At 41.1% G+C, this 141,040-nt stretch overlaps 11 protein-coding genes across 25 annotated transcripts in view; 3 read left to right on the plus strand and 8 right to left on the minus strand.

Annotated features, from left to right (window-relative positions):
- Positions 1-13,383: 13,383 nt before the first annotated feature.
- On the minus strand, positions 13,384-17,279 carry atp6v1d (ATPase H+ transporting V1 subunit D). The gene is made up of 9 exons (XM_027015644.3): positions 17,050-17,279; positions 15,785-15,902; positions 15,273-15,352; positions 15,127-15,194; positions 14,847-14,891; positions 14,549-14,652; positions 14,251-14,317; positions 14,098-14,176; positions 13,384-13,948 (listed from the first exon to the last, which is right to left on the minus strand). Exons 1-9 carry the CDS (start codon positions 17,088-17,090, stop codon positions 13,804-13,806), a joined length of 747 nt encoding a protein of 248 aa, XP_026871445.1. The 5' UTR covers positions 17,091-17,279; the 3' UTR covers positions 13,384-13,803.
- A 1,043-nt stretch (positions 17,280-18,322) lies between these two features.
- Positions 18,323-22,571, plus strand: eif2s1b (eukaryotic translation initiation factor 2, subunit 1 alpha b). Its single transcript, XM_027015324.3, has 8 exons — positions 18,323-18,477; positions 18,987-19,229; positions 19,320-19,399; positions 19,496-19,647; positions 20,489-20,595; positions 20,991-21,088; positions 21,263-21,406; positions 21,920-22,571. The coding sequence occupies exons 2-8, from the start codon at positions 18,989-18,991 to the stop codon at positions 22,043-22,045; spliced, it is 948 nt and encodes a 315-aa protein (XP_026871125.1). The 5' UTR covers positions 18,323-18,477; positions 18,987-18,988; the 3' UTR covers positions 22,046-22,571.
- A 68-nt stretch (positions 22,572-22,639) lies between these two features.
- On the minus strand, positions 22,640-40,029 carry rbm25b (RNA binding motif protein 25b). Of its 2 annotated transcripts, none has more exons than XM_081717750.1 (18): positions 39,891-40,029; positions 36,088-36,211; positions 34,827-34,876; positions 34,371-34,541; positions 33,568-33,625; positions 33,299-33,459; positions 32,900-33,085; positions 32,556-32,639; positions 29,429-29,697; positions 28,869-28,995; positions 28,019-28,108; positions 27,753-27,826; positions 26,898-27,048; positions 25,064-25,493; positions 24,206-24,507; positions 23,676-23,774; positions 23,428-23,475; positions 22,640-23,334 (listed from the first exon to the last, which is right to left on the minus strand). In XM_081717750.1, the coding sequence occupies exons 1-18, from the start codon at positions 39,891-39,893 to the stop codon at positions 23,242-23,244; spliced, it is 2,520 nt and encodes an 839-aa protein (XP_081573876.1). In that variant the 5' UTR covers positions 39,894-40,029; the 3' UTR covers positions 22,640-23,241. The 2 variants fall into 2 exon arrangements, with proteins under 2 accessions (XP_081573876.1, XP_026871120.2); XM_027015319.3 differs by lacking the exon at positions 39,891-40,029 and adding an exon at positions 37,070-37,183.
- hsp90ab1 (heat shock protein 90, alpha (cytosolic), class B member 1) lies at positions 38,601-44,234 on the plus strand. 2 transcript variants are annotated; one of them, XM_027015337.3, is made up of 12 exons: positions 38,601-38,758; positions 39,915-40,058; positions 40,167-40,373; positions 40,477-40,636; positions 40,719-40,852; positions 41,032-41,349; positions 41,503-41,668; positions 41,847-42,037; positions 42,203-42,350; positions 42,479-42,747; positions 43,166-43,499; positions 43,752-44,234. In XM_027015337.3, exons 2-12 carry the CDS (start codon positions 39,915-39,917, stop codon positions 43,862-43,864), a joined length of 2,184 nt encoding a protein of 727 aa, XP_026871138.1. In that variant the 5' UTR covers positions 38,601-38,758; the 3' UTR covers positions 43,865-44,234. The 2 variants fall into 2 exon arrangements, with proteins under 2 accessions (XP_026871138.1, XP_026871146.1); XM_027015345.3 differs by lacking the exon at positions 43,752-44,234 and adding an exon at positions 42,844-42,872 and having other exon boundaries at positions 43,166-43,337.
- A 7,604-nt stretch (positions 44,235-51,838) lies between these two features.
- slc35b2 (solute carrier family 35 member B2) lies at positions 51,839-60,243 on the minus strand. Of its 5 annotated transcripts, none has more exons than XM_027015686.3 (5): positions 59,820-60,243; positions 57,472-57,704; positions 57,075-57,235; positions 56,435-56,719; positions 51,839-55,177 (listed from the first exon to the last, which is right to left on the minus strand). In XM_027015686.3, exons 1-5 carry the CDS (start codon positions 59,834-59,836, stop codon positions 54,521-54,523), a joined length of 1,353 nt encoding a protein of 450 aa, XP_026871487.3. In that variant the 5' UTR covers positions 59,837-60,243; the 3' UTR covers positions 51,839-54,520. The 5 variants fall into 5 exon arrangements, with proteins under 5 accessions (XP_026871487.3, XP_026871496.3, XP_026871504.3 ...); XM_027015695.3 differs by having other exon boundaries at positions 57,472-57,662; positions 59,820-60,242; XM_027015703.3 differs by having other exon boundaries at positions 57,472-57,591; positions 59,820-60,241.
- A 2,180-nt stretch (positions 60,244-62,423) lies between these two features.
- nfkbie (nuclear factor of kappa light polypeptide gene enhancer in B-cells inhibitor, epsilon) lies at positions 62,424-70,819 on the minus strand. 3 transcript variants are annotated; one of them, XM_081718290.1, is made up of 7 exons: positions 70,119-70,819; positions 67,762-67,881; positions 67,477-67,579; positions 65,667-65,877; positions 65,115-65,203; positions 64,569-64,817; positions 62,424-63,475 (listed from the first exon to the last, which is right to left on the minus strand). In XM_081718290.1, the coding sequence occupies exons 1-7, from the start codon at positions 70,454-70,456 to the stop codon at positions 63,410-63,412; spliced, it is 1,176 nt and encodes a 391-aa protein (XP_081574416.1). In that variant the 5' UTR covers positions 70,457-70,819; the 3' UTR covers positions 62,424-63,409. The 3 variants fall into 3 exon arrangements, with proteins under 3 accessions (XP_081574416.1, XP_026872048.1, XP_081574417.1); XM_027016247.3 differs by lacking the exon at positions 67,762-67,881 and having other exon boundaries at positions 70,119-70,818; XM_081718291.1 differs by lacking the exon at positions 70,119-70,819 and having other exon boundaries at positions 67,762-70,112.
- A 725-nt stretch (positions 70,820-71,544) lies between these two features.
- On the plus strand, positions 71,545-78,379 carry tmem151ba (transmembrane protein 151Ba). Its single transcript, XM_027015870.3, has 2 exons — positions 71,545-72,298; positions 76,926-78,379. Exons 1-2 carry the CDS (start codon positions 72,215-72,217, stop codon positions 78,369-78,371), a joined length of 1,530 nt encoding a protein of 509 aa, XP_026871671.2. The 5' UTR covers positions 71,545-72,214; the 3' UTR covers positions 78,372-78,379.
- Positions 78,380-80,094: 1,715 nt separating this feature from the next.
- On the minus strand, positions 80,095-89,683 carry drc5 (dynein regulatory complex subunit 5). Of its 2 annotated transcripts, none has more exons than XM_081718276.1 (5): positions 86,911-89,683; positions 86,165-86,733; positions 85,137-85,586; positions 83,832-84,018; positions 80,095-80,225 (listed from the first exon to the last, which is right to left on the minus strand). In XM_081718276.1, the coding sequence occupies exons 1-4, from the start codon at positions 87,098-87,100 to the stop codon at positions 83,845-83,847; spliced, it is 1,383 nt and encodes a 460-aa protein (XP_081574402.1). In that variant the 5' UTR covers positions 87,101-89,683; the 3' UTR covers positions 80,095-80,225; positions 83,832-83,844. The 2 variants fall into 2 exon arrangements, with proteins under 2 accessions (XP_081574402.1, XP_035380455.1); XM_035524562.2 differs by lacking the exon at positions 80,095-80,225 and having other exon boundaries at positions 81,365-84,018; positions 86,911-87,145; positions 87,522-89,683.
- Positions 89,684-89,839: 156 nt separating this feature from the next.
- On the minus strand, positions 89,840-95,560 carry rnf8 (ring finger protein 8, E3 ubiquitin protein ligase). Of its 2 annotated transcripts, none has more exons than XM_027015847.3 (8): positions 95,110-95,560; positions 94,487-94,633; positions 93,449-94,135; positions 92,226-92,288; positions 92,039-92,128; positions 91,560-91,667; positions 90,487-90,691; positions 89,840-90,115 (listed from the first exon to the last, which is right to left on the minus strand). In XM_027015847.3, the coding sequence occupies exons 3-8, from the start codon at positions 94,130-94,132 to the stop codon at positions 90,051-90,053; spliced, it is 1,215 nt and encodes a 404-aa protein (XP_026871648.2). In that variant the 5' UTR covers positions 94,133-94,135; positions 94,487-94,633; positions 95,110-95,560; the 3' UTR covers positions 89,840-90,050. The 2 variants fall into 2 exon arrangements, with proteins under 2 accessions (XP_026871648.2, XP_026871639.2); XM_027015838.3 differs by having other exon boundaries at positions 94,505-94,633; positions 95,110-95,559.
- Positions 95,561-100,122: 4,562 nt separating this feature from the next.
- Positions 100,123-106,237, minus strand: tagapb (T cell activation RhoGTPase activating protein b). Of its 2 annotated transcripts, none has more exons than XM_027015049.3 (10): positions 106,090-106,237; positions 105,311-105,395; positions 105,101-105,154; positions 104,837-104,906; positions 104,400-104,551; positions 103,615-103,776; positions 103,415-103,524; positions 102,681-102,864; positions 101,976-102,084; positions 100,123-101,544 (listed from the first exon to the last, which is right to left on the minus strand). In XM_027015049.3, exons 2-10 carry the CDS (start codon positions 105,335-105,337, stop codon positions 100,442-100,444), a joined length of 1,971 nt encoding a protein of 656 aa, XP_026870850.3. In that variant the 5' UTR covers positions 105,338-105,395; positions 106,090-106,237; the 3' UTR covers positions 100,123-100,441. The 2 variants fall into 2 exon arrangements, with proteins under 2 accessions (XP_026870850.3, XP_026870840.3); XM_027015039.3 differs by having other exon boundaries at positions 104,400-104,554.
- Positions 106,238-116,892: 10,655 nt separating this feature from the next.
- Positions 116,893-141,040, minus strand: part of ppp2r5a (protein phosphatase 2, regulatory subunit B', alpha isoform) — a 35,825-nt gene continuing 11,677 nt past the window's right edge. Inside the window, exons 2-13 of one of the 4 annotated variants that reach the window (XM_027015557.3) lie at positions 135,913-136,109; positions 128,621-128,722; positions 128,182-128,274; positions 126,551-126,681; positions 125,125-125,184; positions 123,948-124,056; positions 122,427-122,480; positions 122,070-122,120; positions 121,235-121,354; positions 120,635-120,762; positions 120,444-120,545; positions 116,893-119,954 (exon numbers count right to left, since the gene is read on the minus strand). In XM_027015557.3, coding sequence (XP_026871358.3) covers positions 119,738-119,954; positions 120,444-120,545; positions 120,635-120,762; positions 121,235-121,354; positions 122,070-122,120; positions 122,427-122,480; positions 123,948-124,056; positions 125,125-125,184; positions 126,551-126,681; positions 128,182-128,274; positions 128,621-128,722; positions 135,913-136,109 — 1,364 coding nt within the window. In that variant the 3' untranslated portion in view covers positions 116,893-119,737. The remainder of the gene's footprint in view (positions 119,955-120,443; positions 120,546-120,634; positions 120,763-121,234; positions 121,355-122,069; positions 122,121-122,426; positions 122,481-123,947; positions 124,057-125,124; positions 125,185-126,550; positions 126,682-128,181; positions 128,275-128,620; positions 128,723-135,912; positions 136,110-141,040) is intronic. The other 3 variants (XM_081718273.1, XM_081718272.1, XM_081718274.1) reach the window with 3 other exon arrangements.

Below are 141,040 nucleotides of genomic sequence, written 5' to 3' on the forward strand. Positions count from 1 at the left end.
ATCTCACCAGTAAGAGCTCTTTGGACTCCCAATCACTTATACTGTATGTTATCTTTCCAATATTACCAATATTATGACCTACGATTGTTGTTTTCTATATAACGTAAATATGTTTTTGAGTTGATGATATTTCACATAGAGTTTATTCCTATGGACGTCTGCAGTAACTCTCGGGTTTACTTGATATCATTTATATTACAGTTAACACAAATATCAGTTAAAGAATGGTTGCACTATGCAATATTTGGATCTAAAGATTGATAAGAAGTTGCAATTTAAGATAGTGAGTTACAAGGCCTAACATTTATGTTTAATACATAAAATTAATAATATTTTTTTTCTTGAATGCAAGATTGCTCCCATCCTTCAATTAAAAGGGACCTATTATATCCATAATACCTATTATACCATCCTGGACTGGCTGCTCATGTCCATAATCCTCCATGCACAATCACTGCTTGTCTCCAAAGAAATGAAGGAATGGCGTAGCAAAAATCACCTCACATTGCTGCAGTTTAAATGTACCGATATTTGTTTCAGAAGTGGAAGAATCTTGACATTTTTCCCCAAAAGGCAAGAAGCTTTGAATAGCTTAGTATATCACATAGTGAGCTTTAGGCCTACTGATAATTTCCTCGGAACTGCTTCTGAAGCCAGTCTTGCACAGATAAGAACGATAAAAAGATCATTCCTGTTATCTATTTTCCCCACAGAAGCTTCCAGATGATTTGCGATAAACTAACATAACTACTTTTACATGCTCACAAATTGTTTGATATTTGATCTGTTCAGACAGGATCAGTTTTATATGGGGAGGCGGAGTAATGCAATTATTATCCTGAATCATTTCAGTCCTGTCCGAAACTACAGAACTAAATCTTTACAGACCACTGGCTCCACTGGCAACAGTAAAGATGTCATTTTTTGTCATTTTCCTGCTATTAAATGATCAGGAGAAATAACCCCAGGTTATTTGAATCCCAGGAGAAATAACCCCAGGTTATTTTAATCCCAGGCAAACTGCCATGTCAGTAAATCTTATCCTATGGAAAATGAGTTTGTGGAAGGAACACTCAAGGAAACATTTGTTTGAGTTATTTACTGTAGTGTTAGTGATGAAGGGTCAGGAAATGCAATTTCTTCAAATTAGGTCAAAATTTTCATAGTCAAATTTATTTATATAGCACTTATAACAACTCCCATTGTCACCATGCAGCAAATGATAAGATTTTATTTTATAAGCAGAACAAGAACAGAAAAGGGACAGGAAACTAACTGTGGAAAATTAGTGGAGCATCACAAAAACCAAACACAGCATGAAGTCCATGACATACTACTAACACATTAGTTAAACTAAACATACAATTCAACTATTAAACAACATTGAATATGTTTTTAAACTAAATAAGGCTGCGGAGAGGCGCTCCCATCCTAGGCGTCTTGGCCATGCATCTCTCCGCGTTCCCATTGGCTCTCCCATCATGGACGGCTCCAGTTCCACGGGGTGCCCGCTCTTCAGGAGTGGGCACTTCCCGTCCTATTGGAGGAGTACCTGTGTTGCAGAGGTGCCTCCTGCAAGGTATCCTGTTTTCAGGGCCTGTATGGAGCTAGATGACCCCTATGGACCACAACAGTCCAACTCCCATACCAGAGCCACCATATCATGTAGGCGCTTGATACAGGGGCCATCCCATGATGACTAGAGCGCAGAGCAGCATCCCTGGTGACTGTCTGCATGCTTCACGAGGCCATCAACCGGTGTGAAGTGGCACTCCTGCAGTGTCCTGATCCACCTTGCTCCCTGAACCTCTCTGAACTGCACAAGCCAGGTCAGCAGTGCGTGATCAGTACGCCGTACAGGTAAGGGCAGAAATGGCCGAGTCCCACCACAACCTCCAATGGTTCCCTCCTCATCGTGCCGTAGTTGCCTTCTGGATTGGTCAAGCGACAGCTGTAGCATGCAACGGCTCTCTTAGTCCCGTGCTGTATCTGTGAAAGGATGGCATGAGTGCCATTATCACTGGTGCCTGCATCTGCCGTGAACGCGCCGCCTGCCCTGGGAAATGCCAGAATTGGTGCCTCAGATGTAACCCCCTTCTCTGTGTGTCCGTGTAGCAGTGCAGCGACACCAGGCAACCCGCACGCGAAACACCAGCAGTACGAAGCAAAATCCATGAAGCTCTCCAAATCTCTGACGTTCTGTGGGATTGCCCACCACTATACCATGTCCCCCTTTCCTGGGTCAGTCTCCAGTCCGGTTCTGCTCACAGCGTGACCCAGGAAGCTCATAATGACTCAGAAATTCCCACAGCTGCTGTTTCTGCTTCTCCATTTAGCCAAACCCACTCCTCTGCCAGAGTTCACACTCCTCTCCAGTGTCATGCAAACCTTTTTACTTGCTCCTCCTGCCCTCTGTACTTTCCACTTTCTTGGTCACTGAGGATTGTGCTGCCCGTGTGCTCTGCCCATGGCCTGCAGGGATCCGCCAACATCTTCAGCACTGGCAGCTTTACCCATGGAAAGCCGTGGTGCCCCGGGCCCAACAGTGCCCCCGACCCCCGGGGATCCACCCACCAGCTCTGATGCTGCTTGTTTGGCTCCTCCGGAGCCCGCAGTTTCTCCCATGGAAAATGAACCCATGGGATGCGTTTCTCTACCTCTGCTCCTCCACTCGCTCCTCCAACGTGGACAGTTTTCCTTCTTGCCTGTTTAAGGCTCTGGAGGATCTCTTTATTTATGGAGGTTAACCATGGCCCTGGCCACCACAAGGAAATCCAAACTGTCTAATCCAGTCTTGTATAGGCATGAGCCAGAATCTGTGCAGTCAGCTCAGACCCGCCACTCCAACTATGACCAGGGGCTGTGTCCTCCCTCTCAAGCCTATTCAGCTGTCGGTGACAGACCTGAGTTGGACGATCATCGCTTCCCAGCCGTCCAGGGTGCCATCCGTCGTGTGAAAGAGCATGCTGTGGCAGTGGTTGTAGCAGTTGTACCAACAAGCCAGTGTCAATCAGGGCAGTGAGCTGTTTTCTGCCTATGCTGCACTCAATCCAGACTCCACGTCAGCCGCTGATCTTCCTAGTTATAGTATCAATGGGTTGTTCTCTCTGGCTCTGGCTCATGACACTGTCTGTGCCCTCTGTGACTACACTGCCAGCACTCAAATTGCTCCACTGCCACTCACTTGAGGGTTGCAAGGCATATCACAAGGCACATTGCCACCTCATGGAGCCCTTCCACCACATAACACCATGTTGTCTTTCTCAGCCTTGGTAGCAGACACTTGGAGACTGGCTGGTGCAGAGAGCTGTATGTGCCACCTCAGCTCCTCTGGCAGCAGCACGTTCAGGAAGTGTTCCAGTGCCAGATCTTCTCATGCAGCCTGGGTAAGCTGGGTAAGCCTGCCAAATCATGGTCAGCTCCTCCACTCTCCCTTTAGTGTCTGCCTCTGGGAACAGTTGGCAGACTGACAACACCATCCACGCCTCTAGGACGCATCACTAGAGGTCATCACTAGGTCATGGAGCTGCTCTGGCAGCAGATCCATGAGCGATCCTCAGCCCGCCTCCTTCGGTGTCTCTCCCAGCCAGCCATCTTGCATGGCTGGAACCATCTGGGCGGAGGCAGGCGTAAGGCTCGGTAGCCCCTTCATCCAAGCTGTGCCTTCCTCACCTTCTGCCTTCAAGTTCATTGATGTGCAGCACCATTTCTTCCATTATGACGGATCTATCCCACTTCTGACATCGACGTAGTATCAGCGGTGAATCGTCATTTCTTCAAAGGAAACTATTCTTTTATTTAATAAGCTTAACAGGAAAGAGATTGACTAACTCGTGGAGAATAGCTAAAAAGCAAACACAGCACGAAGTTGGTGACACTACTAACACACTAGTTAAACTAAAAAGTTGAAGTAACATGAAGCGCGTGGATAGGGTGTGATGGCAGGTATTAGCCTTATTGGGTGTGGTATCTCTTTAAGAGATGCATGTGGAATTGTCATTGTTCTGCTGGACATGAGCCAGGCAGGATATATGGTCTTGCAATGGTTATGGAAGTGAGCCATCCTCATCAAATAAAAGGTAGATATTTATGCATCTCAAAGGACACTCTGTTTTATATGGTAATAAACATCAGTAATGGTATAGTTCCCTCTTTGTGAACATAAATTAGTGCCATAAATCAAGATGGAAAATCTAGCCATGTAGTTCATAGGTGGGTAATTTTCCATGTGATTAACCATGAGTTTGGTGGCTGCAGAGTGTGGTGTCTGCTCACACAGCAACTTGAGAAGTTATTGCTGTTGGTGTTAACGTGAGGAGAGGTGAGTTCCTAAACATCCAGAGCTCTGTATTTCATAAAGGATTACACAGGTGATGCCTTATCAATATTTTGTTTTTCTCACTCCACTAGTTTGGCACCACCCTCTGTTGTACTGTGTCAAAGGCTTACAGACATTTCATAGCATGCTTCCTATGGCCCACAGCGAGTGTTTTCTGTCAGTAGCATCATTTTAGACACTGACTTGTACATAGTGTTTTCATTCTGTAGTACTATTTTGGACACTGATGTGAGAGAGATTTCTGTCAGTTTGTGTTTTGGACACTGATGTTAGAGAGTTTTCTGTCAGTGTTTCTGTTTTGGACACTGTTTTGCAGGGAGGTAAAGAACAGAGAATATGATTTGTAAATTAGCCTGGTGTTCCTGCATGGTACGAAAAAACTCATACACAACAACCCCCTTCAGATACTTTACTCTTATTACATGAGATAACATTTTTTAACTTAAATCATTTGTAATGTCACATTTTTATCCTTTAAGTATCAAACCAGTTTTTTGTATACAGTAAGATCATAATGTAATGATCCAATAAAGAAAACATTACCAGTGCCATTGTCAATTTACTTACATTTCTTCTACCCCTGCCACTGGCGTCCATCTTACTGCGAAGGTATTCACGTGGCATTTGTTTATGAATTATTGTTTCAGTTTTATTGTTTCTTTTCTTGCTAGTGCACTTTTATGTTCAGTTTCATTTTCATTCGTTACATTAAACACTTCGGTTGGAGACTTGCATTTGCTTCTTACTTTTTTTCCTATGGCTTATACACCCATAACAATACTTTTAATGCCTTTTTATACAGATATAAATAAATGAGAAGCTGAAATGCCAAAGAGAGGTTGAAGGCCTTATTTCATAATTAAGCCATACATGAAAGATCCACAAAAGAACATCGCAGGTCTACACGTGTCCTCTTGTAAGGAAAAGCTTGTTTTTACTCTTGGTCACATTGATTTAATATCTACCTGGCAATGTTGCACCCGCAATAGAAATCCCAAAAAAGTGAACAGATTTCCTCCTGCAAGAGAAAACTTGGTGGTTCCTCAAAACCATCTGGCAACATGGCACCCTGAACAATACTGCACACAGGAAATCAAACAAGAAGCTGAAATGACAGTTTTCCTCTCCGCTGCTGTTAAAGTGGATGATTTTACTACGTGGATCTGTTGTTGCTTAAAGCACATATTCCTGCTTGCATTGCAGATTTTAGTGCTACAACGAGAAACACTTTATGACAATAACAGCGCCCCTTTTAAACAACATTATGCGTACATTTACAGTACTCTATGTCAGCAACCTCTCATACGAAAACTATTACCACAAAGTGTGAGACAGTCCTGGGATATCCATTGCAGCCATTCCTGGCTGGGCTTTAAAATGTTTTCCTTGAAGCAAATCCATACGTGTTGTATCCTTAATGTGCCACTGCCTGTCCACTATGGGTAGAGGAAACTTTCTGCAACAGGTGGCTGTCTTCTTGTATGTTAATGGAAAAGCAGTGTAATAACACAATGTAATAACAATGTGTTAAGGACATTTAGGGTTCAACTCACAACAGGGGGCTTTGGAAACACATTTGTTTAATGCATGAACAGCTCATAGTCAGTACATCTTTGTCTATAGAATCACTGTTAGGGAGCATGAAACCCTACAGAACCCTACATGATCAATAAGTAATTTTCCATTAGGGAAAGGGGTTCTGTATTTGTCACAAACATCATGTCACCCATGCAAATGTTTGTTATATATGAGGGAAACACCAGTATATGACAGAGGTGAGCTATCCACTGGGGAGAACTTCTGCAGAAAAAAACAACAAAAAAAACCTTACATTCTCATTTATAAGGCAAACTGCTTTGGGAGTTATTTTATAATTAAATTTGACAAGGGGAACCCATCTCCTTTGGATCTTCCTAGAGAACACCTGGATGACTCCAATTGACAAGGTTATGCAACCCTGGGGTACTTCTGAGTAACAAATTATCAAAGTATCCTCATATTGCTAACTTGTCTCAGTGTTACAGGTTCCTACTCTACAAGATCAGGACGATCCAGCCATTTCCTTTTACAGAAGCCACCCGGGGGGACGTCTTGAGATTGAGCTGCTGCAACTTGCTCCTATCGGGCCTTTCTCTCTGTGGCATCAGTCCCCCTGCAACTCATCCATAATGCAGCTGCTTGGCTCAACCTCCCAGAGCATTCTTCTCCCTGTTGCGTTCCCTCCACTGGTACCTTGTAGTGGAGGTACCTAAAGATCTAAAATCACTAACACTTGCCTACAAAGCCATAAGGGGACCAGGTCCCACGTACCTAAAAGCACGAATCAAGCCCCAGTCAGCACCACTCTGCCTTCAAGCCACTTTTACTGCTCAGTGTGAACCCTCATCCCTCGAGACACCAAGACGACCTACATTAAGACTCTCCTCTGTCCTGGCACCCAGGTCGTGGAAAGAGCATCCATACAGCTGAGTCCCCAGATGTCTTCAAACAAAGAACGAAGACTCACCTCCTCACTGAGCCACTAAGCACTTAAATATGCACTTTAAAAAATACTGTCTTCTTTTCCACTCTAGCCAGGGCTTTATGCTGATAGTGTTCTTAACACTGACCTATCTATTGTACACATGAGGATTTGTAGTTGATAGAGCCTACAAAGCAGTTCTGTAAGTCACTCTGGACAAGGGCTGTAAGTGTAAACATGAATGTAAATTAGATGATATACAACTGAGTGCATATCATAGCATAGCATTGGAAACTAGTGACATGTTTACAAACGACACTACCCAGAGGTGTATATATAGTGTAAAGAGTAGAGATTTAAGCATAGAAACTGTATTTTAGCTTTGTCTGGAGGAATGCTTTACCATTAGGCTACAGTTAGTATGAAACGAACCAAGAAACTTTTCCTGTGACCACAACAAGGTTTTCTAGCCTGCTTAGCAGGATATTGGGATCTATTGTGTCAAATGCTGCACTCAGATCAGGACCAGCAAAGATAAATAACCTCGATCAGAGGAGAATAAAAGATCATCCGTTATCTTCACTAAAGCTGTCTCTGTGATACGGCCTAAATCCCAACAAACATTTTTCATGTATGTGATTCTTATGTGGCCGAAAGCTTAGCTTTCTTCACAATCTTAGATCAAAACGGAAGATTTAAAATAGGCCTAGAATTTGACAGCTCTTAGAGGTTGGAATTCTGTTTCTTGATAAGAGTCTTAATGACTGATGCCTTAAGAGTGTTTGGAGACTAGAGAAGAGTGACAGACAATTCAGGTGGATCTGGGACTGGTGTTTCTCCTGCTGTAGGAGCAAGACGTCCAGCAGGCCTTCAGGACCGTGGTAGTGGGCCTTAGACCTGTTAGACCCCATCCACACCCTGCGCCTTTGCTACCAGGTACACATGCCCTCCATTTATTAGCATCTTTCAATAGTATTGGAAATTCATCAGAGTTGAGTCAGGGGACTGTAGTGATGTTTATATGTGCTGTTGAAGTATCTCAGGTCAGTAGTCTAGCATCAGGATGCCAGTCTAACTTCAACCGGTCTACGTACACGTTTAAGTTAAGAGAGCAGAGCACAATGGAGGGAGAAGTTTGGAACGAGCCAATGAGGTCTTAGAGGCCTCAACCCAGGGAATGTTTTCACCTTTGACCTTGGTGTGTTCTGCCACAGACACATTGCGCCATGAATGAGGAATTCAGAAATAGGCATAAGCATAAAACTTAATCATAAACATGTTGTCACAAAGCAAGCATCATAGATAGATCAAAGCAAGCATCATAGATAGATCAAAGCAAACATCATAGATAGATAGATCAGTTGTAATTGTAAGCTGTAGGTGGCTTTGGATAAAAACATCAGCTAATTGCTTTAAATGTAAATGTAATTTTACAGATTCAAATCATTTTGCTATAAATACAGATTGACAACGAACACTAAAATTAGGGTTCCACCAAAACTGTGAAAACTCATTGACTGGGTTATCCACACCTAAGTGGACAGTTGAGGAAATAATCATTTGGAAGCTACTAGTTTTCATCCTTTGATGCAAATACCACTTGGATCAACCTGTGCAGCAGAGTTAAGCCACGCCCATGTTTCCCAACATGGAGAAGTGGACTGTAACTCATGAACAGAAGTGATGTCAGGTTTGTGGCCCTCTGTGTTAGTAAGAGACACAGTGTGTGGAAAAAGTAAAGACCTCGGAGAACTGCATTGTGCCTCGCTGGCATCACAATTTGCCTGTGCTTTGATTTGCACGAATGCCTGGGCAGCTCAGTTGTTTCCAAAGCGCCTGCACTGAATCAGCGCTCTTAACTTGGGCCATGTGGCAGCCGAAGAAGCCTCTGAGATGTGCAGGTGCAACCCCAAACTTATGCTGAGAGCTTGTAGAAATGTGACACTGAGAAATCGTGAAAAGTTTCAGAGGTCTTGAAGTGATTATGAACAAAGTCCATCCAAGTGCTCTTCTTTTATTAATTGTATACACCCTAATTAAAGAATTAACAGTCAAAGAGTGTTTAAAACAATCTGTCATACAGCAACTCTGTTGGCTCCTAAGCTGCAGTTGTTCTCACCAGCAGAGTACCGCTCAGTCTGTTTCATTTAAGGATGGATCGCTCAATTCTAACTTTTCAAAGCTCTGTCAAGCTTCCAAAGCAGACATTTCGAGACGCTGCTCTGAAGCGTGGTTCCAAATGCCCGTGTCACGTGACCATGCTTGAGTGATACACCATGGAGCATTTCACCCCTGTTTCGACAGGTGGTATACCTGCCGCTCCTACGATTGACTGGCACCGTCTGGAACAAACCTGATCACGCATCCGACTAAACTGCAGTAGACAGTTTCAGACAGTTTGTGGGAACTTTGTGACAGCTGTGTCAGTGAATCCAATACAACTGCTGATGCCGTCGTGGAGGTCAAAAAATATCTGACTGATGCTTTTGTTCCTAGGACACATGATCCTCTGGTTTACTTGCAAAAGCAATGTGCTGCATACCAGCACCTTTATGCAATGTAAAAAATATCTATATACACCAGCAACAAGTGTTCCATGAGAGCAATCTTTTTCAAAGCTGGGGAGGTCATTTTGTGTTGTTTTTATAAAGATCTGTGAGGCTATTTCAGTTGCTTGGTATTTCAGTTTCATGTGGAAGACATGAATATAATCTGTTAATAATATTTTGACAAAAGGCTGCTATGTTTATTAGGATAAATAACCACGTGTGTTGTGGGTTTGAATCTACTTTGTAGACTATGAAGTTTAGACCGCTTTAATGTGCTTTCTTTGTGGAGCATGTTTAATCTATGGTGGAATGAAGTTTGAGTGAATGTAAATGAAAATCTATAAAGGAAAATTACAGAACAATGTCTCACATTTATTATATGTCAAAATATTTTTTTCAAAAATATTTGTCCTTGTTACAAATATTGTTATTTGTCATGGAGTTGAGTCAGCTTCTTTTTTGCTACAAATTACTTCCTCAAATTCGTTCAGATGGAACACTTGTTGCTGGTGTATATAGATATTTTTTACATTGCATAAAGGTGCTGGTATGCAGCACATTGCTTTTGCCAGTAAACCAGAGGATCATGTGTCCTAGGAACAAAAGCATCAGTCAGATATTTTTTGACCTCCACGACAGCATCAGCAGTTGTATGGGATTCACTGACACAGCTGTCACAAAGTTCCCACAAACTGTCTGAAACTGTCTACTGCAGTTTAGACAGATGCGTGATCAGGTTTTTTCCAGACGGTGCCAATCAGCCGTAGAAGCGGCAGGTATACCACCTGTCGAAACAGGGGTGAAACATGCAATGGTGCATCACTTAGCCATGGTCACGTGACACGGGCATTTGGAACTACGCTTCAGAGCAGCGTCTCGAAATGTCTGCTCTTCGGACACGGCATGAAAACATCACTGTCCAGCGTCCCATCCCTAGATGCCAGGCTGTTCCTATGGAACCAAGATGAGTATCCACACATTAGTCTTCTTCAATGCCTCTCGCATACTGGGGGGTGGTGGACTAAAACAGCCCTGTTCATGTGTCAGATCCCACTGGCCTCATAACACATTGCCCCAAAGCCTCTTATACTGTTCAAGAGTCCATGCTCTAGCTGTGGGAAAATCTTTATGTAAAAGGAGCATGAGCAGTAAAATATTGAGTTCTGTTTTGTTTATTCTTCATCTGTTACCTGCTCCACTCAGGCACCTCTGTACCTCCCTTAAGCCATGCAGTAGTTTTCTAGTTAGGAGGTTTCTTGGAATATTTTCTGAAATTAACTGGCTCTTCTCTTTTACTAGGAAATGTGAAGTACCAGGATAACAAGCCAAAGATATAAGAGCAAAAGCTCAAATTCTCAGTGTTTGTTTGCACACTTGGAACATGTTCAGATGTCTAGGAGTCAGTCAAACAGCAGTGTCAATACACAGCAAACAGTTTGACCTTTTGAAGAAGAGAGAGAGAAGGAGAGAAAGGGGGGGTGAGAAATAACAGAGGGGGTGACAGAGGTCCTAGGAGCCTGGCTAAACGTGTCCGCGAGCGCTGATCTCTTTTCAGAGCAATGTGCTGAAACATTGCAGAAATATTTCGAATCTCTATTGTTCGAAACTCTATTGTTTAATAGAGTTGCCTTCTTTAGGAATTTTGTATTAAAAATTGATAAATATTCAGTTTAAAATGTTTGCTGTTATAACAGATATTTAAAGAAGAAATGTTAAATTTTGCATCATGCTGTTAAAATATTTGATGCTATATGATTCTAAAACAGTATAAAGTATGTCCTGATAAATTAATGTCTGACTTATAGAGATTGATGCAAAGCTTGGAGGTTGACTTTTTATCTTAGAAGGATAAAATCAGACTAAAAAGTGCCCGAATCTCCCATGCTGTGTTGACCACGCAAGCTCTGGCTGGGGTCTGAGCACCACCGCTGCTTCTCGTCCAGTGGATCTCTCTCCACAGCACAGAGCTGCAATTCCTCCTGCCCATGTGGTATAAGACCATGAAGGTGTGTCTAAAAACATCTGGACAAAGCCTTGAGTCATTGCCGTGTAGATGTGTGCCTAAACACACTCGGAACCAAAGTGTGTGTTCGTGAGTGTTCTCACAGACAGCAAACAGGACTTTAACGATGTTCATAGTTTGCTTGAGACCTCATAAGAAATGATGCATATGTAAATTTTAATTTAAATATTTTCTTTCTCTCTCGCATCTTAATGTAGGTCATTATATTTTCAGTTTATATTATTCAAAACCACTTTCTCATTGAGTTGCTTCTTATAAGGAGATGAGAAGATATTAATCTCTATATGACACTGTGTCTCATTATGTTTTTCTTGTTTCTTCAGTCACTGCATGACCTTTGGTGTCTAATTACGTGAACTTCACTGACGCGCTTCCACAGGAGCATCAGCACACCCTGCTGGCAAAAGACGGCAAACACGCCAGGGTACTGCCTGTTTGAATTGAATAAGTCTCAAACACCCTGTTTTGGGGACACTTTTGAGAAATTACTAACATTTAGACATTTGGGCCCACATTCCTCTTGTAAACTGAAAGTGCAGCTCAGTAGATTAGAAGATATAACATTTACTGTCTGAATAAATGTGCAGACTGGCATTTTTGTCTGCAGTCAAATTAGAAATAAAACCACTACTGACATTAACTGTATTTTATTACATGCACTCCTCTATACCTTTCCCATAGTGGTGTGTGTTGGTACTAGCAGGCTAGTGGTGCATACCTCTCAAGTCTCCCACCCAACCAATCCAATCTCACGCATCACAAAAAGCGCTAACCAATAGTTGTTGTTTAATGCTTTGACTGTACTTTCATTGTTGCTGTGGCAATAACAAATAAAAGATGAAATCTAAATGTCTGAGCCCTCCTGCCATGTTACTTAGACAGGCCACTGAGATGTGCCAAAGGTTACTTTAGCACTGCCATGCCAACATTTTAAGGGTGACCACCCTTAAACCCTTTAAAACACAAAAATAACCTCTTTATAATATATATATATATATATATATATATATATATATATATATATATATATATATATATATATATATATATATATAATTTATTTATTTTTCAATGTATTTAATATTTCAATTTCTTACACGGAAAATAATTTGGGGACATTCAGACAAACTCATGAAGCCTTTACGCTTTGCCCTGCACATTATTTAGCAAAAACAGATTTAACTAACCCATGCCAAAATATCTTTAATTTTCGTTTACATTTTAAATGAGTTCACAGCTCTTGCAGTAAGAGCTGACTGACTTAACCCTCATAATTGGAAGGGGGCGCCTATTTCATGCCATGAATAAACTGTGAACTGTATATCTAACTGAATAATGATGGGGAGGAAATGATCATCTACACTCTTTATTGAAATGAACTCCACACACAAGAATACTTACAGAATACAATACACGTTTGAGAAGAGAGGGGTTTATCGGAATCACTATATGACCATTGGTGTGTTGATATAAAGGTGGTGCTGTCATAAGCACCATCACACATATGAAGCAAGTATAGTTTTATTAGACATTTTTTGGGAACACGTGAGAAAAACTGGTCCTAGCATTCGGAATATGTAAACAAGTTTGCAGAATAACAACAGCATTTCAGAATAATTGCCTTTGACTACTCAACACAATATTTTCAGTCTAAATCATTCACATATACCGAACAAGATGTGGCAGTATACTTAGAAAAATATCACTACCATTGGTAACGTTAACACATACATACTTTATATATATATATATATATATATATATATATATATATATATATATATATATATATATACACTTTATATATACATATACATACTTTATATATATATATATATATATATATATATATATATATATATATATATATATAATATAAATATATAAAGTATGTATATATTTATGTATGTGTATTTATATATGTATATATATATAAATACATACATAAATATATATATATATATATATAAATACATATATACACACGCATATATATATATATATCTAATATACACGCACGCACACACACATACACTTTATATATATATATATATATATATATATATATTATATACTTTATATATACATACACACACACACACACACACACACATATATATATAGAGAGAGAGAGAGAGAAATAAAAGTTGGTTACTGCTACCAATGGAAACTACGTATTTTATACACTATTTATCTATTTTTTACAGTATTATTTTATTTATTTTTATTTTACACTAGTGTGACGTGCTTTTATATTAACATGAAAAGTCTTCTCTCCCAAGCAAAACAAAATAAGCACCAACATGTACACAAAACAATGATTTTTTTTCCCCCCCTTTCACAAAATATGGTGAACATGGTCTCAGAGGCATGAATAAATAGGGTGTGGAAACCGCCCAGGACGAGCCCCTGGACCAGGTAGCAGGCATCCTCATTCAAACAGCAGGTCTTCATCGGCCTCCTCGGTGAGCATGTTGGCCGGCTCAGCCATGGGGCCCAGCTGAGCCAGGCGCTGGGCAATTTCCTTCTCTGTCCGCTCCCGAAGCTGTTTCTTCTTCTCCTGTATCTTCTTCAGCCTGGTGAGAGTCAAGCACAGGCAGACGTTTAAAAGGCCAAGAAATCTCCTACAAAAATAACCGTTCCACTATAACTGATGGGAAAGGAGCAGAGTGAGAGGTTTTTAAGAAAGAACGTTCAAACAGATTTCTGTTGTGCCCGAGCTCACCTGTAGAACTCCTCTCGCTCTCTCTCATCCAGCTCCGTGATGATGTAAGTGAGCGTGCGCTCGATCCTTGGGATGATCACTGTGGGAAAGTGGGAGGGGTCAACAGCAGCGCCTTTAGAACCAGCAGGCCGTGTAATCCTGAGCCCTACTCACCATGCTCGATGGCATTCACACGCCGGTTGGTGATCTTGATGGCCTCATCCAGGGTGACGAAGGACGTCTGGAAGTAAAATAATGCAAAACGTTGTCAGTGTGAAGGTTTTACCTAGTAAGGATTTAGAAAACAGTGCAACAAAAAAGGAACAATTAGTACTATTTACTAATGTACAAAATCTACATAGTATTTAGCCACACTTGGAGACTAGCTACTCATTGGTGCACCTGCTGCAGACCAAAGTAAAGATTAAGATTTCTGGCCTTATTTTCTCAGGTCCATATGAGTGCCCTCTACCTGAAGGGAAGCTAATTCTACAAGTAGTTCCACAGCTTTGGCATAGTTCCTCTTCAGCCTGGACAGCTGTTCCCCACCCCTGGCTAGACCAGTCAGTTCATAACCTAGAGATAAGCAACAAAAAATATTCAGAAATACGGTTGTTCATTCGTGCTTGTATTTCTCCCTGTCATTCTTCAGACGCTACTCTAAGCTTTAAAGCTTAATTAAATTACCTGTCACTGAGTTAACGATATTTGTAGACCTGGTTCTACTCAAAAGTAAGGTGAAGAAATAAGTTTTGCTAAGTCAAACTTACTGTCCCCTCCTTCCTGGTAGTGCTCAAACACAGGCAGTGTCACACCTGAGGCCAGAGGAAGCACAGGGCCAGTTAGTGAGGCATGAGGCAAGAGCCCTCATGTCACTTCCACTTAAAAATAAAAAAGTAAACTACACTTTTTAAAAACTGGAGAGAAAAAAATGAAATAAATAAGAAATTAAGTTTACAGAGGGTAAATGGCCAAGTGGACATGTTGTTTATAATGAAAAAAACTAAGAGAAATTGCCCTGGGACGAGTGAAAGGATGATTCAGCCAAACCTGCTACGTTGTCCTTCTTTGCCCTGACCTTGACCTGGGCTTTGTTCACGTTTTGGATAACGGTGGCACTGAGGAAAGAACACGCGTTCAGCAGATGTCATCAGGCACACAGCACTGGGACGGACGCTAGCTCAAGCAGCTCCTACCTAAAGTCACCTGCAGCGAATTTGGCTTCAGCTAAAGAAAAGGCTGCTTCCCTCATCACTTCTCCCATCAGTGTCTTGGTCTGGGGAACGGCGCAAAAGAAGCTGTTAAAATGCTCGATAAATGTTTATTATTGATTTATAGAATCACTTAATGAATAAAAACACTGTGCAGTATAACTCGTAAGGCATCTAACACACTAGTTAATACACACCTATTAAAGATAAGGTGAATCAATATTATTATTGTTATATTGTCAATATTATGATACAAAATTGTGCCTAAGAACAAGGACTGGACAAACAGCAACACAAAGCGATCAGAGAAACTTCCATTCTTAATGGTGTCATATTACACAATTCTGAACACTTTGTAGCAGGAAATCTGTCCACTATTCAAGTGGGCAATGTCATTTTACAAGGCTGCATAGATGTACATCAGTTGTAGATGCTAATATAATAGTTTTCAAAGAAATGACTTTACTAGGTGAAATGTGAAATGGTCTTTGTCCTACCTCAATGATTTTTCTAAGAATCTGCCGGAAGCGCATGGAAAGGGCATCAGCTTTTTTCTTCAGCAGATTACGGCCAGTCTGAGCACCTTTCAACCGAGCCTTCATAATGGTCTGAGCCCTGAAACCATCACCAAGACCAACACAGAGAAGCAGTAAGAAACCAGACATGACACCTTGCATGTCCTTTCACTAACTGTTCTAATTTATTTAACACTCATACAAAAATGGCAACTTGTAGCTCTGACTTGATGGCTTAGTAATTTTTTTGCCTAGAATACAGGACAGGATGTGACACACCCTCAACAAACATATATTCATCTCTATTACAGAGTAGTTACATGTTTAAAATTCTGTCTACACCTATCTACTCATTAGAATATTTGTCTTGTTTGCACTCTAAACTGATTTAATGGAACGTGATTATGGCTAAGTCAGTGAACTCAAAAGCACTGACAAAAAAGAATCCCCATTGTGAGACTTAACCCGCATCAGACGTCTAAGCTCTTTTAATAAGCAAATTAAATGTTTCCAGACAGTTTTGTGAAGGCTATTACAAACGCTATTTAAAAAAAAAAAACGTCCCAAAAAGGTCTTTCGATCTCCGTTTACTGGTTTCAATTACTCCCAGCAAACATAGCAGGAAACTAACATCACATGATACTGAATAAGAACACTTCTGTATTTTGTTTTTTTTTATTTCCTAGCGGAATAACATAGCTAACGCTAACTACATTAGTAGTCTACTATATACAAATTGTTGATGTAATTGAGCAGCTAGTCTCTGTTTTACTGCGTTTGTTGATTGTGACGCTGTTAACGAAAAACCTATAGCTTACTATACCCGACCAACATTCCTGAATAATACTTCTCACGATGACTGAAATGCACAAACCTCGGGTTAATTGTTATAGTAAAACCTATATATTCGAAAGGACAATCCGGGTCCAATCAAAAATAAAAATCTAGGTACAGGTAAGGTTACATCTGTTTTCCACCTCTATGAGTCGTCTTAGCCAGTAAGCACTCGGCTCATTCAACGTACTGTCTGTTAGGTTACCTGAAAATGATTTAGCTATCTTAGCCAACTAGTTAGCTACCGTTTGCAATGACAACAGTGGTTATAGTTAGTAATCTGGTGTACATTTAACCTTTCAGACTTATATGTCTTTTTTGTACCATTTTTAAAATAGAATAGCTTGTAAGATATGTGCTGGCTGTGTTCGCTTGCTAACGCATTAGCTAGCTAGCTAGCGTTAGCTACTTACATTCTCGAAGGGAAAATGTCGATCCGGTCTTTGCTTGACATCCTGTCTTTTTAAGGAACAAGAAAACACTACTGTCTGAAAATAGTTTTATAGCTGCGTTTGTACGTTGAAACCGACGGGTTTCTTTTTTCTTTTTTCTTTTTTTTTCCCGAATGCCGTTTAGTTGAGAAATCCTGATGTCAGTTTTACTGTTGCCCTGACCCTCATAGTCAAAAGCACAGCACAGAACACAACCAGCTGACAACTTGTCATGTGATTTGACCACAATTAAAACAAAAGTCCCGATTTAGGATTTCGCCATGTTTCAGACATTAACGGTTGAGAAAAATGACACAGTGAAGGAAAATATAGGTATTTAGCAACTAGGAGCTCTTATAGATCTTACACTAAGTAAGGAGACAAAAATAAACATTTCTGTTATTTTGGGCCTATAGCCTGTATTCAAACTAGTGTTACTGGGAAATACAATATTGCACTGGTACCCTCAAAGTCAGGACACATACCTTTAAGAAAATAGCTTAAAAAATAAATAAATAAATAAAAATACATACATATACATATATATACATATACATATACACACACACACACACACACACACACACACATATATATATATATATATGTGTGTGTGTGTGTGTGTGTGTGTGTGTGTATGTATATGTGTATATATATGTATGTATGTATGTCTTTGGTCAACTATAAGCAAAACCTAAAATAGTCAGTGAGTTGTGTAATTCAAACAAGTGTGGTTTTGAGGTTTGTGCTAGCACTTAATGAATACCTTCATAAGCAGGACACATAAACCCTTAAAAATGGCAATGCACTAGTTTGAATTTAGATTTGAGATTTTTATTTATGCAATTCCTTCTCACTGTCTGTGGATTGATAAGTTTTTGGTCAATGTATGAATTTAACCAATTTTCTATATCTTTCTAAATATTTTTTGTTTCTTTTATTTTGATATATTTCATTTTAAGTTAAAATTGAAAACATAGTTAAAAGAATATTGAGTCTGGATTTTTATTTTGACAGAATTTAATTAACTTCTGTGGTCAAGTGATGCTATAAACACAATGGTCTCACGAGCAACAGCAAAATGTGACAGTTGCGTATGGCTCGTTACTACTATAAAACAGAATTTGTAATTTTATGGATCATCCGCTGGCTCATTAATAAGCGTTAAACAGTGCTCGTTATATTGCGCCAACATGTATAACATCTCAACCACACTAGCGCTGAACAACACTTTTATTTTGCATTTGTTCAGTTTTGGAGACGTATTAAAGTACTTATCGTTGCTATTTTCCCGCTTTTTATGCTAACTGGCTCAATGGCTAAGTTATGATTACAGAGTCTTAAGAGATACTACGATCTCCAAAGTTCTTTTTACATTTAAATTAATTTGTCAGTAACATCGGGATTTAGGTAACTTTTATACACGTGTCTTTATAGAATGCTCAGTCTAAAGACAGCAGTTAAACCCACACTAGCCAACGTTAGGACGCGAACGCTATCTCGTCCCGGTGCAGTTTACATGTTTGCCGCATGTAGCTAGGTTAGGTTAGCTAGTGAGTTCTCGTTATTTCATTTAAGTAGCTAGCTAGCAACCGTTTGTCATCCACTTCTGTTAGCCAACCTCTTAAATACAGAAATTTAAGGTGAAAGTGCGTAACATGAGCGTCTGTTGTGTCAGAAGGTGGGGTTGGCGGTCAGCTGGCAGGTAGTTTATCGCACGAGTAGCCCGTTGGGTGGGTAGTTAAACAGCGAGCCGTCTGTAATCTAAGTTAAAGCTGCTTGATTGAGAGGGTCAGACTAATGCCCTCGTAGTGGACACAGTAACAGAAACCTGCCTTCTGTAACTAAGTTAGCGTACAGTCGTCAATGACGGTCAGTTGCTGATAGACTTGGAAGCTAAATTCTTTGTCTCGTTTAAGGGATGCCGGGGCTGAGTTGTAGATTCTACCACCACCGGTTCCCGGAGGTGGAGGATGTCGTGATGGTGAACGTGCGCTCCATCGCTGAGATGGGCGCATATGTCAGCTTGCTGGAGTACAACAACATCGAGGGCATGATTCTTCTCAGTGAGCTGTCTCGTCGTCGTATTCGCTCCATCAACAAACTCATTCGCATTGGCCGCAACGAATGCGTCGTGGTCATCCGAGTCGACAAAGAGAAAGGTGAGCTCGTCTCTGCTATTTAAACTGAGCTAGGTTTCGGCTCAGGAGCTTTCGACGTTCTGATTTGAACGAATCCGTCCCTGACTGCAGGATATATTGACTTGTCGAAGAGAAGAGTATCTCCAGAGGAGGCGATCAAGTGCGAGGATAAGTTTACCAAGTCTAAGACCGTAAGTGACTGCCGGTGAGCAATCCCCGTCTTAGTTTACTGCAGCGCTGCCTTTTTTTCCCCCGGGCGCCGGTCTGAAGAGTGTGATGCGTGTTAGGTCTACAGTATCCTGAGACATGTGGCCGAGGTGCTGGAGTATACTAAGGACGAGCAGCTGGAGAGCCTGTACCAGCGCACCGCCTGGGTGTTCGACGAGAAATACAAGCGGCCCGGCTACGGCGCCTACGATGTCTTTAAGCAGGCTGTGTCGTGAGTAGCTCACTGTCCTCCACTCAACTGCAGACCTAAAGCCACACAAGAGGAGTGTGGGGATGTGTGATGGGAACCCAACGTCAAGCCCCACAAGTCCCCTTCCATGAGCCGTTCAGCCATCTGTGTTTTATGGCTTTTGATGTCTGAAACTGTCTACAATTAATGGGATGTTTTATAGGGTGCTTGGACAAACTATTATAGGCAACTTTGTATTTTGTTGAAAATATTGGACTGTCTGCCACTCAGGAGAACAAAAAAGGAAATCTCATGGTGTTAGTTACAATGCAATGAAATCAAGATTTATTGATTTGAGTTATTGAGTTGTATACACAACTGCTCATGTAAATTTTTAGAGCAATTTCTTTAAAACCTTCAAAGTGATTACAAATTCAGACTTCTGGGATTATGTGTGGCTACACCACCAATTTCTGGAATCTAAGGAAGAATCTAAGACACACCCACTAGAGTCTGTTGCAGCCAGATAGTCATAGGTCATCATCATGCTATTTTATTTTAAGTCTCATATTGCAGCAGCAGATATGAAACTTAAAATAAAATAGCATGATGATGATATTCATTATTTTATATATATATTACATTTATAATACGTTTATAATTTATTTACCAACAAGTTCCTTACAATATGCATATGCATGTTTACCATCTGTTGGTTAACCTATTTTCCAAGTGTTATATCTGACACTGAGAGGTTCTGGGGCATCAGTAGACCTAAATTATTAGTTCCTGTTTTGGGCTCTGAGATTTAAAAATAAATTAAAATGTTTAAAAATAATTTAAATTTTAAAGGCACTCATGCTTTTATTTTGTCCTCTGTCAGCGATCCCTCAATTCTGGATGGGTTGGACCTGAGTGCAGATGAGAGGAGTGTGCTCATTGACAACATCAACAGGAGGCTTACGCCACAGGCTGTCAAAATAAGAGCGGGTATGAGCCACTACGCAACTTTTTTACTGCATCCTCAGTAAACCCAAACACATAAGTGGATAACAGTTGTTTCTGCTTTCTGTTCATGTTAAGAAATAATCTTAGAAATCAGATATATTTGTTATAATATATAAATATATTAAATATATAGATATATTTATGTCTTCACCCACTCTGTTCAGTGTCCTTGTGACTTCAAAATCGAAGATTATTCAAGATTGTAAATGTCACTGAATGATGAAAGCCTAAATAGTTCCTAAATAATGAGTTGTATGAATGGGATTGCTGTGTGGTATTAGTGATCCTTCATGGGTGAATGTGCCATATTGTTTTGGACTATGGAAATTTAAACTGTATTAGCATTTAAACTCATTCCTAGTATCTGCTCCCAACAGACATTGAAGTGGCGTGTTATGGATATGAGGGCATTGATGCTGTCAAAGATTCCCTGAGGGCAGGACTGAACTGCTCCACAGAGTCTATGCCAATCAAGGTAAACAGTGCAGGTACCTAAATCCTGTGGTCCAGGGAACAAGATGAGGAAGCATTAACTAAAGAAGTGAAAGTAAAGATGTCAATCCTGTGTCATCCTTATTAAGGCACTAGGTTAGGTGCCATATTTTAAAAGCATGTTTTAATATAAAGTGGTTTGTGTGTTTTGGGTCAGATAAACCTAATCGCTCCTCCCCGATATGTGATGACCACAACCACTCTGGACCGTACTGAGGGTCTGTCCATGCTCAACCAGGCCATGGCTATCATCAAGGAGAAGATTGAGGAGAAGCGAGGCGTCTTCAACATCCAGATGGAGGTCAGCCTCAGTTTAACTTGCACTGACCCACATATTCATTTTATGGGCTCTGATGAGGATTTTATGTTTAGAATTAGGTGTAGATTAGTCCTGACATCCTTATTTTCATTTTCCTGTTTGGTTCTATCTGCTTTTATATTATCAGTAATTATTTCCCCATATGCAGTTACATCAAAAGTGTAAAGAACATATGTAACATATGAATGTTCATTGGTGGTGTGCATATTTACTTATGCTTAGTAAATTTAATGTAATGCAAAAAAAAAATGCATATATGTATCCAGCATCTGCTGTCTGTCAACTGTAGACATCAGAGGATTTACAACCAAATGAAAACCAACTAAGATATTGTATTTATCTGTGTACAATGTCTATGAACATTGCAGTTTTTATCTGGAAATACCAGCTAACGCTGTGCAGTTTAACCTTAATTGCTGTATTATTTTAGGTTGTGTGCTTGTGTCTGTCCCATTGTTTATGGAGAGAGGTGCATGTGACTGTTTCCCCTTTTAGCCCAAAGTGGTGACTGACACAGATGAGACAGAGCTCCAGAGACAGCTGGAGAGGCTGGAGAGAGAGAACGCAGAAGTAGATGGAGATGACGATGCCGATGAGATGGAGGCCAAGGCTGAAGACTAGAGCCCGCAGTGCGGAGGGACAAATGAAGGGGAATGAGAGAAACACAGCATGGATAAACCCTGTATCTTCACACGCAGTGGCCAGACCCTCGTGGAGGGGATACAGACATGAACTGGTTTTGTATCCAACCCAAAAGTGGTATCCATAAAAGAAAACCTAGAAATTAAAACTTATAGGCAAACTGGTGAAATATGGCATTTTGAGTTTGGTGAGAAACCTATGCACAAAGTTCTAACTAGCCTGAAATTTGCTGAGATACTTTTAAGGGAAAAGGTTACGCAGCCTGAGACAGCAGCTCTCAGGTCCTCTAGCCCTTGAGGACTTTGAGCAGGAGGGGTGAGCTGATGAAGATCAGCTTTGAGTGAGGAGAAAACCCAGGCTGCAGTGCATGGGTTCTCCTGGTGTTAGGAGAGTTAAGTGCATAAGGGAAAGTAGTTATTTTGCCACAATCAAACTGGTGGGCTGACGTATAGTATTCTCTTAAGCTTCTATGACTACACAATAAATAACTTTCCCCTTCTAAGAACCCATACCTGCAAATTAATTTTATTAAAAAAAGATCACCTTTATTGAAAACACATATCGACCAATAAGTACAAAAACAGAGACCACTGTTTTAATGTTTGCACAAATCAAGATCAGTTTCACCAGACTTCCAGAACATTGTTGGGTTCAATTCATTCAACATACTGTTGTAGTGGAAAGATGCCACCATGAGACATTTGGGGATAAACTCTTTGGTGCAACTCAACTTGGATACCAAAACAAAATTAAAATCAAATTGAAACCCAGACTTGATTGGCAAATATTACAGTGTGAGTCTACAATAATATGGTATTGATCGAGACATCAGATCTACTCTAAGCAGGTATGATGAGGCTACACTGAAGAAGGTCCACTTAGCAGATGAGCCCTGAGGAATATCGCTCACCAACTTCTTCAGTGGTGAAAGAGTAGCTAGACTTTAGATCCAGTGCTCACTAACTTAATACAGTCACTGCAGTCACAGGATGATGGAGAGAAAACAAAAACAAACAAAAAAAATTTAACATGGAATTGCTGAAAAGATCAACTTTCTGGGTCAAAGGTTTTGTAAATGTCGAGTTTCCCCCCAAGTCGTGCATGTGTTTTTCTCTTCAGGAAGGGAACTGATAAAACAGGAAGTCAGGACCAGATTTGATCCTCCGAGTGCTCGTTCACTTGCCGAGTCCGATCTTCTTGGCCTCAGTTTCATAAATCAATAACCTCCACATCTTCACAATGAAGACTTCTGCTTCTTCATCTAACACCTGGGGAGGGGAAGAAAGCCAAACAAACACGCATTTTTAATTTATTGGCGGATTTACAAAGCTTAACAAGTCATACATACAGTTCAGCCTTACCATAGCAACATCATCCAAGATGCCTTGTGGTGTACTGTGAGCCATTACCTGTTAAACATGAAAAATACATGAACATCCCTATCAAAATAAACTAGACAGAGCCCTAATTCTTATAGGTCCAGATTTACAGGGTAAATACAATAAGTTTATTAACCGTAACATCCTATGCTGTAAATTTTAATATGTACTCTAAAGGGTGCATTAATAGCAGACCCAGTAAAATTCCACTGAAAGGCACAGATCTTTACCTTCGAGCAAACAAAGTCAACTAGCGTGGCCTCCTCCTCACCGATGTACTCCACAATCTTCTTATTGATCCATGGGCGAATGCGTTTCTCCATAAGAGTCTAAATGGCAGGGATGGCGGGATGTGAGAGGACCAAATTAGACAACATGAAGTGAAAATCGTACATTATGCTTCCCTAATGTAGTATACGAGTAAAACAGGATATTCTGGTGGGTGGTGAGACAACAGTTTATCCAGCAGAATCTGACTAGATCGTGAAAACATTGCATTAATGGTTAATACTACTTGTCCCACCTGCTTTCTGGTGTAGCCAGAGCCAGAATCATAAATGTTGATGGAAGTCTACCAAAATTCAAGGATTTTTGTCTACTAAAATGTTCCTGTCCAAAATGAGCAGGAACATGAAGTAAGGTTTTAACAAAAAGTAGCATGACCATCTTATTACGTCTGTAGGAATCCCGTTGGTCTGTTACAAAGACCCAAATCCCCTCCCAGAAACTCATGCGACCCAAACCCGACGCACGTGCTTACCGTGTCGACGACAGACCAGTCCAGCGGGTAGTTGAAGAGCTCAGGTTTGGCGGTGGGAATCTTCTCAATCAGGCTCTTGATGTGTTTGCGTTTCTCCTCTGTGTTGGCCCCTTTGCCCCCAGCTGCGCCGACGCCATCCCCTACCCCGCTGCTCTTGTCTTCGTCCTCGTAGTCCAAGGGCACCAGCTTTCTCTTGCGGGGCACCTCGTCTACCTCGTCGTCGTCGAAGCGGTTGAAGACGCTCTCTACGGCCAGTTTCTTGCGCTTGCCCACGTTTGGCTGCCCAGGGCTGCCTGTGGCACCTTAGCAAGTACAAAACATACGGTTGTGGAATCTTAATGACTGCGCAAAACGACTGCCAATGCGGCAGATCCCCGTGAAGCCGGAGCCTGGTGGGGGAGCCGGAGAGGGAGTGTAAGCCCTTGCACGCCTAATCGCGATCAGGCAGAAGGGTGCTTTAAAATCAGGTCTCTGAATCTGTATCAAGATAAATGCGCTGAAACTGATTACTGCACAACTCCATGATTTTTGATGGGCTCCAACAATGTCCTTAAAAGGAAGTCCCACATGGGTCCCCGAACACACACTGTTCACTGCGGAAAATAATTTGTCGATCGTTGTATATACAACTTATATATTTTGTATATACAAATATTGTATATACAAATTATATTATTTCTGCACTGTGTAAACACCCACATTCAACACACTTCCAGACCAGCAAGTGTCAAGACATTAAAATTACTTGTTATAATTATTCTGTTCTTGCTTGAGATAAAATAACTAAAAATTAAAAAGCACGACTGCTGACATTTGAAAAACATATATGAACTCTTTTGTGCTCTGGTGTCAGCTCACCTAGTTTGAGGCTGAGGCCAATCTTGGGTCTGTGCTCCTCCTGGGGCTGTGTCTCTGCAGGCGAGTTCTCGTGCGGGATGATGATGCCACAGGGCGACTCCTCCCGCGGCGTGTTGGGAGTGGCGTTGCCGCTGGTTGACGACACCGACGGGGCTGCCATGATGGGCCTCATGGTGGGTTTGAGGCAGGGCTTCAAGTCCTCCTCGTCCTCCACCTCCTCGCCATCCTCCACGTCCTCGTCTGACTGGGACGGGGCCCGGGTGTCCTGTACTGGCCGGCGGCGCTCGCGTTCCCTGCCACGCTCGCGCTCGCGTTCGCGCTCACGCTCGCGCTCACGCTCCTCCCGCGAGGGCTTGCGCTCCCTCTCCCGCTCCCCGCCAGGCTCCGGTTTCACGGGGGGCTGCCGCAAGCGCTCCGCCTCCTCCTCCATCTGGAAGGGAAGGCCAACAGAAAGAGAGAGCTTAGCACCACCACCGACCATCTATGAGTGGAAAGCATGATCACACTGATCCCCACTGTGACATTAAGAAACCTCCAGCTAGATCTAAAACTGCCACATTGTTCAGGTTTGCACATGAGAGCAGAGTGGAGTCTGTCTGGAAGCAGCAGCAGTGCAGAGAGTGGAGGTGAAGCTGGGGCTCTGCCTTATGCCAGCAGATTTGTAAATATTCTGATGGGCTGCTAACACTTAAACAGTTTAACGTTTCCACTGAATAGGACATGGCTTTGCTTCAGAATGGACAAACTGTCCATCAAAATACCACCACCATCTCTCTCACTCACACACACACACACACACACACACACACACACACACACACACACACACACACACACACGATCAAGTGGCCAAATTATGGAGAAGCTGTCAAGTAATTAAGCATCAAGGTTCAAGTAGCTTGGGCAAAAGCACTCATGAATTTATGATGCTAGACAGTCAGTTACAGGTCACCTCAACTTAATATTTACCATAACTTCAATATTGAATGACACAAAATGAATTTAAAAGGTAACAAAATAGACTGGGGATAATACAACAACAACAACTGAGGAAGAATAATATACAGGGAACTTAATTGAGAGGCAAAGTGTTGGAAAAATTGAACAGACACACAAACTGGTGGTTTGGATTATGCTCCATTCACTTACATGGACGTGGAGGCAATTAAAAATAACAATGCAGCTAGAGTAGAGGGCATGAGACCTTTTCTGATTCAATTTTTAATCAATGTCCTGCTGACCTCTCATTTAGACACATCAGTGCAATTCATCCCACACTATAGCAGGACAAAATAAAAGTCCAGTCTTCCATTTTTAATACCCAGTTGATGTCACTAAAGCTATGTTCAAATTATGAATGACAGATCTCACAGATTTGTGCACACAAAAATATGAACTGGTCATATTATACTGTAGCCACTTTGATGTGCATTTCACGTGTGTTGGGAAAGCAGAATATCGTACATCCGGCCATGGACTAAGGACACCGTGGTTTCAGCGTAGACATCACCCACCCACCCACCCACTGTGTAGCCAAGTGATCTGATTAGGGTTTTACCATTACAGTCTGCTGAGAGCTCCTTGAGCCATATTCTTAAAACAAACAGACTATTCAGTTAACACAAAGTCTTTGCTCATTGCTTTTAAAGCTAGTGAGACAAGAAAAATAAATATCACCTTTAAAAAAAAAAACCAAAAAAAAAAACACTGCAGTTAATGCTAAACAGAGAAAACTACAAAGTCTATAAAGAAAACATTTAAGAATAGCCAACATAGCAGGAGAGCAGAAAGGCTGATTTCACTGGAAGGGTACAAGGCAGAGGGGACTGTGTACCCTGCGTAGCTCAGCGTCCGGATCGGGATGGCCCTCAGCCAGGAGACGCTGCCGGATCTCCTCCAGCTCCTCCTTCTCTCGCTTCCTGTCTCTCTCGTCCAGCTCCATCTCCTTCTCTCTGTCTCGCAGACGCTTCTGCAGTGCGCTGCCCCTATTGGCCACAGAGAGCAACAGCACACCGCTTAATACATGCAATAGCAAAGACATTTTAGCTGTCTGCTATTGTATTCCACATTTGTTTGTTAATATACATAACTCAGTTTTTGGGGTTTTCTTTGTGTGGTTTTTATAGAGCAGTTACCTTAGTTTGACATGAGCCACTTCTCATTTCAGCTTTTCCACCAAGTGGGCTTGTATGAATTTGTTTGATAATCAGGATATAATTAACGATAATGAGATCAAGCCTGTTTCTGTCTCTACACCAGTCCTGTTGTTCAGGATTCAGAAGTAACTGAATTAACAGGCCCGTATGACCAGATATACTGACATACATACAAGCAAAACCATGACTCATGCCTACATGCCTGCTTAGCATAAAGTGGGCCAGGCATCCTACTGTGGGATTCTGTTAAAGAGTAGAAACTCTTTAGTGTCCTTTAATACAAGTTTGTTTCCTTTTTCAAGATGAATGACTCAACAGATACTATAAAGCTATAAAATCACATTTACTGACTACACCATGAGCAAATGTGTTTAGGCAATTACAATCTCTCAATCTTAAAGAAATTTAAAAGATTAATTGGTTTATGATAGTGTTTGCATGAACATACCATTAGCAGGGTATGTATCCACAAACATATCACTTTTCACTTAGCACACATCATTCATCAAACAATATTTGCGTCTAGAGCTTACTTGTAATATTTAGGGTCATCTCGGTCATCATCATAGTCCTCCAGGAACTCTTTTAATCGTTTGCCTTCTTTAGCCTGATTGAGAGTGTGTGTCAGAGAAGAGGAATTACTTCAAACAAAAAGATAACATTCCCTGCCAGCTTGACCATATTTCCACCTCATCAGGGAGGGGGGAGATCCTGTGCTTTGTCCTTGCTAGTAAGAAAAATGAACAAATGCGCAACACATCACAAAAAAACTGTAAGCAGCATCTGGTGTGACCCTCACCGTCTCTCTCCGTCGCTCCTCCTCTCTCTCCGCCTCCTTAGCGTAGTCTCTCGCCTTCTTCCTCTCCCTCAGCTCCCAGTTCTTCAGCCGCTGCACAGCACAGAAAACGGCAGGAGTTAAACACTAAGAATCCGTCGTCCCATAAGAAGGGCCAGTGCACGGTGATGCTTGTAATGCTCCACGCCAAATTACACCAGTTCCTCAAGAATTCTTCCGAGTTTATTCGTTGAGAAGTTACCGTTTATTTAGGCTCTACGGATGAAAACCATTGTAAACTGAACTACCGAATTCTTCATACTGCCAGTGGTAGGAACCAGTGGTCCAAAGAGCTTATATTCCGTAAAGCCTACCTCATGGAAAGCTTTTACACAAAATTATTATAAATACATCATCTGACACCCTATGGGTTGTTTTTCAGTTTACAGGTTTTGGTATACAACTTATTGCATTGTTTTGTATAGACTAGCACATTAAGAGCATGGTAATGGTAAAATACACTAGCAAATAAATAATAAAAAGCAATAATAAGAAAATTGAGAGATTGTGTGTTACCACTATTTTAGCATTATACATTTGGCCATATATAAACTCAAGACAAGCTTAGGTGGTAGCTTGGATAACCAAGAAAATGGCCATCTTTTTGCCATAGGCATTCTGACATCTCCTTTCCATCACCAGCAATGTAAAGTAATCAGAGACTTCACCAGTAAATTTATCTTCACCAGTCTGCCTGGCAGTTTAGTTCTTAACAAATTAATTATCCTGAAATGTTTGACAGGCTTTGAGCTTCCCCTGTGAGTGGCTCGGAGCCGTGATAAATCCTGCCACAGCGCAAGCCAGCTCCAAGTACCTCCTGATAGGCTGCTTCCTTTTCTCTGAGCTTCCTCTCCAGCTTACGCCGCTCGTAGGCTTCCTCCTCATCTTCCTCACGGTCCCGCTTCTTTTCCTTGTCTCGGTCTCGATCGCGGCTTTGTTCTCTAGAAGGTTATGGCAACTGATTAAACACCGTTCGGGAAAGAAGGATTTCCAGCCCTGATGCTCAATCCTGAAGCCTTGAAAGTTAACATTTGGCTAAAATTTAGTGCCAGTATAATAATGATAATTAGATTGCACATGGGCCATCATTTGCACAGAATATCTCCTACAACCCGTTAAACTTGAAGCAACTCACAGATACGCTGTCAGTCTTTTATCGCTGCGGTTTATAGCGGTTTCAGTATACAACGCATTGCATTGTTTTGTATAAACTAGCACATTCAGAGCATGGTAATGGTAAAATACAATAGTAAATAAATAATAAAAAGCAATAATTGAAAAAGAAATGCATGAAAAAAAACAGATTTTTTTTTTTTAATGTCATGGCAGACATGAAAACATCAGGTCTCCAGTTCTGGGCTCACTAGCACTCACCTGGACCTGCTGCGGTCTTCGCTGTGGTCTCTGCTCCTGTCCCACTCACGCTCCCTCTCGCGCTCCTTGGTGCGCTCCCGCTCCCTCTCACGCTCCCGCTCCCTCTCGCGCTCCCTCTCGCGCTCCCGCTCCCTCTCACGCTCGCGGTCCTTCTCCCGCTCGCGCTCCCTCCTCTCACGCTCCCGCTCGCGCTCCTTGTCCCGCTCGCGCCGCTCGCGCTCCAGCTCCTGTCGCTCCTTCTCCCTCTTGCCCTTCTCCTCCTCCAGCTTCTGCAGGGAGGCACAGAGGCAGGGCCTGAGCAGACGCGCCCCGGCGCACCGCACAGCAGCACGGCTGAACCCTGAACTGCACTGAGGAGGTGCTAGACAGCTCTGTCCTCTAGGGCTATGCTAATCAATGCTGCCAGCAAGAAATGAATATGCATGTATGTATATATTTATTTTATACAGAGTTCAGAGGATCCCCCACCCTTAAGCAACTTAAATATCAAGAGCAAGAGGAAAGCAACTGCTCTAAAGTGTTGAAGTCTTTCATGGTTTGCCACAACAGAATAACAATGGGTTTCCAGAGTTGGATTTTCTCTGGGTTTTTAACACCGAATACACTTATTATTTCTGCAGGTCCTCCACACTTTCAACTCAATGTCTAAAAGAAGAACCTGGAAATCACCCTTTTCTCCCCCCAGACCTACTTCCCACATTTCAAATGACAAGGGACATAGTCAGGTAAGGAAAGACGCTGTAAATCTTTTCCACCTCATAACATCAGCATCAGAAAGGCTTCAATCCTTGTGAAACTAGTTGTTTTTGAACTTACAGGTGTTGAGCTATGGATTCAGAGCTTCGCTGCCCCTACAAGCCTTTATGTTAGGCCTGGGAGGAAGAGCAGGTCAAAGGATTTGCAGGAGACATTCATTCAGAAATTTCCGTTTCGTTACATGACGTCATTACAACAAGTTCCAAACACTTTGTGCAAACGTGGTTGACAGGTGCATTGCATAATGATACGAAGTCTGTCGAACTCTGCTTTCACGTTTGGATAAAAGGGCAACAAATGAATTTGTAGAGGCTGGCTTACCCTGCTGCTGCCTTCCCAGGTCCTCCCAGGGGGGGTGACTCAGAGTATGAAAAGACCTTAACCAGCATGACACCCACGGTTTTTAGAATGTGTCCTTGTTTTTTTTTTAAAAAAGAACCATCTAATTGAAGATGCCTCCTACTACTTATCACCTATCTACTAATCGCAAACAAGAGGAGGAAGTTAATACATTACCCAATGGCCAATGTATTAACATTTAATGGCACAAAGCAATTGGAGTGAATACCGTTTTTTATTTTGATTAAAACCCAAGCCGAATCCAGAAACAGTGGGTGGGATGCATAGAAGAGCAAGAGAGGCTACGTATGGTAGGGAGAGGGGGAGCGAGAGAGAGAGTATATATGTATGAAGGCTAGATGTCAAAGAAAAATTGGTGTCTCAGGAGCAGGCCAAATCAGAAAACAAACTGGAAGCTTAAGCCTATAAATGTTTAACCACAGTTCAGCATGTCTCGCATCCTGGGAGAAGTCCTCAAGAAACTAAACAGCTAAGCCACTTGTAACACCATTATTTTCTATGTCTAGAACGTCCTGTGTTTGCAAATATAATCTATACAGACAAAAGACATTCAACCACACACACACACAAAAAAAAACAAAAAACCCTATACTATGTGCATACAGACAAAATAAAACAATGAAATCACTCTTCAAAAATCGCTAATTGAGAAATGATTTAATTGATCAGGAACGTGTAACTGGACAGCACTAACTTCGAGATTCGGCCATAATGTTTGGCATTGCATATAGTGCAATTATATGCTGCATTGGGCCAATGGTCTTGAACACAAAACAGGTGTAATAAGAACAAAAGTCCTACAAATAACCTAAAGAGAAAGAAGAGAGCGGGTGAAAAAAGTTAAGGAAACAAAGTTAAAGAAGAAAAAGTTAAGGTGCGCATAAGCAAGCGGTAACGATGGAGTGCTGACAGGTACACAAACACAGAAGGCTAGCTCATACCTGCCAAGTCTTCAGAGCATCCGCGTGCTGTGGAAGGGCGCCCCCTACTGTCATACTGGCCTCATGGCCAACTCACTGCAGTGGTTATTCAGTCAGCAGTAATCATTTATATCATGAACTACATCTTTAAGGGGGGACCCACGCAGGTTCACTGACCACTTGGGGACTTGGGTAACACAATGTAATGTAGTCTGTAGGACTTTGTACAGTGGATATGTAGAGGGGAAGAAGCCTTTGATTATCTGTTCAGATCTATAAACTGAATTTATGGAGAAAGCATGTAAAAAAATTTGAAATGTAAACTTGATATAAATGAAAAAAAATACAATATTAAAATTTGCCATTGAATGTCCCCAAAGAAATGACGCAGTTGCCCCTGTGCAAGTCCTCCAGAAGGGGGCGCCCAGTATATGTAGAAAAGAATGGAAAGCTCATACTTACATCCTATCCTTGCAACTTTTTCCAAAGCTGTGAGATTCATCTTGCTTTAGTCACCATATGATCTCTATCATAATGGTGGGGTTTAATGAACAGATTAGCTTAGAGGGAAGTGTACATTACGTGCATGCATTTTATGTGTGACTGAAGTCTGACCAGCTCCTACACTTCAGGCCATTAAAATGGCATCCCTGTCCATCCCTCTGGGCATTTATGTGAGGGGACTAATCCATGACAGACAAGGGGCTGTCTCTAGGGCCGAGATTAGGCCTAGTCTCAGACTAAAACACGATCTCGATAAATAAATCTTAAAATGAAAGGGTTTTAGAGCCTGACTAGGTTTAATCTGAGTCATTGAGACAGAGCTGAGTGACAAACTTCTGCTGTGCGAAGAGCCCAGTCATGAGGCTGTCACTCTAAATGCAAACATCTGTGGTCTGCTCAGTAAAGCCAATCCAATCTAAGAGTTTCAACGAGCTCAGTAATTTAATCTAGTCTCGTTCTGTTGGCCGCTCTATTCCAATTGCACTCCAACAGCCTAAACTATGCAAGTGTTTTGTTTGTTTGTTTGTCGTTTTTGTTTGTTTGTTTGCACTACCTGGGACATGAGAGATTTTCACAGAATGTGTTACCTTGTGGGTGTCGCGGAATTTGTTGATCTCCCTGGAGATCAAATCTCTTTTGTCCTCTTCCATTTCTATGGCGTTAATGTCCTCCTAGGTACACAGATAGATGTGAAGAAATAGATCTGGTAAAGCACAACAGTTCAACATCAAAACACACCCAATAGCAAAACACAGTGAACACTTCAGGCTGACATTGTCAGACACCGCAAATCCCAGGATATTTTCATCCCAGGAACAGCTGCAGTTACTGCAGGACAATTCCAGGACAGGCTCCTTACTGCAGGTTCCTTCCAGGACAATTCCACCATGCTCTCCAGGCACGGGTACCAAAGCGCTCATGCTCTACGTACCTCTTCTTTTTTCTCCTTCTTCTTCTTGCGGCGGTTCGACTCGTCGTCCTGAGAGGGGGCGTTGAGCTCGTTAGAATACTCGCGGATCAGGCCATCGATTGCACCCTTCACTATCTGGTCCCGTTTTTGGGTTTCTTCATCCAAGACCTCCTCCTCATCCTCACCCCCCTCCTCGGCCTTATCGTTCTACCACAGAGAAAGAAGTGTTAATGAAATGCATCCATCACAGATCCTGGAGCCATTGAATCAGAGTGGATGAAACAGCAACGCGAGCATATTTTAGGCCTTACAAAACTACGTGGGGGGGGGGGAATTAAAAAATAAATAAAAAAAAAAAAAAAAAAAAAAAAGTGCGGGAACAAATGGTGCAGGCCATGACCAGCAGGGTGGTGCCCTCACCCCGTTGGAGCTCCTTTTCTTGGCTTTCCACTCATCCAGCTGGGCTTTGGTCTTGGCGTCCACCTTCACCAGCAGCTTCTTCTCGCCGACCTGGAGCTCGTGCAGCAGCCGCAAGGCCCGCAGGGTCGACTCGGGCTCCTTGTACTCGCAGAACCCAAATGCTGTCACGCAACACATGACCAAAAAAAAAAAAAAACCTCACATGAGCGGTAGGGTAATACATACATTTTGTGCACTGAACTGTTCGATCTTTTGGGGACCTTTTTTACCTTGTAGTTTTCCTGATGCCCCCTGAACTCGTTTCCAGCTTAAGACCAAGCCGCATTTCTGAGAGGGCGAGAAAGAGAAAAAACAAACACACACTAAATAAGGTTTGATACATGACAATTAACAGCAAAAACATAAGATTTACCTGCCCAGCATGGTGATTGCTTCATGCAGTGGTGCTGCACAAAATCAAAATTCAATAATTCAACTGGCAAAAGCAGCTCTCATTATCTCACTGGACTAAATTGCCTCTATGTAACTAATAAGCATGAAAAGGCTCTTATTTTGGTATGTTAGAAGCACACAAGTTTCTACAATCATACTTCCATGTTCACTCAAGAGCATCTAAGAGCCAAAGTAAAAGATGTCTGATGCTTAACAGTCATCCTAAACTCTGAGCACATTATTTTGTAAGCGCAATAGTGCATTTTCTTTAATAAAGCAAGACGGCTTCAATTTTTGTAAACATTCCACCACTAAAGAGATGCACTGATGGTCCATAGAATGCTTAAACTTATTTACACCATCTGCTCAGTGACTGCATTTATGATGCACTTATAGTAATACATACATTTAGGCAGTCTTTGGAAAATCTGCCCACTTACAAGACTAAGAGTTTTCCAAGTGAATGCTTTCACCTTCCTTGTTTGCTTGTTCAATCACTGAACTGTTGCGACATCAAATCCAAAGGCAAACCTGAGACAAACCTTTAAGTTCCAACATAAAGAACCTAGGCAAAACCTACCTCATCTGTCATGTCTAAACCAAGCTTAGGCGTAACAACCACCATTACCAGTCTACTTACCGACAGCAGCTGCCTGATGAGCATGTCCGAGGCCTTCTCCGAAATGTTCCCTACAAACACTGTCGTGGTGGGCCCGCTGCTCTCATCACTCTCCTTGGCATGAGCAGCCGGAGCCTCCTTCCTTGGGGCAGCTACCTTGCTGACCACTGGCACTGACGTGGGCACGAGCACCTGGCCAATCGATCAAGAATTGAGAGTCATCAAGGGTCTGAATGACGTGGCGATGTCCACTTGGAAAAACACTAGTATTAACTTTCTACATTACTAGCAATACATCAGACGGTGAGTGTGCCTAGTGTACAGACAGCAGTGCACATTAATTCCTCAGGACACATGCATAATAGTGTCAAGTTTAATCAGTGGACAAAGTATTAAGGGCAGCATTAAGAACGTGTTGTTCTAATAAGAAATATTCAAGAAATAAAGAAAATGAACGTATTTTTTTGTTCCATTTACCGTGGGGGTTGGGGTCATGATACCCATGTGAACTGGGATCATTGGCGCTCCTGTGGTGAAAAATGAATGACATCAATACATTTCCTTTAAATAGCTCATTCAGAATTATGATATGATCCAACTTGCCACTGAACAATAAACTGCCAACTTCTTTATTAAACTACAACTCTATTACATCTACAAATATCACATCACAAATGTGATATATCAAATCAGCTGAACATTAATACCCAGGAAGGCGGTAATTTGGCAATAAACGTCTTGGTCTAAATCCTGTTGAAAACAGTAGTCTTTATATCATTGCTACGTCTACTTGAAATAAATGTCATCCTAACCCATGATGGTTTTCCCCCCCGTAAACAAAAGCTACAGCAGCTGCTAACATCTTTGGTGCTCATCACTGAACATGTGTAACATCTTTAACATTGTTAGTTTGTTAAAAATCAATACAGCAATGATTGCCTATGAGATTCAGTAACATGCCAAAAAAAAAGAAAAAAGAAAAAAGTATGCTAACCCTACATGATGCTCTGAGCCTAGAACATGTTTTTGTGACATCTAAATGTCACTATTGCCATGTATTAGACTGGTTGTCATGTGATCTCTAAGCAGTAAACTAATTACAATGCATCTTACTCAGAAGTGTCATAACACAACATTCCATTCTCATTCAACACACAGTGGCTTCCTAATAGGTTCTGTACCAAATAAAGTCTTCTGCCATTTAAAGTCTTTAACAGTGTGGAGTATCTCGCCTGTCTGGCCAGTCTCCTAGAGCCTCATAACCCATCCCAACCACTTTCTCATCCAAAGCAACCTTACTTGTATAGCTCCTCAACTCTGGAACAGTATTCCAGAAAACATTAATGGAATGCAGGTTTTATATATGTTTTTAATGCAGTTTTAAGAAAACACTTATTTGGGCTGGCTCACACTTGATTTATTGTGCCCTTTGTTTTATACTTTACAATGATTATTTTCTTAATTTTGTAATTGCCTTTTTAAAATATCTTGATTTGTTTTACACAATGTGCTTTAAGATTCAAAACAAAAAAAAAAGCCCTACAAAAACAGATTTATTAGTAGTGGTGGGGTAACATTAGGTAACCTGTTAAATACATTTTTCAGCTTCAAGCTGTAACTGGACTTTCATTCCAGTTTCACAGTCCCAGTACCAAAAGTAAAACTCTCTCTCCAGTTACCAGTTCAATACAATAACGTTTCTCAGATTTAGGCTGGAGCTCTGTACATCTTAATTTACCTGGTGGCATTGAAGGAGGAAATCCAGCGAACTGTGGTGGTGGGATGCCTGGCGGCATCGCAGGGATGCCTATTTGTGGCCGGTTGAGATGCGGAGGAAAGGACATCTTGGGTAGAACACCCACCTAAATCAGGAGGGAAGATGATAAATGTTAAAAAAAATTAAATAGCATGAGCTGATAATACTGTTTAGCAATCAATAACTGACCTCCTCTTCCTATCGCATTCGGCTTTATATTTTTCAACGTTTGTGATACAAAGGATGACCGTGTATAAAATAATTTCTATACCTTTATAGTCTACGAGATAAAGATAACCGTGCTAACCAGAAACCGAGCCTGCGATAATGTTAGCCCATTTGTATACTGCGGAAGAAGGCTTAATGTCACAAAACAGTTGATGGCCAACTAATCTAATTAAACAACGTAGAAACACAGTTCTCTGCTAGCCAGCTACACGGTTCGCACGCTAAATGTCAGCTCGTACAATAACGATAATGTGATGGCTAGTTAGCCAACCTAACTAGCTAGATAAATAGGTAGCTAGCTAAAATAACTGGCTTAGCCAGGATTGCTTTCTACTCAACAGGCAGATGCTGTTGCTCTCATTCTAAAGAGAGATTTTAATTTATCAATCAATTTGTTTTCCCGGTGAAAATCATGTACCTACTGCCCATGTACCTACTACGTCCACTGTACATTCGTTTAAGTAGATGTCTGAACATGTAGCTAGCATGCTTTTCATTTTAAGCCAGAAATCTGCATCGGTGTTGCTAGCGAGCAAGAAATGTGCAGCACTCGTTAGCTTTGTTAGCCAGCAAGGCAGCTAGCGAGCTAGCCACGGCGCCGACACGAAAATGGAAGTACATTAGCCAACTATCTCACTGCCATCGACGACTTGTTTTTTTTTAGTACAGTTAAGTACGCTAAGGACTAAAATTGTACTCTTAAAACTGAATATTTCCATTGTTTTCTTGTACTTACCCAAATCGATTACAATTCACCTTTTTCTCGCGGAAAGTTAGCTTAACCGGATCTAATGCAGTCAAATCACCGATCAACCTAACGGTGAGATTTCCGGTAAAACTGCATTGTGGGAATAAGCTGGGCAATTTAAAAGACCTAACTGACGGTATGAAATCGCATAAAGAGAAATTATCCAAAGACTTTTTTTAAAGCAATCGTTTCTCATTTAGCCAGCTACAATTAACGGAATGCTATTGGGATATACGAACTCGCTGAATTTAGACATGTGTTTTTGTTACAGGCTACGGTGTGTGTCAATTGAATCGCGTGCAATGTATCAAATATTGATTTTCAAGCAATGTCTAGCATATGCGCTTAAACGTTTGTCTTTTAGCAGTGTATAGTTACAGACAGTGGTCCATCTATTGACATGCACATACCTAATCTCATTCAGAACTGGGCAGGTAGGTAGTGTTGCTGTGTATTTTTTACACAATGGTACTGTGGTCAGAAATTTGCCATTAATGAAAGGCTAGAGGCTGGTTAACGAAAACTGCATTGCAACATATCGGATAGACTACCCGTATAGGTTACCTACAAGATCATTGCAATGAAATGGTTGGTGCGAGCTTCTTAGCAGTTTTCTCACTGAACTCACACTCACTGAACACTACACAAAAAAATCAAATATAGTTAATATGAGAAAAGTCTGTAAAATGATGTACGAAGCTTTTCTTTTTTTACGCCAACAATTATTCAATTACACTTACATCACCTGAAACGTATACTGACTACACACAAAAAGTCATGAAACAACGTTCATATTGCGTCTCTGTCTGTCTTTGAAACACTGTTTGCTGCAGTCTGGTTATCTAGAAATTTCAGTACTTATAATCTAAATTTCTAGGTACTATTTTCTATATTAAAATCCCTTAAACCCGTAATTTGCACATTAGTTGAACACGGCATGCGTTTGACAGGCACATGACGTCATGTTTAGGCGGTTTTTTCATGGAAAGTGCTAGAAAGAGACCAAGCACACCCACCTCAAATAAATGATATCCTTCCGACATAAAAAATAAGTACTGCAGATGTTTTCTTTTGTGTAATTACGAAAATACTGTGTGCTATTCTATAGTAATTAGTACATTACATAAAACAATAATGAAGCTAATAAAACAAAAAACGTAAATAATAAGCTTTTATTCAGTTTTAATTCAATAACCTTTGGTAGAATTGATGAACGCTTCTTCTCAGCAACATCTGAGTGTAAGTTCACCAATCGCTATTGTTAATTAAACATTACAATAGTGTAATTTACTGGAATAAACATGGAATTAATTACAATGTTTTTTATTTAGAAAATAGAGCATTTCTATTGCTTTGTGCTAAAATATGTCAAGTGTTTACTATACGCAATGTACTCATTCAAATCTTATTTGTTATTTTGAGAACAGGGATAGGAAATTGGTATACTGTCAGATATATCTATGATATATCTATCTATGTACGCACAAGTAGGCCTACGTTCGAACAGCCGACTCAGCCCGCGGAATGATACGCCGCATAATCACTCGGTTTGGGTTGCTATATAACTAGATATTGACAAAACGATTCGTCCCTCTTGTACTTCCCAGCATCGGCGCGGCAAGGAGATAGAAGTGTGGGTTGCATTTTATTCAAGACAAGTCAACGAAACCAATCAAGGTGTTTTTAACAATATATTTTTTAAGTGTTTGACATTATTGTTCTCGTGTAATTTAAAAAGGGCTGCTTACATTTTGTCGCTATAGCTAGCTAATTTTAGATATTTGTATTGGTCAGTTCTATAGTTGATATTAAAGCTAATGTTCTCCTAACCGGTGGTAAACATATGCTAACTAGCGTTAGTCATCTTAACCAACTAGCTAGCTTTTAGCAATATCTCGCACATTCTCGGTTTGCGCTTCGAGTGTGGCCTTTTCTCGATCATTGTTAAAGCTATGTTGGCTAACTAATGTTGCTAAGTTTAACACGAGTGGCTAGGGCTAATGCTAGCTAGCTAAAGGACGTGTTCTGGCTAACGTTTGGTCCTCGGTTGGTGGCTACGGTCTGTAATATGTATTTTTTCATTCATATATCGATCGAAGAATCGTCCTAGCTAGTTGAATGCCTAACGTGAGTTAGCAATCCTAGCTACATAGTCGTTCGTGCCGACCAGATGGCTCGCTCGCTAGCCAGCCAGTGAAATTGACAAACGTTCATGTTGCTGGCAAATCAACATGAAAGTACAAATTGTCGTTAATTTTGCGGCTAGCTAGTTATCCAGCTGGAAGGCACGGGGTATCTAGCTAGTTATTACTTCCGTCTTTAATGATTTTGCGATGGCTGTCGGGTCCAACGATGGTCACTGGTTTTGATGGTGGTTTATAAATCAGCTTTTGCTATTTTAATACGTAGTAATATTATTCAGTTTTATAGAACTGACCGATAATGATAATTAAAATTGCTCGTAGGTAGATGGCGAATGTCACTTATGCCTTGCTCTCTCGCTAGTCAGCCATGACCCCTTCTTGAAACACGTGCCGCGTCCATTGTGCAGTTAGTAATTTAGCTATCTTGGCTAGCTGCGCCAGGTCGTACAGGTTAAACTGGCTACAACGTGGAAGGGTATGTTCAAGAGCTGCTGTACTTTTGGTTATGCCAGTTTTAATTTTTGACTCTTCAGATTAATTTTCCTTCGATCGACGGAAATTCTGGTGATTAAATCAGAGTAGTGCGCCCGTTTGAGGCACATTTCTGCTAGTAGAGCGAACCTAATTGAAACCAAAACTGGGACAGTTTATAAGGTGATCCTTACCATGCGCTCCCACCCACCTCACAGATGCCTGAAGAAATGCGACAGGAGGAGGAAGCTGAGACCTTTGCCTTCCAGGCAGAGATCGCTCAGCTGATGTCCCTCATCATTAACACATTTTACTCCAACAAGGAGATCTTCCTCAGGGAACTTATTTCCAACGCCTCTGATGTAAGTGTAATTTTCAGAGTTGCAGCAAGGGGGAGTTGATGTCGTTTTACAAATCAGGACCATGGATTATAAGGAAGTGCTTACACTATCTCCTTTCCAACCCTGTAGGCGCTTGATAAAATCAGATATGAAAGTCTGACTGATCCATCAAAGTTGGACAGTGGGAAGGACCTCAAAATAGACATCATCCCAAACAAGCATGAGCGCACCCTGACTCTTGTTGACACTGGAATTGGCATGACCAAGGCTGACCTCATCAATAACCTCGGTACCATTGCAAAGTCAGGGACCAAGGCCTTCATGGAGGCTCTTCAGGTAAATGCCTATGGAAGAAAATAAACAAACAGTCTTTGCTCTTTACAGATCAAATGTTAAGAATCTTTTTTTTTTTCCCTCTTCTTTTAACCTCCCCCACCAGGCTGGTGCAGATATCTCCATGATTGGACAGTTTGGCGTGGGCTTCTATTCTGCTTACTTGGTGGCTGAGAAGGTGGTGGTCATCACCAAGCACAATGATGACGAGCAGTATGCTTGGGAATCCTCTGCTGGCGGTTCCTTCACAGTCAAGGTTGACCATGGTACGTTAGGCTCATGGAATTATGGAGGGCAAAAGTGCCTCTACAGCAGCAAGACACTGAACGGTAACGCTTTTGTTTGTAGGTGAACCTATTGGCCGTGGGACTAAGGTGGTCCTCTACCTGAAGGAGGACCAGACTGAATACATTGAGGAGAAGCGGGTGAAGGAGGTGGTGAAGAAGCACTCTCAGTTCATTGGGTATCCCATCACCCTCTTTGTAAGTGAAATGCTTGGCATTCATAGCTGGTCTATACACAAACACTAAACATTCAAATGATGCAAAGTTGACCTGTTTGGGGTATTTGTTTCTGCAAATGTACTCAAGCATGTATGGTTGTGTAAGTTTGTTTGTTTTAAAGGTGCATTCCTTGATTGGTTAAAATGCTTGTGGTTTAGGTGGAGAAGGAACGTGACAAGGAGATCAGTGATGATGAGGCAGAGGATGAAAAGGCAGAAAAGGAGGAGAAAGAAGAAGAGGAGGAGGAGGGAGAGGACAAGCCAAAGATCGAGGATGTGGGCTCGGATGATGATGAGGATTCCAAGGATAAGGATAAGAAGAAAAAGAAGAAAATCAAGGAGAAGTACATTGACCAGGAAGAACTGAACAAGACCAAGCCTATCTGGACCAGAAACCCTGATGACATCACCAATGAAGAGTATGGAGAGTTCTACAAAAGCCTGACCAATGACTGGGAGGACCACCTTGCCATTAAGGTATTGGACATTAAAGTTTGGAGAGAAGTAACATGCTGTGTACTTGACTAGTCAACTCGTGAGTGTTATAAATGTCCAGGCTTTCCTGTGAAGGGTAGTTTGACTACTGAGATTTTTTGCAGTGTGTTAATGCCTGTGATGTGCCCTCCCCAGCACTTCTCTGTGGAAGGGCAGCTGGAGTTTCGTGCCCTCCTCTTCATCCCCCGTCGTGCACCCTTTGACCTGTTTGAGAACAAGAAAAAGAAGAATAACATCAAGCTGTATGTGAGGAGGGTCTTCATCATGGACAGTTGCGAGGAGCTTATCCCAGAGTACTTGAGTAAGAAGCTTTGCCAAGTCTTTATGACCTAAGGGTTGGGGTGGAGATTAAATAATGGAGCTGCAACTCCATTATTTAATCCATTATTTAACTCCAAAGTCTGGTTTAGCATGCCTTCTGTGCAGTGCTGTTGCAAGCTTGATTTCTGAAACTTATTGATTTGAAACCAACTCTTTAGACTTTATCCGTGGTGTGGTGGACTCTGAGGACCTCCCACTGAACATCTCCAGAGAGATGCTTCAGCAGAGCAAGATACTGAAGGTGATCCGCAAGAACATTGTCAAGAAGTGTCTTGAGCTGTTCTCTGAACTGGCTGAGGACAAGGACAACTACAAAAAGTTTTATGAAGCTTTCTCCAAGAACATCAAGGTAAGCATGGGCCTGTCTGAAAAGCAGTGTACCTGAATTTTTTTACATGTTTTTAAAATAATCATTTAGTGGAAACATTCCATTAGGATTTGTACCTTTTCATAGCAGTGTATTACATTAACCCACTTCGTCAGGTAAAAGGGATAACTTGTGTTGGTGTTGTAGCTCGGCATCCACGAGGACTCCCAGAACCGCAAGAAGCTGTCTGAGCTGCTTCGCTATCACAGTTCACAGTCTGGAGATGAGATGACCTCCCTCTCTGAATATCTCAGCCGCATGAAGGAGAACCAGAAGTCCATCTACTACATTACTGGTAAGAGTCAATCATCCCCAGTTCCCTTCCTGCTTTAAAACTGCTTTCAGGGGTTGGTGGAAATTGTGAATAAGCTACCCAGGGCCCAAACGGGATGCAGAACATGCCTATGAACTGTCCTCCACCAGGTGAGAGCAAGGACCAAGTGGCCAACTCTGCTTTCGTGGAACGTGTGCGCAAGCGTGGCTTTGAGGTGCTGTACATGGTAGAGCCCATTGATGAGTACTGCGTCCAGCAGCTGAAGGAGTTTGATGGCAAGACCCTCGTCTCCGTCACCAAGGAGGGGCTTGAGCTTCCTGAGGATGAAGAGGAGAAGAAGAAGATGGAGGAGGACAAGTCCAAGTTTGAGAATCTCTGCAAACTCATGAAGGAGATTCTGGATAAGAAAGTGGAAAAGGTAAATGAACATCTGCGGTAGAATGGTTGAATGCTTTAAAATGTCTAGGATTAGGACATGACCCTTTTCTCTGCTACACATTTTTACCAAAAACAGGTATTCTAATTATTTCTCAAGTTATTTTGGTGAGTAAGTAATGTAGTGAATCTTGGTGTGCTTTACTCAAAAGCAGTGGAGGGGAGGGGGGGTTTGATGGACTGGCTTGTGTGGGTTAATGCAAGATGCTTGGCTTGTGTGAGTGATTTATCGGATTTGGTTTTTTTTTTTGGGTGGAGTACCAGTGTAAGTAGGTGGTCCCCCTAACGGCTTTGCTTGATCTAACTGCTCAACAGTACTGTCATTAATCAGTCTAACATTCTGTCTATAGTATGCAGTTGTTGTACTTTATTGTAACTCCTTCCTCTCTCTGTTGCTGCAGGTTACAGTATCCAACCGATTGGTCTCCTCGCCTTGCTGCATCGTCACCAGCACATACGGCTGGACGGCCAACATGGAGCGCATCATGAAGGCCCAGGCGCTGAGGGACAACTCCACCATGGGCTACATGATGGCCAAAAAACACCTGGAGATCAACCCTGACCACCCCATCATGGAGACCCTGAGGCAGAAGGCTGAGGCAGATAAGAACGACAAGGCTGTGAAGGACCTGGTCATCCTTCTCTTTGAGACTGCCCTGCTCTCTTCTGGCTTCTCCCTTGATGACCCACAGACCCACTCCAACCGCATCTATAGGATGATCAAATTGGGACTGGGTAAGCGATTGGTTTGCAGCTTGCAGGTCATCCTAAACACCAAAGAACTGAAGCTTTTCCGGCTCTTTAATCATTGGTGCTGCCACCATGTGTGATGGGTGAAAACAGCTGTACCAGCAATGTGTTCCCCACTCAGACATGGATATGAAAAGTATCTTGCCAGAAAACCAAGTACATAACAGAATTGCTTGGCTAGCTTTTTCCCCCACCCTGCCTGGTTTGACTGACCAGTCTTTCCTTTCTCTCCTACAGGTATTGATGATGATGACCTGCCTGCAGAGGAGCCCAGCTCCACCCCTGCTCCAGAGGAGATTCCCCCACTGGAGGGCGAGGACGATGCCTCTCGTATGGAGGAGGTGGACTAAGTCACCTGTTTCCTTTTAGTCTTGCTGTCCTTCCTTTCAATGGCTTACCTCTGCCCTGCCCACAGAAGGGTAACCTTTCTCCCACCCTTTCTTTTTGTTGTACAAGATTGTTTGTCTGTACAACTGTGATTTAAATACCCAGTTGCACTGAGCTTTCTGAAGTGTGGGACATAAAATGGGAAAGGGGGAGGGGGGTTGTTGGAACATTCCATTTGGTTTGGAGGGGGTTCATCTCAGCTGCCCCTGTAAGCTCATGTACATGCACACTATTGAGGGGTGGACTACAAAGTTCTTTTGCCCAAGTCCAGTTTTGTGTGTTTGTGTCTTGTTTTTTTTCATAAATAATAAAAAATTAATTCAGTGTCTTGAATATTTGACTTATTTACTGGGAGTGGATGGCTTCTGAAATAAAACTAGTGATGCAAGGAACACTCTTGCCTGGGGCAAGCTGTTCCTGTGTTGGGGTTACACAATCACTTCAGTCGCCCTGCAGATGTTGCCAGTGTGCTGTCCAATCGGCTAAAACGTTCACGGAATAACTCACTTAACAGTGAAGTTGGATAACTAAGCAAGTTTTATACGGGGGGATTTGAATGTAGTATTAAAGAGAACTCGCTGTTGAAGGTTGTGATTAAATTGGAGTTCCTTCATGTGTGTTTAAATGTGTGCTGAAGGAAACTCCCCATTTTGAAAAGTAGGAGGTATTGTTTGTATTTTGTGGAAATCCGACTTCGAAGCTAAGAATCTAATATATTTGTCTAGTTTAAAAGCTAAAAATTACACCGCATCAATATTGTATGATCTTGTTTTTGATATTGGCTACTTTAGTATAGTATAAAAGGTTTTCGGTGACAGGAACATAACACATTCACTCGTATGTAGTCCCAGTGCGGTATAAACGGCTATAGGTAGGCATCGCTTGTAGGTAGGCCTGTTTGGTGCTACCTTGAAGAAACCATTTCTGCTTCTCAATTCTCCGTCTGAAAGAACGGATTATTATAAGAAAATAAAGCATGGATAATATAACCAGAAAGGTCTTTATTTCTATAGCGCATTATCTAAGCTCAAGTTGTGTTCTAGTTTGGAAACTATTAGAAAAGAAAAGGCTTGGCAATTCGGTTTCTTTAACGTGAGTACAATGCTACTCCGCAATCTATTAACAACGCCGGTTTTCACAATAGTAGCTGGCTAGAGAAAACATGCTTTCTGATCCTACAGAGATGTGAGATATTTACGGCACTGCCAATGAGCTGAAGCAGTTGTGTTAAAGGAAAAAGACCAGGAATCCAGCCCAGATCTGGAGAATTCAATTTGTATGCTCTCTGATCAAACTCATCGACTTTTCAATTTGGCAGGTAACACTGACAAGGGAAACAACAGTAATGATTAAAATAATTTCTTGATAAATCCACCAGGTGGTACTGCTCACTCTCTGATAGTCTTGTAGCCGGGAGGGAAAACGTGTTCGTCGTATATAAACAATATCTTATTCAATTTTGTTTCTATGAATAGCACTGATTTTATATATTTGGCAGTATATTTTGTCACTTGAAGTCCCTTCAGAAAAAAGTCTTAAATCACAGGAAAAAAAACTCCCAAGGAACGAAATTAATGATACAACAATATTTAATTGTAATTTTCGATCATGTATTTACATTGCATTGTTTGTAGATGTTGCTTTCTTAATGTAATGCTAGTTTTGGATTTAGCAAACAAAACTGCATGCAGCTCCAAACTGCAAAAATTCTTTCAGAATCTGTAGCCACAAGTAGTGGTGATGAATAATAAGACTACTTTTTCCATTTACTGAAATTTAAGTAGTTATACTTTCTTTTCTTTTCTTTTTTTGCTTTGTGGGATTCAAATTGTACATCAGCATTTAAAGTACACGTACTGATATTTAATGTATACTAAAAGTGTATATTGTACATATTTCTGTTGGGAGGGAAAAAAGAAGGCCCAGCATATGCTATAAGCAGAGATAAAGAGACTAATCACTGTGCTTGCTGACAGCTTTTTCTTCATCCTTTTTGGATGACCTCATTTTGCATTCAAAAATCTTGTATCATGGTGTTTAGGTTTCTTCTAAGTCACATGTTTGAGAGAAAAAAGGCACCAATGAGTGGGAGGAGGGGGAGACCTCTACTGAACACTCATTTCAGCAGGTGCAGGAGGGAATGTTTTCCCTTCTTAAGAACACTGAACGTTGCCCTTCAACGTTTTGCTTAAGAGTGCGCAACTCCACCACTCAAATGAAAGGCAGCTAAACCAACAGCTCCCTCCTGTAATCCCATGTTTGCGGTTAGCACTCTGACAGGTTGGTCGGATGCAAAACACCCAACCTGCGCTGCGGTGACTGAAACACAGCTACCGCCACCGACTGGTTGGTCTGGTACTGTTCACTTTTTTTGTTGTTGTTGTTAAAGGTTTGACAACCATGGCAGCGAAAGATTTAAAGAGTCTGCTGAAACAAAGAAAACCACACTTTACAATACATATTTAAAAAATGTGCGCATACTAAAGCCCACCTTAACTTTCGATATCTTACATCCTGTGGAAACTTGGGTCTTTTGTTCAAAAGAAGGTCTGTGATCTACAACTTCTAGATCTACAATCTTCTAAATCTACACCTACACAGATAACAGTTACAACAAGGTAAGAAGTGGAGGCAGAACATGGTGGCTCTCTGTCTGGGAATCCCTTTTCTTCCACGAAACAGAGAAACTGTGGCCAGCTGTGCTCTCAGAGGACATGTAATGATTTGTACCTATTCATACCAAAACAGCACAAAATATGGTTGCTTGTTAGAAACACTGAGTCATCAAAATTTGGTATGAATAATTGAAGGTTTGGGCATTTGATTTGTGCCAGCTGAAACCTTATTGTGTGAAACCTTCTCATCCGAATTCACCTTTTTTTTTTCTTTTTTTTTTAAATGCTGCCAGTATCAAGTAGACTTGAGTTAAAACAAAACACTAAATGGTCATTGGAAGTATTCAGAAAGATGAATCAACATAAAATTACCACCTTTGGTTGCTGAATATGGTTAATGTTTCTTGTAAAGATTCGAGGTGTCCTAGTGTCTCCTCCCACTGTACATTCCCCCTAATCAAGGTTTCCTGATGGTCCCTTACTTCGTATCTTGCTAATTTCCTCCTGCCCACCATATAGCTCATGTGTGTTACGCCTACTACTTTTGCTGAATTAACCTTATTTGAGTGGGTGCCCTTTGCAGCTGGTGGGCGAGGTGATTCCACTTAACATAAAGGCTGACATGTCCAGGAAAACACTAAGCAGATTAAATGATTCATTTTGTTCATTTATTCCTGTATGTTAGGCCTGATATTTTCAACAGATACTTCACAGAACATATTCTTCCTTTGTGGTTGAGCTCTTCATTAACACGTTGTAGCTCATGTCACACTGTGTTAGTTTACACTGTATTTGTGTGAAAACCTTACAGCTCGTGTGAATAAGAATACAGTATCACCCATAATTATTTCATATCGTTATCAGTGCTAACTACAGCAAATATTGGTAATATGTGATAAATCACTTTACCACATGATTGGTTCAACCTTATCATTTGTTCTAGTTTTAAATTCACTGCTCTGTTCAATCACTCTAAAGCTTCTCCTTGATTAGAACATGTTGGTGTTGATGTGAGGGTGAGAAAAACAGATTCAAGAAACATAACATAGTTGATAATTGCCTTATCAATATAGGCCCATCACATCAGGGTGTTGGGTCTGTTTTCTTTTTGAGAGAACTCTGTTACTTTTAATGGCACTAATTCAACAGCGTTAGTTGTATGCATGGGTGTAGCCCAAAGTTCACTTCTTGGCCCTTTATTATACATGATCAATAGTAATAACAAATGTTCCAAATTCTATTCATATGCTGTCATTTATTGCTTTATCCACCCTAATAGTTAAACTTACATCAGGATTATGCTGAATGCAGGAAAAAAAATCCATTATAGGCATTTGCTATATATGAATTTGTTATCTCAGTGTTTGAAGATGTTGGCTGTTGTTTATGTTGCATTTGTGAATTGTTGTAATATATTCACTTAGTACTCTACTCATATATCAGGGATATCATATGGATATCATATCCCTTTGGAAACAAATACTGTTTATAAGTCTATTCTGTTTATAAGTCTATTCTTGGCACATGTAATAGTGATAGGTATAGTTATCGTTCTTGTGATATTGATCTTTTGTCTATTCTCTGTTTCTTCTACATTAATTTATTCTTAATGTGAATATCCCAGTTGATCTTATGCTACAGTTACTAGCTATACTATGTTCTTCCAGCAGGGATTGAAAACATCCCCCCACACTTATAGGGTCCCTGGAGAAGTACCCCAGAGAATTTTGGTACAGACAGAGGGTTTAGCCCTATAAATTGATTCATAGGTACTTATCTTTGGTAAGTACTTATCTTCCTCCTTTAAGTATGCTGAAGCAGTATATCATATATTCATAGGCTTTGCTAAATAAATAAATAAATAAATAAATAGTATGTTCAAATGCTTTGTAGATGAAAATGTACCTGCTGGGCTCAGAGGGGACATATGTACACACAAGTTTTCACACCAGTTTGCTATACCTAAATTTAAGTTAATAAATCACAGTAAAAACGTATATATTAAAAAAACAGCCACACTGGTGATGATTGCTTCTGAGACTGTATGACTGATTTCTATAATTTTGCACCAAAATACATGTTGCACAGGCTATGGTTACATTAGCTGCCAGGCATTTGTAAATAAAATTAACGTTACCTCTGCTGGCTCATTTGCATTACTGAAAAGAATCGAACACTTTGGGTTATCTGGCAAAACACGAGTGGGCTCAAGTAGGCGGAGGTGTTCAGAAAACAACAGTGCTCCACAAAAGGCATCGGCATTCTGCAAAAATTGTCTACAGTATTTTTATTTCTGTAACATAGTCGTGGAAACCACAACGAGGTTGGAGGTGAGATTTCACAGATTACCACTTTGACTCGATGAAACGGGTGCTGCCAAGGCCGCATTATGAATCACACAATCCTCATTTTCCATGAAAAACAAGCAGTCACATTTATGGTAATTCAAGGACTGAACACAAAAAAACAAGTGTATCACTTAAATCGCTAATTGACAGATTACAGTAGTTATTTTGGACAGATAAAGGTCCATGACCAAAAAAAAAAAAAAAAATAGAGAATTTATTTGAGAACTTCCCATCTTCTCAGCCTATGCGGGTGCAGGCCGTCAAGGTTCAAGGTGACTTTGATCAAAAAACAAAGGTACTGCTCAGATGTTTTAGATTAGACTGTAAAAGTGGGACACTTTTTTGGTAGATGCACAAGGGCACACTTTGTCGTCAGTCCCCTAAATGTAAATGTATTTGGGGTTTTTCAGTGAATTTAAAAACTTTTTTTGGAGAGTTTTTCCTGTAATTGTCATTCTTTTATTCATATACCTAGTATCTACTGAAGGTGTGAATCATAAATGAAACAGATTATAGTTAATGTCTGCTAGCTCTTTTGCTTTTCTTGCACAGATAATGAAGGACCTCTATATGAAACATTCAGTTTCAGGACTACACAGTAGTCTTCATCAGCTGTGCCATTTGTGAAGCAAATATATTTATGAATGAATTAATTTGTTTGTTTGTGTAAGTCCACATCATGCTGGCAAAACATCTTAAGACCTCTGATGGTGTCTTGTGGTATCTAGCACCAAGACATTTAAGTCCTGTAAACTGTGAGGTGGGGCTGCCATGGACAGGGGGGGGGGGGGGGGGGGTGTTCCAGAACATCCCTTAGATGTTCGATCCTCAGATGTATTAACAGATTGAGATCTTGGGAGTTTTGGCCAACACTTTTCTTGTATTTGTCTTGTTTTTCAAACCATTTTTGCAGTGTGGCAGTGTGCATTATCCTTCTGAAAAAAGCCTCTGCCATTAGGGAATACTTTTGGGGTGTGTGTGTGAGAGAGTGTTATATGCTAAAGTGACATCCATATGAATGCCAGGACCCAAGGTTTCCTAGCACCAATATTGCCCAAAGCATTACACATTCCATCAGCTTGCCTTCGCCCCTTAGGGTTTTTTCAACATCTGTAACATTTGTGCCTGAAATCTCTACAAATCCAGCGTTTCCAGAAAAAAAAAAAAAAAAAGTGTGTACATCGAATATAGTAAAAGTAAATTCCTCTAATCTGCGGTATGTATAATGTAAGTCACAGCTCTTGGTGCCAAGCATGCAGTTAGCTTTTATTAGCTCTTCTCAGATCTCTTACCAACAAACTATTCTTAATTATTGATTTCATTGCAAGGCAGAGACTTAATTTTATGCTTGTAAGAACTCTTGCTAAACTAATGCAGCAGTGCAGCTGTGTCAGTCAAATCAACTCCAACAAGCTTCAATCTCATAAATGCCCCATGAGGCAATAGGAAAGGTGGTAGAACAGCTACTCTATTTGGAGATTCATTTTAACGTAAGCAAGGAATTTAGCTCCTTTGAACATCTCTGTGCAACTCTGAGAGGGGCACTGCAAATTTGATTAGGAACAATCTACAGTCTTCCTGTGCACCATGTCTTTTAAATTTCTGATTTTAGGCATTTTGGTTTTAATCATTTTGTCATTACTGATTATTTGAGTATACTGTAAAGATTGACAATACCCAGGGCAATAATGCCAAGGAACTATGCTCCACTGAATTCTTTTGATCTCTATTGACCCATTTCAAATCTACCTTTTATTAGAAACATCATTAAAATGGTATTCAAACAACTAATTTTTCCTTTATCTTTGAACAACATGCACATGCCCATTAAATTAGGTCTAGTGATGCCCCAGGCTGAAACTGAAAGTTTCCATGCCCCACTTTAATTGTTGAACAAACGTACACAAAATAAAAACATTACCACCAAGACCTCACTACAGGTACTACATTACAAACACTAGCACCATGTGAATTCACTATAGGTACTACATTACTAACACTTGCACCATGTGAATTCACTATAGGTACTACATTACTAACACTTGCACCATGCGAACTCACTACATGTATTGCATTCCAGCATCTTTCCAAACTCAGTTAACACTTTCAGTCAGAGCCAGTTTCTCTGTTCACTGTAAGGAGATAGCAGTAGAAAGTGACCTGTGCTAATATGTAAAAGCATGTCACACAGGAGACAAGGTAACGATAATGCACACATTTGAAGGCTAGCCGCATATAACCACTTAACCTACCAAATACATGTTGGAATACAAAAGCAAAGACATAGACTTACATTGTCAAACACATTGGTTATGTTGGCAAAATGAGCAGTCCTAAGTATACAACACAAACTTGTTAAATGAAAACTACAGCCATTAAACGGCCCATTTTATAAGCCTTTGACATCTTGCTGTGTACGTGACAAAATAAAATTTGTAAAAATTGTGTAATAATTGATATCACGACAGAGAGCCGCCAAAAAATGAGCATGGAACAGGACTGAGAAACAGAACGGGGGGGGGGGGGGGGAGGGAGAGAGAGAGAGAGAGAGAGAGAGAAAAAAAAAGGTGTATGCAGATCGGATAGAAGAATAAAAAACAGAAGGGAAAGAAGCATCAGGATGGAGAGGAGAGGGCATCTTTATTAAAAAAGGGAATGGAAAAAAAACGAAAACGCATAAGCTCAGTTCTGTCCCTTCAAATGACCTGAGAACATTGGGGTCAGGCAGCATCCTTTCATTCTGTCCCCCAGTAAACAGGCAGTGAAGAAACGCCCTTGGTTCCAGCCCAAACATAGCCCGGAGACCGCTTCTGGAAAAACATGTCCTTCCACTACTCCGCATCAAATACTCAAGAAAGAGCTTGGACCTCATTCTGGCTGGTGGACAGCCTGTGGATTTTGGCAATTGTGAGATTTCTGTTCTTGATATTTTTATTTACTCTATGTGAGGCGGAAAAGACGGGCAAGACGTTCATCAAATAATCAAATTAATTTAATTTGCCTAACATAATTAATACATCCTTTTCAAAAAGAGTAAAAACAGAATACATTAGCTGGATTGCATTTCCTCATGTCCTCGGCACGTTGTTCACATTCTTCCAAACAAAAATCCAGTAACAAGTTTCAGAGTCCAAGACACATTCACACCAGGCAACATGGGATTTAATACAGAACCTCTCCTAGAGAGCGGTACAGCATTGAACTCACACAGAAACACGTACCAGACATTTACTGAGACATGATACAAATATAACCATTTAATGTCTATGTTGAAGATCACTGGGTCTGTTCATCATAAGATAAATATTTTGGTAGTGTGTTGTCAACGGACCAGTGTTTGTCAGGATATCAATTTAAACACCCACCCACCCTTTTTTTGATTTGCATAGCAACCTTAAGTTTGAATCTGTCCAAAAAGAAAGGAAATCATGTAAATTAAGGACTTACTCATTAAAAGTAATTGTAATACAGGACAGATGATCATATGAAATAAACAGGGTTTTATAAACATCTTGAATTGTCTATGGAGGGGTGAATGAAAAACTCATTTGCATAAGTTTTTCACACTTAAAAATCAGGTGCATTCATACTTGCAGTATGTAAGTCCATTTCACTACTGGAGGTTGGTGTAAACCCTTCTCATCTAGTTAAAGCATCTACTCATTTGAACAAATAAAAATACCCCAAAGAAAGGTTTTACCCATAACTGAAAGCATACACCTTTATAGACATTACAAACATGAGTCTTCATCAGGGATCTACCTCAAAGGCAACAGACCCGTTTTCCAACCAAACCTTATTTTCTAAAGCGCGCACGCACGCACGCACGCACGCACGCACGCACGCACGAATGATTGCTAACCCACTGGTTGGTAGATCCCCACTTTCATGTACATTGCCCAAAACAATGAAAATTTCCAAAATAAATATAAGCAAAATAATGTTTTTCAATTGTTAGTTAAGAGTGTAACAGGAAAATAAACCATTCACATTCAAATATTCCATCACACTTGATTTTCTCCTGAAGTAATGCTAGGTTTCTTCTCCCTGGCCTCAAGACCAAAGCTGACTTTTGCAGTACTTTTTGTCCACATTTTGTGGTTGCTTTACTTGAACCACTATTCAGAAAAATCACAAGATTCACCATGTGGCGCCAAAGGAAATGTGCCGTACTCAGCCAGTTAAAGCCATCCAAATGGATGCCTCAAACGGAAACTGTTGCATTTAAAAACATTTCCAAGGCCACTTGAGAGGCCACTTTTTTTCCCATATTTAGCGCTCTGTTTAAATATGCCTTGATATGCACATATAAAAGTAAGCTAGGTGAATTGCAAATTTGTGAATGAGCTCTGGTACCTGCCAAAAAGGTGCGTCCACATACGCCCTGTAAGCGAGTCACGGGTGCTACACTGTGGTTGGCTCAGTGGGATGAAATGCCCACTGAAAACAAGCTAATGAACTATAGCACCATTTGGAATGTACCTCAAACTATCTATACCACGAAACAAACGTGCTGTACATAATCTTCACAAACGCCCCAGCAAACCGGAGAATAGATCTTCATACGAGAAAATATCCTTACAATAAGATCACTTAAGAATTCCTTGTGCAAACGTACACACAGCCATGTCAAGTATTTATGCTGTGACCGTTCAAAAGAATATTTTAACCAACAACTCCAAGGGAAACTGCAATTTTTCCATACCGGAGCAGTTAAGGTGGTGAAGAACACTACAACACCACTTGAACAACAAAGAATTTTCTAGCAAGTTATTTAGCTAACATTTCAGGATGCTTTGATTATACAATGGTCACCATCTGCAAATTGGTATAACAAGTGAAGTCCAGTTTCTCTATCAATAGGCACTCATGGTCTGTGAGGCTGATCAAGGCTTAGCATCAAGTCCACAGCCAGCCCAAGAAAACTACCTTGGGGCAACCAATGCAATCAGCTCCACCTAAATGCCAAGGTAGCCTCTGGTGTAAAATACAATGAAAAGAAAACCTAAATAAGACCTCCCCAAAAATAAAGAGTGCAAACAAATCTAGATTTCTGACAAGATTTCCTAATAAAATCCCATTCATTGATATTGAAGAGCTGTTTAGCCAATAAGTAGCATAGGTGACAAGGTTGTATTTTAGCCTGAGAAACAAACACAACAAACATGACCCCTTAATGCCAAACACCACAACGTTCTTCAGAGTGATGAGTGTCAACCTGGATTGGCCTTGGAGGCTTTAAGGGAAAGCAAAACTATAAATAAGAACTTTAAAGCAGGGGATTAACTTTTATTTTAGCAACAGAAAGATGACAGTATCAGCAGTCATCGAACACAAACAAGTAATGACCCATCACTGGTGAAAAACCACCCATGGAGGATTTCAGTAACACACACACTCACACTCTCTCTCTCTCTCTCTGTATATGCAAACAATTGCTCCCATTACTCTACATGTGACAGCAAATTCTAAATCCTTTTTTTTTTTTCTTTAAAGAAAAAGGAGTCATCCCATTCTGTATCTTTTTATAAAAAGAGCAGAAACAAAGTTGCGCGAGACACCCAAAAAAATAAGACAAACAAACCCAGGCTGAACCACTGAAAATGTGGTCCCTGCACAAAGTTGTGACCCCCCCCATGCTTCCGGCATCCTCTGACTAGACCTTCTGCAAGGGCGGTGGTGCGGTGCGCTTACCGTTCCTCTTCATACGGCTACGTGCGTAGACGCGGAGGAAGAGGGCAAGGAAAACCAAGACAATACCCAGGCCACCAATGATGGTGACGGTGTGGCCGTACAGAAAGCAGGAGAGCAGGATAGCGAGGGCCTGGCGCAGGGTCATGATGATAGTGAAGACGGCGGCACCAAACTGAGCGATGGTGTAGAAGATGAAGAGCTGGCCGCAGGCAGAGCAGATGGACAGCAGCACAGCGTGCAGGGCGAACTCCGAGTGGCGTACCATGAACGCCAGGGAGTCAAAGAAGGCACCCTGTTCCAGTAACGAGCCTACAGTGAAGAGGCAGGAGAACAGGTTCACGCCGAACATCATCTGCACCGACGACACTTTGTACATGAAGAGGTTGTCCTGCCAGTTGGAGGTGAAGCTGTCAAAGGTGATGTAGCCAGCCAGGAGGAACAGCCCAGAGAATGTGGTCACTGTGGGCGGGTGCTTGATGGGGGAGCTGGATAGGAGGAACATGCTGACCCCCACAGAGATCAGCGCTGCTGTGAAGTACTCCCAGTACTCGTAGCTCTTGTGTGAAATCAGTTTCCCCATCAGCATCACGGGGATGACCTTAGAGGCTTTGGCCAAAACCTACCAGTGCCAGAAACACCAACATGAATAAGCTAAGAGAAACAAAGCTGCACTTACAAAGCCTAAAAGAGGCTGTGCCCTTTTCAAATGCAGGAAACTTAAAATACTAAAGCACAAGGGGAAATACCCTTTGCATTTCATTTATAAAATCTGCCAAGTACATCAATCTATAAATTTCCTTCAGAAGTCATACGTGATCAAAAATTCAGTTCAATTTAAAACAAAAATATTTACAATATTTATGCATGCTACTATAAATTGACAGTAAATGAAGCTGTATAATAAGCAGTTTTACCCAATATCAACATCCATGAATACACAGAATATCATGAATAACAATTTTTGTACACTAAACACATGCATCAAAAAAATCCAAGCTCCAAAATACAGAAGATTCATAAACCAAGCTCGAACAGTACTTAAGATTTTAAATATGCTCTCTAAGGCTTCAGATTTAAAATGGTGCAAAGACCTTTGGTGCAAAGATCTTTGAATGTCAGCTTTGATTTAAAAGTATTTCTACACATACCACATCCCTAATCACTCAGGAATTGTGGTTTCCTAAGCATGCAGGACACCAAGTACATAGACAAAGTAAAGTTAAGAGAAGGTTGCATGTCTCTTGCATGATAGCCATTTTCCCTGTTCCTCCTCTACAGTTCCATGTGTGTACTGTGCCTTTATTTCATATATTATTGGGAACCTTTGGGTCTTCTCTAGACTGAAAAGCTATGCTGGATTTAACCCAAGTGACCCACATTTGACTAGTCAGGCACTCCCAATTTCTAGCCCTTGAGCGGGCACTGTGGCAACACACTACTTCCTATTAAAATGCTATAAAATCATTCCTGTACTTCTTATGGAACATAAATGCATAACCAAATGACCCACAATATCTAAATGGCTCTTTTTAAATTGGTATATAGACTTTTAAATTAATGCACATAGACTTCAAAATAACTCCAAAACTACAGTATCAATTAAAATCTAAAATAATGGAATATTGTGTCAAAAATAGACACATTAATGTGACATGGACAAAGATATGCCTGCATTATATTCACCAAAATTACTTGTTGGATCATGTGAATTGATCAAATCACATACAGAACACCCATCTGGAAATGTCTGGGGCTTGGAGACATTGACTACACATTGCCACACTCTGCATTCTCAGTATTGCAGGAGTCAATATCACGATATCAAATGATCAAACAATATATCGCACAGCCCTTCTGTGCAGCCACTGTGCTTCACCTGTGTTGGGAAGCTGATGTACTTGAGGGCCTCGTACTGGCACCAGCTGCTGAGAATGTTGGAGAGGGAGGCGAACGAGTACTTGTACATGGGAACGCCATGGCGTGGCTGTTTGAAGACGACACAGCACAGCCCTGCCACAGTCAGGGCCAGGATGCGGTTCATGAACACCAGGAACTGCGAGTCGCTGAAGTGCTCTCCGCCACCGCCGCCCTCCTCTTCGGTGCCGCCGTAGGAGCACGTCATAACCCGCTCCTGGAGTACGCCCCATGTCAGATATGAGCCCTGCAGGGGAAGGAGCTAGCACCTTTAAGGCAACTCAACTAAAGATCACCAAAGGACAAAAATAACAAAGCAATTATACTAACAGATTCACAGTGAATGCATAGCTTTATACTCAACAAAGACAAACTTCAGCAGGAGGGTTAAAACAGCACAGAGACTGTAAAGCATGCAGGAACAAAACTGCCTGAAAGTTAAATGTTACAAAAGATTTTTTTTATCTAGATAATTTTACAGATAATTTTACAACATTAAAATATAAGACAGCCAATTTCGAGAACAGACAACAAATGTGACTATGTGGGTTATCTGTTTAAACAATCCACAGCCTAAAGACACCAAACACAAAACTGCTCACCTGAAGTCCAGCAGCACAGAAAATGAGTTTCATGGATTGTCGTGTTGATGAAGTAGACTCGGTCTCAGCTCTGGGTGCCACAGATACATCATCCAGCACTGCATTCTTAGAATCAGTGCCGAACACACATGACCTTATGGCAGGAAAACAAAACCCTCGTCCTGCAAGAGCACAAAAAGCCATGGTGAAGTAGGCTGGCTGAATGCAAAAGAAGGAGGAAGGAGCATGAGCTCACAGAAAATTAGTGAACAACCATCTCAAAAAGGTTATGATGGCTTAGTACATGATAAATTACTTGTTTAAAATTAGCGTGAGATTGCCAAAGCCATCCTGTGTATTGCTATGCTCAATGAGGAGAGTAACTTAGAAAAGGAACAAGGTAGATCATTTACCACACCTGTCTCTAGGTAGTTGATCCTCTTAAAGTAGGTGATTAGAAAGTATCCAGGGATGATAAAGGTGGCGTAGCCCAGGATGTTGAGAAAGAAACGGAAAAGCCACATGTCCTGCCAGGCCTCTAGGAGGGGACGGTCTGCAGCATCAGCCAGTACACCAGTACAGAGGCCCAGCAATAGGCCAGGCCACACACTGCATGTGCACGCATGCACACACACACAGACACCACATTTCCTATGATTTAGACCAAATGGTATGTTTGCTCTCCAACGCATTGCCGAACGCATTCACAGTCAGGACACAAAGGCAATATTGAAACTACACAAATGTCTCCTTCAACAAACTTTCTAACTTCCAGCAAAACCTGATACCAGCAACCAGGTTCACCCACAGTCCTAAAATAAACAAGCATACTGAGAAAATCAAGAACTGTTTAGGGCAAGTCCAACAGGAACACAGACATTCTGCATGCAATGAAGCAAATATGAAAAAACTATATTGTATTTGGAGGTAGTGCACAGATCTATTTTTTTTTAAACAAATAATCAGTTCTCCCATTTAGTGCCCTGTGAATGCAGTGAAGACAACCGTGATCGAGTGCATTTCTATTTTGCACATTCTTGAAGTGGGCCTCTTCCAAACCCAAGCACCTTTCAACAGAGCCTCTTTGTACACACGGCTCAAGTCCTGCAGGCCACGAAAGCTGTAGTAGCTGCCACACCAGGCCACAGCCCACCCTTGCCACACTGCAAGATTCTTGGAGAATAGCTACTGATGCCCCCAAAAGTACACTTTTTATCTAAGAGCTTGGAAAACTCAACAAACAAAACAAAAACAACAAACACAATAGTAACCCATGATTTATAGTTACAAATGCCATTTGCCTAGGCTGAAACTTCTGTACATACAGGTAAAATACTTAAGTACTTATACTTAAGGCAACATCAAAGTAAATACAGGTGTTTAAATCCTGGTCACTAAAAGATTAATTGCTACATCTTAAAATGTTTTAGAAATCCTTTCAACGTCAACTTGAACGCATTTTGTTTAATATAAGTAATAACCCATTTAATACACACATTCTAATTAAACATTTATGACAATACAATTGAAAATAGCATGCCGTTTTTCAGTACTCTACTGGTCAATCTAAAGTTTTTGGTTTGGTAGGAGAATGAAAATGAATGAGTACCCCACACACAGCATTAAGCTACAGACAAATAACTAATATCTGTACTACCCCTTAACTACATTCATTAAGTCTAGAATTAAGCTTCCCATCAACAGACACGTTTGTTAAAACACTACACGGATCGTTAAGTAATCCTAGGACGTGATGGTATCATATTTTAATCTTTATTAGTGCCCTAAAAGTGAAAACCTAAGGTTGAGAAACATGTACAAAAAGAGTTCGTATCTAATTCAGCCTTTCTCAGCTAATTACATGATATCTATGCGAGTCCGTAAAGAAATGTAAAATATAAAATTATTCGTTTAGACGTGTTATATCTTCTTCACGATTCTGTAAAGCAAATTTGACACAGATTTTCTGATTCTGCAAGACTACTTTTTGCTAGTTTGACAGAACAAATCTGACATCATTGTGAACTGGTTCCAGAATGGATGAATGCACTGGTTTGCCAAGTGTGGCATACAATTAACCTACGACATCGATAAAATCTAACAATGTTAGACTGCTACAGTAAATATGATGAGACTAAAATTCCCTGTCAAATGCAACATAAGTACATAGCTAGCAAGCTATGGTAGCTCGCTCACTGACATCCTCATTACCAGCTACCCGTTAACAGCGTTTGTCAAACCAGCTAATTTAATTAACTCAATTGTATATTTGGTCATATATGAACGTTCCTAACTAGTAAATAAAGCACTAGCTAGCCAACTATATTTTATTTCTCACGTAGCTATCTGCTAGCTAGGTTAAAACACGCACAGGTAGCTTCACAGGTTAGTTATTCTAAGATAGCTAGTTTAGCTAGCTACGTTAGCAGGTTTTCAGAGAATTGTTTGCTTGGTATAAACTCAACACGGAAAATAAAACAGTATTTTAAATTATTGAGCATCGCTAGATAAGCAGTTACATCATGTACATTAAGCCAACTGTTTTACAATAAGAGGTTAGTTGTCCAGCTAACCTTATCTATAACCTAGCTAGGTTAACTAACTAATGTCTGATGGATTGCTTTCCTTGCTTGCTAGCCATGCTAGGAATAGAAGATGGAATGCATAGCAATAATCTCGTGATAAATAAGCAACGAACTACCTGTGATGGTTAAGTTTTAAAAGTCAATAACTTACACAAAAGTTAAAAACACAATGCGTTCTTACCTCAAAAAATGTGGCATTTTCAAGAAAGTTTGCTAGCTAGTCAGACGGCTAGCGTTACACCCCCTGAACTCTTTCAGACTGTTTACTTAAGCAGAACATGAATCGTTAAAATATACAATACCCAAAAAGCGTTCAACAAAAGACAGACGTTCCAGTGTCGTTTTTTCCTAAAATTAAACTTTTCCCATAAATGTCAACTCATCTGTTAATTAGCTAATGCTAGCTATCTGAATGAGCTCTCTAACCGTGTCTGTCACACAATCCTATCACAGATGAACTGAGATCATTCTGTGGTTGCTATTACTAGCTAGCAACTTTCCCAGCCACGAAGTCGTTTCCGGTATTTGCAGGAATGCAAAATAAGTGCAGATTTGTATATTCACGCAGTCATTTAACATAATATAATATTTTATAAAGGTCACATATAATCCCACTGTAGACTGCGTTCCTCAGAAAATCTGGAATATTAGCTAGTTAGCTATGAGATGAAAAGACTTTTGTTTTGTAAACTCTAAATCGGAAATTAAACATAGACATAAAAAGTAGGGCGAGAGTTGTCGTAAAAATTGTTTTATTTATAACGTAATAGAACTGTTGTTTGCATAAGGAAAAATGGCGTAGTCAGTTTATAAGACATCGATCCAATAAGACAGGCTGCATTTTTTCTTGCGCTACTAGTATTAACATACACAATTGTATGAAGTAGTGTCTTGAGCAACTGCTTAGGCCCGTTCTTCCAACATATCTCCAAACACGAATCTCAAAATACACAGGCACATAATGAATTTTATTTAGGTCTAGGCCTATTCATGTCTCCCACGAGAACATAACTAGTAGAAAAAAAGTGAGAAAAAAACTTCTGAATAAAATAATTTTTATACATACAGAAATTCACACATCGTATTACCCAGTCCACTGTCTACCGTCCTGTTTAACGATTGTTTAAATCTAGTGTATAGTGATCGGTGTATTTTATTTAATAGTTGCGACTCATTGTAAAAGGTAAAGTCTCATTATTTGTATTTATCGCAATTATTATGTGTACCGTTGGCTGCAGTCAAATATAGCACACGCAGAGAAACATTTCGTTGCCCACTCAACACGTGTGTGGTGAGTAGGGATAAAAAAAAGAAAAAAAAAGAAAAAAGTGACTGACGCTGAACAAAAGAAAAAAAACTTGACTTCTTGAGTATGTTTTTATACAGTAGGTATAGTAAGAAAGTTGTCTTTACTGTGCAATTTAACATGTAAATGGTGAACATTTGTAAAGTAGGTGCTAATTGGTCATTGATGGAGGCAGAAAGCTAGCACTTGTTTCCTCCCATACATGCGATACATGCATTATACATTACAGGCAACACATACATGCAGCATGCTGTCGTAACCCTCTCCACAGATCACATATCAGCTCATCCGCCGAGGAGAGACTTCTAATATTAACCTTAATATTAATCTCGTTGTGAGTTACTGGGATATTGGTAAGATTTTTAAAGATACAGCAGAAAGTGACTCTTCTTTACCTTTTTTGTAGTTTCAGTGGTGTCACCCACCTTGCCGATAGGTTCCCTTATAATGTGGCAATCCATAAGCACGTTCGTGACCAAATACGCAATATAGGCCCATTCAATGGTTATGATATGCTAATCACACTAACATGCACGCAAATAGTCCGAATAATTCAACTAACAGTATGAGCATATGGGCTCTAATACCGTCTTATTTTATGAACAGACATGAGAAATTAAACCGATGTCACTGGATGTGACCGGTCCAATTAAAGCTATGTGAGTTACACAAACCGCCAACAGTAACAATTCACATGCCTGAACAACTTTTAACTAAGTACTTACCGTCATAAGATAAAAATAAGATGGCATCATCTTCAGAGGAATTTTTACCTCTGAAGGTAAACAGGTTGTCTGTTATTCTCAAATATTCCTATTTAGATTACTTAATGTTCTCCTAAAAAAAACCCAAAAAACCTTGCCTGTTTTGCAATCACAGTATTTTAAATTCAGGGGAAAATTTGTGTTTTCAGAAACTCCTTGTTCTACATACAATGACGTTTTTAAGTTTGGTAATCAAAACCTTAGGTAAATATTATCAAAGTGAATATGGTTTAAACAAAACACAACATTAGATTTTTGGGAATTTAAGTTTAATACAAAATAATATTTTCATTTCCCCCCCCACCCAAATTAGATACTGTAAACGTCAAACTGTACATCTTGCAGTTGTAATATTTAGCATGAAAAGAATATTTGTGCTACATGGATCTCCTGTGTTAAAATATTCTTGGTTAAATATTGAAAAACTGCAACACTATGAAATGAGAATTGTATTCACACTACACGACATGCTCGCTTCTGCATGTTGCAGGGTTTCCCAAATTACTTCCCATTTCATCACTTGACTATTTCCATGTGCCTGCAGACATGGTTAAGGTAGGTCAAGTGAGTTAGGTTATAAGCACAGTGGTGCAAAGGGCTACTTACAAGTAGTACTTACAAGAATACTTATTCTTTGCACTTGCCCAACTATACCCAGGTAGTTCGGTGAGAATACCTAAGCATGTCTAAGTAGTCCTTCGAGAAATTACTGGAATGGAAGTTGAAAAAGTATTTTATTTAAAACACTCAAGCACTTTTTGCATTATTTTTTTTTGCTGTGTAGCAGCAATTGGAGTTTATTTACATATGGAATTACCATGCAAAACATTTCTATGTACTTGCAGGCTACAGAATACAAATCAGATAAAACACTAAGCTACAGGGTGGGGAATGACCCATTAATTAAACCATCTGAAAGATTCTGTGCCTGTAACATGAGCATCATACATATCTGATTAGATTCCTGTAAAAATACTGTCATTCAAATACATACATTAAAGCACATGTAACCAGGTGTTTTAAACCATTGCATGGCAGAATTCACCTTTTCACATGCTTGCTGCTGCTCAGTCATATTCATAGCAAGTTATGGACATGAAGCCCTAAAAGGTGGATAAAATTGGGAAATCTGACTAAACCGTTTTGAAAAAGTAAATGTTTCCACCCCAGCAATTGAACTTTAATAAGCTTTTTACACCAAACTGCAAGTCTAAGGCTATGTTTTGGGAGAAAGCCTAACAAACATTCCTTAGGTACACAAGCTGGATGGAATAAATGATCATATAATGTAGAAATTTTAATTAAAGGAATTAGGGGGCAGGGGCCGTGAAATATTGAGAGCTGTTGAGCATGTTACATTTAAAGCCTTACAAGCTAACTTACATTACTCAAACCAAATCAGACCACTTCAAACCTACTCAAACCACTTCATTGTCTGAAACCAAACAGCCTCGTATGTGCAAACTTCAATTTGTTTATATAATTCATTATGGTATACTTTCAAAACCATGAACTGGCCATTCAATTCTTCATTCCAGATCGTCTTTGGCACAGAAATTTATACATTTCTGACAATAATCACAAATATATGCATAAATTAACAACTACACCATACATAAGCAATCTAAAAGTAAGGACCTACATAGTTTATTTGCTGGAAAACAAACAAACAAACACACACAGACACATACACAAAAAGACTCAGAAGTTCACACCAATGGTTCTGCCCATGATCTGAATGTCATCAAATGGGAACAGTGCAAGTATCTGAAAAGCAAAAGCATAAATAGTGTTACTTTTTCACACACAGCAGGTCACACTGAGAACCCTACAATTATTTAATCGCTTTAGAGAGCTCTGCAGACCAATTAAAATTCTGGTCACCGCCATGTCATTTTATTGCATGGTCAACACCCTTGCCCTGTAAGATTAAAATATCCAATTTGTTGTTACACTGTACAGTTGAGCTTAATAAACTGAATTCATTCTGTTGTGAGACACCAGAGACATTGTGTACTACCTAAACCAGCAACGATTTAGAAGCCCGCAGAGAAATCACGAAAACGTGTAGCATTGTGCTTTGTCCAAGAGTGAGCGAACCACATGCACATTTTATTGTTGGTGATTTTTGGAGTATACTAGTGTAGGCACATGGAACAATTTCTCCATCCAGAGTTGAAGCTATTAGTCCTGAATGACATTATTCAGATGGTAGAGTCACTCTACTGAGAACATGTCACAGTGGAACATTAGGAAATACAAAACTGGTCTTCAAAGTTGGTTTTAATTAGAGTGAACTCAAATCAATAGCTCTGTCTGAAATGCTCTGCTTGTTTACTCATTCACTAATCCCCACAAATAGTTCAGGGTACTCGTACGGGAGACAGCAGATGATTCAGACAACATTAGCTTGCACTGGAAATATACCATTACACTTTGATCTTTTCATCAAGTAGACTAACAAACATAAGGAAGACAGTTTAGCAATGTTTTATAACTTCAAATGTGTTATGTCATGATTTCAATAATACCTAGCCCTAGAGGTATGTCCACGTTCACATTTTACCAGTAAAAAAAAAACAAAAAACAATTGAGTGAACTACTGTAATGCTTATTTCTTTAGCACGACCTTCTTTTACATGTATGTTACATTAACATTCTGTGACCTTTAAATTTGTGCTCATCTGAATATACATGTGTATTATACTGGCAATCCTAATAAATATAGTAATAACATCCACTGTAGGAAACTGCTGTGCATTACTTTGTACTTAGACCATCAATCCCTACATCTTACTGTTTAAAAACAAACAAACAAAAACAAACAAACAACCTATCAACAAAAACAAGTGATTCTTACATCATCGTTGCCATCGGCAAGGTCCAGTGGTGTGTCATCCTCCATGTTCCGGATCATTCTGTCGGCTCCTGCCTGGCACAGGCGGGTGGTGATGGTGGCGTCCTGGCGCCCGATGGCCAGGTGCAGCGCTGTGCACCCGTTGAGCATGGCCGCGTCCACATTGGCACCCTTGTTCAGCAGCAGAGTCACCATGTCCACGTCATGGACCTCCACGGCCATGTGCAATGCCGTCTTGCCGCTGGTCCCCTCCTAAAGGTTGGGGCAAAACACCGTCAGAAACAGGGCCATGCAGTAAGGCATTTGTTTATCACAATATCAACATTTGCAGTATGGATACTGCAGGAGTCATCTAACCAATCAATTTGTGTGCGTTTGTGTGTGTGAGCATCCTATGCAGTTCCATACTTTGTAGAAGAGTTCTCTGAAGGAGCTTTTTTATGAACTGCAGCGGACCAATCATGTCACCGTTAAGTCCCAAAATTATTTTCCCATTATTTTTTAAAGGAAGTGGCTAACAACTGGAGCCCATTTTCAAGCTCTGCTCACCTGAATGTTGAGGTCAACACCTTTCTTTATAAGGAGCCTCACGAGTCTGTGCTGTCTGTGCAGGGTGGCCACGTGTAGGCAGGTGAGACCTGGGATTAGGACAGTAGAATAATGGAGATTTTTTTTTTTTTTAAACTCCCACCTCCCCCCCCACAACCACGTTCGTCATGTCAATCAGCATGATTAAAGACTCTTTGGAAAACAAAAGAACACACTGAAATAACCCAAACAGATTGAAGAAATGGGTCATGGTCTTAGGATAATGGAAGAAAGATTTAGGGTTGTCATGGCAATTGGCCTGATAATTACAAAACACTAAGACTTCCCCATTCTATTATTACTGTATTTATGTTTCCATCAACATGATAAAGTGACAACAATTCCACTTTCAGTGAAAGTGCATAACATCCCACTTTCAGGCATGACTTATGCCAACACCCAGCAAACTGGAAGGAGGCAGCACGAAACAAAACCCTTCCGTGGATGTAGCACGTGCACACACGTGCATGAGGACACGTACACCCACGCACACGTGTACACGCACGGGCATACCTCTCCAGTTCTGGACATCAAACACACGGACCAGCTCGGTGGCCGAAATGTTGCAGATCATCTTGGTGGCACACTCCAGCCTGCCGTGTTGGCAGGCCATGTGGAGAGGGGTGTTCCCATCCTGGTCCTGGAGCTCCAGACATGCCCCTCTCTCCACCAGGGCTTTCACCACAAATGGCTGGTCCAAGTACACAGCCAGGTGCAGCGGCGTCTGCAAGAGGAGGCTGATGTCAGCAACTGAGGCAGACGCTGAAATTCAGCCATTTGAGCTGTACCTGTCCAATTTTTTTTTTCATTTGATATTTTAATAATTTGAATAGACTGATAATATTTTTAAAAAGGCATAACCTTAAAATCAAATTCACTTCGACAAACATACTAACTCACATTTCTACTGGTCAATAGCCCTTTGACTCTTTATTAAGATCAATATTAATGGTCATCTTGATGCATAAAAAAACAATAACATTAACAAGGAACAGTGCAACAGTGTCCTAGCTCTATTAAGTTGTAAACACAAATTTAACAGTGCCTTTATAAATGCACTGTGACGTTGGGGATTGCCAATAGTTAAAGGACGTCTACTAAATGACGAGCTTACCAACTTCATGATACAGGGTTTCATATCTACTAAATTACCCAGCATGGTAGACATTTGAAAAAAAAAAAAGATTGAAAAATGAGTATGAATAATTCTACTATTAGTCATAAACACCATTCATAACCTTAAAATATAAAACTCTAAATTATACATTTTATTTTAGGTATGCTATGAGATATTCCATGTAAAAGCATAGGAAAGTTATTATTATTATTATTATTATTATTATTATTATTATTATTGTGATATAATGCAATAAGAATTCCAAATCAAAGGAGTACTTTTGGAGATAAACCAATAACCATGCTTATCTAATACCCAACTTATTCAGACCACCATCTTTGGATAACAAAAGAGGATACTGAAATAATACTAACAGACTGAAGTGTAAGGAACCTGACAGTGCATTATGCTTAGTCAATTTCAGAGTGCACATTGACTGTGCCGATATGTCATGTTGACTGATCTGACCAACGCCGTGTCTCGATTACGTGGATTTCGGTAACTGTCTCAAAAATACATTTCCATTAGTCATAGTTTTAAATGCTGACTGCAACACTTCTGTCTTCTCATTCAGTTTCCTCCTTTTGCAGTCACCACAAGGTGTTAAAAGGAGACCCTAAAACAGCACAGGCTTACCGACTCAACACTTACCCTCACCTAAACGTTTATAGACCTGTTTAAATGATCAAATGTGGAAATATTTAGAATGATCTTATATAATTAAGCCCTAATATAGCAACAACTTACAGACTAAATACATAGCCTCACGTAAACATTTATAGACCTGTTTAAATGATCAACTGCAAGCATATTTAGAATAACCTTCTCTTTAAACATCTATTAGTCATCCATTAGTAAAATCACAGATATTAAATCCCCTCCCACTTAGCATCCTTTACAAATTTTGTCCAAGTTTTCATTTTCGATTGTTTTTTTACCACTTCATCTCTAAAAAATGTAATAAAACCAGTATTTCCAAATATGATCAGAAAACCTAAGCAGCTTATGAGTGTGATAAGTCTCATTTCTGGTTGCGGTGGAGTTTCCCTTACTATATCAATGACGTAGGCCAATACAACCCCTGAATGCACTGCAAAACCTTCATTTGCATTGGTTTACATCGACGTTCATGAAGACCTGTGAATAAAGACTAAGGTGTGCGCAAACCCAATGGAAGAACATGTGCAAAATGACTCCCATGTTTACCTGAGACAAGTCATTCTGAATGTCCAGCACTTCTTTAGGGAACACAGCTATCAACTGATGTGAAAACGCTTCCCCTTCATGGATTATGGCCAAGTGAAGAATTCTGAAGAGGGAGAGGCAGGGAGAGAGAAAGAGAATAAGGCTTCAAGTTAAACATGATCAGAATCGAGTTCAGCATTTTTTGTCTACTGTGTGGGGGAAGACGACACACAAAAGGAAAGTATTTCACAATCTGTGCCGGAAAGAAATATAGGGTGAATAAATGATACTAAGAAAATCTTTTACTGTGCCATAGTATGAGTGGTCAGGAGGCTGTGAGGCAGAAAGGCATTGCGCAACTCTGGAACTTCCGTACAGATAGCAGTCAAATCAGGAGAGTTAGAACAATGCTGGACTTGTCCGGTTCTTGGAAAAGAAGACATCAAAATAGAAATGGTTTTACGTAGACAAGTTACGGACATGGTTTCAGATGAAGTGCACATAAAATGTAACCAAGGCAGTGGAGTGTGTTTAAAGCACCAGACAGAAGGCAACAGGGAGACAGAGCACAGGAAATAGTTCAAGACCACAGTAACTCCACTTTCCAACAGAAGCATCTTGGGCTGCGTTTGCACTTATGCTGCGACACAGTAAAACAACCAGCAGTGCAAACATTCTTGTTCATCTCTCCAGCTGTTGAATGGTGGCAATAACATGCAAGTTAGGGGCTGTTGCATGAACTCAGGCACTGGACTGCTAAGGAAATGAGAGATCCAAACAAATGATATTACACTGGTACACATAATGGCAGGTACTGTAGGACTTGTACAGTTTTAAAAGCTAAACTATAAAAGACTAAACATTCAATTCCATGGATTTTTGTTTAAATAAATAATTTAGCCCATACAGTTTCACTGAAAAAATAAACCTGATATAGTTTAATGACTATTACGCTAACAGTAGCAAATCTCAAAACATTACAATATACTCCAGATTTCAGCAATTATTGTGCCAATTTCACTTGTGAGCTTATGCAGCTTCTTATTTTATACGGCTTTAACGCTTCATGAGTCATACATGGTGGCATATTTAGGTCAAAATGTTTCTGACCATACTGCAATACCTACAGAGCTCTGCGCAGTACAAGTATGTTTTTTCTGAGGTGTTCTAACTGTATACGCTATAATGATAAAGAGATCAAGCCGTCTTGTTTCTTACCAGCAGTCCTGCATCCGTATTACAGTAATATACAAGGAAATGTTGCACTCAAAAAATATTTTAATCAATGAAGTCTAAAGACCACAGACTTAGAGATAAAGAGTCAGGTCCTTAGAAAAATCTGAGGAAGAAGAAATGGGATTTTTCAGAGGAAATTTTACAACAGTCCTAAAGTGCAAGTCTGCTCCTCAGCACCTGAAGTGAGAGCCGGCATGGAATGCCTGGGGGAATTCACCCGGTCTGACAGCTCATGACTGCGAAGGAACCAGGCAAAAGATTTCCTCGTGGCAAAGAACCAAATAGAGCGGAAATAAAAAGAGGTCATACTGGCTGCAGACAGCAAAGACAGAACTGTAATGAATAATTATTATGAATATTCATATCCACCCACTGAAAGGGTCATGCTTGATATTCGATTGGTTGGGCTCAATAGCACAAAAAATAAAATAAAAAACCCCCCCAAAAAACAACTTTCTGCACATTCTGTGGGCTACGATAAGAACAACAAAGAACTAGAGAGTTCAGGCCTATGTGCGTGTCAGCTACCTGAGGTTAAGTACAACTGGAATAACTGTTTTTTTTACTGCAAGGTTCAGAATGTACGTATACATTTTGTATCACAAACGTTGAACACTGTGTCGGTTCAAACGTTTCTGGGCTCTCAACAAAAGCTTTTTTAAGGGAGGTATCAGAACATGTTTCCAGGCTAGTGCTGGGGAATTCCACAGCCGATGCGTGTACTTCTGCTTTCTCATGCAGATGCACCATAGATAAGGGATCCAGTTTTGTAGACTTGTATAACTGCCTCCATAACAACACATTGTCAGCCTCATCGATTCACTTGCACACATGATTGTCTGTCACCAAAGGCATGCCATTAAACAATAAAACTGTGTGGGCCCAACTACATATGTGCAAATAACGTAGTCCTATAAAACCTTATCTTTACACATTTTCTATACACACACACATACGCACACTAAAAAAAGGTATCTAAACTGTAGGTTCAAATGTGCGTTAAATTATGTTAATTACTGATGCAAAGGTTAACTGGCTGCATGGCTAAAAAACTTTTAAAGGTAGACATGGCCTTCCATGTGCACTTGTAGCACTCATCCATTCCAAGTCAGGGGTAGCACAAATGAGAGCTAAACAGCCTTCTATCCGTTTTCGCGGTCTGAACAGAAATTCAATCAAGCCCGAGTCTATTTTCATCATATTAAACCTTTCAATGAGCAAGTGCAGGCGTTGAAGTTTTCAGTCTTTAAAACAGCATAATCTACCCGCCGGCTTGCATAATGAGCTATGCTAGCTAGTTATTTAACCTTCAACCCCTTTTGTCCTCAACTATTCTGTTGCACTAGTTATCCACAAATTTAGTTTTATTTGCAAAATACTGACGAAATTAATGAGCAGAAACAAGGTTGTCAAAGTTTAAAACCTACGTGTCTCCATCTTCTGTGATGGTAGCTAAAGGATTTTCCTCCTCGATATTTTCACAGTCCTTTTCGCTCTCGGCACATGGAGTTTCCGAAATGCTGCATTTATCGATAATTTCATTCAGACTATCAACTGTCAGAGATGAAGACCCGTAAGCGGAGTCCAGCCGTTCATCTGTGCCGCCGCTGAGTTTGTCCTGTTCTTCTCTCCTGGTGGTATCCGGCACTGAACTTGTACCGTACTGATCGTCTTTGGTTAAAGACCTAAACGAGTCGATACCCGAGTCAGTCCGATTTTCTTCTAGCAAATCAAACTTGCTCTTCTCCCCACCACTTCGCGCCATGATATCCAGAGAAACTAATTTCGCGGGAATTACTGTCAGAATATCAAATCAATCGTGCAAGAGTCACTTCGGCTAGTCACCTGAAAAATCACCGTGCCATTGTGAAACCAAACGCACTCGTCGCCGTTTCTCATCCCACCTTCAGCTTCTCTTTTCTGCGAACTCAAAAACACGCGACACAGGCTCCGCTTCGGACGGTTCATAAACCCTCGAGCATTCAGTTTTGGCAAAGGGCTAAACAAAAGTGAACGCAGAGTACACAAACATCTAACTTTAAGAGCGGCGACGGTCAAAAAGTGTAAGTCCACCAGAGGCAGAGTGGAGAGGAGGAGGGGGTGCAACGAGGCAGAGAACACGGGCGGAGCTAATGTGAAGTTACTGAGAATCACACGCTGTTTTGTCTAGCGTGGGAATTCCCCACTGGGAGTGGTAGCCCTATAGCTGCCATACTGAGTCGGAGGACACCTCTTCGGCGTTTAAAAAGGTTGACTTCCTTTGCCAAATTTCTGTGAACTTGGAACATACCAAGGACATTTAAGACTAATAACACATTTGCAGTGAACTCTAATTATAATACTTGGTATATACTTGGTTTTTGTGATATGTTATCGCTTCTCTGGAGGCTGTCATTTTTTCCCCCCTTTTTTCACTCTGTTAAGGCAAGTGGTACTTTATGCTTTATATGGTTTTTTTTGTTCATGTAGGCTACACTATTTCCTTGAATTCTGGAAATTGTGGTTGATACAGAGCATCTGCAGAAAACAGCATCCTGAGGCTTAAGAGGAAACCTATTTAGTCTTAAGAATAATGAGTTGGAATCTTGCAACAAAAACATTAATTCACAGAACCAAGCACACCTAAAACGCATTTTCAACACCATCAGTCTATTTTTAATTGTTCTACTTTTTAAATTCGGATAATTATTAATGTTGCACTGGTTACACTGAATGAGACCACCATCCCAACAGGGCTCCCAATAAATGTAGCCCCCCCCCCAAAAAAAGACAGATTGTATTCCTTTCCAATCACGCATTAGGGCAAAAAAATCATTCGCATGATTGGTTTAGACCAATATGCTGATCATACCATTCCAGGGATGGGCTCATTTAAATCACCGTTACAAAGAATGATCCGTAACCCGTAGGTTACATCCTCCGGTTGAATGTGCTTAGATTTCACATTAGATCCGTAGAAATATAGAATTAGGACTCGCGGCACCGCGCAGGCGAGGTACGTTACTCTGTCCGTGCAGGACAGGTAAACAGCCCTTCCGTCTTCCTCATTCGCTGCTGCTGCCGTTACCTGAAAAGGATAACCGCGGTGCCGCCGTCTGCTGCGCTCCGACCCCATCACTGGCATCACGGACCGGGCACGTGGATTTTCTGTTCATTGTTTCCGTGGTTATTAGCCTGTGGTTCATGCTTTTGTTCACTGAGCAAATTTCTTCGTCTAGATTTTCTAAAAATCATTTAAAAAAACCGGACCTAATTCTTGTTGTGACGAGGACAGGCTATAATGGTTTTATTACCCGAAGACTCAGAGGGCGTGTTGTACAGGCGACGCGTAGCAACAGCTATAATAGCCTGCATAGTGGATGTACGTTTTTAAAGCGCCGGGCACAGCTAGTGTTTTGCTGTTCTTATGTCTATAGGCAAAATGCTGCATCACTAAGGATTTGCATTAACTGTCGTGGACAATGCATGGCTGGCTCATGTTTTGCATACACGATGTGATCAGTGCCCGTCTTCCGATACCACCATGTCACCAGCATCGGCTGCGAGCGCCACTGAGGGCAGTACCAACGCAGTTCCCGACGATGAAGCGGAGAGCCCCCGCGAGGAGGTGAGCACTCGTGTCTTATTGTACCACTGTACTCCCCCCACGCAGACCACTAGCCAAAGCACCAGATCTTTATGTTTATGCATGGTACTTCATATTTACTTTTCACTCGTTACGGTATTCGAGACCCCCCCACCCCACCCCCCACCGTGCATAGTCGGCTTTTTTGAAGATCTTGATCACACATCTTCTCAATCCCACTTGACATGCATACATTTTTTTTAGTTAACAAAGAATAAAGTGACTTTAATTTCGCGTTCGCTAAATGCTTGCTTCCCTCCTTGGCAAATTCAATTAATCGAAATTCAGTCCTCCTTAAGTGGCTGTCGCGTGCCCGTTGTTTATCAAATGAATTATCCTCAATACCTCTTTTTGTTAATTACTAAATGACAGAGAGGCACTTAATGTTAAGTAGACTAAGCAATAGACTTTACAAATGAAAGGCAAGGTTTGGGTTGAAAATCAAATGCATTAGCAAAAACAATCATTCAGCAATTAGGTTTATAAACATTCAGTGGCCTCCTAGTCACTTGATTAGACACATCGGCTAGTTAATGAAAACAGTTTTCTCCAAGAACCAAATAATGTGGCAGTAGCTTAGAATGTAAGCAATGTGATGAGATTAGTTGGGACATTGGAAAAAGTATTTAGAATGGGCAAGATTTATAATCTAAGCAGCTTTTAGTACAGTATAATAGTTGGGGCCATAGCTGAGGCAGCTGCACAGCCAGGATTTTCATACAGTACAGTCTATGTTGTTCACAGAGCATAGTGCAGTAAACCACAGAGCATCAGTGGATGACTGTTCTGTGTGCAAAAAAAAGAGAACAGTTATTCATCAGAATGACACATGGAGTAAATGACCAGGGTCATAGATACTCAAAAACTTAATGTCTCTTTAAAATGGTGGTGTGCAAAATGGCATTTCTGAATGCACGACACATGAAACCTTGAAGCAGATGGGCATCAGATGCAGCAGAACATGCTGGGTTCCTCTCCTGTCAGCTAGGTACAGGATGATGAGGCTACAGTGGGTACACAGTTGCCAAAACTGCATGACTGATAGTAGGAGAAACATTGCCTCATGAGTGTGACATCTGTGACATGCAGATGGCTGGGTCAGAATTTGGCAGAAGGAATTCTGCCTTGTGTCAGCCTATAGTGTGATAGTGGTGGTGTCATGGTGCATGAAATGGTTTTTTTTGTGGAATGTGGCCATGTAACACCAACCACACATCTTATGAACATCATACTGTGAGTAAGCATTGTTGCCCGTGTGTTTGTCTTTACCTTTTAAATAAAACAAAACCGTACAAAAAAACCTGATACTTCCAGAAAGACAATGTGCCATGTCAAAAAGTAGGCGTTGTCTCAAGCTGGTTCCTGAACATGACAGTGTTTTCAGTGTACTCCAGTGGGCTGCACAGTGTAAGTCTGGTGGTGTGCCTTTAGCACAGTGGGAAGCAGCAGAAAGTTTGGCTGAAACATTTGCAGAAGCCACATGATGCTATTGAGACAGCATGCAGCAAATTCCCCCAGCATTCCCTGAGGAATGTTTGTTGAACCCATACCATGATGATTTTGTGAGTTTGGGTTTTCTGGAAGCAAAGGGGGTTCTTAACACAATACTACATACAGTCTGTTAAATTTTCCAGAAAAAAGTGATATGCAGATACTGGACGATTAGGTCATCATTAAACTATGGAGGGACACAAAACATCACTGTACCCCACTCAGCCGTGGTGCAGCTGTTATATTGTTTCAGCTCACGTTGTGCTAGGGTGGTTATGGACAACAGACTCTGCGTTGTGAAGATTTTAATCTGATTACAAGAATAAACAACCTTTTAGTATTGAAAAGCTCAGCTTGTGTTCTTTCTCTCCACTGCTCTGATTTTATTTAAATGAAAAGGATATAAAGGAGAAAGATTAGCAGGCTATACACTGCATAAGGCATACAATGTGACATTAGCAAGAAGTACATAAGTATATTCAATAATCTGACCGTCAGCAGAATATTCTACAGCACAATTGCTGATAATGAATGTGTTATTAAATATATGATAATTTGGTGATTTATGATGATTTGGAAGTAAAGGACCACTGAAGATTCCATATGGAGCAAAATCTGACACCTGCTCTTCATATTAGACATATGTAAAAATGGTAGTGGCAGGAAAGGGAAGAGGAAAGGGAATGTCCCAACATAGCTACTATACCAGAATAGACTATTTTAAGGGAAGAAAGTTCTGTAATTACGACATACGTATATTTTAACTCTGTTACACTAGCATTTCATTAACCACATATCTGGCTATTCCATAAAGACCATTCAAATTTACACCTTAGAGTCGCATGAACAAAAATCATTCTTCATTCAGGGGGAAAGTCTAACACCAGTGTAATACCTGCTGCCAATACATAACCCTATCAGTTATTAAAACATCTTTCATAAAGGCACCAGGGAATATTAATATTCATCTCTTCTGCCTCAAGTGCTGAACATCTGTCTGCACAATAAAGTTGCACCATTGCATTTCATTAAGTGTAATGCATTCACCAACAATGGGAACTCAGATGAGCACCTTTGGACTCACCACCAAGCTGAACAACTTCAGAACATGAAAATAACCTGCAGGAAAGTGGGGCGCCTCTGTCACCGCTCCCACCCCAGTACTTGTTTCAGAACTGGCACCACTTTGCTGACCCAGAAAAGATCCTTAGCCTGAACACACAGCACAAGCACTGTGCTGGGCTGTCAGCACAGCCAGCAGTAGAAGAGCTGGGAGTATCACACAGGCTTTGACAGAATAGCTTTGGAGCTCAGTCCGGATTTGCCAAAAAAGTAGGAGCTGCTGCATCTCTGATTTTGCTGTTCTCTTTTTCCTCTCAGAAGCAAGTATGATCATTTATTTATGTTAATTTTATGCATGAATAAATTTACTGACAGCGCCGCTTTTCTCATTTAAATATGTATAAGAACTGCATTGGCAAACTGGAAAACAACATACATTTCTCATAGTCCTAGATTTATTTGATTTATTTTTGCTTAATAACTAAATTTAAGAGAATCACATTAAGCACTCCATTGTTGCTGTTAGTTCCAGCCACCATATGACTGCAGTTTGCAATGCCATTTGTAGTCTGAACACTTGTGCATGTGGAATTCGAAAACACCAGCTTGACTGGTGGAAACTCTCACTGATCGCATTTTGTTGTATCCTTGTGGCTATTTGATTCACTAGAATGAAAAGAACCGGCTTTGTATTTGAAACGCACTCTTCTTCGCCAAACAAAAGGACCGACCCTCCAGCTGTGACTCTGCTTGACTTTGTGAATATTGTGGGCTTTGCAAACAGGTCAGAATGAGTGTAAAAATATAAATACCATTTACATTCTCACTCTCTCTCCCTCTCTCTCTCTTATATATATATAAACACTATTTACTCAAAGCACATAAAGGATTGTCCAAATTGGTAAGGTAAGCAGACAAAGGAAAACAGTTTTGATTACAGAGAGTTAACCACGCCTACCGTGCAAACACGCTTGTGAGTAAAGCCACATTGTTTCAGAAAACTGCAGGCGGATATTCAATCAGTATATATTGCTGCTCTGCTTTTTAAAGAAACAACACATTTATTGCCAACAAGTGTGTAGTCTGTTCCTCTCACCAGTCTCAAATTCTGTGTTCACTTGCACAGACCCAGTGCGGTCTGTGAGAGGCGATCTCACATTGCTCGGTGACTGTTCCATTTGCATACAACAAACAGTTCTTACCTTTTCTTTCCTGCTGTGAGCTTTGTCATGGTGGAACTGGGTAGAGGCATGTGACATGGTGGAGAAAATAATTATAGAAGAGGAGCATTAATTATTTAAAGTTTGCTGCTGTGTAAAGAGCACAGCACAGCACAGCCATGCCTCGTCAAGCCCCACAGAACATCACCCTAAAAGCACATCTCTGGGGATGAGCTATCTGAATGAAGCAGAGCGGTGATACACACATACGTGCCTATTCTAAATATCTGCAACAGCATTAGCCAGCTTTGCTATTTGCTAGACTATTGCTATTCACTTGTGTAGCTTATTTTTTTGGTAATTATGGTGCTGTCATTATACAATAATTTTCCCAAATCTTGTGAGATCATGCGCATTAAGGGTGTTTGATAGTCACTGGGTTCTGTGCGCTGTGCCCTGTGTGTCCTCTGTGTTGATTCGGTGCCAGCTCAGTGACCTGTGAGCAGCATGATTTTGCTGCACTCTCTAAGGCTGGCTGTGCTCTGGGGTGAGACAAGATGTCACCTGACTGTTTCTCTGTGAAGATCTTTGTTATGACTAGTCTTTTGCAGGAGCATTTTAGTCCCTCTGTTTCAAAAATCATTCTAACAGTGTCAGTTTCAATATTAAGTTCTGATACCTTTAGTTTCCTATATTGGAGGAGTTTTGTAAAACTGTTGCCCAGCACTGAAAGATGGATCAAAACTTATTAATAGTAAGTTTTGTTTTATGTGAGCAGTTCTTTCCCATGTATTTACCGTACATCTTCACAGTGCATTTTTACATGGAAGTGAGCGATGCTGAATAAATAACCATTTTGCTCACACACCCGTCCTTCATTTCTTGTCTGACCACAGCAGCGGCCTCGGAGGCAATCCCTAAGCAAGAGCCTGTGCCGCCGGCCGCACTGGAAATGCCTCCTCCTCACCCTGCTCATGTACGGCTGCGTGGTTGCCATGGCCTGGTGCCACGTCACCAAGGTGACGCGCCTAACCTTCAACAGCTCCTTGAAGGGCAAGTCTATGATTTACCATGAGAGCCCCTGCTCGGGTGGCTACGTCTACATCCCTGCTGCCTTCCTGCTCATGCTCTACCTGGTCTACTTGGCGGAGTGCTGGCACTGCTACGCCCACAGTGAACTGCAGCATAAGGTGGACGTAGGCGGCGTCTCAGAGCGGGTGCGGCAGATGTGCCAGGCCACGCCGTGCATCTGGTGGAAGGCCATCAGCTACCACTACGTGCGGCGGACGCGGCAGGTGACGCGCTACCGCAACGGCGATGCCTACACGGCCACGCAGGTGTACCACGAGCGCGTCAACACACACGTAGCGGAGGCCGAGTTCGACTACGCCAATTGCGGCGTGAAGGATGTCTCCAAGCATCTCGCTGGTCTGGAGAGCTTCCCCGTCACCAAGCTCCGCTTCACAAAGTGCTTCAGCTTTGCTAACGTGGAGTCGGAGAACGCGTACCTCACCCAGAGGGCAAGGTTCTTCACGGAGAACGAGGGCCTGGACGACTACATGGAGGCACGCGAGGGCATGCACTTGAAGAACGTGGACTTCAGGGAGTGCGTGGTCGCCTTCTCAAACCCTGAGCACCTGCCGTGGTACGCACGGCGCTGCGTGTTTTGGGGGGCGGCGGCACTGACACTGTCCTGGCCCATGCGGGTACTGAGCGAGTACCGCACGGCTCATCTTCACTACCACGTGGAGAAGCTGTTTGGCTTCGACTACGTGCCCACCACGCCGCTGGACGAGCGGCCCTATTGCCACCACATCCCGCGGGTGACCACCATCGATAGCACCGAGCTAGAGTGGCACATCCGTTCCAACCAGCAGCTGGTGCCCAGCTACTCGGAGGCTGTGCTCATGGATCTGGCCTGCAATGGCTATTCCCCCCACAGCACTAGCACTGGCGCTGGCTACCGGCAGAGCTGCGAGCGCTGCCAGAGGGCCATCAGCAGCTCGTCCATATTCTCCCGCAGTGCTCTGAGCGTGTGCAACAGCAGCAGCCCCCGCCTGGCCTTCAGCGGCAGCCGCTTCTCCCTGGGCCGCTTGTACGGCTCCAGGAGGAGCCTCCTGTGGAGGAGCCACAGCGGAAGCCTGAATGACACAGCCTGCCCCACTGAGAGCACCCACTGCCTGGCAGGAAGGCCCGCCCCGGAGGACGGCCTGCCTTCGCCCCCAGCCTATCAGGATGCAATGTACTTCCCCATTCTGATTGTGCACCGCAACGAGGGCTGCCTCAACCACGACCACCGCTCGCTGCATCGCAATGGTTCTTGCGTGGAGACGTCTTTATGACCCAGGCTTATGTCTGGCAAAGCCTCGAGCGCTTGCTAGCGAGCTGGTTGCTCACAAGAGGTGTTGTATGATGGCATCCTGGGAGAGGGGTCCCCTCATCGGTGTTCATAATGAGGAATGGACTTCAGGCAACTTTAAGTCTAAAAGAAAGATATGCTTCCATCTGCAGATAATAATGAATCCCTTTAGACTACTGAGTGGAACTTGGAGCTGCTTTGTCTGGGAATACTATACTGCTTTATAGTTGGATCATACACTGGATAAAGAGAAAAACACTTTTCCACAAATACAGACAATCCAGAAGCAAACACAATTATTTAATTATTATGCATAATAAACAACAGTTAACCAGAATGCCGTGACATTTCTATTATTGCAGGCAATAGAAAGCAGCATACTCTTACAGAATGATGAAAAATGACACTTCTAATTCTGTCCACTGCAGGCAAACTGCTTGTCTTTGCTCTGTATCTCTGGTCATGGCCCTCCGTGATATGAGACAGTAACAGGATGCAAGTGCTGAATCTCAGTTTAACTGTTTTAACGCTAACATTCATGATCAGCTGATCATTTTCATTTTGAAGACTAATAACCTTTTATAGGCCATGGTTCTGTGTCAGGGATTAGGTATCAGAATTGCTTTGCCCTTTGATGATCAATATGACAGAGTTGTAAGGTAAAACAGAGCTATGTTAAATTTTGAATCAGTGATCTGCACTTGTAATGGTGCCAGTGAAACGTGCAGTGTCAGGATTGAAGTATATGTAATAAGTATATGTAATGCTGAATAGGTGAAATGCTACAAGACACTACAACCTTCATAATTATTGTGCTTTCTTTCAGAGTGCAGCTAGATGGCTAAAAGGCACTTTTTTCATTTCTCCTAAGACCATAAAAAAGGGACAATCTCGCTTTCTAAGAGGTTCTACAGTTATTTCTGTTTCGGACATCATTCCAGGGGGGCCTATTTAATGTTGAAAGTAGTTAGAAAGCAATTGCCAAAAAAGCAAATATTACATGTCTAAAACATTTTTCTTCCTAAGCTATTTATAGTCAGGACTATGAATAATTTTGTGTATACAAGCCAAAGGACAAGAGAAGTCATTCTCACGTCAAAATAGAATTAATCTTAACACATTTTCAGATCTTTGCGTGATGGTGATCTTCATTACTATTGTTAAATTTCCTTTTTATGTATGTTGTATATTTTTTTTATGTTTTTTATATAGCAGCATGAAATAGTTCTTGTGACTACAACATTTTGTAACTAATTAATTTTAAGTGCCTAACATTTGTTTCTGCATCAGCACTGCATGTATAATTGTTAAGGTGTTGCCCTCTCTCGTGTTTTTATGCAGACATTGCCTACTTGAAGCCACCATGAGGCTTTGATTAAGTCCTCTCAAAGAGGAAGCCTTTCATTGTTTAAATGCTTAAATTAAATGCCTTTTTTTTTTTTTTTTTTTTTTAGATCAGGTCACTTTATGATGATCACTGTATCAGAGCAAAGTAAAAAAAAAAAAAAAAAGTAGCTAGTTTTGGTAGCTTTGATAGCTTTCCTTTAGTCACTGTAGCTATTGTGCTATTTTAAAATGAATGTTTTCAGGAGTGTTTTTGCATAATGATTGTTGAATTCTTCATTTTAGAATTTGGTAGCTCTTGTGAGAGATCATGTTATCCAAAATGCATCAGTGAACCATGCTCAAGGACAGGTTCAATCTGTCTTTCGCACAACACTTTCTTCCAGTTTTTACACAATCCCACTGAACATAAGCACAACGTATCTGTCCCTTCATGCACTACTGATGGTGTGGTAGTCCACTGCAACCAGGCTGAACTATACCGCTGGGCTTCCTGAAAATAATAAATCAGACAGGGACTGAAGATGACACTCAATCCACCCCTCAGAGTAAACAGTTGGAGGAACTGCTCATTGTAATGCACGCTTAGCTATCATACAGTGTCAGTGCTACCACAGCACTTTTTTAAAAATTTTACTTGACGCATTGTAATTACCATACCAAATCACTTGGGAAAGGAGCTGTATATCATGAGTAATGGATGAACTGACGCTCAGGTCTCTGTGTCCGTTTCGTGCACTACTTTGTATATAACAATTTGTTTGGTGGCCACGACAGTTGGGATGAGTACGGTAGCGGAGAAAACGTAGAAGAGAAATTATTCACGACAACAACTCCCTTCACTGAGATTCAATGTTAACTGTGTCAAAGCGTAGCCTAATTTGCCAGGCAACAGTACTGCCTAGAAATGCTCCACCACTCAGCCGGACTCTGACCTCACATTTCTGGGTAGGAGGAGCTTCACTTCAAAACAAACTTGTGTGATTGCCTACCATGGTTTCATAAATACAACAGGGAAGTAGAGTAGGCGATATGTTAAAAATAACTGTGTGGTATAGATGAGTGTAGATGGTTGCTAGAGCTAATTGTAGCAAGACGACTTGATTGGCGATTATATATACCTCCTCCATGTAAATGTAAAGGTCCTTGAAAACTGTCCTAGTGAGTGGTGAGTTTCTCCTTTTACCTCTTCACCTTAACTTTGGAGTTTTAACTGTCCTTCTCAATTGGTAGCAAATTCTGATTCAGCAAACATTTTATATAACTTGTATCCAAGTGTGTTGTATTAAACATGTGTCAGAAAACAAACAAGTAGCATCTTCTTGTTGTTTATAAATGAGTGAAAACATAGATGGTGAGATGCCCTCATTTGCCATTGTTATGCTGTCAGATATTTCAGCATTGTCACAGAGTACAGACTGATTGCAGAGCAGCAAAGTGCAGATTCAGATTCACCAAAATCAAGCACAAAGAAAAACGAACTATCCGAGTCAAAGATTTCTTTTCTACTTTATTTTCACAATTTGTCTTTGTAATTGTGGCCTTCGCTATCACTTCAAAAAGCATTCCACTGCCTACTACGTATTGATTACTTTGTATACTAAGAAGTGCTGGTTAACAGCAGGTGAAGAGCTGGTGGTAGATACTGTGTGAAATTAATCTGTTCTGCTGTTGCCTGTGAGATGTTCAGAAATGTGCACAGAACCGATCAACACACGTTAAATCTGCAAACACAATGTTGCCTTTACATAATGTGGCATGTAATGGCTTGGAGCCCAAATACAAATGTAAAGTTGAAAAACTCAATAAAGCAGAATCTGTATTGAAAGGTTCTGGCTTTCATATGACTAATGCAACAAATGTATTTGTGTTTCACTTGCATGTGAAAATCTCCTAATAAACTCTGCATGACATACAATGTTGGAAAGATACATTTACTGAAATTAAGGTGTTGATAAGCTCCCCCAAGATGACTCTATTGTTCGCTTTACGCACTAACTTTCCAAATCTATCCAACAACAGTTTTCACACATCAGGTGTGATAAAACTCAGTTTTGTTAATTGTGGTAATGTATGCGCCAAACGACTGTTCAAACCATTGTGGCAGAACATTTTATGGGTGCAGCATATCTCAGAGTGGATTAAGCTGCATTGATTAAAGGTATTGTTAAAACAGTTATTTCAAACAAAAGATATAAAATTAAAATCCTGATATATGCGTGAATACAGTTATGTGTGTCCTTCATCAAGCACTTTGATTGATATATACAGTTGAGTTCAAAATAATAGCAGCGTTTAAAAACATGAGTAAAGCTCAGAATCCTTATAATAGTTTTTATGCATTTGGAACACAGCACACTATATTCTAAATCAAAACATGAAGAAAAATGTATCAATTTTTTAAATTACTTTACAGAAAATGAAGAAAAATGAAGAAAAATGAAAATTGGGCTGTTAAAAAAAAATAGCAGTGTCTGCATTTTTCTTCACAAACTTAAATATTTACTGTATAAACTGTAAAATCTTTAGGATTTAGCATTGCTGTGAATCACTAAACTAATATTTAGTTGTATAACCACTGTTTCTGAGAACTGCTTCACATCTATGTTGCATGGAGTCAACCAACTTCTGGCACCTGTGAACACATATTCCAGCCCAGGATGATTTGGCAACTTTCCACAATTCCTCTGCATTTCTTGGTTTTGCCTCAGAAACGGCATTTTTGATGTCCCCCCACAGGTTTTCTATCAGATTAAGGTCCAGGGATTGGGCTGGCCACTCCATAACTTTAATTTTGCTGGTCTGGAACCAAGATGCTGCTCGCTTACTGGTGTGTTTGGGGCCATTGTCTTGTTGAAACCCATTTCAAGGGCATTTCCTCTTTAGTATAAGGAAACATGACCTCTTCAAGTATTTTGATATGTGCAAACTGATCCATGATCCCCGGTATGCGATAAATAGGCCCGACACCATAGTAAGAGAAACATCCCCATATCATGATGTCTGCACCACTATGCTTCACTTCTTCAGAGTCTTCAGAGTGTACTGTGGCTTGAATTCAGTGTTTGGGGGTCTTCTGACAAACTGTCTGCGGCCCTTGGATCCAAAAAGAACAATCTTACTTTAATCAGTCCACAAAATGTTTCTCCATTTATCTTTAGGCCAGTCCATGTGTTCTTTGGCAAATTGTAACCTCTTCAGCACGTCTTTTTTTTTTTTTTTTTAACAATGGGACTTTGCGGGGGCTTCTTGCAGATAGATTAGCTTCACACAGGCGACTTCTAATTGTCACAGTACTCACAGGTAACTTCAAACCATCTTTGATCACCCTGGAGCTGATCATTGGCTGAGTCTTTGCCATTCTGGCTATTATTCGATCCATTCGAATGGTAGTCTTCTGTTTTCTTTCACGTTTCTCTGGTTTTGCTTTCCATTTTAAAGCATTGGAGATCATTTTAGTGGAGCAGCCTATCATTTTCTGCACTTCTTTATACGTTTTCCCCTCTCCAATCAACGTTTTAATCAAAGTACGCTGTTGTTCTGAACAATGTCTGGATCAACCCATTTTTCTCAGGTTTTCAGAGAGAAATGCATGTACAATATGTGTTGGCTTCATCCTTAAATAAGGGCCACCTGATTGACATCTGTTTTTTCACAGAATGAATGACCTCACTAATTGAACTCCACACTGCTATTATTTTGAACATGCCTGTTTCAATTAATTATTCAATTACCCAAACTCAGGAGCATGCATATCATGAATGTTGGGTCTGATGGTTTTCTATGACTCTACTACACTTACTGGTAAGTTATTTGCCATTTAGTAATATAATTTCTACCAAAAACAGTGATTGATCTGGTTAGTCATGTTGGACTGCTATTATTTTGAACATAACTGTATATATCGTTCACTCACTTATTCACTCACTCGTTCCCTTGTCTTTGTGCTACAGCTCTTCCTTCACCTAGTCATTCCCTTGTCATAAAAAGAAAATTTTGCCTCATCCACTGCAGGTACATATACACATAGCTAATGATCCTCACAGAGATAACCTCCATTCCTGAGTATTTATTTAATAAATCTGACTGGGATACATACTCCACTGGGAAGCTCACTGGGTGGCACCGGTGTCCTGTGTCTGTCTGCGGCAGGCTCTGCTCTGGTTGGTGCGGAGTATTTGGCCGATGCAGTACTCGTTCTCCAGGCTCATATCAGTGAGGCGAATGTCGCACTCTACCAGGCTGCTGTTATGAGACATTCCCTCCTCCAGAACTTTCCCACCATCCTGCAAGTCCGGGACAGGAAACAAAATGGAATGGAACTGCTCACCACCCACTTTTAGGATGCAAACTGTTGGTGTTGACTACACAACAACTGCTAGGAAAGGAATTCTTGAAATGATAAGGATATCGATGATGGAGGATTTGTCTGAAAAACAAAGTATTACCATTCGTGGCTGACTATCTGTTTGGGCTTTCAAAATAGCAAAAAACAAACATATCAGTACTGGTATAAACACTGCTGAAAAGCAAACATCTCTCTATATCTATATCTCAAGCAACATAATAATAAAAACTAATGTCATGCCTATTTATTTAGCTCCCTATACATCCATTGAGAGTAATTAAGAACTTGCTAGCCATCTAAATAAATGTGTCCATAATTTACATCATCAACATGACAAATAATGATATCGGTTTTCTGTTTCATGTTAACTTTGCTGTTAGCTAATAGTTAAACATGAAGTGACAAGAGTGATAAAGAGTATTTATATTTTTGTAACCCTTTGTATCCAATGATTAGTTGCAGTGCCATTACTCAAACAAGCTGTTAGCATTTGTTTTGCTTCCAGGTAAGTATCAGTCTGTTTCAATCTGAGCTCCAGTAGACATCCAAGGTCAGAGAACAGTGATGAACATGCATATCATATTATGCACTCTGCGTACATGCTGGTCGAACATCAGTCTAATGTTTCTTGTAAAAGTAGCCAGAGCTTTCTCCTGAATATGGCAATTAATTCTACAATTTCACTCTGAATTAGAACTGGGCGGAAATGGGGGCAAATGATCCAAATGAGAAAGCTGTGGAGCTGATAAGATGCCCAGAGAGCCATACTCTTCCTTCAACTGCTTGGCCTGTTAGTGTACTTCCAACCCAGCTCTATGAATAATTCAGCATGCATTACTGTCGGATCAACAAGGGTGAACCTTTTTGTGTTCACATTTGAAACCTGAGATGCTGGAAAGAAGCGAGCCTTTGTTCCCCATTAAGAACAAAACTTTGCACTGAGGTGTTAAGATGACATCTTTACATGTGGATGAAGCGTTCAGGTATACAGACAAAAACTTGATCAAACATGTTTTTTTATCCAAGACCCTCTTAAGCACTGAAAACAGGACTCACCACTCCCAGCCTGTTACAGGCCAGGCTGAGGTTCCTCAGTGTCGAGTTGTGCACTAAAGCATTTGCCATTGCTGTGGCTGTGGGCTCCGTCATCTCATTGGCCCCCAAATGAAGGCTCACCAGGTTCTGGTTCTTCAGCAGAGCCTGGGCCACAGCCTGCCCGCCCTCATCTGCTAGCCGGTTGAGTCTCAGATTGAGGGCGACGAGGGAGGGGTTTTTAGCAAGGGCGTGGCTTAGGGCCTGGGCTCCTGGCCCCCGGATCTGGTTGTTGTAAATGGCCAGTCTCTTCAGGTGGCTGCGGCCGAGGAGCTTGCCGATGGCTCTTGCGCCTCTGTCTCCTATGAGATTGTGTGAGAGGTCAAGCTCAAGAAGAGAAGGGTGGTCCAGCAAGGAGCTCACTAGCACACGACACTTGTCATCATCCACCTTGCTCTGCTGAATTCTGAGTACCTGTTAAAGGGAGGTACAGCAAACATCAGCTGTACACAATTCTGCACATTTCAAAAGGAGGGCTTCACATAAAACACAGGACAGCTTTTGCTCTGTACTACAACCGACTTCACCAAGGATCTGCTTGTTTAAGATTCAAGAGTGTCAGGAGTCATGGAGAACGGAGGAGATGGGGATGTGGCAGGGGGTAAAAACTTGTCAAGGAGAATAGAAAGTAGGAAGCAGCAAGCAGGAAATGGCAGAGAGAGAGAAGTTTCAGGTGTGACCTTTCCCTTAAACTTCACTTACTGCATGATACCATTTAGTTCAAGTTCATGTTTCTAAATAATTGATTTACAATGTTTTATCTCATATGTTTTATCTGTATGAAACATATGAGCTGCATAGACAAAGTATTAGATTCTGGCATTTGTAGTTTGATTTAAGGTAGCACTTTGCCAGCCATAAGGGACATGTTGTCTTTTCACTGCTTTAACATTTAATTGCTTAACACAACTGGAAATAAGAGCAGGCTTGAATGCTATTCTCTGCAGGTAAACAAGAAGGAGGGAAGCTCATGCACAGTAATGCATATGAACCTTTAAGGACTTGCAGGATTTCAGGGCTTTGGCCAGCGATTCACAGTCACGGAAGGTAAACTCAAACAGATTCCATTCGAAATTCATGCCACACCCCTTCACTCCATAAACCAATTGTAGTTCCTCCAGGTTGGTCAATTTGTCCAGCAGAATGCTGAAGTCAAAGTGATCCATCGACGGCCCTTCGTGACCCATATCGCTGGCAGAATCTGAGCTGTCATCCTCCTCAAACTTTGGTGGCTCCCTGATAGGTGGCAGAAGCTGAGAGATCTTCAATCGTCTCACATAGTTTCGACATTGGGGCACAACATCCAGCACTGACTTGGGGTCAGTTACGTCTGGGATAAAAAGTTCAATGATGTTCTCCAGATGACGTTCAAACAGCATGCGTTTCCAGCTGTGGCCGTACTCAGAGACATCGCTCAGCCCCCAGCGGCTCTCACAGCATCTCTTCCAGTAAGCCTCATCACTGATCAGGTTAGCTGTTACACTCAGAGACAAAGACGTAGACAGCTTCTCCAGGACAAAGGCCTTGTGACCAGGCAGGAGCTCATCAAAAATGGGCTTCTCTGGAACGTATCAAATTAACAAAACCTTTTAATAACATCCTAAGAACCGAAAGAGTGTTGACAAAATTCACTACATCTTAGCGTTTTACTAACCAGAATACAATAAGCCTTATTTGTATACATACATATTTATTTGAACAGTAGCAGGTTTATTAATAACAATATAAACAATATTACCTTTAAAATTTTTCACTATGTTTTGAAGGCATAGGTTTGCTAATAAAGGCACCACAGCTAGAGACCACTCTGGATCTTCGGCTATAATTCTGCGCATTTTTCGAGGGTCTGCCGCTGAATTAAATGTTGATGTTTGCCGATTTATGCGAGCTGGATATTTGGTCAGATTCATGACTGCCACTTTGTGCATGCAATCGTGTGCACGTTATTGACAGACTTTTCCAAAACAAATTCTCTGTTTAGAAAAAAAAGGTAATATAAAAGGCAAATAATGACTTAACCTATTGTGGAGTATCTGCTAGATAAGACACTTTAGCTAACCTAGTCAGCTGTGAAGGTAATCCTTTCAGATAAATTAGACATCGTTACATAAATTAGCTAACTCTGTCTTAAGTTAACCTTAGTTAGGTTAGGTTAACTAGCTGGCTAGCTACATTTAGGCCTAGCCTAGACACAATTAAGTTAGGTAGCAACACAAGTTGCTGCTAATAGATAGCCTTATAAATCTAAACACTTCACAGTTATTCAATGGTTTATATAATAAAGTGTTTTAAAACAATATCCTAAATATACGTGCAATTACAATTTAATCAGCTAACGCTACACATTACCCTCAGTGCACACAGCGTCGAATCGAAGGTCGCCATGGTAACAAGCAGGCACGCGAAAGCTCTCAGCCCGCTATGTGCGAAAAAGCCCAGTTCGCTAATAGCGCGTCAAATGAGAAAAGTGCTCGATCTTCAGCAAAACCATAACAAGAACAGATGTAAGTAATAACTTACTGTTCCATGGTAAATCATTTCTAACAAAAGGACTACGAGAAACCCAAGATGTATGCTTGACTGACCGTATTAATTAACGGAGATTATTATATGAGTCACATTTTCATAGATGAGCGAATTCTTAAGTACAGACATTCCGGTACTGGGAGAAGGGAATCTAATGACTACAACGTACGTACATTTCCCTAATTTGCATTTATGTTTTTTTTTTTGTTTGTTTTTTGTTTTTTTGAGAATTAGAAATGATATGGTAGAAGTTAACAGGAACAGTGAAATTAATTCTGGATTCACCCAGTGAAAAGAAAAAGCTGGCTGAAGGCTTCTTAGTTCATGCAGTCCTTACTTCATTTCATTTTAAACACTGAAGAATTTGAGGGCATGAGAGGTTCTGTCCAGCACCAACCAAATGCCAATTCAATGTGTCTTCCTATTGAATCTAGCACAGGGCATAAATCTGAAGGTCATGGTGCAACATTGGCTGCTACAGTGTCATTTGTAGAGAGCACAAAAGGAGGGTATTAGTGACAGAGAGCATGAAAAAAATTGTCACTTAGCAGCACAGTTGCGGGAGGTATTTGTTCTCAAGAAGAAAGATCCTGCAGTGGTGTGGAAATCTCAGAAGAAAAAAACCAAATGAACAAAGACTGATAGGATCTTGTGAAAAAACACCTGAAATACCACAAATCCGAATCTTAGACTTTAATCCCACGGGGCCAATATAACAATACACATGAAAAAGTACTGAAGACCATTTAACACAAACATGCCTTTAAGAATAAGTTATGAGTCAGTTTCTCTGAGGAACAGTCCCATGTGCCTGCAAAGATAAATTATGCAGAATGCAAAGGGCTTTGCATCATTTTCACTAAGTGAACATAAAAACTGGCCTGTTTACATCCTAAGCTTTGTGAAACTAGAATGCAACATGCAAAAAACTCATTGATCTCTGGATCTTACATGTGTAGCTATACATCAACAGATTTCGGTAATCTGTATACTTCTAGAAATTGATTTTTGTAGTCAATATTTTATTTTTAAATTGTAAATAAAACTCAATTTTTTTTTAAACTATACATATCTCAGACAGAAAGGGTCTGCAGAAAGTCACTGCTATCCTCAGCATGGAAACTGGCAAGAGGAGAATCTGGGTCTTACCATGAGCAGCATCGGGCAGGGGGAGTTGTGAAATGGCTGCCACAGTCATACAACACCAAGTAGCACATTTCATCAGTCAACATATACTCAAAGATATGTTTGCTTCTCTCCTGAAACCTCCAAAACAGCCCTCATCCTTATATGATACTAAAAAAATCCATTTTGGCTGTTTTATGTTTAAAGATATAAAATGTAAAAGATCTTATCCTAGCAGGACTGTGACTAGCACATGGCTATGAGGATGAGTGCCCTATATTTCAGTGGCCAAGGTTTATATATTCTTTATAGTTTGTTAACATAACCACATAACTTTTCCTCCAAGTCTGTATGAGGACCAATTCCTGAACGGACCCATTAAGGCAGAAGGACCTGTGGTTCACATTGTCATCGACGTGGTTCATTTCATGACTGATCTTCAACAAAAAAGTTGAGAACTAAGAGTGGAACATCAGCACTCCAGGGTTGTCTGTTGCTGTCGTCCACGTGAAACAGCAGCTGACATTATGATTCCCCTCTCAGCACGCTGCTAAAGGACTGACAGCACACGGCACGGCACAGACAGTGGTTCTAGGCAGGGCTTACTCTCGCTGCAAACCAGGTGCAGTGACTCACCGATGATCTGATTTAACAACTCAACTTACTACTGAAAGCAGTGGAAAAATGTGTTATATACTGATCCCTTGCAAGCTGGAAGTTAGCAATGGAAGGTTAGCCGAGGTCTTTACATATACACCCACGAGTAGAAACGGCTACTCTTTATGTCCTGTCAACTAAGACCCAAAATGCATTTTTGTTATAAGTCTACAAAGCCATTATTAATATTCTGCTGCCCCCTTGTGGTCAGCGTAAGACGGCCCTTCCCTCTTTCAGTAAATACATGTTACATATCTAATGTTTGGTTAAGCATTATAAAAAGGTACATCAATAGGTGAGAAAAAACATGATTGTGGAGAGTATTACATACTTTCAGTAATTATTCAGAGTATAATAGCTCAGTGCAAAACAAATAATGATGCTTTATTTATATGAGAAAAATAAAACTAACAAATGATATACAAACAAGAAAAAAACAAAAACAAACAAACATTCTTAAGTGTTCAAGTGTTTCTCAAGAAAACAGTTGTTCTTGTTGGTATACATCACTTCAAGAAAATGACTTGCTGGGGTCTATACAGCACACAGAAGCTTTCAATAACTGATGAGTCACTTGTCACTGGTGTCGTTCTCCTGGGTCAATAACATTCCTAGAGACATGGCTGCTCTCCAGCCTGTGCAGACACATGCAGTGGCTCAGTCCAGCACTGTTAGAGGCACAGTCACATGCTGTCATTCACCACAGATCTAAAACCTCGATTCAGTTGTGTCCTGAATTCAAGTTGATTTCCCCCTCACACCTGATCACCCAGCTATAAATCCCTTCACATGTTGGATCATGCATGTTAGAACAGGAAAAACAAAACTGCGAAGGGCAGTGGAGCCCCAGGACTGGAGCTTAACAGTCCCGTTTTACAACAGTCCAGCCAGTGTGTCAAACAACCTGCACCAGTAATGCGTCCATGACCAACTCCACAAAGGCAATGCAGGCACCACACAACGCAGCGTTACTGGACAAGTGGGCAGGTGCGAACGCACCTCTCACCTTTCCTCTCGGTGACTAGCGCCAGTCTCCTCTCTCTCATCTCGGTGCTGAGGTTCTCCACCATGCGGTCGATGCAGTTGTCCAAGACGAGAGAGCGGGTCTGGGCAACGATGGGCTGCCTGCAGATGGGGCACTCATCCTTCCGGCTCCGCCAGTCTCGGATGCAGTGCTGACAGAAGCTGTGCGCACAGTTCAGCGTCACGGCCTGGACAAAAAGGAACAGTCGGAGAGAAGGGCCTTGGCGTTAAGCACCTGTTCAGTCATAAACAAAGGATTTCAGCAAAATTAGTCTAAAGTTTAGTGAAATTTAACACGTTGTCAGTACTAGTCATGTCAAAACATTTGCAGTTTTTTTTAATGCTTCTGTTAAGTGATCTTGGGTATGAGAAAAGCACTATACAATTTGAACTTATTAATCTACGAAAATCAACTGCCGTTGAGCAGCATCTAGTCGGAATGAAACTTCATGTTAAAAGCAGATTTGGGTCTATGTAGGATCCAAAATGAGCACCTCTGACAAAACCCTGAAACGTTTGCAGTTGGCCACAAAGCACACTGATGTGATGCCAAGCATCCTTAGCCCCATTACACTGATCACAAATAAGTGATGCATCTGAGTGAATATATGGTCTACTTTTGGATTAATAGTTTATGGTTAACTGGACTAAATAGCCTAGAGTTTATAAAACATGGTGAATCTGTTCTGCAGTTTTCCAGTCGTGTTCACTTGACAACACAAACTACAGTCAAGTTATCAGCAACATGAAGTGTTTAAGAACACAATGTCACCCATTAGGTGTTCCACCTGTAAGGGAGAGACTGCAGCAGTGGAAGTCAGCTAGAGCATGCTTGAGGTTGGGAAAAACAAGAATGGGATAATGAGACCCTAAAACTGTGTTTCTCAACTCTGATCCCGTTGCTCCTCCATCTTGCACACCCAGTTCAGCTCAGGTTAAAGCAGTTGATGAGTTACATCATGTGATGCAGAGCAGAGAAAACTAAATAAGAGAAATTCTAAACAGGCAGGGCAATCTGGAGAAGCTTTGCAAAGCAGCCGTGCACCATGGCCACACCTCGATGAAGAGCTCAGAGCAGATGATGCACTGAAGCTCATTTTCCAGGACCTCCGTCATCTGGGTTACCACCTCCTCCTTCTGGGCTCTAGCTTTTTCCTTCTCCTCCTGCAGGAAACAAAACTCTGCCTTTAAACAAGCAACATGGTATGGCATTAGTTCCTTTTTCATGAATGGCTATTTGGCCTTTAATGTTGTCTGCTATTCTTAAAGAACATAAGACTTCAATGTCATCTGAGCAGAACACATAAATCAATTTTAGCCTTCAGAAAAAGTTGATGTCTAACTGATGACCAAGTTAGATCTTTTAGGTTCAGGCTCTTCCACTGTGCTTGTTTATTTCCTTTACATTTCAGGTTTTACCCTTTGATTTAAAAGGGCAGCATGGAGTGAATATCTTGATTCATTCTTAGGGAAGAAAACCAGGCAGCAGATACGATGTCTAAATGTAATTAGTTTCTCCATCGCAGAGGGATTACCTTGGTAACTTCCAGTTCCTTATCTTTGGCCTGCAGAACCTCCTCAAAACCTTCCTTTGCATGTCTGAGCTCATCTATTACTTTTCGGTGCTGTAATGGATGGTAAAGGATACAAAGTCAGTATACCTTTGGCCTCTTTTGCTACAAATGAAATATATATCGTACATGCAAACAAAACAACTACTACCTCCTTTAAAGCTTCTTCCAACTGTTTCTTCAAGCCATCTTCTTTCTGCTGAGCATTCTCCATCTTAAACAAGCAACATTGTTTGTAATGCATTGTCAGTGATTAAAGAGACATAGCACATGCTGAAAAAAAAACCACACACAAAAAACACACCTACATGCAGTTGGCCAAGAGGCAATTAACTCAAATTTTTAATTTTACACTCAAAAATAAGAAGAGTTGTCAGGGTTCAACAATAACCTTTTTCCAATTTTCCAACTGGAAAATTCATTTCTAATGGCATGAACAAATCTTTGTACTTTAAAACGCTATTCACATATAAATAAGCACACACAAACTAATATATTTAGTTGGGGTTCTTTATTCTTATAATAAGGTGTACATTCTCACAACATACTTTGACTTGTTTAGGAAACCTTTGCTTATTTACAACAAAAAGAAAATATCACTCGCATTTAACCCTGTGATATGCTGTTGTGACCAACTTTGTCATCTTGGCATCTGCTTCATCTGTTGTATGCTCATGTCCAGATGCACTATATACATAGTGACAGAAAAACTTCTAAAATTTGCAGTAGACATAAAAAAGAGCTACTTTTATCTGCCTTGTTAGGATCTTCCTTACAAACTTTGCAGAACATATCAGGTACAGAGGGGTCATTGTTTTGATGTTGCTTTGTCAACAGATATTGTTTGTGAACAGATATTGGTTTGTTCTGACTGGATGCGCAAATGGATAAGAGCATTTTTGTGCACTACGAGGGGTTTAAATATTCAAGTAAATTGAGTTTTGCGTCAGATACATTATCATCACATTGTGACCCCCACCCCAACATGAACTAGCTCAACTGGGCAAGTGATCTTTCATGCTGCTGGCCCAACATTGGGTTTACTTGCCCCAGGCATCTTGCAATCATTGTTGCTTAACCCTGGGTGTTAATCTGCATGTTCAAGTTGCACATTGCGAGCACTTGGAGACTTGGCCCCAGGTGTCTGCTCAGGGCTACTTACAAGCTAAACATCTCATTTACAACACATTTCCAAAGCCATACCCACCTGCTAGATATGGAACTGATGGACAGATGCAGCACATTAAATGTACTCACAAACCAAAGGAAGCATGTATAGAATAAAATGATCTTATAACCACCTCTACCATTTATGCTATACTGGACTGTGACATGCTCACCCATAATAAAACAGTGGCTTTGAGAGCCGCTCACCTCCAGTCTCCTTTCTTCCGAGTAAATAGACCGCTCCACGATCTCCACGCGCTGCAGGGCCTGTTCCTGCTGCGAGCTCAGTTGGCCTCGGAGCACCTCCAGCTGCTCCTGAAGTGCCTGCATCTGCTGCTGCTGGCTCGGGCTGCCAGGCTCCTGCCCCTCCAGTTCAGCTGCCTGCCGCTGTGTCTGCCCCATACGCTCCTTCAGTGCGCGCAGGTTTCTGTTGTAGCGCTGTAATGCGGCGAGCTGCTGGCTGCTGGACCTGCAGTCAGCGGAGCTGCCAGGTGGGCCACTGGGTTCAGCCTGATCCGGGGGCCTGCAGGTAGAACCGGTATCGTGCTCCACTGGAGCGGTTGGGCAGGGCCTGGCAGTTGACTTGTCCACATCGGAGGAGCGATAGAGCTTGGAACCGGAGTCCTGTGTGGTGCGTAGCACAGTTTCATCTGTGCCTAACTTGCGCTTGGCCTTGTTGGGTTTTGGGACTGAGGCACTGGTGCTGGCTTCAGTGCCAACACTCTTGGTCAAGAAATCTTTAATTCTGCTGAGACTGCAGTGAACCAGGACGTACTCAAACTCGACTGGGTTGCCATCTAAAGGAACCCCGAACCTAACGATATCGCCCTGCTGTAGAGGGCGAGGTTTCATGGAAGATATACGTGTTCCGTTCACCCAAACTCCATTCATACTCTAAAATAGTGGGGGGAAAAAAACAAGCTTATAATTATATTTAAAAGAATCTCAGCCTATGCTATACAGCCAAGAAGGACATGACAGGCAAGAGGACAACAGAAATGGTTTTCCAGTGTTATTACTGAATGCTGTTCTATGCAGCAGTCATGGACCAAATTAAAGATCACAGTGCATCAAATTTGAAGCATGGTTGCATTTGGTAGAGTCAAGGATTAAAAATACCCATGTAAGCATACATTAAAACAGCAGACTTGACGCAAAACACTCAAGCTACATCTGTATTTAGACTTTACAGAGAAACAGTTGTAGCTAAACACAAGCAGTTTTTACTCAGTAAAATTAACTGACCTACATACGATACTGTACCTCATTGTCGGTCACCGTCCACTGACCATCCTCTCTCTGCTTCAGCATACAGTGATTTCTGGATATCATCAGTGGATAACTCGCTGACAGAATCTGATGTGTGACATTTAGGCCACGTCCAATTGTAACCTATTTCAGAAAAGAAGTTAAAAAGGAAAACAACAAATCACTGAAGCTACCTAACAACCTACTATAGATTTATCTACTGGCTTTAGCTGTGACAATAGATAAATGGAACGAAAGATGTGCTATTAATATTACGCTAATGTACCTGCTAGCTATCCGGCTAATTAATTTACGTTAGCTGTTTTCCTAGCTAAAAGTAGCTCGTTGCCAATTATCACGGTTCTGCTAAGCCAGAGCACTGGGCTAACCGGCTAGTTATAGCTATATGACATACCACATCACATCTCATTACTTAGCTAACGCTAGGTTACTAAGATAACTATTTGGCGACTTTAGCTGACCACGTAGGATTAAATCGGGTGTTAAGTTACTATTAATTTGTTTAGCTAGCCAATCACACAGAAAACTAGCGTCAGCTAGCTAGTTAAATATCTAATGTTAGCTACCTAGCTAGCATACACAGTTAGGGATAACATTACCTCAGAATTTTCGAAAAGACGTAGCCAGCCACTATTTCGTCCAACTCGTTTTAAACACCATATTTTGCCATTCGCAGCATTGTCTTGCTCGGACGATAATGAGGGTTCTTCTTCAACCCCATCCATAATTCTCATGCCATGCAGCTATGTAGAATTAACTAGCTAACACTACAGCTTTTTCTTGAAAAAGTTGCCATAGTCACAATCTGGAGGGCCACCAGAGGCAGTAGAACCACAGATATGCACATACAAAACGACGCCAGACAACAACAGAGCCGTTCTAAAGATGAGAGTCTAGTCACGGCGAAAGGCGGGAGATAATAGCCATCTGGAGGTGTCTTCTTCACTCTGTGGAGTGAAGAATCATGTTTCTCTCTCTCTCTGGCAGTCTGATGGATGAGTCTGGGTTTGGTGAATGCCAGTAGAACATTACCTGCCTGAGTGCAATGTGCCAACTGTAGAGTTTGGTGAAGGAGGGATAATGCTGTGTGGTTGTTTTTCAGGGGTTGGCCTAGGCCCCTTAATTCAGTGAAGGAAAATCGTAATGCTTCAGGATACCAAGACATTTTGAAAAACTGGAAAAATTGGAAAACTTTGTGGGAACAGTTTGGGGAAGGTCCTTTTCTATTCCAGCATGACCGTGCCCCAGTACACAAAGCAAGGTCCATAACGGCATGGTTGGATCAGAATACCACTGCTCTATTGTCATGCCTGACAATGCAAGCTAATTGTAGGGAACCTTTGCTCATTGTGGAATATCGCTACTCTAAAATCAGGTTCAACTTAATGGCGTAATTAATTTTAGCAGAGCAAAGAAACAGAATGATAGACCGTGCCACGTCCTTTAAAAATATTCCGTGTGCATGGTTCTGTGCGATACCTCTGACAGCCACCAGATGGCATTAGTGTCTGCCTCTTGAGAAATTTTAATCTGAGCCACTACATTGTTCCTATTCTTTCAAAGGTCTGTATCAGGGATATTCCGCTCTATGTCTGGAAAACAGTTTGACATGTCAAGAATGGACTACGTTTTAATTTTATTTTACCAAAGAGAAAAACGATATGTAGTGAAATACAGTGAACTGCATATTTCCTTCACTCTTAAATACTATGTTGCTTTTACTGTAAATATGGTGAATAACTGGGTAATTATTTTATTTTAGCTTTAATTTAGTTATTATTATATTAGTTATACTGTCTCATTAGATGCTTCATATTACCTTAATATTACATGACATACACTATATGGCTAAAAGTACAGTATGTGGACACCTGACCATGACACCCTTATGATCTTGTTGGACATCCCATTCCAGATCTATGGGCATTACATAGCTGGTTTCATGTTTATGGCTCTAGAGGGAGCCTCTTTTGGGTGCGATGTGTCTGTGGGTGTTTGTGCCCATTCAGTGAAAAGATCATTTTTGAGGACAGGCATGGATGTTGGATGAGAAGGCCTGGCTCGCATTCAATGTTCCAGTATCCAGTTCATCCCAAAGGTGTTCAGTGGCTTTGAGGTCAAAACTCTGTGTAGGCCCCTGGAGTTCCTCCAAATTTATCAAACAAAGTCTTTATGGAGCTCACTTTGTGCACAAGTGCACAGTCATGTTAGACCAAGCAAGCTAAAACACGAAAAACAGCCCTAGACTTTACTTTTTGCACTATGCATTCCAAACATTACCAAGCATGGCTGCAGAGCACTGCACTGCTCCTATGACAATGTCATATTTAAAGCCACCAAGCTCCTCATTTGTCTATTTGTTTGTATACTTGACAATCTATTTGCAGCATGACTTAGATATGGGTACGGATGAAAATGAACTCAATAATTAGGACGGGTGTATACATATTTTTGGCCAGTGAATGTACCTGGTGGTCTGTGAATCTTAAGATCAGACTAGACTCTCAAACAGTTCAGTTGCTCCTGAGACCCAAAATACTGTAACTGGGAAAGATGCAAAGAGTGACACTAGCGCACCGTGAACATGCGATTGTCATGTGTGCAGAGTTGGGTGGTTAGTGTTCTCCTCCAAGCACATTTAGCCATGCTATGAAACTGCATGATGCACAACTTTGGGAAGACATAGCAACTAACATGCAAGAGAAAGCCTGTGTTAGCCCACACTGTACCTTGGAATCTGCAATAGCAAGAACTCAGAGAAATGTGGCAGAAGGAAAGGCCACTACATCTTAAAGTGTGAGCTGTTGGTACAAGGACAAAGCTGTCGCTCTCTTTTAAGTCTATTAATAGACTTAATCAGAATTCACCCCTGTCACAAATACCCACAACAGCAGGTAGACTATACTTATCATGCATGAATAATCAGTCTCTGAATGGACTTTACCTTTAGGGGTGGGCAGTTGTTTGTTTAATTGCATGCATTTAAAAATATGCATGCAATTAGTAATTTGTATTATTCTGGAATGGAACTATATTTGTAAACATTTTCAAATATATGCTTTTTATACCACATAACCTATCATTTTAACAATTCATGGTCCTTTTCTGCCACCCCCTGAGTAACATGGTTCATTTATTGCAATGTGGTCTGATTTGTAGTGTATTTTTCAGATTATTTCAAACATCAGGGTGTTTGGTTTTGGACTGCAGAATTGCAGAACATCCAGCAACTATGTTCTTCTACATCCTTACAGAATGTGCCCCCTTTTGTGACGTAAAGGATCTCATAAGGGGCCACAGTCTGCTGAGAACAGCTTCCTGACACTCCTTTGGCAGAGGAGCAGAGGAACTCAGCACAGTGAGTGTGGTCTTCTGCACTGAAACCAATTACTGGTGAGAATACCCAGCTCATAACAACAGTTGCATTGCTGGGGGAATGAAAATGACAAAATTACATTTCAAGCCAAAGAGTACAGGCCTGAGTTAACACCTCTGGTTCGGATTAATACCGAATCGTAATAAAATACAGGTCTTATTCTGAAATGGTTGTGAAAATAATTTTTTTGTGAAATGGTTGTGAAAACCATTTAAAACAGTAATTACAAAGCAGAATTCATATAGAAATGGGTAACTTATTCACCGATTAATGGTGAAATATTTAAGTGTCTCTGAAAAATAAATTGGTAAGTATCTTATTATAAACAACATTAACCACAGTCGTGTTATGAAATAAAAATAAAAGCTCATCTTATCAGACAGTGTTATCAACCATTCAGGCCACTTGAGTAAACAGAGTCTGAATATCATTTTGTTCATGTCTATGAACCACACACCTGTTATTACTCAGATAAGGTAGCCATTGTGAAACCAATGTCGATTGACCTGAAAATTGCTGAGAGTTTGAAGATCATCAGTGCTTGAGTTCTCTTGTAACATCAGAAAGTTTCAAAACCCACTCAGTCGTGCAAGGATTATTCAGTACAGAGCCTGCATGTAAATACTGTGCAAGCCACAAGCCTATAGTTAAGACACTTCAGAGAAAAATGAGAGAGAGAGAGAGAGAGAGAGAGAGAGAGAGAGAGAGAGAGAGAAAGAAGGAAGGAGAAGGTGAAGGAGAGAGGGAGAGTGAGAAAGAGTGAGTGAGGGAGAGAATGTGAAAGAAAGAAAGAGAGAAAGAACACAGGAAATACTGTAGAGGTGATATGTTGATACAAAGGTGAAAAACTTTTGGCAATGTTGCGATGCTTTATTTCACTGCAGAGTCACAGTGTGAACTGCAGCCTCTAGTCCAACATAAGATTCTATTCCAGCACAGTAGCCTTGCAGTTTGCATTTGTATGCTCAGCACTGACACCAAATGCCTATGCTTCTGTAATCTCCTGACACTGTATGCCTATGCTTCCATAATCTCCTGCCACTGTATGCCTATGCTTCCGTAAACTCCTGCCACTGTTTGTCTATGCTTCCGTAATCTCTTGCCACTGTATGTCTATGCTTCTGCAATCTCTTTCTGAAACTGAGAAGGACGTTAAGATTCTTGTAGGAGTGTCCTTGCAGGAGGGTAGGCTGGTCAAGTGATCAGAATTTTGAAAATTTACAGACTTCTGAAATGTTCCAGGGTTCTGAAAATGGCAGCAAGAATATTAAGATATTTAGTGGACTGTAGATGCAAATTTATTTTGACTGGGAATGCTTGTATTTCTTATGTGGTCCGTTCTGTTGTGCCTAGCAGTTACAGTATATCTTTAAACACGGCATTCATGCAAGAAACTGTCACGTTTGTCCTGGAACTGTCTGTCGTGCTTTTTCATTCACTTCATCTACGCAAAAGACCACTAAAGGGTAAAATATCAAATCAAACATCAAAACCCTTGGTAACCATCCTAACTATATAATCAACGTTTTTAGATCAAGTGCTATTATGTTACATAACACAGAGGCCCTGTATATGAACGCCTTTGACTGAGGACTATGCAAAATTTTCTAGCAAAGACTGAAATTCAGCACCACGTTCCCATGAATATGGTTCATCATGAACCTGCCATATCTATGAATAAACTACCAATGCGCACTAGTATCCTATTGTGCATCACTTCCTGTGAAATGACATACTCGTTGTATGTCTTAGTAGCTGCAGGGCTAATCAGATAACTAGCAAAGAATATTAATTAGTTCTACCTTCTTTCTGCAGGAATATCTATAAAGAAAGTTGTCTGTTGCTAATGGGGCTCTAAACTAAGGAGGAAATGGCGGTATACATTCAGCAGACCAAATTCAGCGAAAAACCAAAATGCTCACAGCCAACTTCCTCTCTCTGCAGCTCGTTAGCAGAACACACTGTTCTAAATGAAGCTACATAGAGTACATTATTCAATTTCGCGACAGAAACGGAGGGAAGATGTGTGTGTTGGCGGGTTGGGGGCTTTAAAATGTTGCACAGCCTTATTAGACTACGATGGCAGCGCCTTTTGCTTCTGGATTCAGGCCACACTTAATGTCACACACGCAGAATGGAACCTCTTTGCTGTATCTATTGTACCAGCAGAGAAAAATGACAACATCCACATCTTGCAAATGGAGGGCTGACAAACTCCTGTAGGAGAACTCAAAAATTAAGTCAACAATGTTTATTGTAGTGAAGGAAAGAGGGACAGCAACGTTAAAAAACCCCCCCACAAACATAACTAATCTATAAGTGTCATCAAATAAGTGCCAAAAGAGATTGATACAGAAGTTGAAAAATGAACTATTCAGATTGAATAGGTCAGATTCTATTTACATAGCTTTACACTGGTGATATTTTTTAAAAATTGTATTTACATTAGCATATTAAATAGCTTTTATAAATGAGGGAAACACTGTACCACAGCAAATTCCCCAACATTGTGCTGATAATTTTAAGATTTATGCTCACAATTTAATGAAAACCATTTAGACGTAGGACTCCTTTGCGTAGGGGAACTCCTCGAACACGGGCTGACTGCATCTCCGGCTCACCTTCTCCATCCTGGAGCAAGTCACTGACTCCGACATGGCCCTCTGCCTGAACGGAACCAGCTCTGGTGCGACCGAACAGTCCTTTGAGGGTATAACCGGGTTCATGAACTGGCTAACAGGACAAAGGTCCAGGATGTTTTCATTCATGGAGACAGGACGGGATTTCCGACCTATCTCCCGGGCATCGTCTACTGTCATGGGTCGGTACAGTGGAGGGAGTGGCAAGACCCCAGACAACACAGCCTGCTCGTAGGACGGGGGGCGGGAGCTGAGACTGTCCACGTGCCGGAAGACCTCAACGGCGGAGAGAGGACGCTGTCGGCGGCCGGGCTCGTCCGGGGCGTCCGCCTCGCTCAGTGTGTCCTCCGGGAGAGTCTCACAGGGAAACACGGCATCTTTCTGCACCTCGCCTTTCTTTGAGCCTGACCTGCTGATGGAGAAACTCCCCAAGCTACGCGCTCTCTTGAACATCTTCGGGACGTCCGTGCGGGTCTTGACGATGGTGGACGCGTGCCTCGTCGGCTGGCTTTTTCGAGAGGTCATGGGGGACGTCAGAGGAGAGCTGGTGAATGGTGAGTTTTCTGAGACATTTGAGGCAGAGCTCTCCAGTGAGCAGGACGAAGAGCACGAACCGGTCTTTGAGACGGGCGCAGAAGCAGTCCTCCTCTCACACTCCTGCGGGTGCAGGAGTGTATTGTCCGAGTTGAGTTTCTTCAGTGGCTGATCCTCATACTTGTCCCTGCTGGTGGAACAGTCGTCGTGACTACGCGCCAGGCCTCGGAGATTGCTCATGGGAGCTGATGGGAAAATGGTGGGCTCAGAGGAGCGTCGGTTGAAGGACACGTTGTAAGTCTCAAATATGGCCTCTGAAGAGCCAGAGGGTACATGAGAATACTCGATTCTGATTGGGCTGTTGGCCAGAGCTCCATCCTCTTCCTCCTCCCGAGGAAGTTCCATCATCGCCTCTCCACCCTCTGCATCTCCGTCAGGATCTGGACTCTCATACGCTGAGTCATGCTGATTTGAAGGCGTGGAATCTGTGGAAAATTGAAGTTGCATTATTATAGTTTTTGTCATTCTGAGACATGTGAGAACTTGGGGAGTAGTTTTAAAACTCAGTAGTTTGATGTGTTGTGTTGCAGTTCACTTCAGTTCATTCACTTTAATTAAACTACAGTGCATTGTAAATATACCCATTTGCCATATTTGTCACCATGTGTACATTATATGGAAATCAATTTGAAACATATTAGTAAACACCTAACAATAATAATAAAAATTACATGGATTTTAAATCTAACAACCTTATTTCACGAGTCTTCAAAGATTTTTAGGTATGTGTCTATCTCCCTTGATAATTGGGTTATAATTGTGACATTGTGTGTAAACTACAGTGCTCTCCAAGTCTGCCCTAAATGCAGCAGCATAAATGCAGGAGTTTGGGTTTAACTGCTGTGGTTTTTTGTACCTGAGTTATTTCCTGGGTCCTCATCTTCTGGGTCCCCAAAGAGAGTTAGGATCTTTTCTCCAAAGAGGTCACAACAGTTCTCAATGAGGAACTGGGTTACATTTGTCACCTGAAATGCAAAAAGGTAATCATGGCCTTTAGAATAGTAAAATACTAGAGTCTTAAATGTATGTGGTAAACTAGCTCTAAGTGCATTGCACTTAAAGGGGTGTAAGTAAATTATATAGCTGAATAATTACTTAAAGGGTTTTAGCAATAATGTTTTTAAATTATCCATAAATATAAAAGTCTCAAAATGGTTTGGACTGACTCACACTGAATATTTCCTCTGCAGTTGCACACATAATCTTAAGCAGAATTCATAGGTATTTCGCCCACGGACCTGATACCCATCTGATAACTATCTGACAATTTCCTGTTAGTGTGACCGTGAACAGACACCTGATGTGTGCCACTTTTATATTTGCAAAATACTGGATCTCAGTATTTAAAATAGAATTTTTTTGGTCTTTTTAAATTAAAAAAATTGTTTTTTTTTACAAACTCTCTCCGAGTGCTCAAGCAAACAAAAACAATCTTGTGCCAGTTCTTCTGAGGCCTAAAATATTGTGGTCTGTTGTGCATCAGTAAACCACACCAAGCACATGATACTGGCAGCCTTTTGATGTCAACAGCTCAGTTAGAACAAGACTACAGGTGACTAACCTTTTCAGCGGTGCTCACGTCCAGGGCCTGCTCGCTGTGCCGCTGCAGAAGGGTCGGAGCGATGCACACGGCCAGGTTCTTGGCATCCATTTTGTTGATCTGCGATTGCTTGCTGACGTGGTGCAGAAGACAGAGCAGATTCTGCAGCAGGAGGTTGTTGGCTCTAGGGAGCTTGTCAGCAATCCTAAACACAAAGACGGGAACACCAAGAGGAAGGACACCACATTAAATCTCATGCTTTCTTTCTTCTCGTTGCTGCTCTTTCAAAACCACATGTTTTGTTAGGGGTGAAAGGGAGAAAGCAGAAGTCACGGCATGACATTTGGACATGTGTGATCCTTCCCTATTTTGTTCTCTTTGAGAAAAGTCCACTGAAAGCCCCTCTTTCTATTCTCCATTTAGATAACAGCTAGTGAAGTTAGGGGCTTTCTTCAAGTAAGCTTCCACAAACTCCTTAGCCGTGGCATCTTCCTTCTGTGTGTGTGTGTGTGTGTGTGTGTGTGTGTATGTGTGTGTGTATACCCCACCGTACAACAGCCAGTAAAGTTAGGGACTTTCTTGAAGTAAGCTTCCACAGCAACTTTACCTGCCATGTTCAACTGTGTGTATGTGTGTGTGTGTATGTGTGTGTGTGTATCTCTATGGGTGTGTCGGCACAACAACCACCCATGCTACAGCATTATGGTTTCATGCTGAAGACTGTGGAGTTTTCTTAGAGCCAGCCAGGAACTTACCTCTTCATCTCAGAGAGCTTCTCTGTCTTGTCCCCCTTTTCCACTGCCTCCACCCATTCAGCGTAGCGCTCAGTCACCAGCAGGCTTCCTGGGAGTTCCCTCAGGAATGTCTGTCGTTGCAACCACATTAGTCCGTCAGCCATCTGCCTGCAGGCATCTTGCCACACTAAGATACTACAGGAAAGGGAATGCACGTTTACCTTCAAGAGCCCGACGAGGAGAACCACAGGCAGGGCCTCCATGTCCACCTCAGCTCCAGAATCCAGCTGCTCCCGGAGGGCATTAAGGTTCTTGTTGTTGCATGGTTTCCTAAAAACCCCCTCAGTACTGGGACCCTTCCTCCACAGCAGGTCAAAAATCTCCTGGAGAACAGACCAGGATGAAGGAAGAAAAGACGTGTTAGGGAGAACATATATGCGTAAATAAGACAGCTGGCCTGAACACCATAATTAAAAACAACAGATAATGAAATAGCTGTTTGAGTCACCAGAAGGGACATCTGTTGTTTTTGGCAGTTTTCCAATTTAACTCTTAAAGTGGTTTTACTAAGGTAGAGATGTTAACACAAAGCTCACTAAAATCTGATCTGCCCCTCACAATTATCTAATGGAACATTTACCATTGATTAGATCTGTGGTGACGCTTTGTCACAGCTGTAATTCAGGCTGCTTAGTTGTGACTGCAGTCACAGGGACTACACTGACAGCAGAGGCCTGGACTAGTCTGAAATAGAAACTCTCACCTTGTGATACCCAAGTTGTTGTTTCAGTTCTATGCATCAGCTTATATGTTTTCAGAAATTAAAGTAATTAAAGCTAGTTCCTAGCTATCTTGCCACTGTCTTGACATAAATTTAAAACAAATCTAAATCACCCAGTATCTCAGGAGGTCTCTGAATGGGTGCCCGGAGGAAATCAATCTGCATGAATGAAAAGAGAAGAGCTAAAAGAGAGAAGGAATTAAGAAAAGAGGAAGCCAGACATACAGTGATTGGTTTTGGGAGGGCAGTGTCTCCAGCCAGACGACAGCCAAACAGCAGACTCTGTCTGTTCTGGGTGGGCAAGCCACTATGTGTGGAACTTCTCTTCAGCTTAAAGGAGAACAGGTTCTTCCAGACAACAGCGTTGCTTTCGTGTTCTGCTGAGTGTATGACATAAACATAAATCAGGTTGCCATGGGCTACAAGAGCTAAGTCTGAGTCACTACAGGCTGCTGCTATTTATACCGAAAGAGTCAATAACTTAATACATGGCATGGAGTCGGTGGTGAAGGTTGAGTGTAAACTTCATTAGATTGTTTCAGACCATGTTAGGATTCCACAAAAAAACTTTTTTTCTCTCTCTCCCGCTCAGTTACATGGGTGCAGCCTGGAGGGCCTCTAACCACATGTCACCACACATGCAGGACCTGGTTTAAACTCACCAATGGGCTGCTCAGCTTGCGGTCCCTGCTTACACAACTCCGTCGAAGGGGCGGAGACTTTGTCGTTGTCCTGGAGACAGTGGAGAACATTTGGTGGTGAGTATGTGAGAGAAACGTGTGGCACCAGTGTTTGGCATGTGACTCTCGAGCATGTACATTACTGCATTCGCAGCAGTGCACATGTCAAATATTCAAAGCACTTTTCTGAAAACCAAACAAACTTGACTCTGAGCTTTTTGACAGTCTTTGAAATAAAGTGCTCACCTGAACAGGCAGCTCAATAACAGAGTCCATTTCACCACCATTTAGGCTTTTATTCTATAAGAGACAAATAGAAAGGAGACATGAGAGAGTTTTAGGTGTCCTCATAGTTTAACCTTGAGCATTTACAAGCCAGAGATGGATACTGTGGCCAATCTAGGAACTTTTGATTAATGGTCCATGAAGGCTACTCATAGCAATAAATGAACATACTGTGATAGTGTTGGTCAAGACCTTCATGAAGACAGTTGGCAGTGGAGAACTGGCACCTATCCTTTTCCTTGCCTCTGTGATTTTCCTGGTAAGATATGCAATGTTGTTTTTATTGCAAATAAAGTGGTTTTACATGTACAGTGCTATCTACTTTGTGGCTGTAAATGAATGGCTGAGGATGAGCCAGCATGTTGTGCTATGATGTAGCGTACTACCCCCAGTATCGGTTTGAAGGGCTCGTGCTATGAGAATAGCATGAGCCCTTGTTTTATGAGTTCTAATAAAAAATAATGTGTGCATTAAAAACCTTATCATAAAAGAATGCCCTGTGATAATCACTAAGGCACATCCAACAGTGAATTTAGTTTAACCGAGGATGAAAACCTGATGACTGTGACTCTGTGGATGTACATTTGTAAGTGAATGTATCAAAACGAAAACTTTAGAACTTGGTATGAGTAATACTGAATCATGAATAAAGACGATCATGAATTCTTTCAGAAATCAAATTCTGTAGTGTTAACAGCATGACAACAGATTGAACCTAATGAGCAGTTTTGAAGCTGTAGGCTGTGAAAAACAGAGAATTCTCTTACAAACAAAACAGTCTCTTACCAGTTTAAACTGTTGCTGAACTGATTTTTCAATTTACATGTTTCCCCTAGATGTGCCCCTGATGCATTACATACAATTACCTTATTGAGCTAAATGAGGTGAATGAAACTGAAATGATTTAAAAGAAGCCTAAATAATTCATACAATTGTAGATTATGTCTTACCTTTGAAGAGTATCTAACCAGTGGTCTTTAACCTCAGGCAAACTGCAGGCAAAATAACAGCATGGTTCAAGTTAGTAGTCCACAGACTGCAAAAGACCACTTTGTCACCAGAGTAGCAGTCACATCTGTGGACAAACTGCAGCTCTATGCTCTCTTTTTAGCAAGAGGAAATTTCACCTCAAGTCATGGGGACAGGAAGCAGCGTCATGGCAACACCACCCTTTCCTCTTTTCAGCTTGAAGCTGTCAAAAATGGAAATTCTCCCTCTATGATGATGTAGCACCTGGGGTATTTATAGTGTTTATTGGGGCAATAGGAAGTGCATGCAGAGACAGAACATGTGAGGTAGTGGGTTATTACCTGTGTGTATGACTTTGGATCTTCACAAACACAACATGGACAGTCTACACATGATAGTCATCACCATGATAGTTCTTAAACCCCTCCACACAATACAAAAATAAATGACATTCTGAAACTTTTTTTTTTCTCAAAATGCAGAAAATCCAAAAATGTCACAGGCAAAGTTACATAACAATAAAAGTAATTAAGAAGGATTCATTCAATATCCTTATTCCATAACTGACCATCTCATACCTAATCCTGTAAATTTGAATACATAAATGCTATAGATGAATACAGTTTGAACTATGAACTATGAACTATGCCTAGGACATTTGAATGGTAATTTGATGGTGTCTGCCAAAAGTCCCGTTGCCTTTCTTATAGATGACCGATTTTCTTCTAAGAGTTTCAGTGTGCTATGGAATACCCGTTATTGTGGTTAGGGAGCATGTGACCAGTCCAGAGTTAGGCTTCATTCTTCCTGTTGCAGTGGTGACTTCTTCTTTTACCAGCACGTTACGTACAAGCACGCGTTACAATAACAATACCATTACGTCCATGACCCAAATATCACTGAAGAATAGCGAGCATCATATTTATGTGACGGTTCACCACTGAAACAGAGAAATGGAAGAAGTAGCAGTGAAAGAGTTGATTGCAAAGATTATTTGCTGTGTGGTTGATGGTTCACCAGCATTTGAGGATTAGGGAGGGCAGATGGAAAGGTTAAAGGGCAAAGCAGGTGCTCTGTACAGAATGCATGTCTGTGCAGAGAGGTGTGTGGGTGCGAGAGAGGACCCAGGCAGTGGTCAAAGTGAAGGATGTGGACAGAGATCTGCACCTGTGCAGTGCAATATAAACAGATGACCTGTTCTCATTGATGACACACAACCACATCATATGTACCCTACTAGGACCACATACGGAAGTAGTACAAATCTAACTCGCAAAGGTCAGATTTTTGTCTTCACACTAATATTGTGTTCTCATTTTATCACATGTAGGCATAAAAATCTGATTTGGATCACATCTACACTGTAGTATAGACGTAGCCGTAAAACAATAAAGATCAACTTGGAGGCATCTGTAAATGAATTACAAAATGTTTTCATGCTGAGGCCATTCGAAATGTTTCTTCCATACTCTTATCCGAGTTAAACAGAGCTCTGAGAATAGCTTGGTGAGCTGCAGATGATCCATGTATTTCTGAATATAATGACAAACAATTACTATCTTGATGATGATGTTTGTGTTATTACATGTAAGTGGAAGCATTTTCTGAGTCTCTTTTGGAGTTATCCAGCACCAATATCTACCTACTTCATCTACTTTATCTACATTCACCTGAATGACACCAGACAGAGAGAGATGGACCAGGCCAGAAGAATGGTTTTCTGTACGTCATTATTTCCACCTTCATCCTCCACATCATCATCCTCGCTTTTGAATCCATCGACCCAAAGGTCCTCCAGGTTAACTCTGTGCTTCAGTCTGTAACTAGCACTGGATCTAAAGACACAGGAATTGAAAGGGTCATGAAGGTTGAGCCCTCTTTAATCTAGGTTGCTACCTTGGTGTTATATTGTATGTGTGCATCCTAAGAAAATGGGCCTCTAGTGTCTCTATTACACAAAGAGGAAAGATGACATAGCTGCATAGAATGGCCTGGAGAATATATCTGTATGTTTGGGAATGGTTGACATGGTTGAGAGATAACAAATATGTATAAATATAAAAGTGAAAGCACACTTAAACAATACAATTCTTCTCTTGCATTTGCTCTTAATTGGCACATCCATTACTCCTTAGGTCTAGGTATTCTCTATCTGCCTGATGCCATCTGGTATTTGCACTGATGCCATCCTGCACTCCACCATGTTTAATAATGCCTGTAACTTCAGCTGCAATAGCTGTAGGAATGCTATACTTCCTCTTGGTCCTTCAAATCTCTGGTCAACTAACCCAATCTTAAGTACTTTGTCTGATCTATTGTCAAGTGCACGTATATTTGTATTTTTGTGTGTGTGTGTGTGTCTAGCACTCTTACTTGAGCTTAGCAATGACCAGCACATCAGTGAGGAGAAAGAGGCCCTTTGTCATCCAGCAGCAGTTTGGAGTCTTCACTGGCCAGGCCAAGCACAAGGGCACACTGCTCCACTACCACAGGATACATAACATCCTCCCTTTAGAGCAACAGTCTCATCACAGCAGCTCTGTTTTGTTTTGGCCACACCGCCAATGCACTTTCCTTTCCTGACTGTCCAGCTGACTGAATGAAACCCTCTTGCTGAAATGTGCATATGCGAGGGGTCTCATTTAGCTAGCTAGATATGTTGTTGGTACACATAAAGCGGTTAGCAATAAAGACAATAAAATGAATGACTACTTCTCCATTGCTGAAATGCACATATATGGGATTGATGAGAATAAAGGTTTACTATTTATTGTTAGCTGTGTTTGTGACGCTTCTTTTCATAGTTCTGCTTTTCTGTCTTTATTTTCAGAAGTTATATCTGAGCTCCTGTTGGATGACAAAAGAAATATCAGAAAATGGCTCCACGGGTTCCAGAAGGGCTGTCACAATTGTTACTGTCTTCTTCAGAAAATGGCAGTGTTGGAAATTAGATTTCAGAGCTTGTTATCGGTGTTTAAGAGCTGACATTCCTATGCTGCGTGAGGAGTATCAGAGTGTGGGCGTGCTGGCAGCACACCACTGACCGGGGGCTTAACGGAGCAGCAGGAACACACAGAGTTGGACCAGGAGATCCCATGGTTGGAGCTGCTATCCTGAATACAGTTGACATGAGCAATGGTTGCAGGTTAGGGCCAAACTCAAATCGCTGTGCTAGGTAAAGCTCCATAGTCTTGTGTTCCACCAACACTAGAATCACACATTCATAAACTGCTAATGCTAAAGCTAAAGCTAACACTGCTGCTCAGAGACTGTAGCACCCAAGGACTTTGTTATGTCAGTGGATGTTATTGCTCCAGAGCCACATCGTCTCCCCCACTGTGGGCACCCTGATGAAGTTACAGACCTTGCATTAGAGTCGTGACGATGACCGGGCTCATCAGTTAGTGGGGATGCCACAATCCCATGAAGACTCTACAGGGTCCTCCATCTCTACTCCCCCTCCCCCCACCTAAACTGCCCAGCAACAGTCAGATTCCCAGTCAGAGGATGGTAAATCCGTGGGAATTTCAGGATTTACACATGGTCAGCATCAAGGATGAAGTACAGAGCTCACTACACCAAGAGTACAGGACACCTCCAGGTAAGTTTAGCATGCTCAGTTTATTGAATAAGGTTAAAATAATGAAAAAGGAAAATAAATTAATACGGTTCCTATCAATTAATACTGGACTAGACTTCAGTTCCAGTAAAAAAAAAAAAAGAAAAAAAAAAGTTGGATACTGCTCAGTCAGCAGATGACCACTAAATGAGTAAACCCATCACACCAACCTCCACCTTTTGTTCTACACCACCTTAAATACATGAAGCCCCTTGAAGACACTTGGTTATGCCATTCTGTGTGCACTCTGCCTGCAAGCATCATCTGATTGTCTTGATAGTCATATGTCTTACTTGGTTGAAGGTAGCCTGGTAGTCTGGTGAGCAACTCTACTGTTGATCTTAGTGCATGGACTCACTGGGTCTTGGTTCCCAATTTCAGAATATGGGGATGAGCATTGGATAACAGGTGCCACTTGCAGGTGTTGGAACACTGAGCTACTAGTTGTTTCGGTGTTAGTTTAGCTGTTGAGTTTCCAAGCATGCATAGTTTCCACATCCTCTGCGTATATACCATCTTGCACTGGGGTTGCTAGTGTAGCAGCATTTCAGCAGTCCTCTAGTCTTCGCTCTTGTCCATGAGCATCTTGTATTTGTTCCAGTTGCCCACTTTCATCAGATTGTCCTGGTCCCCCAGCACCTGATATGGACCTTGTTGATCTGGGCGACGTCAAGCTGGTGTGACTAGGTGGTTCGTGCTAAGGACCATGCCTAAGGACCACACTGGGACACCTTGGTCAGGATTCGGACCCCTGACCTCTTGTACTGTGGGGTAACCCACTGTACAAGTCAGGATAGACTGATAGATTGATAGATAGATTGATAGATTGTTTGATTTTAGGTTAAATGGAGATTATATCTTATAAAATGTGGAAACACCATAATACAGGCATTCTTGATGTGGAAAGCCTTGTTGTAAAAATATCCAAGCTTTTTTTTTTTTAACACCACACTCACCAAACCATAAAATGAAGTCTGACAATAATATCCCAAAATCCTAAAACATTCTTAGCATAGAATATCTAGCGCATACCTTATTGGGGTCCAAGCCATACTGAGGGCCTTGCCTAAAAACAGGGATGGGGCTGATAATCTTCTGTGGGACACACTGTGGAGGTGCTGTAAAACAGCAGGTAACTCCGTTTATCTGTCTCTTCATGAAGAGTTTATGACAGACTAAAAAATAACAGGACGATTGTTGATCAACTTTTTATAGTTGGACATACCAGGTGTGCTTGGAAATATTGCCTGTGTTTGTAAAGCAGTTTGTAATGAAGTTTGATGGTATTGTGAGGCTGTTGGGAGTGTGTCTATGGTTAAAGTGCCCCCTGTTCCCTCCCCCGCTGTGAGGGGATGCTGTGAAGCACTGTGTCAACTCCTGGTGAGGAGGTGTGACTCTGAATGAAGACGCATACATGTGAGAATACACATGGAAAGGGTAAAGCGCTGAGGTGCACTTCTCAAAGGTGACGGAGACCGTCATCCCCTGAAAGAGAGGGTAGTGTGAAAGAGACAGTCACTCAAGAGCATAAAATGTGTGTAGAAAGGGGCTGGTTCTTTGGTCTAATAATAATAATAATAATAATAATAAGTTTAATTTATATAACTCCTTTCTCCAACTCAAGGTCGCTTTACAGATGGAGAATACAGATGGAGAGAAAAAGAACCAAAAAACCCCCTTATTGACTAACACATTTAACACATTAACAACTATTTTTACACATGTAACTATTTAACACATTTAACTATTAATAACTAACAGTAAAAGGTGATGAAAAATGTTGAAAAAAGAAGTATGTTTTAAATTGTGATTTAAAAGAGGAAATTGAAGCGCAGAGAAGGAGAGATTGAGGTAGTGTGTTCCATAATTTAGGAGCCATGACACTAAAAGATCTGATTCTTACAGAGACCATTCTAAACTTGGGGACGGAGAGGAGACCTGCATCAGAGGACCGAAGTGTCCGGGTGGGGCAGTGTGAGTGTAGGGGTTCAGCTAGGTAGGGAGGTGCAGGACTGTGCAGAGCTTTGTATGGGAGCTATTGTAACTGGTATAGAATAGGGGTGGCGTGGGTTGATTTTGTAACATGTAGGAGCAAGCAATAACAACATATTTGAAGGGAAATATGCTAATGTCCTAAAAGTGCCCTTCTGAGCTTATTTGACACATTACTGACCCCTTCTGGATTCGGAATGGGTTTATTTTTCATCCTTTTTTGACCAAACAACTAAACTGTCTGTCCGTATTTGAGCTCTACACAGACAAATGTGCTCATTAATCTTGTTGTCACTGCCAAATAATTCAACTTGGGGCAGATCAGCTGCTGAACAACATAATTACAATGTATCCATGATGGAAACCTTTCATCTGCACCGCTGCATTCTGTGGTAGCCATTTAGACCAAAACAATGATCACTTGTTCAAGCACCCATAATGAAAAACAATACTTTGTAATTGAAATGGCTTACAGCCAGCTAAATACTACATTTTAAAATAGTGTTTTATATATTTAGTTTATTTACTGTGTGTTAAAAGTATATGTAAATTGTTTGTAACACTAAGTGACACCAATGGGATTTAACTGCTACAGAGGTTGCTCTACTATGTTGAGCAGCTAACTGAGAAACTAGCTATTGATATAGTTATACATTCTGTTTAGCCAAGTTTCACTATAATGTCAGTAATGCTGTAACACATCCATTGTTGAACATTGCAGAACTTTATAGTAAATACAACACTTATCTCTTTTTACATGGCCATAAGCATCTAGAATCCAGCAAAGAAACTCTTCCTTTCTATACTACAAATATGGACTTAATAATCCTTTATCACCAATGTGTAATTCTGAAGTCAGACTTAGGATTTAAATAAACTAGTCGGACTCACTGGAGTCAGCACTTGGTCAGTATGTTAAACTGGAGTGATCTATATATTGCCATTGGCGGTATTGTGGTACCGAACATGGTAATGAAACTGAGCACTGCGCCAGTAGTTCAACCCTGATTACAGCCCCGATAAACACCTGTAACTTGTTCCAGTAATTAGCTGTGGAAACAGAACCATCCCCCTGTGGAATTGGTCCTCCCATTTGGGGAAGGGAGTCATATTTAAAATACCATACAGTTGTGTATTTCTGGAAAACCAGATGTCCCGAAATGACACAAGAAGCAGTCTACCCTGCTCTCCTTCCTTTGGACAAGGTGCGTGATCAGACCAATCAATCTAATTTCTCAGTTCCCCTGTGAAAAAGACATGAATCCAGACAGGATGCATAATGTAAGATGTTTGGGACTAGGATCAGTGGTCAGTGCAGGGCAGATTCTACATTACAAGAGCATTATTACTCAGTTATAGGGCTCCTGCTAGGCCCTTCTGTTGCATCTATTTAGAGTCATTTCATCATTATAGGTAGGAGTAAGCATGACCCTCCCCTCGGTATGCGGAGATATGGCTGTGTAACATGTTATACCTGAACCATGACAAATAATCTGACAATAACAATAATCTAAGTTATACATGACAAGTAAAACCACCAAACAGTTAATTTATAATAATGAATTTGTTTGTTAGAGAAAAAGGTTAGAGGGTTATAGCTGTAGTGTATGTATATATATATATATATATATATATATATATATATATATATATATATATATATATATATATATATATATATATATATATATATATATATATATATATATTAGGGGTGGGACTTTAACGCGTTAATTTCGATTAATTAATTACAGGCAAAATAACGAATTAAAAAAATGTAACGCATTTTAATCAAACTTTTGCACCGTGGAACGTTTCTCAGTGCACGAGTTCCAGGCATACAGATTATATTGACGCACAATGTGATGAGCATGATGGAGATGACGGAAGAGGGTACGCTGGTGGATGGGAAGTTTAAATACAAGAAACTTCCAGATGGAAGTACAAACAAAAATGTTATTTGCACTTTATGCAGGAAGGAGTTTGCTTATCACAGGAGCACTTCCACCCTTCGTTACCACCTCAACGCAAAACATGTTGGGGCTAGCGCGCAGGTCAGTAATGTTAACTTAGCTGCTAAATGTGATAGTATTTCTAGTACGAGCAAACAGTGTCGCCAGTCAACACTCGACCACATTTCGGGGTTCACATTCAGAAACAAAATGTCAAAGTCCACGTCAGACAAATTGACCAATTCACTGGCGAGATGGATTGCTGTGGACTGTAGACCGCTCTCTGTGGTCGAAGATAAAAGGGTTACAAGAGGCTGCAAATTGCGTCAGCTGATGCAAGTTACGAACTGCCGTCCAGAAAGACAATGGCGAAAAAAATCCAGCAGCTGTATGATGAGGAAAGGGAAGTAAAACAGGTTATTGTGAAGATTAATTAATTCGATTAATTAATTACAAAGCTTCTAATTTTATATATATATATATATATATATATATATATATATATATATATATATATATATATATATATATATATTAGTTATATATATATAGTTATAGGATTAAAGAGGTTTTGTTAGGCAAGTAACTGCAGTTACATAAATCAATCACTTCTTTATCCCAAAGTCACAAGGCTGGCCATTTTGTGAATGCTGGATAAAATCTTCCAAACTCTTTTCAAGATTCAAATATTAAATATCAGATTTTCTAGATGAAGTCTAACAATCAAACCACAGCTCACATGTTAAATCTGCCTCACTAAATAGTAAGTTCCAAGCACCTATATCCAATTTCATGTACATGGATTGAAATTGTTTAGCATGACATTATTTATGAATCCCATTAAAAAAAAATTATCACTTTTAAAAACGACTCACTGGCCGTATGGGGGTTGCAGCATCCGCATAACTTCGCCTCCTCATCGCAGGCATAGGGCTCGACGGTACAGCACGCTGGAGTCTGACTGCAACACACTGCAGAGTTGTTCAGCACTACAGCCACTGGAGGCTTGAAGGGGAGTTTAAGGCTCGCCTGTACAATGGTAAACAATTATGGTAGAAATGTAAGTAGAACATTTTGGTTGGCTAAGAGATACATCATTCCAAAGGATAAAATTAATTTCTAATACAGAGTAAGACTGCATATCAAAGTTCAAAGTTTAGTAGTCACGTACCTAGTCATACACGGTATAACTCGCAGTGAAATGCTTTTTTTAAGTGCTCTGTCCGTGGCCGAGGAGACGTATAGGGAAACGGATGCAGATTAATGAATAAATAAATATGTCACAATGAATGAAGAGGGAATGTATAATATGCATACATACAATGACTGTTTGTGTTTAAAGTCTAATCCCTGATGATTTGATTGCTAAGCATAATTCATTGCACAGCAAAAGCCTGAAAAATAGAATCATACCTGGGCATCACACAACTGGAAATAATGGAAATAAAAACCGAAAAGAGCACAAATAGCTAAATAATAAAACATATATTAATATACAGATACATATTTCACCTGCCTTGAACCAAATGTAGTAGACATTTCTCTGGTGATTTTTTTTTTGTTCTGCCCCCCCAAGCTCAGTTTATCATATACTAACAATTCAAGCTATTCAGTGTTAAGAATGCAATTGATATTTTCCATTGAGTTTATAGGCTTTTGCTTAGGTAACATTATTTGAATGTAATTTATTGTAGTGGTCTTCAAAGGCCTGTAAAAATGCTCAGTGCAATATCAGGTGAATAAACAAAACTAAACATAAAAAAACTCTGCTACCAAAAACAAATACAAAAATTTCACAACCTGGTCTCCTGCAGTCTTTCTTAAGTATTTAACACCTCTGACAAGATGAAACTTTTCCACTTAAATCAGTGGACAGACTATTTTTCACAACATTGATTCATGTCACAAGATGCATGAAATAGGAAGGACAACTACAAGATTTGTCCAATGAATAACCAAAACATTTACTCATCAGACAATAAAAAAAAAAAATTAAACTCCACAAAAACTTCATCTTAATTGAAAATTAATACTTTCTTTTGTTAAAGACTGAGTTTCAACAACTGGAAATTTGCAAATGACATTGACAAAGAAATGACAGCACCTTACATATTTTTTCCTGTCTTCCTTTTTGAGCATTAAAGAACCATTAACATGCACACTTTGAACTTGGTGCGAAGACATTTTGAGCACTGAAGTAGACAAAGCTTTTAAACAATGTATTTCAGAAAAAAAATAGTATCCTCTACTCCACAGTCATAATGTTGAGTGACCATTTTCATGTAGTGGTCAGTGGCCATTGGCATTACATCGCTAATGGTAGAACTGGTTTCAGATCAATGGTTCAACATCCTTTCCTATATTCATCTTCAGTCACTCTTAGGTGTGCGTTATGTTTTGATTGGGGAAAAAAAAAATCAGACACATTCGCTTTTCCAAAAGACTTTGCATATGACCGTAACCAGACAAGAAATCGAATTTAAAAGATAAAAATCTTTTCCACCCACATTTTGGCCTTTTATTTGCAGTGCAATGATAACTGCATGTTTCCTTGGAGGTAACCATGGTTAACAGAAGAAAACTTCGAACACCATGACCCTTTTAAAGCAACCAGTCTGCTCTTCTAATCAGCATGACAGAGTGATACTGGCTGCCTTGTCTTCATTAACACTTTTTCTTGAGCTAAAGAGACCATCACTTAAATTGTGTTAGCAGGCCATCTTTGGCAGGGCTGACATGCAGTGGCTGAAATGCAGTAATTTTTGTGATTAAGTACATTTTCATGGCAAGGAATGACTTTGCAATTAATTGCAATTCATCTGCTCTCATTTCAGTTTAGAGTTAATGCAAATTGTTACCATAAAAACTGAAGCAGGAAACTTTGTGAAAACCAAAATTTGTGCTAGTCTCAAAACTTTTGGCCATGACTGTACAAAGGAAGCATTTACCAGTGTTCAGCAGTAGTGCCTGGATCGCACTCTCAAAGTCCCCAGCAATTCTAAATTGACAAAATTCATGATGTTTGCAGTTTAATATGAAATATGAATATATGAAATGTTAAATCTTTAAAAATAATTGGTTTAACTTGAATTACTAATAGCAATTGCAAACTGAGAACAAAAACACCTTACTATCTTTTCTCATTGGAACTGCATATAAAAACAAAATTAGACCTCTTTTTATTTAATTATTTTTTTAATAAATGAACACCGTTCCTGGGACTGGTTGTAGAAACATAAGGTTGACTTTATTTCAGTGGTATTCAAAATCTGTTAAAGTTCTCCACATAACTGGATTTCACATGGACAGGAATGGTACTCTGACAAAGAAGTATCAGAGAAATTCAACAAATAAAGAGACCTACAGCAACATCAATAACAAAAATATTTACCTTGAAGCACAGAAAGTCACTGCTTAACCCACATGGTAATTGGGTTACACACCAGTTAACCTTCAGACCCAGACTGGTCCAATCAACCCTGATTTATTCCTTAAATTTTTAAAATACACTGAAAATATATGGCTCTCACTTTCCACCTACCTGCGAGTTTCCTTTTCATAGAGACAACAATTCAGCCTAATTCAGTAGCCCCCAATCCACACACACTCTTTAGCGTGCTAATACTGCAGGCTGCGTCTCTATAGTTATCAGGTGCTTCTCATTCATAAGTTACATTTGTAACCTGGCCTCCTCCTTTCAGACAGCTGCAGTAGAAGTATGAATCATTGCATCTCTGGCCCTGGTGCCCGTATGATGCTCATCTCACCTGTCTCCAACGCTCGAGCTCTGCACCGGGTGAAAAGCACATCAAATAGAACACACACTACATCAGACTAAAGCTTCAAGTTTCTAAGTGTAGCATAATCAGAAATATTCAAGTCAGAACTTCATCCCCAAATCCCACATTTTTAAACAGACCAGCAGTATATTAAAAGCTTAAAAAAAAACCCAGAAACCCTAATTACCAGATTTAGATGTTCTTAGTACAAAAGCATGGTCTTAAGCATGTGGCAACCCTTGAATCAAATGGAAAACCCGTATGTTCATATCCACGTAATCCACTTAACTAAACTAAGTTCTTGGGTAATGCCCTATAATGAAAAAAAAACTGAAACGGTAGTCTTGGCTCAGACCCTTTTATGGAAACCCCTAGAACAATTTTCACCAAGATAACACAGAGCAACTGATATATTCAGCTATGTTTGTTTCAAGGGGAAAATGGTTAATACTTCTTTCATGGGTATAAACACCTTCTTTTCCTCTCCTGTGTTTAGAATATAAAGGAATGCAGATATGTTGCACATATTCTCACCCAGTGTAATCCTGGCCATATAAAGCAGGAATCATAAATTGCTACTGAAAACAAATACAAAATGCACCATTTTACAACTTTCTATAATTAAATATTACTATATTTGACAAATCAACCTTAGACTCCTAGTGAAAATATCAGATTTCTTTTGGAAACATTACATATTAACAGACCAAAATGAAAACGGCTGTGACCAGCGGTTCAGTTTTTGGTATTACAGCAAAAGGCGCTTTTGGACAGCAACACTCATTCATTCATTCATTCATTCATTCATTCATTCATTCATTCATCTTCTAAACCACATAATCCAATTCGGGGTTGCGGGGGCTGGAGCCTGTCCCGGTTGCACACGGCACAAGGCAGGAACCATACCTGGACAGGGTGCCAGTCCATCACATACAACCTAATATGTGCAAAGCAAATGTTGGAGACTAAACTGGTTCACAATGGCATGACTGGGGAGGCTGTGTTCCTCCTTCTCTTTCCTTCTTTTTTGTTTTCTTTTTTTATTCGAGTACCAACAGCTCACTGGAAAATCCGTGGCTTTTAAAAAATAAAAACTAGGCTTCAGTTGAGGCCTGTGAAAGGAAGGTCCTAAAAGTGTTCATCACAGTCATCTACAGATAAATCTGTCTCTAAATAAGGCCCTAAAACATCTACATCTAAAACCAAGACGACGCTAGTCAGCAGATGAAGGCAAAGAACCATCAGCTGCTTGTGAGATGTAACGTCAACATAACTGAATTTAAATGAACACAGTCGATCATATAACTTATTGCTCACTATTGTGGTTCAGGTTCTCAGACATCCAAAAGGCCTGATCCATCCAGCATCAGCACACTGAGTTAAATATGCTAGAATAGATATGTGGGAACAGACAGCCTATATATCTCTATTTAATGTTTTAAGTTGTGGCACAGGACAGGTGAGAACTGAAACAGTACATTTTCTAGTTAGACCATTTGATCTCAACCTGGATTTTACAACTGATAAGAACATTCCGCAAAGCCTCACCACCAGTTCCTGTACTTCCTTCAACTGCGATCCAGAGGTGGATCGAGAGGTGACAGCTCCTAGGAAGTACTACCATCTCCTCACACAGAGGTGATGACATGTCCTCAGAAGAATCAGCTCTCCGCGATTCAAACACATGCATATGGTTTTTCCCATTGACCCAATTGGTTACCCTAGGATGGGCAAAAAATGATCAAACAGACTAACGCCATACTGAAACCATACTGAAGCTAAACAGTGCCAGGCCGCACTCCGGTTCTTGTTATTCTTAAAGTAGCTAAAGTCCAGTGATGCAATATGACAGGTGAATATCCCACGTAGCCAACATTCATACTCGAGCTTTCATAATGCAGCTGATTGGTTTTTCAGTGGTGGGACATGCACTCACATCAGCACTGGACCCCATCAAAATAAAGTGCGACTTTAAGAGCATGCTCTTGTACTACCGAGCTCCAAACTAGGCCCTAGAAGCGGGGAGGTCAAAACTTTGATCAGTGAACAAAATTTCAGCACGATAACGTGACTACACTTTAACATCCAAAAATAGTCTTACATAGCTGAAATATATTATTTTCTGCCAAAAAAGAATAAAGTTGTTCTATTTAGAGATATATATAGCTTTTCTTTACGCATTTTCAGGTTTAACGTCTATACAGAGCCTGTCTTCTTGACCACTCGCAGCTGGTTTTTAAAACCGACACGTCTTAAATTTAAAAAAAAAAAAAAAAGCAGTCCAGTGTCATTTGGCACAGTTGAAGGTCTGGCTGTTAACACTGTCTGTGATGGCAGCTGAGGTGTTTGGCTCCTCCGCATTCGTGAGGCTGTTGTTGTTGTTGTTGTTGTTGTTGTTGTTGTTCTGGGCGATCTGCAGCCCGCGGCTGTTGGAGACGTCCTGCAGCTTCAGGGCCTCCAGCTTCTCCCACAGGTCCTCCCTCTCCTGCTCTTTCTTCTTCTCTCTGAGGACACAAGCGTGAGAAGGTTCGAATGGGAAGAAAGGTAGTTTGTTATAATATACTTGTATACCTGTTCTCGCTTTACGTAAACAAAAGTAAAGCATGCAGTGCAGAGGAAGAAGATTACTGATTTAGTTTGGCATTTTATTTTTACTTTCTCAGAGCAGCCTGTTTAGGAATCACCATCTTGGATTTCTTTACTCTGATGAGATATCAGTATTATTATTTACCAATGGCTAAAGTAATTTAGACTTTTTAATTGTAATGTCAGTTTTTTTCATGGTCATCCTCTTTTGTTTGGTGTACACAGAACCAGCAGGTTGACACCCATCGCTTTATACAATTTAACATTACCTGGACCAGGGCTTCAATATATGTATAAAAAGAGAGTGTCTCTTTTCCCAAGAGTGGCAGAAAACACGCGTGTGCTCTAGCAGTGATATATTTTTGCAAATGCACTTCCTGTTATGTCATCTTGGAGAAAAGTCTCACCGTTGCCTGTCGGCTTTGTACGAGGCTGTAAGCTCGTCAAACAGCTTGCCGTTCATCTCCATCAGTGTTTTCAGCACGTTGTACACGAGAGCTACAATCGTCCTGCAAAAGTTGAGGATGATGAGGAAAAACACATTCTGCATGTTGGCTCACATCAGCTCAGAGTCAACTGGTGTGCATGCAGTACGTACTGGTTCCAGTGCTCCTTGGAAATCCTGTACAGGCTCCCGAACATGAGGGGCAGGATCTTGTCTATGTTTTCCTCAATGAGGCTCAGGATGTACTCGTTGTTCCAGAAGTACAGTGACCGTTCTGCTACCTGTGGAAGAGTCATTTTCTTGCATTACGATCTAAAGGATGCTGTCTTAGGGTGAAGCTACTGTCTTTGTAGCCTGCAGAGACTGAGATGGAGGGTGAAGTCCTCCAGCCGTAGGGCTGACTAGCTCAGGGCGACCATGACTGCTTCTTTTGCTGTACACTCAGGTTTGTATTATTAAAGATAAAAGTCCAATATAGGACAAAAGTCCCAGGTCTCAGTACAAGCCTAGGTTGTAGTTAGTAACTGGCTGCAGCCCTTCGCACAGAACATAAGAAACACAGGTTTAATAAAGATTTCTGATTTGTAAGAAAGTGAAACAATATTGAAACTAAGTAATGAAGGAGCTCATGTCTAATAGTGAAGCGTTTGAAACAATAAGAGAATTATTAAGCAATGCCGTTTAGATTTAATATAAACTTTAAAAATAAACTTTAAAATGGGAGAATTTGAGACATTTTTGGACTGACCATACCTGAAAATGAGGACTAGCCACACACTTAGAGATTTGTTTAAACAATGGTTCCTGGATCTTCTTAAACTGAGTAGGCTCAATAATGTCCAGAATCTCCTCGATTTCTCCCAAAAACATAACCTAAGCATGAGAACCAAGAACAACATTGTGAGTGAATGTATATGAACAAATGGACAATAGGGCATTTAATTATAGACAAGGAACAATATTATCTGATATTTTATGTTCGTAATATAGATCAGTACATAGAAAAGGGGTGTTAAATCTTTACAGGATACATACACTTGTCAAGTAAAGCCGGTTTTGCATTGTGTGATTCCAGCGGTCTATAGAAAGTTTGTTTTTCTGGTGATAATTTTATGGCATTGTGGGTTTTTGATTTTCTGCTTATGTGACTTATTTTTTGCCAAAATTTTTGCCAAAATTCCCTCTGCTGCCACAAATCCAGCCCACAAATGTCCTTCGAGTCCCACATACTTCATTTTGTTTTCACCATTTCTAGTTTGCGCATAGGTTGCGTGTAATTCCGGGCCAGCCCCTACTGGTTGTGTGTTGTAGCAGTGGTCACACTGAGATTTTGGAGCAAAATATCTGACACAGCCAGAATATAATCATAGGCCGTCTTTGGTCAGAGGACCTAAATCGGCTGCCATGGAGCACAACATACAAGTTCAAGGACAGAAGATTTTAACTTGCGACTAAAGAAAACAATCTGCAACTGTTGTCTGTGACAGCATAACGGTCACGATCGCACAGTGTAAATCCAGCTCAGTACGCCAGTACACTTGATGAACGTCGAATCGTTTAGGTCATTTACTGGAATCATCTGTCTTACCTCTTTCTGGCTACAGGTCTTGGGCCAAAATTTCAGAAGCCCACGGACCACCTGCAGGAATACATACAAACCAAAGCACAGTGATGAGGGCGGCATTCTAAAGTGTTGCAAAGACCATAAAAACTAGTGCTCCTGCAAATGGAGTGCTTTAGGGCACTATTTCCCAGCCTTGACCCTGGAGCAGCCCCGTGTAGCTGACAGCTGACCCAACCCATCAGCTCATTTACAAGGTCAGTCAGCTGGCCAATTACTATTCTTGCGCCGGAGCAGGGAAAGCTCCGATAGGTGTAGTGGAGGGAACTCCGTCAGCAGGACTGGGAAAGACTGAAGAGGTGTATGCTGGGAGTCGTGTGCTACCGGCTCTGTGAGGGTGCTGTCCTTCTCCAGGAACTGAACCACACAATATGCCAGCTGCAGGAATCAGAAGAGGAGTACGACATGAGAACTTTAGACGACCAGTCTTTGTCATCATCTGTGTATGAATGATTTGGATTTATTTGTCCATTTATTCACTATGCCTACTTATAATACATTTGATAATTTAAAAAAGGCTTTGCTTTAAATGTGTCTGACTGTGGACTACACAGATAAAAGCCTCTTTAGAAAACATGCATTTTACTTGTGAGACTATGTATTCAAAAATACTTAGCTCATAATAATCTCAAATTTCAAGGTAACCATGACCTTTTACATGCAAAATCACTGGCACATTCATATGCAGGATGATTATTCATTTAGACTTGAATTACCAACATAAAGGTGTTCATAAACATGTAAATTACACCAAAATAATCTAATAAATAAGGAAATTATCCGACACTAAAATAATTTGTCACAAAAAATACCGTAATTACAATTTTTAAAAAGTACAGTTGTATGAATATTACTCTTAGGCATGGATGTACACCCAACATGCATTTTAATTTGAGTTCCACACTCATTCTTTTATATGAGAGCTAACCTATAGCAATGGCTCTTAGATTTGTACCTCAAAAGAAGCATTTGTTCAGTTTTAAATTTTTTTGAGATGTTGCAACGACTGCAACACATCACCTGATCCAACCCAGACTCAATGTCCCTACACGTCTAAATTCCTGATTCTGAGACTTGCAGCCCACAAGCAAATATCTGACAGACCAGACAGTGTTTGATAAATGCGGCATCAAGAGAGTCAGATTTCTCATCAAAATTGCAAATGAACCACTAGATGGTGCTATTGTCCAAAAATATCAGGTTAAATCAATGGCAGCCTGAGGTCCTTTCGGACAATGTCTAAACGTTAATAGGAATGTAGCATTGTGATGCTTGGAGACCAGGGTCATTCTGAATGGAGAAGACAGAGGCTTGCCCCTGTCCCTGCTCTTCTCACTGACACACTGCAGATGTGTAGAAAAGCAGTCAATATCAATCCATCAGCGTACTTTTTTTCTGGAATGTGACTTTTTCTGAAATAGATTTACTTGCCTCTCAAGTTACTGGATGGAAAGGGGAACGAAATACAATGAAATACAGGAGACTTTACAAGGCAGCTATCTTGGCTCCCTGCTGTTTGCTTTCTTTTTCTTTTTGTGTCATTCTCTGCCAAGGCCCCTGTGTAGTAGCATGCTCACCTGGGCATGTGTAGACTCACAGAATCTTTTCATCCATCAGAAAATCTGAAAACTGACTAGCTTCTAATCTGCTTAGTCATGCTGATGAACTCATAATTTATAATACAGTGTCTGTAAACAGTTTATCATGGGTCTTACACTTACATTTGGAAAATTGAATGCGTCAGAGCTGAATGTACATTTTTAGAAATCATACCAATGGTTTGCTATTAACTTACATGTACATGTCTTTGTGCGTGCGTGCGTGCGTGTGTTTGTGTTGCAGTACCTGTGCATGGAAAAGGGCCAGCCCTCTGGTTGTGTGCATGGGTATGAGCACCTTCATCAGAAACTGCTTGTGTTCGGCCTTCAGTGGCAGAGCAAATCCATTGATGATGCTGTGTCAAAGCAGAACAGGCATTTAAATCCACCAGAACACCCAGTCACTGGCCATCATACAGGTGGGAGGCACAGGTGTGAGGCAGGAAGCAGGTAATGCCCTTAGGAGGCTGCAGATTCCCACAGCACCGGAAGAGGAACACTGGGAGAGCCACGGTGCCAGCAGTCCCTTAGCAGTGTTGACCACTGGCTCGGCACTGTGGTGCTCAGGACTGATGCGCCTCTCCTGCTCGGCACTTTGGTGCTCAGGACCGGCGCGGCTCTAACGCTCGGCCGTGTGGTGCTCAGGAGCGGGCATGATTAGAGGAAAGTCTGGCATAATTACCGTTCTGTACCCGTCTTGGTGGTCTATGGCAACAAAGTCTGGCAATGACATTTCTATAACTAACAAAATATGAATAATTAATAGTCCATATTAATTAATTATTCAAATATTGATGAATAATTAATGATTAATTAGTGGAAAGCATGAACACATGATTGATCGAAAATTACTCATTTACAGGACAGACGCACACAGAGAAAGCTACCCTGGCAAGAAAGGGAGATAGATATGAATATTAAACTGAATATTAATCAGTGGTAAGATGTACTTTCTAAAAACAGGAATCCTATCAAGAGCATTTGTTAAAAACTGGTCATCAGTTTGGCAAACTTTCTCTGTTTCTTTGTCTTACAGCTGTATATAATGTAGATATAAAAATTTTGTTTAAGTAGGTGTAATTAAACATTTAAAATTCTTCACAATACAAAGAAGATACAGAATTAGAAGTAATGGCCGGTTGTTTAACCCCCCTTTTTAAGAATTGTCTCTAGCCTCTGGTCTGTTCATTTCAATCTAATCACTGTTCATTTTCAATCTAAGTTCTGAAAAAATAAATATAATAGAATATTATTAGAATATAATTTCATAGAGCCTCTTCCCTTTAGAACAGATCCGTGTCATGTGTGTTAGCGTATTACATTTAGGATACAAAAGATGCAAGTCAGAAAAAAATATCTGGGTCATGTGCAGGCTTAAGGGTTGGGGGGGGGGGGGGGGGGGTCAGCACCAGGGGTGCACTCACCTCCCCAGTATCTCCAGAAGCTCAGCCACTCCATTGAAATGTTCGGTCTCATAAATGAACCTGGGGAGCAGATGTTTAGTATCGAACTACAGAATGGGTCCTACATTTACTCACATGAAAAAGAGTGACTTGGGGACAAATCAAAAATTTAAAATCAACATTTGAATGAATGACAGAATAAAAGAACCTGGCTGGCAGTAGTAAGGGTAGTAACAATCTGCAACTCTTTTTGGGCAGAGGGCTGGACGTGGTGTCTTTAGGGGAGGGGTAATTTGGGGCAGAGGGTTGAGGGTGGTGTCATTTGGGGGAGGGGCTATTTCTGGACAGAGGGTTGAGGGTAGTGTCATTTGGGGGAGGGACTAGTTTTGGACAAGGGGGTGGGGATGGTGTCTGTGGGAGGGGCTATTTTTGGACAGGGGGGTGGGGATGGTGTCTGTGGGAGGGGCTATTTTTGGACAGGAGGATGGGGATGGTGTCTGGGGGAGGGGCTATTTTTGGACAGAGGATGGGGTCGTGACTGGGGGAGGGGCTATTTTTGGACAGAGAGTGGGGGTGGTATCTGGGGGAGGGGCTATTTTTGGACAGAGGTTTGTGGGTTGAGGGTGGGGTCTTAGGGGGTGGGGCTGTTTCAGGCAGAGGGGTGGGGGTGGTATGGAGCCTCTGTATTGCTGTGCCCACTCATTGACAGAAACCTCCGACACATGCTTCTATTTACAACCCTGCAACAGATGGTCTGGGTGGGCACAGTAATGCAGACATGAATGCAACTCCAGGCCACACAATGCAAACACATGAGAGAGAGAAATACAAAAGAGAAAGATGAAAAGAAAGAGATAGAAGCTTTGATAGAGACAAGAAGAGACAGAGAGAAAAACCAACAGTCACACGTACATGCTGGGAGGCTAGCAGCACAGAGATGGCTTCTGGTCCCTTGAGAGCAGCACCGTGTTTTGCCGGCATAAACATATTCACACGCTTCGCTCACGCTCGTAATGTGTGAACAAGCTTGCACTCTGGGAGCTGAGCATGCAACAAACCAGACGTAGTGGGGACACAAGTGCTCAACTGCGTGACTGAAAACGATGGCGGACTCTGAAGGGTGTTGGGCCCAGAGTTGTGTGACCATGGGTCATGTCACCTCTGGTGCCAAAGGTGTCAAAGCCTTTGGAGGCAGTGAACTTGTACCATAAAGGCTGATCATTTCAATACAGAGCTACAGTTCAACATTTCTACATTTAATAAGATCTGAGAGCAAATAGAAACATACTACACTTGTATTTAGATAGGAACCCCACATTTACTCAACTTGTGCGTTTCCACAGCAACAAGTGCCTGGTGTTGGGGGGGGGTGGGCATATGCCTGTTGGTAGTGGTGGTGGTGGCATTATGTATTTACTGAACTTGTTATTGGAGCATATATTATTACCGTAAGAAAATGTTGTTTATTTGTTTGCGGATAAAGGCACGCAAGCCCAGAAATTTTCCATAGATGCGATGCAGGATAGTTTTCAGGAAGTCTCTCTCCCGTGGGTCTTCACTGTCAAAGAGATCCAACAGCTGAGAGAGGGAGCGAGAGAATGACAGAGAGAGAAACAGAGTGTGTGTGTGTGTGAGAAAACAACATTTCTAAGTTATTTCCATGTAAGACCAATAAGACCAAAACTTGTGAACTTCAGTCTGTCCTATCAAGGCACTTGCAACACCATTTATCCCTGTTACATGGTGACATTCTCTAGGCAAGCAAAAAAGAAACTACACTTCTAAATCAATTCTCACATCTCATCTCCCTGATGCCATAAAATGTGTAAATCATAGCAGCCATATTTGCACTCTCCACTGTCCAAGTTCCCAGTGTGAGGCAGAGTTCCTGATCATTCTTAGCCTGTGCACTTACAATCCAATTTATTACAAACATCTATAGCCTACAAACTCCCTAGCCAATTTATTACAAAAATCAATCTTGCATTTACACTCAATGGTTTACACATCTTATAGGTTGATTTTATAAGTGTTGTTATTTTTATACGCGTTCAGTTACATCTGTTGCCAGTTTGTCAGCCACTCTCTACCCCATTCATCACTGGCCATGTGACTACAGAACCACTACTGACTGGATTTTATTCTCACAGCTGTGACACTGACATGATTATGGCATGGTAGCAGGTGTTGTGCTGGAATGAGTGGATCAGGGACAGCAGAGGCACTGTAGTTTTTAAAGCCCGTGTTTGGTTGAGAGTGATCTGCCACCCAACAATATCCAGCCAACAGTGGTCCGGTAGCGCGAAAATGACCACTGATGAAGCTGAAGGATACTGCCATCTTCCCTGCAGCTAAAGAATACTAGAAAACATGCAGTGTTTGTGGACCGTGTGTTAAAAGACGAGCCATAACTATACCAACAGAATTACAACTTAAAACCCAACACGGGCGTCATTGAAAAGCAACTGCTCAACTAACTGCTAACTCAACTGTGCTGTGTTGGTGAACTCCGAGTGGGTTCTGGGTCTATGATAGGAAATTCAGACAAACTCAAAATCAGTGACAATCAAAATCCAGACCACAGTACAGCATCCCGGCCTCGTTCAGAGCTGCTTTTTTTAAAACCGCTTCCCTACAATTGTCTTTCTTTACCTTCCTAACTCACTCTCACTAAGCCCCACCCCCGAACCATGCCATCCTCTCCCCTTCCTGCACAGGAAACAGAGGCGCGCTATTTAAAGACCTGGGGGGAAACCAACACTCATATCATGGCAACTGGTCCTCGTCACTTGCCGCTCTGTCCCTGCCCTGTACCAGCCAGGCCTGTGATCCCGGTGGTGACCGACTGTCTATTGTATCCAACGCTTAGTCCAAGGCTTGGTTAATAGTATTTCCCTCTACACATCTGAAATTTCCAATATAAAATCACTTTGACAAGCTAATGAAAAAAGAGTATTACATAAATTAAATTTAAGCAAATTGCTTCAGACTTAGAACTAGTCCTCAATTTCCATGATCTTCCCAAAGTAAGCAAACACTTGCATAACCGCAGTGAGTTTATGTGCGCATGACACACACCTGTAACACAAACTTTTGATCGATGTAACGCTTTGCAGTGCTCGGCTGGAAATCCGGGTTTTCCAGGAAACGGAGTAAAAACTCATATACCAGCTGCAAGAAAAGAAAATTTAGGCAACCAATAAATATAAAAACACAAATCAAGCAAAAGGAAAAAGTTGAGTCACTTCACAACTACGGCAATTAAATTACAACTGGAACCTGGAGTCGCAATGGCTACAAGATTGTATTCCAATTACTCTGTGAGCTGTCATACAAATGCTATACAAAGTAAAAGTGGTGGAATTAATAAGGTATACCAGCTGTCACCAAGCAGGATTTGTGCAATAGTCCCTCCTCAGTTACTTTTACAGGTGAAAAATTGGTCACGCATTACTTACATTTACATAGAATAGAGCCTATTACCCCAGACGTAATATGACTATCCATCGCTACATACCTGAATGTGTGGCCATGCGGCTTCCAAAGAGGGCTCATCTTCTTCTGGGTCGAAATCTGGGTTTTCACTGGGTGGCAGTGTTCTGAACAGGTTGGTACTAATCTGGGAATGATGAACATGACTTGCGTTAGCTCAGAGGACCTTGCCTCCTTCCCCAACACAGAAGGGGGACTGCAGGAAGCTGCATTGTTCTCATACACATTGGCAGCACTGATTTTTAAAAATGCATTTATTAAGCAATTCATTATTCTTTTTTTTTGCACTCTACGTAGCAGGCTGACACAGATCTCTCCCTTAGTAGTTGAATAAAAATAAATAAATAATAAAAAAAAGGGATTGGGTGAGTGTAGCTTAAGACAAATTCATAAATTTGCCAAAACAAAGTAAACTTAAACTGGCTTTAAGAAATCAAATTAAAAAAAATAAATAAAATAAATCAACTGATCTCTGCAGGGTATTGCGCACTCAATACACACGTCACATCCTTGGAGAGGGACCAGTACACACACTTTACATAATGCTACATTATCTTTGAACGGTAAAAATGTGCACATTTAGGAAAGTCTTTAGATGGGAGGGATCAACTGTATTTTGTAAGACCAGCAGAATGAAATCGATAAAAGTTCAAAGAAGTAAAAACTCGACAAATCCAATAGACAGATTTGATATTATATATCTGATATGTCGGAGGCTTTGTGTGTTCATATTTTAAAATGAATAACTCTTACTTAATGGCCATTTTGACTGAAAATGTAATAAAAATCATCATAAATTTGTGCTGTTTGACTATGACGTTTGTGCAGATAGCTGAGAGGCCTTCTTTCATTTATACCAGGAAGAGGCAACACCTACTTACTTGGAACAACTTTCCTATTTTTTGCTTTTGAAACCATTTAAGTCAATGGATTTCTCAAATCACACCAATTTACAAACAGGAGTCACACATGCCATGCGGCAAAGTGTACCAAGGCTTTAACATATCTGAACGGCACATGTGTAGGAGCACATGCCACACACAGACACACAGCGGCGAGGGACCTGGATCGGTGGGCGTGTTTGAAAGAGGGTCATGCACTCGAGATTCTCTCTTTGACCCAGTGGCAGTAACAACACATGGTTTACTCAGCCTGACAATATTCCCTGGGGTTCTTTCCAACACAACACCAGGAGTGGCCAGCTCGCCTAAGAAGCACATACTAGTTTACCGACAGCTGTGAAATGTTTTTGCCTCTCAACAGCAATGGCAAAAAATCGTCTTAAGATCAATCAGTTCCAAAGAGACTTTCTGACCCATTGACATTTGTTTTACATTGATGGCAATGTGCTGCTAGCGCCCGTCTTCATGGGCTTCTGGTGGGTCATTGTGAGCATGTATTTATGAGATCAATGAAAAGTAAAACAGGCAAGGCACAGAATATACGTCTTCATGTGCAATCAGCTGGTTATGGGTAAATATGAGAATTCATTCATGCCAGTAGGTTTCTTATTAGTCTGGTACTGTATTCTCATAATATGGTGTGTGTTCTAAATGACTGTGGTATGAAGGAAAATAAACCTTCAAACCTTAACTATAATAGAATATGAAAGGATTGAAAATAAAGTCATATCACTTGCAAATGTGTTTATTACTGCAAAATTGAACCAGGAGACTTTAATTCTGGAAAATTTGCCAGCAGAGGATAAAATTTCAAAACTGAAAAATAAAACACCAAAATAGCCAAGGGATTTAGTTCTTTATTGGTTTTACTCCCTCCAAAGTGCTTTGATTAAAGCACCATGTTGAATCTAAGACACTGAGTGGAGCCATCTCAGGGAACGATGGCACAGGTGACAGCGTGGCTACCCTTTTGAACAGTGCGATGGACCATTGTTGGCTCTAGGCCTTTCTCCATTAACCCTGAAGCATTTAGTAACAGGCGATGTGTGGTCAGGCCTGAACTGGCATCTGTACTGCTATGCGCCTTTGGTAATTAGCCTGGCCTGTCTGCTCAAGCTGCCACCCAACATATTCCCAATTATGGCAATGTTTATATTCTTAGCTCATCTGAGGTTTTTGAAGTGTGGGTGCAGTCGTGGAATACTGCAATGCTCTCTCTGGTCACTCATTAGTGTCTTTCACTTGCAAAAGAAGTAAACATACTGCTTGGAGGGTAGTCTGATTCTTTGAACCATTGTAGTTTTCAAGCAACGCGCCTTCTTGAAATGTGGCTTAAAAACGGAAAGGTGGATTACTTTTCTGCAAAACACTAGCTATCGCTCTTTGCAGATTGTACCTAGCAGCAATACATGTAAAACCGCCACCATCCAGTTCATTGTGTATTCTTCAGTGCTTTGACACCGAGGCCATTTTTCTGCTGCAGGACATGTTAAATCAAGTGAAATTTATTTATATAGTGCTTTTTACAACAGTTGTTGCCACAAAGCAGCTTTACGGGCAGAGTTCTAGTGACAGACTACTAATACATGTAAAGGTTTGAGCAGATTTTGCAGAGTTGTGTTATTCCACAACACTGGCGCACTGGGTTTGATGTGTCCTGAACATTAAACGGGACTGTTATTCCGAGCTACCCCTTTGTGATGCTCTGCTGGAACGGACCCGTGTCTCATTGGGAAGGTGCTGTTCCTCTGCTTCTGTCTCCTCCAGCTACGCTCGAAACATTTCCCGCAGCATGAATCAAAACGCCAAAGGAGAGCGCTGCAACGCTCTGCTGACTGCCTTTAATCGTCTCTTGTCTTTTGGCGTCATGCGCATTTACAATAAAAGTTGCAAAGCTGTAATGTATAGGTGAACATGTCAAAGAGAAAAACAGACAAAAGAAACAGCCACATTAAAGCCCATTTGCAAGTGAGCCCATCATTTACTGCATGACACACTCACCATTAAATCTGGGGATCTGCAGTTATTTTGCAACATTTGTCAGGCCCTTGTCTGTAAATGCCCTTCTTTAGGGGCTTTCTTGCAGCTTCTTGGACTGACCTTGAAAAATGTTGCTATGACAGCTTTAGATTTACAGAGAGGTCTAAGAGAGGCTCACGTTCCCCTCAGCTGCTAAGCGGACAAACAACCCTGCCGTCAAGGTTTCAACTCACAAAGACAGTCATGGAATAACAATTCAGTGAAGGCTTGTGTCGATCAGAATTGCCCATATTCTCAGAGACACACAAGGGGAGATGCTACACACTGATTTAACACATGTAGATGTTCTACTTGATCTAGACAAAAATCAGAACAACCCGTTTTGACTGAGGGAAGATTTTTGGGGAAAAAAGGCATAAGGTCCTATGTAATTTGAAAAGCACTGTAAGAGATGTCAAATTTTAAATGTGTAAGAAATGGGCTGATGCTTGGGGAAAATATTGTGAAATATTAACAATATCTGATACATACCTAGTGTTATTTAAAACATGAAGCAAATTTTCAAATAAGTGAATAAAAACAAACAAAAAATTAATTTTCCAATAAGCATTCCAATATTTCAATGAGCATGCTTGACTGACAGCCTACTGTCACAGATTTGCACAACTCAGACAGATCTGGAAAGAAAATGGTGCAAGCAGGGAAAATCAGAATCATACATCCTAAGTTAACGCAGCCCAATCTAACCCGTTTTCATACATATAGAATTAATTCACGATGCTGCAAGATCTTTGATGGATAAACATTTTAGGTCTGTATAGAACCTGTTACTCCAAGACAATCACTTCCAAGACATTTGGCTTTTGCTCACTAGATAGCTTTCTCCAACTAGGTTGCTCAGAGAAACCAGGAATGCAGAGTTTACGTAAAGTTTAAGTGTGGGAGGGGTTAAGCCACATTAATTTCTCCAATCAGAAAGATAAAGTTTACATAAGTTTAACCCAGTATTAGGACCTCTACTCTGGAGGGAAAACATTCTGGCAAATATCATTTACTGGACTTTGAAAAAGTATTCAAAGGACACACTTTGTATATGTACAATGTGTGCCCAAGAGAACAAGATTAATCTAAATCAGAAAAAAACACAAAGCTCTAGCTTTCCCTGTGGTGTTAAAATATGCCACTCACTTCAGATGCTCATTTGCCAGTTGAAGATATAAAGCCTGCTAAATGAAAATAAATTACTGAGCCACTTGGAGAACAAACCATCTGTTTTAAAACCTAATTTAGCTAATCGGAATGGAGTCGTTTCACAGTCCGCATGGTACGCTCAGTCTCCTCTCACCAATGCTTGCCAGTGCTTGTTTTTCATTAACACAGCAGTGACTTAGCCAAGCACTTCGTTCAGAGCTGGCGTACAGAAAGGTAAAGGCCTTCTACTGGGCAGTAGTTTGACTGTGTTGAATGAAGGGGCGCTATGGTTCAGATCACTCCCCGAGTTCCCAACCTCTCCACTGACCCATGCTGGATGGTGTAGTCTCATGATGTGAGGGGTGGGAGGTGGAGCTGACCGGCAGCTGATCCTGTGTGTAATTACTCACAGCGATTGGCGATCGTTCCTCTATCTTTGGGTGTAATTACTGTAGAGCGCATCTACAGTTCTGTTTGGTAGAGAACCTACAGGCCTGTTCTGTACAGGGAGTGGAATCTGGTCTGGCATCTGAGACGCCAAGCCACGATCATGGCTAAATACTAAGAGGAGTCATTCACCTTGACACGTGCCGGGTTTTGAAACAGGGTTTTATGATGCCAGATTTCTTTTAATTGTACCATGTGAACACAGTATATTGCATAGTAGCGAACCCACATCTATTAGGCATGAGGATATCTTTTACACACACACACACACACACACACACACACACATTGATCATTTGTATATTTTAGCTTTATGTGATATCATTATTAATATCTTTTCTTTCTCTCTGTGTGTGTGTGTGTGTGTGTGTGTGTGTGTGTGTGTGTGTGTGTGCGCCCGCATGCACATGCTAGGAACATCCCAATCAATTTCAGATGTTGCAGACGAGCGCTCTGTGGGCCTATTTTCAGCTGCAGTGATTACATGATACAACAGCTACTTTTTACTGGAATACCCCATGGCAGTCTTTAAAACAGGGCACATCTGGGGTACATCGGTGTGTTCCTAACATTGTCGAGTGGCCATCACCACGTGTAGCAATACAGTTGCAATAAGCTATTTTGGCCCATATTGGGCACCCTTATCACTGAATCACTTTACAATCACTGTATGTTAGTGATAGAGACATTTCAGTTAATCAGTGGAATCGCTATGGCGAGGAAGGTTATTGTTCCTGAGTGCAGGCATTTTAACATTAAAGCCATTTCAAGCCACAAATGCACTTGTCTGTCTTTTATCTACAGCATACCTGTTGATGCGTCTGTCTTTGAAAAAAAAGTCACCAATTTAAAACAGAAAAGAAAGGGAGAAAGGCATCTTATTATTTCCAATAGTTTCTCCTCTCTCTCGGTCTCTGTGTCTGTCACACACGCAATCAAAAACCCTCCCACACAGAAATATTTTGGGAGCTTTCATTTTGGTTGCCGTTTGCCGATTTGCATGCACAACTCCTCTCAGGTGTGGTCCTCCGATTTCCGGCTGCTAAAAATAGGCTGGGGTTGTCATGGAGATAACCTTCCTAGAAGCTCTCTCCCCTGCATTGCTTTTTAAAGGGAAGCACAATGCCCAAGCTTATAGCTGTGAAGAGATGGCAAACCATCTTAGAGGACTAAAACCTTCACCATGAGGTGTCTCTCTCCAACACCCCCCCCAGCATATACACACGCATCATTTATCCAGTGATACTTGTACACCTGTCTTAGCAAAGTCACTAATGTATGCAACTCATTCATTTTAATGCCCTCGTACCAAGACGGATGCGTGCAGGTGTGCTGTAGTGGGCTGCAGGGTCAGAAGAGAGCACTCCTGTTCCAGAGGTCGTCTAGGTGCAGCACACGCTGGAAACAGCGGCGTGAAAACTGAAGGGGCTTTATTGATGTGTACTTAATCTGAATTGATATAAATCCGGGTTGCTTTACAGGATGAAACCAAGATGATGGATTAAAGGTGATGGATTAAAAGGTATTGCAGTATTTAAATGAAATATGATACTGCTCCTGGGCCTCTGAACCAAAATATGAATTGCCTAAAGCAACAGTAATGCCTTTTTTATGTTATTAGGTTGTGCACCTGGGCGATGTAGCATAGAACTGGAATTTCAGTTCTTCATGTCCAAGCAGACCGCAGTGAAATGCCTCCATTCCAGGATGACGAACGTCGCAAAATCAAACTGAAAATCACTGCACCTCAACCCCTTCAACCTCAATCACTGTCTATGTTTACAAGCAAAGATTTTTGCCCATCTGCTTGAATTCTCCTCCGATTACAGATTAATACTGAACTGTTTATATGCACACTCTGTTCAACAATCTGACGGAAAGCTCTGTTTACGTGCACACAGCAAGTAATCAAGCCCAAAATTACATGCACGTATAGAGCGCCATTTCGCGTACACGTTACCATGGCGACGAGCAGTCCGTTAATCCAGTCAAGAGTGAGACGAGCGCTGGCGCTACCCGTGTTGTCAGCTGTCGTGCTTGTTTTGAATCACCTTCAAATTATGACAGGCTCAGGAAGACCTACTTCACATATAGCCTTCTCATGAAGGAAGGAGCAAGAAGACGACATGTCCTGCAACCTTCCGCGACATATATTCTAATCTGCTCTATTGTTCATTTGCTCGTATACTTGTCTGTACAGCTCGTCATAGCGAGTTTTTCATCCGTCCATCATAACTATTTTTAAGTCTATGAAGCAAAAACTTTGTCTCTTCTGTAGACTAGATCCTGGCACCCACCATGTTGTAAACTTTCATTATGACACAAATGCATATTCGCAGAACTTATTAAACGTTTACAATAAAGAATGTAATCAGATAGGCATTTATTTGGCTATTATTCTTCTATTTAAGGGATTACAATCAAAAATTGTATTCAGAATGCTGTCAATCAGTAGTCTTTTCGATTTGAGATGTACGTATGTAGTCACATAAATATATTCTATTCCGTCTGAGCTATTAGTCGGATTATTAACGGGGTATCTAGATGTGTGTAAATGTAGCCGCTGTATTTCGGTTGCTTCCACAAGGGGAAGCGTGGAAAAAAAAGCACAGCGCAGCGCACGTGTGCACACAGTTAATAGTAATGACATGTTAGGAAAGAAAGGACACGTGCAACTAACATTTTGTCTGGGAGGCTTGCTGTATGTGGACCGATTTGACTTGAAGAAACCATGTGGACAGCAGCAAAAGAATAAACAAACAAACAACAACAATAGAGAAATAAAGACATTACTGACCATGTGGATGATGTCAGGGTAGGCAGAGTCCACCAGCACGCCCCGATTGGTGGACACGTAATCCACGAGCTCATTGAGTGTGGCCCGCTTCACCTCCTTACTCTTCAGGTCAGTGACCGAGTCCAGGAAGTCGAAGAGCACACAGCACTGCTGCAGCTTCTGGACAAACAAGACCTGCTGCTCTGTAGATGGAGTGTCTAAAACACAAAACGCCGGCACACACACGTTAGCGTCAACGGCTTGTCCTGTCTAATACGCAATGTGGAAAAGTTATTCATCTTTGCAGCCAAGTTTCAGTTTGCTGAAGGCAAGTGAAATAAAGTATGATGGGCAGCCATGGGAAGGCAGTACAGGAAAAGGAAGCACAAACGAATACATATTTCAAATGAATCTTAACTAATGAACAACATTCAATTAATCTTTGTGCCAGGAGAAAACAGCTGCTATGTATAGTGAATTTTATTGTAAGTTCTCAAGATCATAATTTGTCAAATAATAAATAAAGAAATAATAATAAGGTGCGGCATAGTGCATTAATTCATCCGCAGTGAAAGTTTCGTTTTAACCTAATTTGAGGCAATGGGATACTGCTCACAGCACCCAACCTTTTAAGTTAAATAACACAACTATTGGGACTGAAATTGTGCTGCCCGACCGAACACCCCCCTTATTAGTTCACAGGTATTCCTTCAGTGAAACACACACACACACACACACACAATATATATATGGCTCTCTGTAACCTATCAGACTTAGTCTAACATCTAACCCATTTTAAATGAAATTGACAAATCTCCCGCACAGAGGTTTACATACTGATACCACTGGAACGTCCACACTGGCTAGTTCACTGTGGGGCCCTACCAAACTCTTACTGTGCACGGGTGTCTGCATGTTAATCCCGGTGAACTCATTAAGTGATGCCAGACCTCCATGCCCACTTCTAAACACTTCAATAATCAGCTATACTTGTGTTTCCCTGTTTCCAGTATTCTTGCCTGTCTAGCTAATGCAAATATTCTCCCTGGTTTCCAAATGGTCCGCTATGACCCACATGCATAACAGGCCACAGGTTTAGGAATCATGTGTTTTGCAAATCTGGCGGATACACAGTTCCACACCTAGGGCTGCAATTCCCAGCACAATTTCATCTTTTCCATGCATGAACACTTTACCTTATCAGCTAACAATCATGCTCTTCCCATGTTCAAACAGGTATGTACCACTGAACTACGCAGTTCTATGATGTTAAAACGTTTTGAATAACAACTTTCATTGTTATGCCACCAAACTGCTCCAACTGCTCAAACAGGATTTTACCACTGACTGAGTTAGTTACAGGATTGTGTAATTAACTCTACTTACTAACACACTAACCTTATTAACTAACTCAATTTACTTACTAGTTTACCATTGACTTCCATTGCAACTTTAAAAAAAACCACACACATTATATATATATATATATACACACACACACACACACACACACAGTATGAACTTTATACTGTGGTATATCATTAGAGTGGATTATCCTCTCATTCCCAAATATAACATTGTACAATTGAGTGTTTGCCTTTTTTTTTTTTAACCACATAACTGCAGGTGAGAAATTAGATTTGACATGACAGTCCTTGGACAGCAGCTTCTATTCAACAAGGTGTCAAAACTGATTAGCCACAGGTTTCAATATCTAACCCATCAAACTCTAAATATACATGGTTTCTTCTATAACCCCTTGTGGTTAAGAATCAGTTTGCTGCAAGTAAATGAGGTAAAAGCAGGCAAACATTACTGAGAAGGGGTGCAGCACTGTGGGGAGATTTTGAACACAGCTGCTCTGAGCTTAAAAGATTTTATATAATAATATCCTCAGATGCAACCCACACTCTCTGTACTCAGATATTTATTTATATCTGTGTGCCCTCTTCACTTCTAGTAGCAAGATAATGAACCACAGGAACACCTGCAGGCACGCACCACCTTTCAGTCACTGGCTTCTCAGAGCGTCTCCTCCCTGCTCTTATGCATGGTGTTTCTTAGCTTCGTAGAAACATGAAATGATCTCGTGTGAAAATTGATGATTAAGTAAATGGAAAGTAATGATTTTTCTTTTATTCAGACTAGCTAGCCAACAACGCTAATTATATGATGACAAATTGAAAGGCCTCTCTACTTGCTTGCTCATGCTGTTAAAGGCGGTAGGATGAGCAGCATTCATTAAATACTAACGCAACAAACATGGATGTTTTTTTTAAAAAGGGATACAGTTTAATAGACATCAGGCAACATTCAGATATCCTGCCACATAAATATATCAAGTTAGTTAAGCAGTGTTAGGCAGTGGGGCTACCCATCAAACTGCTTCCAAGCCCCAAAACGAGTGAAGCCAGCCCCAACGTTGTCTCTCCGGGGGCAAATCCCTGGGACAAAAGCTTTTTGTTCATAGGTCCCTGGCAGGGATTTCCCCGCTGGAGCTCTCCGATGACAACAGCAGGTACGTGCCCAGACTTTGTTCTTCAGTGCCAGCTCTATTTTAAGGAGCATCCAATGGCAGATGAACTTGTACATCTTCTTATTTCTTCTATTCACTCATGTTGATTCTATACTAGTGTGAAGACCCCCTGACACCCTTCCTTTCCTGCTCCGCTGCCCGTGGTCCCTGGCACCTCAGGGCGTCTAATGGGGCGGGCTCAAAGTGAAGGGTGCTGCCTCCGGCATGCCCTGCTTCCAAGAGGGGGCCACTGTCCTGCCACAAGGAGGATATGTGCTCTAGTGCCCTGCATCATTGAGGGTGCTATTGCCCAGAACTGTGCTGAGGGGGGCAGGACAGCATGGAGGAGATGCTGGTGCCCATTCCTGGAGCAAACATGAGATAATCTTAGCATAAGATAACTTTAGCTGACTGCCAGTTCCAGCTCTTGATCCCAGCTACAACTGGCTTCCGATCACATTCCCTTTTTGTCTGTAGTTCCAGGTCCGGCTATCACTCCTGTTCCGTCTTCGGCACCGGCTCCTGCTGCCAACACAAGCCAGGACTTCGTCCCTTCCCCGGCTCCCGAATTGAAAATCCCAGCTGATCCTAGAGTGTTTAGCCTCTGATCCTAAGATAGCTTAGCATCACCAGCAGCCCAGAACATGGGGCCAATGCCATCAACCTGCTCTGCCGGCCTCTCCGTTTCCAGTTCACGTCCATGGCCCCTACTCCTGTCTCTGGTGGTGCCCCCAGCTGACTGTCCTCTTGCCTTTGTTTTTATTTTGTCTACGCCCCGGTCTCATGCTTTGCATATTTGAGCCCTTCATTGGTTTTACCCGTCTCATTTTCGCCTTTTCTACCAATGTTTTTATACCTCATGGGTTCCTGTTTTTGCTGTCAGTTCATTGGGTTGTTTGTTATCATCTGTATTCTATTGTTCCTATATTGGTTTTTTGTATCGCCATGCTTTGGTTTTTGATATGTTTTGTGGCTTCCTTTCTTACAGCTACATGGCATAGATAGATAGAGATAGATTGATCTATCACTTTATTAATCCCAGGGGGAAACTGACATATTGCAGTAGCTCAAGGTACAAAAAGGCAACAGTGCAAAAAAGCAGATAAACCTCAAAAATAAATAAAATAAAAATACAAAATATACAATGTATAATAAACAAGAAATGTAATAAGAACTAAGATATAGTATGTATGTCTTGCACAAAGTGTAAGAATGGTAAGGTGTCTGATCGATCATTCACTGTTTACAGTCTAACAGGTAAAGTGACAGTGCAATACAAACATTCAGTTAGGTGTGTATATACAATTGTGCAGTGAATGCAGAACAGAATGACAACAGAGTGGATATTAATAATAAGTACGATTATCTAGTGCTTAATACCACTCAGTAGTGTCCCGACACAAAGAAGAATTGTACAGTGTGATCACATTTGGTACAAGTGATCTCCTGTACGGCTCCTTACTACAGCGGAGCTAAATGAGTCTGTTACTAAAAATGCTTCGCTGTCTGGCCAGTAGATTATGGAGGAGGTGTGAAATATTGTCCAGGATAGCCGTGAGTTTGTTAACTGTCCTCCTTTTAACCACCACCTCAAAACTGTCCAGAGAGCAGCCCAGGACTGAGCCAGCCTTCTTGATCAGTTTGTTGAGCTTGTTTGCGTCTCCTCCTCTGATGCTACCTCCCCAACACACAGCTGCAAAGAAGACAGCACTCACGACAACAGACTGGTAGAACATGTGTGCAGCAAGATGCTGACAATTAAAGGAACTGCGCTTCCTCAAAAAGTAAAGTCTACTCATCCCCTTCCTATACACAGTTTCTGAGTTGCCCTTCCAGTCCAGTTTATTGTCGAGGATGACACCAAGATATTTGTACGTTATCACCTGCTCAACATCCTGATCCTTGATGGTAATAGGACTGGTTGTTGTCCTCCTCCTGAAACCCACCACCATTTCTTTGGTCTTGTCCACACTGAGGAGCGGATGGTTCCTCTCACACCACTCTACAAAATTGTTAACCACATTTCTGTATTCTCCCTCCTGACCATATATGATGCATCCAACCACCGCAGAATCATCAGAAAACTTCTGAAAATGGCATAGGTCAGACCTGTACTAGAAGTCAGTAGTGTACAAGGTGAATAGGAAAGCTGAGAGTACATTTCCCTGTGGTGCTCCAATGTTACTGACCAAGACTTCAGATTGGCTTGCTCCCAGCTGCACATACTCGGGTCTGTCAGACAAGTAGTCCTTGACCCAGGCGATCATGGACACATGCACCAGCATTCTCTCCATCTTCTCCCCCAATCTGAGAGGTTGGGTGGTGTTGAATGCGTTTGAGAAATCAAAAAAAGTTATTCTTACAGTGGTGGTGTTCTGATCCAGATGTGCATGTGCCTTCTGCAGTAGGTAGATAACAGCATCATCCACGCCTACCTGCTGCTGGTAAACAAACGGCAGAGGGTCCAGAAAAGGGCCGGCTATAGGTCTAAGCTATGACAGCACTAGTCTTTCCAGGACCTTCATGATGTGAGATGTGAGCACCACCAGTCTGTAATTATTCAAGGAAAAGGTAGTAGACTTCTTTGGAACAGGAATTAGGCAGGAGGTTTTCCACTGCACTGGCACCTTCTTC

The sequence above is a fragment of the Electrophorus electricus genome, chromosome 7 (genome assembly GCF_041902795.1).
Source record: "Electrophorus electricus isolate QZ-2024a chromosome 7, ASM4190279v1, whole genome shotgun sequence".
NCBI lineage: Eukaryota > Metazoa > Chordata > Actinopteri > Gymnotiformes > Gymnotidae > Electrophorus > Electrophorus electricus.

What these genes read in the sequence shown, in the direction of transcription:
- nfkbie (XM_081718290.1), bottom strand. Translation starts at nt 70,456, where the DNA reads ATGGCGCGAAGTGGTGGGGAGAAGAGCAAGTTTGATTTGCTAGAAGAA. An exon ending in ACCACTCATACTATGGCACA is followed by an intron (nt 67,580 to 67,761) that starts GTAAAAGATTTT and finishes CTCCCTCTTCAG; the next exon opens with AATTCTTCACTTGGCCATAA. An exon ending in TGATGTCCAGAACTGGAGAG is followed by an intron (nt 65,204 to 65,666) that starts GTATGCCCGTGC and finishes TCCTAATCCCAG; the next exon opens with GTCTCACCTGCCTACACGTG.
- drc5 (XM_081718276.1), bottom strand. Translation starts at nt 87,100, where the DNA reads ATGCACAAAGTGGCAGTCATGAATCTGACCAAATATCCAGCTCGCATA. An exon ending in CATAGTGAAAAATTTTAAAG is followed by an intron (nt 86,734 to 86,910) that starts GTAATATTGTTT and finishes GATACGTTCCAG; the next exon opens with AGAAGCCCATTTTTGATGAG. An exon ending in CCTGTAACAGGCTGGGAGTG is followed by an intron (nt 84,019 to 85,136) that starts GTGAGTCCTGTT and finishes CCGGACTTGCAG; the next exon opens with GATGGTGGGAAAGTTCTGGA.
- rnf8 (XM_027015838.3), bottom strand. Translation starts at nt 95,244, where the DNA reads ATGAGAATTATGGATGGGGTTGAAGAAGAACCCTCATTATCGTCCGAG. An exon ending in TGGAAGAAGCTTTAAAGGAG is followed by an intron (nt 92,129 to 92,225) that starts GTAGTAGTTGTT and finishes CATCCATTACAG; the next exon opens with CACCGAAAAGTAATAGATGA. An exon ending in AGGAACTGGAAGTTACCAAG is followed by an intron (nt 91,668 to 92,038) that starts GTAATCCCTCTG and finishes TGTTTCCTGCAG; the next exon opens with GAGGAGAAGGAAAAAGCTAG.
- atp6v1d (XM_027015644.3), bottom strand. Translation starts at nt 17,090, where the DNA reads ATGTCAAGCAAAGACCGGATCGACATTTTCCCTTCGAGAAT. An exon ending in GACATTTTCCCTTCGAGAAT is followed by an intron (nt 15,903 to 17,049) that starts GTAAGTAGCTAA and finishes TGATGGTTTCAG; the next exon opens with GGCTCAGACCATTATGAAGG. An exon ending in TGTGAATGCCATCGAGCATG is followed by an intron (nt 14,177 to 14,250) that starts GTGAGTAGGGCT and finishes ACTTTCCCACAG; the next exon opens with TGATCATCCCAAGGATCGAG.
- tmem151ba (XM_027015870.3), top strand. Translation starts at nt 72,215, where the DNA reads ATGTCACCAGCATCGGCTGCGAGCGCCACTGAGGGCAGTACCAACGCA. An exon ending in CGGAGAGCCCCCGCGAGGAG is followed by an intron (nt 72,299 to 76,925) that starts GTGAGCACTCGT and finishes GTCTGACCACAG; the next exon opens with CAGCGGCCTCGGAGGCAATC.
- rbm25b (XM_081717750.1), bottom strand. An exon ending in AGAAAAGGAGCTCCAACGGG is followed by an intron (nt 33,086 to 33,298) that starts GTGAGGGCACCA and finishes TCTCTGTGGTAG; the next exon opens with AACGATAAGGCCGAGGAGGG. An exon ending in AGAAGGAGAAAAAAGAAGAG is followed by an intron (nt 32,640 to 32,899) that starts GTACGTAGAGCA and finishes CTGTGTACCTAG; the next exon opens with GAGGACATTAACGCCATAGA.
- hsp90ab1 (XM_027015337.3), top strand. Translation starts at nt 39,915, where the DNA reads ATGCCTGAAGAAATGCGACAGGAGGAGGAAGCTGAGACCTTTGCCTTC. An exon ending in CACAGTCAAGGTTGACCATG is followed by an intron (nt 40,637 to 40,718) that starts GTACGTTAGGCT and finishes TTTTGTTTGTAG; the next exon opens with GTGAACCTATTGGCCGTGGG. An exon ending in AGGACCACCTTGCCATTAAG is followed by an intron (nt 41,350 to 41,502) that starts GTATTGGACATT and finishes TGCCCTCCCCAG; the next exon opens with CACTTCTCTGTGGAAGGGCA.
- tagapb (XM_027015039.3), bottom strand. Translation starts at nt 105,337, where the DNA reads ATGAAGGTCTTGACCAACACTATCACA. An exon ending in GCAAGCTGAGCAGCCCATTG is followed by an intron (nt 104,555 to 104,836) that starts GTGAGTTTAAAC and finishes TCATACACTCAG; the next exon opens with CAGAACACGAAAGCAACGCT. An exon ending in AAGCTCTCTGAGATGAAGAG is followed by an intron (nt 102,865 to 103,414) that starts GTAAGTTCCTGG and finishes CTTTGTGTTTAG; the next exon opens with GATTGCTGACAAGCTCCCTA.
- eif2s1b (XM_027015324.3), top strand. Translation starts at nt 18,989, where the DNA reads ATGCCGGGGCTGAGTTGTAGATTCTACCACCACCGGTTCCCGGAGGTG. An exon ending in AGTTTACCAAGTCTAAGACC is followed by an intron (nt 19,400 to 19,495) that starts GTAAGTGACTGC and finishes GATGCGTGTTAG; the next exon opens with GTCTACAGTATCCTGAGACA. An exon ending in GGCTGTCAAAATAAGAGCGG is followed by an intron (nt 20,596 to 20,990) that starts GTATGAGCCACT and finishes TGCTCCCAACAG; the next exon opens with ACATTGAAGTGGCGTGTTAT.
- slc35b2 (XM_035524451.2), bottom strand. Translation starts at nt 57,757, where the DNA reads ATGCGTTCGGCAATGCGTTGGAGAGCAAACATACCATTTGGTCTAAAT. An exon ending in GATCAACTACCTAGAGACAG is followed by an intron (nt 57,236 to 57,471) that starts GTGTGGTAAATG and finishes GTGCTCTTGCAG; the next exon opens with GACGAGGGTTTTGTTTTCCT. An exon ending in TCTGTGCTGCTGGACTTCAG is followed by an intron (nt 56,720 to 57,074) that starts GTGAGCAGTTTT and finishes CTTCCCCTGCAG; the next exon opens with GGCTCATATCTGACATGGGG.